Raw genomic sequence first — 121896 nt, forward strand, 5'->3', positions numbered from 1 at the left:
ATCCCTTCATCCTCCATCCGAGCAGACTTGACCTCACCTAACGCTCTTTACCCTAAAATCCTCATCCTCACCCCCCCCCCCCCCCTCTTCCACTCCAGCGCTGACTCCTGCACAATAAGCAACATCTGGTTCTCATTTCCCCCCCTAAAAAACCAAAACAACAGGAGGAGGAGAGGGAGGGAGGAAGGGAGGGAGGGAGGGAGGGAGGATGGTTAGGGAGAAAAGACATTCACAGAAAGCTGCATGTGAGAAAATAAGAGTCAAGAAAAGAATGAAGAGTTGCATTTCTGACTCGTCGGTGGAGTTTCTTTGATGGTCCAGGTGTGAGGAAGTGTGTCGCCTTGTTGGCCACTTTTTCTTTTTTCTTTTTCTTTTTTTTGTGGTACTTTACACCCCTTCTGTGGTCTGTTCAACGTCCTCCCACACATTCGTAACTCAACAAACAGTCAGTTCCTTTTGGTCAACTGTATGAAAAAAGTTGAAGACAAGGAATGGAAGAAGAGGGGAGGTGGAGAAGAAGAAGAGGAGGAGAAGAAGAAGAGGGGGAGGAGGAGGAGGAGGGGGGGGGAGTCGAATCTCCACAGCAAAAGAATCTGCAACTCAGCGGCTAGCAGCCCTAATTACAGTGAGGCTTTGCTGAAGTCTGCAACAAGACCCGGGCAGTGAGAGAGAGAGAAGGAGAGAAGTAGAGAGAGAGAGAAAAGTTGAGGATGAAGGGAGCAGAAAGAAAGAGAAGAGTGAGGGCGAAAAGGGAGGAGAGGCTTACCTCATTTTGTAAATAGTCTGTTTATAAGTCAAAGTCACACTTAATAAGTGCTGAATTGACAAAGGCACAGCTGGTCTGTACGCTACTAAACAACCTAAATCCCTACAAGAGCCCCCTCCAATAAAACTAAAGCCATAATCTCATGTTTCCCACTTCAAGATATTTTAATTTCTTCTCTTTTTTTTTTGTACTGCTTATTCATGTGTTAAGTTTTTCATATTAAATGACGTAGAGGACAAGTGTTTCTGCAGCTTGATTGAGATTTATCCGGCGTACAGTTTGAGCTGATACCAGAGAAAAATATCACTTTCTGTGGGATGAGACGGTCTGCCAACTTGGCTACAGCCTTCTAATCATCTTTCCAGACAGTAGGCTGCAGGACGGCTCACTCCTAACTCCGGCTCTTACTCTTTGTTGGTACAGATGCCCCACTAAAAATTGAGAACTTAATGAGTAACACAGAGCTTGTTATGAGACTAAATATTACAAGAAAAACATCATCTATGATTGTATCTGTGCTTTATTTTTTTACCTAGGAACAGTTTGGTTTCTAACTTGTTGCTTAAATTGTGTGAATTTCTAAGAATTGGATGTTTTTTCAGCTTCCGAGTCTCCAACTTTAACCTCACTTACTTCACTGAGGTGGTCTTGACTCAAACATTCGTCATGTATTTCGAGTAATAACACAGAGTTACAGCATGCCAAGGTGTGAACCCCTCACTCACTCTCCTTCTCCCTCTCTCTCTCTCTCTTTCTCACACACACATACACACACATTAAGGTCTTGAATCAGTGCTACTTTGTTTTCCAGCTCCTCCCTTCCTGCTCAACAAAACTCCTCTCTGAGTCCAACAGCACCAGACAAAATGGCGAGCCTTCACGTTGCAGTTTACTAGAGAAATGCTGCATTCTAGTGGAAGTAGAGAGACATTAACTGAGTGTTATATCTATAAAAATTATCTTTAAAAGTCTTTTTAATCTACAAATGTTTCTACAGCCGGCTTGAAGTTGAAAGTATAAATCATTTATTGCATGAAAACAATCAGCGACTGCAACACAAGTTCATGAAGACAGAAAAACACAAACTATAAGGCAGAAGAAGACATCATGAGACCTTATAAATATTTAACCGACATATATCAACATACCGTTAAGAATAACTATATCATTATGATGATGAGCTGTTTCTAACTTTAAGGATTTTTCTTCCTTAAAAGCTTCCCTTTAGGTTTCAGTAAAAGAGATTTTTTGTGCTCCTCTGCCCGTTTGACTTCCTCCTGTTTCTCTCTCCACGTCTCCATCCCTCGGTCCACCTCAGAGCTCAGCATCACAATGCGCCTCTGTGACAGAAATTGTGGAGGTTAGAGGCACAGGTGTGGAGCAAAACACAAACAGAGTGAATAGAAGAATGTGTTTAAAAAGGTAAAAGTTTGATACTCACTGCTAAAACTTCCCTCTCTTGCTTTCTTCTCAGCATTCCCTTCAATGGAGGTGCTGGTCGGCCATCTGAGATCAAATTGGACAAAAATTAACACAAATACAAACTGATGTGATGATGAGCTGTATCACAAAATGTAGTAAAGTATGTCACTTTTAGTACATTCAAATAAAATGTGATGCTGGGCTTCATGTGTTAAATTCATAAATATAAAAATGTTAGAAACTTTTAGACAAAGCAGGATCATTTGCTCAGACTCGACAAGTAACCACAGAAATAATTCCTGTGCTACTACAAATTATTCAGCAAGCCTTAAATTTAAACTTGCAATGAAGTGTTTGTAGTTACACAGAGTATTCTTGGGTTTGTTCCCCCTGCCAGTAAGAGCAGGGGGGATTTAAAACATCATATTCTAAGTGTGCCAAATTCACCAAAAAACTCTATTATATCTCCTTGCTCAAATTTCTTCAATTCTACAAAAAAAAAAAAAAAAAAAAAAGAATAAATAATACCTGCAAAAGACCAGTCAGGTAGATCTGTCAGAGGTCCGTATTCTGTGCCGCTTCGGGCGAGTCCATGTCTGCAAGCATACACACACAAGTTAGAAAATAATTATAATAACTGTTTCAGTGACATTTTAAATTTAACTATAACAAAGAAATAACACTTTATACAAGATACTGTTAAAGCGTCAATGTACTTCACTGTTCAATGCACAACAGTGACATCATCTACTTCAAATATCACCATCAATCACACTTCAATATGTTATTTAAGGTGTAAAAATGACCTTGTTCCAGCTTCTGAAATGTTAATATTTTAGTTTTATATGATAGTAAACTGAATATTTTTGACTTGTGGACAAATCAAGACATTTGAGTACATCTTTCTGGGCTTCGGGAAAACAATAATCAACATTTTGCACCATTTTCTGATATTTTATGGTAATCAACAATGAAAATAATGGTTAGTTGCAGCCCTACATATATGACAAAGAAAAGCAGCAATCCTTACAGCAGATGATATTTCTTGATGATATAGTTGCCAATTAATCGACTAATCATTGCAGCTTGAAATTAAGGCCTTAACACTAGATTCTTTGACACTTTCTTCTTCAGGAAGTGACTAAAGATCTGCAGTATTTTTAGTAGGCTGTGAAATATATTGTACATTAACTTTGTCGTGACAGCAGAAGAACTACAAACTTACTCTTTCCTCCATTTCTCTCCTGCTTGAACTCGGCATGTTGTGCTGAGCTGCCTGTTTGAATGTCTCAACACTGGGAAAAAAACATCAAATAGAGAAACATTCAGCCTCTAGACACGTATCACCACTAAATAGGAATCATTTAAATAGCTGCTTTATGATCTTATGAGACACCGTCATTCGTTTACATCTGACAGAGCTGTTAGCTTTAGCGTTAGCACTGCTATATTTATGTCGCTTTATGTCGGTTATTCATTGAGACATGTGTATAAAAAGCAGCGGCTGGTACAAACAGATATTTAAAGAGATGAAACTCAACTTTCAAGCGTTAACTGGTTAAAAAACTCAACACTTTTAGTAAATAACCTCTGTCTCACCTGAGCAGCACAATGTCCTGATGGTGGCCGCCATGTTGCCTGCACAGCTCGGTGTTGACCAGCAGGTGGAGCTAAAGACGCACCGTAGTCAGGGTTACGGTTGCCAGGGACCCTGTTGCCAGGGACACTGTTGTCAGGGTTAGGGTTTAATATTTTTGTGAATGAAAAGCGGATTTTAAGACTCAAAAATGAGGAAAATAAAGCTTTGAACGTGACAATAAGTTGTTATTTTTCTTATCTGGATTCTTCTGACACTGATTTTGCTCAATATTCCTCTTATTAAAGTAGTTTAATCTCTTTATTTGGTCATTCAAACCTTTTTTGTTTCCATTTAATAAAACATAACCTAAATAAAGAAAATAAAATTATGAAAGTGAGAATAACTTTTTGTTTTTCTTATCTGGAATCTGGATCTGTAGGCTATTTGGTCATTCAAACCTGTTTCCATTTACTAAACAAACATTTTTTTTAAATAGCTGTACAGCCAATAGCCTATAGGTTAAAATATAATAAAAAAATCAATACACTATTAAGAGTCTGTTGGAAACCAAACAAATAATGATAGTACAGATAAATTGCATAGAGTGAACATGCATAATCATCAAAACCTCTTTAAAATGTGTATTCTTTTGCAGGTTCACCGTGAATTTCTTATCAGTAATTTGCTTTATTGCAATTATTTGCCTTGTAAACGTATCGTGTGGTAAAGCCAGTTTTAAAAGACAATACAACTGTGTTTACAAGTTTTAGCTCTGATGATTACCTACTCTGATGATTACCTACTGTATAATGTAAAGTAGACATGATTTGCATTGTAGTACGTGAGCCACACCATGCAAATTCACAGCAAGGGTCTCTTAAAACTTTCATTATTGTAGTTTAGAGTGCCTATTTCTGAATGAATTACAAGGAGAAATTTTGACATGTTGTAGCAGGAAAGGCACAGGTGTAAATCATAACATTAATTATTGCAGTAGTCCATAGGTGCTCCAGTTTTTGTGTATGCTGGTTTGCAGTCACCCGTGCTTTTCCTATAACAATCAAAGCATCTGATGTTATGCTCTCTTAAATTCTTCATGCAAAGTTTTTCCTTTTCCTCTCAGTTTGTTGTTGCTGCTTTTTTGGTATTTTATTCTATGTCTGTGTTACTTTTGCTGTTTGCAACACACTGAGTTATGAAATGTGTTATACTTAAAATTATAATGTGTAATAACATAGAATTAGGGAATCTCTACTCTATTCTTAATGAGTTTTACAGGGTGGTATTTTGTCTCCATTCCTTTTTAACATCTATATGGATGAACTGTCAGTCTAGTTAAATGGATGGGTAATTCTCTCATTAGCCATCTTATGTGCAGATGATTTGGTGATTCACAATATGGTAGATTTCAACATCATAATGCAAATAAAAGTAACATTATCATTGTCAGAGGCAGGGAAGAAAATGAGCATTTCCTGATTTATTCCGTTCTGGCCTTGCCCTCAAATTGTTTAATGAGGCTAAATGCTTATGCCATTACCTAAACAATAATCTGTCAGTTGATAAGGATATTTACAGATAGTGTCGTAAGTTGTACGCACAAGCAAAGATGTTAGCTCGTAAATTTTAAAATCTGTAAAACTTTGTACTCCACTTTCTAACTGCCCATCTGTGGCGTTGCTACAGTGAAGGCAGCACATGAAGACCCACGGTGGTTTATAATGACAGTATGAGGATGCCAAGAATCTGCAGCTCATACCAAATGTTTGTTAATGTTGTATTTTACTGTGTTATGGACCTCCCCATGAGCTGTGTATTTAATAAGTCTGAATTTAAAAAAAAAAAAAAAAAAAGAAAAGAAAATTGTCTTGTCTTGCTTTCAGTCCTGTTTGAAGGAAACCTGTTATTTGAGGGAGGATGTGTCATCGAAAAGGGCTGATTACCTACAATTAGGCTATTGTGGAAAGGAAACAAGCTAATAAGGGGTTAATTATAAATCATGCCACTTAATTTATAGATCACAGACAGTTTATTAGTTATGATGTGAACTTTTCAGCTCATGTGAACAGCCATATAATGTCTCCTGAGACTCTGGAGGAGCTTTGACAAGTCTGAGAAAATAACCTCTGCTGACGTCACAGTGATGTCATCAGGGTCGTGTTTCAGCTCGGGCTCGGAGACTTGGAGTTTATTAGCATAAAAGGCTGAGCAGCACATGTGTATCCTCAGGCAGGAAAGTATCATGCAGACATAATCAACATTTTCATCGCCTTAAAACAATGTAACACCTATACACTTGTGACCTGTTGTCATAGGTTACAGCGTTTAATGTGAAAATTAAAGCAATTGACCAACAAAGGTGGTTTTATTCTGAAGTTGAAATGTTTTTTAAAGGTCTGGAGGCCTCTAAAAATCCAATACAAGCTTTGAAGAAAACAATTAGGCTACGTGTAACAGAAATATGTTTTTTTCTTACCCTCCTCAATCATAAAGATGATTGTACCTGTAGTCCCAGGTACAATCATGAGTCTAGGCCTCTATATGTGTAATGATTATCAGTATGACTGTATTTAGCTGGAAGAGCAATGCACACACAGAGCTCTCGCAGCTCTTCAAAGTACTGTTTTTGTATGAACAGCTCCAACACTAAGCCCAGAAGAATTTCTCTGTTAGCTTTTCAGACAAGTTCCCACTCGCAGCCAGTGAGGTAAACGCCTGCAGAGTCTGCAAAGGCTGCTGCGGGGACTCCGGTGAACCGCAGGGGCCATGAAAGGCTCCATGTGGAAGAGGGGGAGGAGGAGGAGGAGGGGGGAGGAGGAGGAGGAAGGGGGCTCCAGGGCAGGTAGATAGAAAGCCGACAAAGCCTATCCAAACAGGACAGGGCTGCACATTATCAAGGCTCGTTGTGTGTTGTAAGTGAGTCCGTTAAGTGACACAGACGGCCGGAATCAGCACTGACTCACGCCGGCCAGTCCTGAAATAGTAGCGGGATGTTTACTCTGCATCGTCCTTGGAGAACTCAGACACGCCGAAAAAATCCACCCGCCGCCTCACGACGCCGTGTCCCTCCGCGCATTCCACAGGCTGGTGGTACAATAGACTAGTGCCGTCGTCTAAACAACAACAACAACGCAGTTTTTTTTATACACCATTTCACCGCAATACAGAATAACTACTATTAAAACTGTGTTGGAGGAAGTCATTTATTAAAATAGAAGAAGCTATATTGCAGTATAGATCTAGATATATATTAGAATTAGGCCTATACTGTGAGTAAAAGCTCTGCATATATACTTTTACACTAGTAAAAATGGTATTATCAGAAAATTGCACCTAAGCAGGTTGGAGGAAGTCACTTATTAAGTAGAAGAAGCTATACTAGAGTGTAGATATATATTAGAATAAGACTATATAAAAAAAGGCTGAGTAAAGGCACTGCATATTGCTTTTACACTAGTAAAACTTTAAAAAAAAATATATGGTATTATCAGAAAATTGCACTTAAGCAGGTTGTAGATGTAGTAGGCTATAGATATATAATATACTAGAGTGTAGATGTAGTAGGCTATAGATATATAATAGAATAAGGCTATATATCAATAATATAATATAATATATCCTACAGACCTGTGTTCATCTGTGAAATAACACTGCAATAGACTACTAAATCATCACTGTACCATATAGTGAGATTAGATAAAATGTATCTTTATTGATCTCCTTTGGGAGAAATTCAAATTGACACAGCAGTAGAGTGGGAAAAGTGGCAGTGTAAGGGTGATAGTGATAAAATACATACAATAAAACGATACATACAGTAAACTATCTACTAATCTATATAAATGTGCAATATGCAGAAGTTCCTGAGATTACATACATATGTGCAAGGTTCCTGGGATTTACATAGTAAGGTGCAATGTTCTTGAAGATAAAATTATAGTAAATTCCTTGTATGTGTCAACCCACCAGGCCAATAAAGGGGATTCTGATCATTGTATTATTATCAATGCATTCATGTGTCCAGTTTTTTTAATTTTATTTCTTCACAATATCTCTATAGCTGTCAAATAAATTCAGTGGAGTTGATATTTTCTTGAGAATGTATCAGAAAGGATGCAAAAATTGGAATAATGGAGTAAATTCCACAATTTTCACCACTCTAAGCTATTTAAGGCTATTCCACAACTTCAAACATTATGGCAGAAGCAGCAGGTTTGGTAATGATTTGGGGGTTGTAGTCATATGAGGAAAACAAAGACTAAATAAGGGCTTTTGTGAGAAGAGAATTGTTTATATTGGTGGTTTGGCTCGGTGGTCACTTCACCGTTTAAGCCAAACCTCAGCCACATGACTACATCTGTATGCTCAGTCATAATAAACATTAACATAATGGTTAGCTTACCAAATGCAGAATCAGAATCAAGGCTGGATTAAACTACTGAGGGGCCCCTGGGGCAGAAAAAGAGTTGTGGACCCTGATTGACCCCCCCACACACACACACACTTCTCCTGCTCTATGTGCATTGTGTATGTAGTTTGGGGTTTTTTGTTTGTTTTTTAAAATGCAGCATAAAGACAATAACTACTGACATATTAAATAAAGTCCTCAAGAGAAGATTACAGGACAGGGCTTTTCTAAAAGATGGGCCCTCAAGATCAGATAATAATGCAGGTGTTGACTTAAAGGCCCTGCACACCCATGGTAAACGTACACAAGTGATTTTAATTTCAGCTGATAAGACCTGACTGATAAGACCTGTTTTTTGGGGGCTCTGCGGGTGTGAACAGATTGTGTGTGATTAAAATCTCCTGCTCCCACCTTCCGCCTTGTGTGGATTTAGCAGGTGTGTGTGGGAGTGCAGGGTCTTTAAGGTCCCACTTTAAAGACTCCCATTGTGCATAGTAAAACATAAATGAATTCAGTAGTGAAATAGAGAGTCAAATATCATTCTTTAAATACCCATCATGTGTAATTTGTGTGAAACTGTGGAACATAAACTCCTCAACTTGTTCAAGTTCCTCCTAGAAACAATGTTGAGGACATTACCTTGGTGTCCTCACTGACCCTGCTCTCCACTGCTACCACCAAATTATATGTAGTGTTCCTTTAACTCAAAGGGCTAAAGGAAACATGTTGTCTCTGGTTCATGTACAGAAACACATACAGTATAAAATAATTACATGTTAAGACAAATGACTCAAAAATAGACTGATAAATAGATACAGTTGGAGTACAAACAGAAAAGATGTGACAAATATATATAATAATTACAAGGATGCAGATAAGATTTTAGAAATATTATAGTTTTGAGTTCAAGTGTTGTTCATCCAGTGCAGATCACATCAACCAGACGCCAAGAACAGTGTGTAAATTCTTTTTTAAAACTTATTTCTGGGCATGGATCCAGTCATAAGTATCAAAATCAGATTTATTCACTAAGTAGGAAGTACAAGGAGTTCAATGTAATCCAGATGTCAACACAAAAAAAATAAACATGAGTATTAAACAAACATAACTGTGAGAAATGGAGGGACGGTCATTTACAAAGAAGCTGTACAGTGGGGATGGACTATGTGCTTTTATATTGACATGATTAAAAATGACGTGTGCAAAAAAAACAAAAACAGAATATGAATAAAAGTATAAAGACTACTTGCATGCACATAAAGCAAAATAAATACCAGTGTAGATATAAATATGAATTGGAGCCTAAATGTGTGTCTCTCTCTCTCTGTGTGTGTGTGTGTGTGTGTGTGTGCAGGACTGACAAAGACACAATATACACTGTATGAATTTGAATGAGATATGGAGGTAAAGTGGAGTAAAGTTATCTTACAGTCCTGATATGTTTGTGCCAACTTTGTTATAGCAGTAATCTCATAAAATTCAAATACATCTTTTAAAAGGTCATAATGTGTCATAACGGTCACTTAAAGAGGGTAAATTGCACTAAAGTGGACACACATCCCCACATTTTGACCCAAAAATACTGCCTGAGCACTACACACGTAGGCTGAAGTGTTCATTTAAACCTGCAAAAAGTCTGTGGAGACACTTTTACGTTATTTAGGGGTGCGTTTAACTTTCTACAAGGCTGCTCTTCTTGGCTGAGTGGGCACATCCACCGAGGAGGGAGTTTTTGCGTATGAATGACGACACAGCCATGGCTGCAGGAAAGGTGTTCCGGCCTGCTGGCTGATAAAGGAGCGGAGGGAGCGTCAAGCTAGACGTACACAGGCGTGTAGCAACGGTTGTCAAGTGTTTCCACCTTCAAAATAAAAGGGGAAAAAACGACCGCTTTCAAAAAGGTGTTCAATTAACTTAGAAAACGGATCATTTAGCAAGAATAAAGTGTTATATGAGAACTTTGAATATTCCCTACAGTATGTAACTTAAAAACCAGCCTCAGACATGTTTTAAGATGTGTATTGAATAATCTACTTTGAATAATTTGTGTCAAATGTGTTTTTTCACAAAAAATGTTAAATTATCTTGTTAAAATCCTTTAAATTACATTTCCTCCTTCCCCCACATAGTACAATCCACAATATATGAATATGTAATTAAATATAATTTGAGTACCCTAACTGCTGGATGCAATAAAGTCCATTCTCAGTGTTTGTGCACTTAGAGGCTACAAGTTTCCACATCACATGTGTATAAATTGAATACTGGATGACAATTGACTTCCTTCCAAATAATTTGAGATGTCACAAATCCTGCTTGTGGGCCAGCTCCTTAAAACCAGATTTTCTTTGAGTGAAGAGAAACTTTCCACATCCGACTGTGAGAAGAACACATTTTTGACTGGAGGGGCTAGACTATAAATACAGGAAGAAAAAAGATGGTTTGTTTTTGTTATCTTCATGTCCAAACATACAATTGATGTGTGCTGGAAAAAATACACCTTCAATCAATTACAGGCACTTTTGAAGCTTGTTATCTGTGGAAAAACTAACATTTACTCTAAAGGGGAAATCCAGTAAGTTTTTGGAAGATGTGGACACCATTTGTGGATTTCCTAGGGGATTTTTCAGTGTGACTAAACTGTACGAGTTGCATAGTTTTTCCTTTCTTTATTTGTCCACTCCTTTAGCATACATGTAGCCTATGAGGTTGTCAAAATATGAAGAAATACCTTTCAATATAATAACTACGACCTCAGTAATAAACATAAAGTTGAATTATCTCCTTTCTAACAATGCAAACAGAATATTAAAAAGTATAAACTTCGTAAAAGTTGAAATTAAGGCAGATTTATGTTGATAATAAAGTAGTAATATGGTTGGTGATATATTGGTTTTATCCTAGGATAGTGAAGTAATGACCCGCCTTACTCTGCCTGCTATTGGCTTATCCTAATAGTCTTACCCAATAACACGCCCTTATTTCTGATCCTAACTAAGAACGAGCCAATCAGAGGCAGAATAGGGCGGGTCTTGCCTTCATCGTCCTAGGATTTTAACTGACTACTAGTTGGCAGCTATGCGTTATGAAAAGCTGCAACCGGATGTTTCTTTCTCCGTGCTCGCTGCCTTGACACTTGTAAAAAAGAAAAAAAAGAGAGGAGAGGGGGGAGGTAAGTAATTATTTAGGGGGAAGAAAGAAAGAAACAAAGTTGTCGACCGTGCAGTGCACACGGGGAGGGATTTTATTTATCTGGAGCGACTCGTTTAGTGCAGCACCGGGTCTGCAACGGAGCGCAGGTTTCCAGGATTTCCTCCTCTCTGTCTCCTAAAACTTCTCCGCTACTAAGTTTCACCGAGTCCCGGACAGACACAGAGAGAGAGAGAGAGAGAGAGAGAGAAAGAGAGAGAGAGAGAAAACGGGAATGATAAAAGCAGCCGAGCACAGGCGGACGGAGGAGTGTAGAGACTGCAGTGTGTGTGTGTATATGTGTGTTTTCTGTGGCTTTAATTAAGTTAAACATTGTTATTTTAAGTCTTTTTTTTTTCTTCTCCTCCTCACCGAGCACGTTTCGTCCTGAGATGAATGGCAGAAGTCGGGTGAGTCGACTATCAGAGCTCAAAAGGATTTATTTTCTTGTCTACACTGGACCTACATGAAGTAACGATATAGATATAAACATATATAACCCGCATCCTGCTGGACAAAAAAAAGCTATTAATTTAAAAAACAACAACAACAAAGGATACGCACTGGATAACCCAAGATATCAACTTTTTTTTTTGTTTTTTTGAAGCACATTTCAGACACTTAAACTAACAAGAGAAGATGCAGATGTGGAGCCACATGAGGGTCCACAAAGGAGGCCCTCCACGACCATAGGTCACCGCAGAAGTGTCCTGGATGTATGCGTCTCCACTTTCCTGGCTGGGCTGACTTGAACTATTAGTAATTGTCTAATAATCTCGATGGATTCTTCCTCACCACAGCCTACCTGTGCCTGTGGATTTTCCACATGAAGGCAAACCAGATGACTCAGAGGACTTAAGTCATGTAACCACCCTGAAATGTCTTAAAGGTCTTTATTTATCTGTTTTTTTTGTATTTATTGTATGTGTATATATATATAAATATATAAGTGGTCCTTTTTTTTTTTTTAAAGAAAGCTTTGAGCTACTTTCAAGGTCAGTTTTTAATATCTTTTGTAGGATTTAAAAGCTGCCGTAAAGAAAACTGTAGATTTACTTGAGCATCTTTGTTCTGCTGTATATCTACACACACTGTATTTGAGCGCACTCATCTGTAACGTTAAAGGGGGGGGGGGGTATCAGAACAGATCAGAAAGACTTTGATTAGACGTTTTGTTTAAAAAAGACACGAGTAGAGTTTAATCATGGACAGGCCGATAAGCAAGTTATTAGAAAAGTTAAAGCTAACAGACTCGGGCAGTGTGAAATTCAACAGCTCCAAGAAGAAGCACGACACGGCCAACAACTCCAATAACAGCAACGCCAACGCTGGCATCTCCGGAGGCAGCGGTGGGGGCAGCAGTCTGGCACCAGCCCCCAGCTCTGCAGCTGCCTCGCCCTCCAGACCCGGCCAGTTCTCGCTTGCCTCTGCAACCACAAGCGATGCATGTGTTCCAGCGAGTGGAAGAGGAGGAGGTGGAGGAGGAGGAGGAGGAGGAGGAGGTGGTGGAGGAATGGGAATGCCCCCTTCACAGCTCCTTACCTCACCACAGACTTCCTCCACGGGTGGCGTGATACCATCAGATGGAGAGCAACAACTTCATCCTTCCACCTTGGCACCGTTGAGGCGCCGCTCCCCTCAGCAGCGTGCCTCCTGTTACCTTGGCGAGGGCGTGGATTCCCACCTGAGGCGTGAGTCCGGTTTGGGTCCAGAGTGTGATGCTCTGGGGGCGTTTGGCTCCAAGGCGTCTCTGAATCAGCGGCGCTACTCATTGGAGCTCCAGCAGCTGGTGAGAAGACAGCAGCTCCTCTCCCAGCCGCCGCCACTCTCAGTCCCCCCGCCGTACCCAGCCGCCGCCGGCTATGGCTCGGCTCCCCGGGCCGGCGGCCTGGCGGAGACCGGCTACCTGTCAGAGCCGGAGAGGCACAAGCGTCTCTCTCTCCAGGAGGCTCTGTTCTACAAGCGCCTCAGCACGGGCAGCGAACTGTGGGAGAGCCCGAGGCCGGCGTCCCTCTCTCACCCACCGCACCGTCCATCTGATGTGACGGGCGGAGGGGTAGGAGGAGGAGGAGGAGGCTTCTTTTATCCCCCTGGACCAACTCTGAGCCCATGCTCGTCTTTCAGCCTCCAGGAGTCGGTCCTGGTCAGCCCCAGGTCCAGCTTCGCCTCCAGCACGGCCAGCGGGGGCGGAGGGGGGAGTCCTATGGGCAGCCGCTGCAGCAGCAACCGGACCAGCGGCATCAGCCTGGGCTACGACTCCCGCTACTCCGCCTCCGGGGGTCTTCCTCCACAGCAGCAGTCCCCCTCCATGCAGACAGGGGGGTCCGCAGCTGGGTACGGCGCTCCAGGAAGGCCCGGGGTGACACCTGTGGAGGCCTGGACTCAGTACTTGGACGGGGGGATGCGTCCTCCTGCCCACGACAGCCGACACTCGTACCCCCCTGCTGTAGGGAGTCCGGCGGCGGCTTGCTACCAGGCTGGTCCGGAGTGGTGGGAGGAGCAGCGGGCAGGTGGAAGAGGCAAAGAGGGAGGCGTGATGGGGGGAGAGAGGGCCAGCTACTCAGACCTGCCCGGGACCCGGTACCAGGAGGAGCTGACCCGACTCCTCCTGAGGGACGCGGCGCTGGAGGGGGACGGGCTCCTGGAGGGTCTGATGCTGAAGGAGCACTCCATGGCGCTGACGGCTCTGGCCAAATCGGGCTCCACGGCGCTGGGGCCTTCCACCGCTGGGGGGCCGAGCAAAACTCAGGAGAGCCCGGGAGTCGGCGCTGGAAGAGAGACGGGAGAGAACCGGCAGGAGTTCTTTGGTGAGACCACAAAAGTCCTTTATTTTCTTTTTTTTTCTCTCTCTCTCTCTTTTTATAACAATAGTTTAGACAGATGTTTTCATAACAGAGCAGCAACATCTGCCTGATTATTGTCCTCCTCGCTGCTGCCTGGTGTCAGATCACAGGTTTCTCTCCTCTAAATGAAAGGGTGGTGTGGATGGATGGATGCGAAGGATGGATGGACAGATTAATAGTTGAAAGAGTGGGATGGATGGATGGATGGTTGGTGCCTAGGAACCTGCAGAGACATGCAGGGCTGGAGCACACAAGGAGGAAAGGAGGAGAGAGAGAGAGAGACTGATCCAGACAAGTAGATTTGGAGAAAGAAAGAAAGAAAGAAAATAAGGGAGTCGGATACTCCTGAAAAGATACACCATCATTAACACACATAATTAATGTTACAGATGTGTGTGTGTGTGTGTGTGTGTGTGTGTGTGTGTGTGTGTGTGTATAAAGTTGCTTGTAGATCACATCTATATCAGAAAACATGGAGGTGAGGTCAGCTGATGTTTGAGGCAGATGTCACACACACACACACACACACACACACACACACACACAGACAGAGGGCTAATGTAGCGTATCTACATGGCCATTTAACTGCAAAATCCTGCCTGTAACACTCACACACAAATTACATGGTTGCGTATAAACAGCTCCGACCATTAGCGTGAGTCACACACAAGATTAGGGCTCGGGCTCTGTGTGTGTGTGTGTGTGTGTGTGTGTGTGTATAGAGTGTGTTATGGTGGCTGGATTTATATGTGTGTGTGTGTGTGTGTGTGTGTGTGTGTGTATTGTTGCTCTGTGGCAGGGTGTGTTTCCCCAAGTGACTTCAGGCCACAGTAACGCTCTGTGTGTGTGTGTGTGTATGACTCATGTATGTGTGTGTGTGTGTGTGTGTGTGTGTCTTTTTTTAATGCTGCCTTGGCGTGTGCAGGGGCGGTGTGCTGTAGCCTGTTTTCTCTGCTCAGGTATGTGTGCCCGGAGGGGACATACAATACTGTACTCCTCTCTGCCATTAGGACAAGAAATGAAGAGCACCAAGCCGTGAAGACAGACGCTACAAGCTGACACACACACACACACACACACACACACACACACACACACACACAGAGTAACACACCTATGTTAAAATCTAATACTGAGCCAAGAAGCTGTTTCATAATTTTAGGTGAAAAAAAAGAGTAAAAATGAAAAGTTTTGCCCTAAGCTGAACTAATGAAAGATTGATTTTCTTGTTTGTCTTTTGGTGCGACCGGTTTAAAAAAAGAGTCCTAAAATTAGTTTTAGCTTCAAAAACAGAGAACAGATCCACATGTTTTAGTTGGAAGTGAGCCAGACTTAATTTTTGTGGCACTTAGTCGAGGTTTTATATTGTATCTCGAATCTTGTCCTCTTACTTATAAACCCTTAAGCGAGTCCCTGTCTTTATGCCGTCCCCCCCGTCACTTAAACCAATCACTCCCCAGCTTTATTCTACATATGCAGCAGCGTCAGTCATTATTATATTTTAAGCTTTCCAAAAAAGTTTAAGTCGCGGCCCCCTTCTTCTGGTTTCTGGCTTTTTGGTTTTTTGGCTTTCGGAGTGAGTCGTGCCAGTTCTTAAATATCGGAGGGACTGTCCAAAACCGTGGCGGTGGCGGCGGCGGCAATGGAAGCGGCTTCTTGATTTGTGTGGCACTCCCTCAGCCACATTAGAAAAAAAAAGAGAGGGGGAAGAGAAAGAGAGAGGGAGGGAGAGAGAGAGAGAGAGAGAGAGAGAGAGAGAGAGAGAGAGAGAGAGAGAGAGAAAAAAAAACACAAGCAGACCCTTTAAATAGATCACAGGAACACTGGAGCCACTTTTCCACTTTACATTTAAAGTAGTCGAGTGTCTTCTAAGTGGTGCAAAACACACTGAAAACTAGTTAGCTGTAAAGATTGACTGTATTTAACTCAACCCTCAGGAGTTGTTCTTGAACGTCACTCAGCAGGAAAACGTGGTAATCTTGACCTAAAAAAATACAGATTATTTACCTTCCTGTTCCTTTAAAACCGAAGAAGAAGAAAAAAAGCTGCTTTTGTTTGAGCAGAAAGTGGCGACTAAGCATTTGTTCTGTTGACTTAAAAAGAGAGAAGAAGAAATAATGATCTGCTAGGAGATAATGATGTTTAAAGGAAAGCCACAAAGGATGATTTTAATATATTTATTTAAGCGTTTGATTAAGTGTAGTGTGATCTGACTGCAGGGGTTTAAAGTCACATTTTTTAAAGGAACGTCTTCACTCACTCACAGAAGAAGAAAGAGGGTTTTTTTTCTTTTTTTTTTTTGTAAGAACGACTGCCAAAAAAAAAAAAAAAAGTCAGATCCGGTGGAGTTTCCCTTTAATAACAGAGCCTCCGACACTTTTTGAGTGGATGAGCAAACAGGCTGGCATGGGGTAACTTGGTTTTTTAAACTGTGTGAAAATCCCCTAGGTGGTGCGAACGAGAGGATTTACAAGTGTTGACACTTTGCGTGGAGTTGGATTTCAGACACATCCTCTTGGAATGCGTCGTAAACGAAGTGCTAAGAGCCGGCCGAGCGATTTACTTTTGACTAACTGTTCGTTTGTGTTGTTCCCACCCCCTCCCCCCTGCCCCCCTCCATCCATTGTGTCGGCAGGAACCTGTGTGAAGTGTGGGAAAGGTGTGTACGGGGCGGATAATGCCTGTCAGGCTCTGGACAGCTTGTATCACACTCGATGCTTCACCTGTGTGTCCTGTGGTGAGTACCCCCCCCACCACCCCCCTTTCCACCCCTGTTACACCCCTCTAACACCCCTCTAACACGGGTATTTTTTAAGAACACATATTTTAATACCCCTTTAACCCTCACATACTGTTCATATTATGACTCATAATTAGTCTCTACACCAATTCACATTCATAAATTCCCCATCAGTCATTAATAAACATTTTATAGAATATGATGAATACAACGACATGTTTTAATGCTGATTTTTGGATTTTTTATAATAAACACAGATCAAATTTGTACATTTGCAGATAAGAAAATATAAAAATGTATCTGCTGTACAAACACTTAAAAAAATGATGCATTTTATTTCTATTTGTGGTATACTGTGAGTCACATTAGTAATAGTCGGGCTAAAAGAAATGTGTATATGGTGTTTTTACTGTTGTAGTGGGTTGAAATGGAGCTAATTTTGTAGTTAGTTATTTATACAAGACTGCAACTAATGATTAGTTTCATTATAGTTTTTCAGCACTCAAATCAAATTTAATGCCTGAATTTCAACAATTCCTGGCATAATACATTTTTTAGACCTTGAATATCAAAAAATTAAATCAAAGACATTTTGAGGATCCGTGGGAACCCTGCCTAGAGGCAGAGGCAGATACTTTCCCAACAAGTATCTGAGCTTAAAGCTGCTCTCCTATCTGCACCTTTTCTCACTGTTAACTATCAGAACGTCCCTGGCTTGTATGATGCTGAGTCTCTCTCCCTCTCTCTCTCCTCTCTCTCTCCTCTCTCTCTTCTCTCGCAGGACGCACCCTGAGAAACAAGGACTTCTACAATGTCAACGGCTCTGTGTACTGTAAAGAGGATTACATGGTAAGAGATGAGGTCAAGGTGTGTTTTGTCATCCGTCTTGCTGGCTGGGGGGGGGGGGGGGGTGGGAGTCACAGAGGGATTGATTTTCGGGCTAATGATATTCTCCCTTGTTGTAATTACAGTTTTCGGGATTCCAGGCTGCCGCTGAGAAGTGCAATGTGTGTGGCCACCTTATTCTCGAACAGGTGAGAGGGGGGTGTGTGTGTATATATATGTGTGTGTGTGTCTGTGTGTGCAAGCAAACACCTCTAAACTCGGTCTTATGTAAGCTTTAAAGGAAATATACGCCTCCTTAAAAATGCATTACATTTTTCCAGCAATGCCTTTCAAGAAGCCCCCCCCCTCTCACCCCACTTTAAGGATAGAGAAAACTGAGTGACGTCTTTTTGTTGGCCCTTCCTCGGGTTCCCACGGCAGATCTTCACTGGAATGTTTTCGATAAACAAAGAAATAAGACTCTGCAGTGATTGGCTTAAGACGTTTTACCATATTTGAAGCACGTAATAACCAATAATATAAATAGAAAAGTTAACAATGTGCCTGAAATCCACAGGCCTTATTTGAATGGGCCAAAAAAAATGCTTTTAGGGCTACAAATTATTACAGTAGCAGAGGTAGGAAGAAGGAAAATGAACTAGAGTTAGTGTATTATAATAAGAAGCAGTTTATATTATAACAGTCCAATCAAACAATTAACATAATGTAATAAGAGCACAATGAGGGGAAAAGGTGTACAGGCAATCAGAACTGAGCATATCTGTGGGAGTAATCAACATAGAAAAAAAAAGTTTCAAAGTGTTTTTCTTCACTGTCTCAGATCCTGCAGGCTCTCGGGAACTCCTACCACCCCGGCTGTTTCCGCTGCGTCGTGTGCGGCAAGGCTCTGGATGGGGTGCCTTTCACCGTGGACCAACACAGCAGCATCTACTGCGTCGCCGACTACAACAAGTGAGACTTTCAAGCACAAGCGCTGAAATGTCCAGACGCTCCCTGAACTATCCAGCGAAGCAACAACACATATAACATTTGAAGAAGTAGAGCAGTAAACTTACTCATATAGCCCCTAGACATGTTTAGATGCTTAAAAAGAGTTTTGCTCATGTCTCTGTGTAGTATATTTAACAGCATCTGTCAAATAGGAAGATATCCCGTTTTTAAATCGAGGATTACGTGAAGCAGAAATGTTAGGGGAATTTCGTTTTTTTGCATGCGTAACGTTCAAAGTATTTCTCTTACTCATCCCACCTCCTGTTCATGAGGCATTACTCAACCGTCTTAGCACTTTTCTAAATTAAACTTTCTCTCTCTCGTGTGTTTTTCTGCAGGACTTTTGCCCCGAAGTGCGCTGCCTGTTTACAACCCATCTTACCTACTGAGGTGAGTGTCTTGTTTAATCTTTTCTTTTTTTTTCTTAAAGACAAAATAAAAACCACCTTCCTGAACTACCTTCCCAATTAAGACGTTTTTCTATTTTCCAGCCAGAGCAACACAAGAAGAAACACACATATTTCTAGATGGTTAAAAGTTTAAAAACCTCTCTATTGAGTTTCAGGCAGTTAAGATGTCAAAATCAGCTTACTCAGCGTGCATTTTTTTGGTGATTCACACGCTCCCGTCTAAAAAAAGTTGCTCTAAAAGGATCAAAACAGACTATTATTGGGCCAGACCATATGACTGCTGAGCGCTGACCTCCTCTTTGTCTCTTGTTTTTGTGTCTCAGGGCAGCGAGGAGATCCTCAGGGTCGTGTCCATGAACAAGGACTATCACTTCGAGTGCTACCACTGCGAGGTGAGTTTCTAAAAATATATCCCCACCCCTAAAGTCCAAGCTCGTTCTGTAAAGTGCTCTGAAAGCTTGACCTCAATTCCCCTCCTTTTTTTTTTTTGTTTTTGTGTGTGTGTGTGTGTGCATTCCTGTCTCTTATCTGCGTCTCCTTTTTCCTTTTTTTTTTTTTCCAGGAGTGTGGCAAGCAGCTCTCCGATAAGCCCGGCTCGCAGTGCTTCCCCCTGGACTCTCATCTCCTCTGCCACTCCTGTCACATGACCAGAGCGTGCGCCACACACAACATTCCCCCTCACAACACACACTGATCAACCCCCTGCCCCACCTCCACCTCCACCTCCAGCACCCCAAAAAATTATTAAACGCTGTCATTATCTTGTGCTTTTTTTTTTTTTTTTTTGGCTTTGTCACTCTCTCTTCCAGACTGCTGATATTAAAACATTTCCACTGATTCACTTTCATTTATTTTTTTTGTCTTCAGTTCCTTCGTCACATGTACTGCCTGCTGTACTTCTTGTACTATTACTGTACTCTAGTTATAAGGGAACGGGAAAGAAACTACTGCTTTTTTTTTGTTTTTTTTAATCCCCCCTCCTCCTCCCTCCCTTTTTACCCCTCCCCTAATGTGGCTACTGTTTGCTGTAGAAGAACAAGGGATCTCGCTCGACTGTTTTGTAAATATTATTATTGCTAGCAAACATTTTGCACTTAAATTTTTTTGACTTTTACTGTAAGAGATTTGTAACGTGAATCTGTACAATTTTTTTTGGGGAAAAACATTACTGTAATTTCTGTATGCTGTAATAAATATTTTCATTTGTGTTCTTGACAACGTGTGACTTTACATTTAAAGCCTTCACTATTCAGTTTTTGCTCTTTTAAAGTCACCATAGTCTAAAATACTTCACCAGTTAAAAAGGTCAAGGTTTTTATTATCAGCTTCTTTTTGAGAGATTTGACTTCTGGGTAATTTATTTAGTTTTTAATTGTCAAGTTTTTTTCCACATCGGCTTCTTGAGATTTGAGCAAAAAACATCCAAGCACACAATCTGATAACCAATTTAAATTTATTCATTTTTTAAATTCTCGGTACATTCAGCACTCAGGAGGAAGAAAAAAAAAAGAAGAGCAAAACCAACTAAGAACATAAAATTAAAAATATTAAAAAGTGTGACTATTACTCTATTACAGGATAAACTTTTAATTTTCTTATACCTCCTCTTTAAATATATTTATATGATTGACAGGTAAGAGGAGGCGTTTTCTCAGATGGAGACCCGGTGAGGAGGGGCGAAGGGAGGAGGAGGAGGAGAGGGGGGGGGGTCACAGCTTCCCGAATCTATTACGTAATATAAACCTCCGCTCCAGCTCGGGATGAGAGTTTCACATCCTTCTTTTTTCTCATCCGCTTTAAAAAAAAAAGAAAGACAAACTCGGGGCATGTGCACGTGTCCCGCATCGCCACAACATGCAACTTCGTGTCTCTTCGTATCGAACACTCTTTTCTTTTTCTTCTTCTTTATTTTGTTTTTTTTTTTTAGGCTTCAGTGTTGAGACTTCAGTACCAGTTGCATCCTTTGTGGAAGAAGAAGAGGAGGGAGAAGGGGGGGGGGGGGGGGGGGTGAAGGTTATAACTCACACAAACAACAAACCCACCACGGATGAAAAAAAAAAAAAAACATGATTCATAAAATGTTGACAACAACAACAACAAAAAAAAAGCAAAAACTTTTCCTCACTTTGACAGATTATCTGTAAATTTAGTATAAAAAAAATCCTCGTGCTGAAGAGTTGAAACACTAAAACTGATCCTAGAAAATATTTGAAGGTCAGGGATCTATTCTGGACTGGTTTTATTACAGGGTTTTTTGAAGGAGGAAGGAACTGTGCACCCGCAGAACTAAAATAAAGAGGCGGGCTACCAAACCTCAGAGGGACAAAATGCTGAGGCGAGCCAACAACAAAAAAAAAAAAAAAAAAAAAAAAAGAAAAAACACAAAAAAACACAAACAACGCCCTCTCTGCTTCTTTTTCTTCAACGGAGGAGAATTAAAACAGCAACTGCACGGAGACGAGGAGGAACGCTGCTCTCTAGAGGAGGTTAAACGCTACTTCTGGAAGACGGAGAAAGAACAGGAGAGGAGGAGGAGGAGGAGGAAGAGAGGGAGAGGAGGAACCGTCATTTCATTATAAACAAAATAAGTAATTAACGTTTTATTTCCGTGTAAACCGACGAGGACGACGAGGTGGCGGGGAAATGGCAGAAGTGTGTGGAAGACAACGCTGGCATCAAAGTGGACGAATTAAAGCGTGGTGGAGGCGGGCGAGGGGGCGACGTTGAGGAGCAGACCTCCTTAAATTTTTTTGAGGCGTGAGAAATCAGTCGCCAAGTGGGAGACTTCCTGTCTGCCGTTTCCTCCGTTACGTAGCGTCCCCCCCCACCCCCTCCCATCCCCCCCAACTCTCTCTCTGCAGTATTCCCCTGCGGCCGCTCGGCGCCTCAGCGTCGTCTGTCTCTGGGGTTGCTACGGCTACGGGATCGACGTCCGCTCCCGGCGCCCGTGGAGGGTCGTCTGGGTCGGTGGCCGCCATCCCTCCTCTTGTCTGCCTCACGGTCTCGGCCGCGCTCCCTCTCTCGGTCTCCGTCGGCGCCTCGTCCGGCTCCTCCACTGCTCGCCGTTACGCCGCCTTCCTTCTCGCGGGTTTTCAACCTCTCCTCTCTCTTCTCCTCCTCACGCTTTTTCTCCTCTTCTTGTTGCTCCTTGCGCCTGCGCTCGCGTTCCTTTTGCCGCTCGGTGCGGTCCAGAACCCTCTGCGCCGCCTGGAGGAGAAAAAACAGGATTTAGTCGCAGGAGATACGTTTAAACCGATGAGACTGATGTGGCTCAGTGTAACGGAGCGGTACCCACCTGCTCCTCAGTGAGGGGGAGCCAGTATATACACGGAGCCGCTTTGGTCTTCAGGAACAAGTCGTCAAGAAGCTTCGCTGGAGGTTCATCTCCCTTCTCTGTTAGTGAGCAAACACAAAAGGTTTTTTTAAACAACACAAACACGCAATGATGAAATTCACCGCTAAAGAGTACAGATGTGTTTATCGTCCTCATGTATCGTCCTATTCTGAGAATAAATACAGCTTGTGTGTTTGTCTTTTCTTCTAAAAATCACCATTTCAGAGTTTCACCCCTCACTCTGTTGATTCATGAACAGAAATAACTCTGATTGAAGCATTTTTCTGTAAGAGAAATGTGTTTTTTTTATTATTTGAGGGTTGATTAATCTTTGTTTTCTTCTTCCTTTTAAACTGGCTCCGGAGGGAACGTAAGGCAACGCAGCATTTTAAAGATTATAGCTATGATCATTTTCCAGGCTACTCAAACCCTCTTGTAGAAACTTCAGTAAATGATGACTAACAGAAAGAGACCAACACAAACTAAACATATGATACGGTCGACAGTCTTGTGCAGTTTTTGTATGTTTTTGTGATCTAATCAGCTGTTTGTTCCGCTCTGTTTCCTCTCTTTATCTCTTCCATCGTTCTCATCGCAGCAAGACATCTCACCCTTCTTATCAGTCTTCCTCTCCTTGCTCTTGCCCCTCTCCCTCCTCCTTCGCTCTCTGTCTCTGGATCGAGAGCGCCGCTCTTCCTCACCGGGTCTGGCGAACTCCCGAACCTTATCCCGGTCCCATTCCCGCTCTCCGCGGGCCCGCTCGCGGCGCTCCATCTCCCTCTCTCGCTCCGCCCACAGATCGCGCACTCCCACCACGCCTCGGTCTCGCTCGCGGTCTCGTTCCCTGTCCACGACTCTGTCCCGCTCGCGCTCTCTGTCCCGTTCGGGCATGAGTGGGGGCAGTCGGTTCTGGGGAACGCCGGGCTGTGGGACGTGGTCCTCTTCTTTCACTGGTTTCAGGATCCCTTTGTGAAAGTCAACCTGCAGGAAGATAAAAGAATAGAAATAAATTAATAAATACAGAGACACCAAACACAAAAACATCTGATAGTTTAATGTATAAAATGAGTTTGATGCTAACGAAGGCTCTGCTCTGAAAGGTCAGGAACTATTTTCCCAGTTCAAACAGAAAGCAAACATGGTCTGCCTACAGCTGAAAACAAATCCCCACCTGGATCACTAAGTATGTGGCTGCTCATCTGATATTGTTTCAAAAATAAACCTGTTAATATTTTATTAGTTTTTACTTTGAGCTTTGAACACCAGTATCTATGAGGGTTCTCTTATTTTATCTACTCACTTTAAGGTGAAGTTGACAACCCATAAAAACATCTTTAAAAAATGTTTGTAATGAAACAGTGCAGTAACATTTTCTTGCTCTACTAACAGTCTAATGATGACAAATCCTCTCTTTTTTGCCCCTCAGTATATTAAAAAATGAATCACTGAGAATGTATTTCATTCTGCAAAATGAGTGAATTCATCACACTCCCCCAACATGATGTTAAGCTGTTTTTAGGCTTTACCTCTTCCTGTTCACAGAAGTCCACGTTGAGGACTTTGGGATTGCTCTGAGGCCATTTGACTCCGTGGAGAGCAGCTCTGGTGGACACCGCCTCCTCTGTCGTAGCGTACTGGGAGAACAGGAGAAGATGAACAGCGTTATCTGACTGAAATGTTTGCAATTATAAATTGCATTCAAATCGTTAAAGTAGGTGAGTAAGCAAGGATGGAAACTGTCCAAAATACTTTAAAAAATGTATTATTTCAGGCATAGATTTAACAGGATAGATAGATTTTAAGGTATAGTAACAATGACAAGAATGTCTCTATTCATGTCTGAGCTCAGTGACTGTATTTTACGGTTTTAATATAAACTTTCAGCAGCATGCAAGAAATAAACTGTAATGGAAAAGTCTCAGAGATACTCCAACATTCAGGCCCTGTGTGCTCAAGTCTGTTTGATAGCTGTGGACAGGAGGATTCATTTATTGGTACTGACTGTGACGAAGCAGTGAGACTTGATCTTGTCGATCCAGAAGCCGTCTTCCACCATGCTGCCCGTCTGGTTCAGCAGCTCTTTGAGCTGGCCCAGCGTGAAGGGTCGTACCTGCGGGATCAGAGAGAAACATCCGGGTCAAACAGATCCATGGAAAATTCATCCTGTCCTTCCTGAGTCCACGCGGGATTAATGGGATTCATTTTTGACAACTTTAATCTGAATGACTTTGTAGATCCTGACTGTTCATGCAGGTCATAACAGGTCACAATTTCCACTCGTCCAACACAACACTAAAAAAAAAAAAAAAAAAAAAAAAAAAAACACCTCATTGAATTGACAAAGGTTTCTGTTGTACTTTGAGATTAACGCCACTGTTTATCAAACAGAATCTAACACGTCCTCAAACGGTCACAAGACAAGAGGATAAACTCTTAATTTAGGCAACAACATGTCTTTACTCTGGTGCCACCCTCAGGACAAAACTTTTTTCACCTTCTGGAGGTGAAAGTAAAAAAAAAAAAACAACCAAAAAAAAACAGGAAACAGCATTTGTTTGTACATTTTCAATCCGTCCAATTTACCAGGTTTATTTTCTGGTAAACAAAGTGATAACGAGCCTCACAGCTTTAAACTTTTAGTCTTGTGTGTGGACTGTGTGGCTCTGAGTGGGGATAGATATCTTGTACTCTTTGATCCGTGTCTAACTAGTCTAACCTTGATGACGCAGGTTTAAAAAAATCTGCAAAAGCCAGTCATTAAATGTGTGATGTCTCATCTTGTCAAAGTCTGTTTAGTCATGCAGTGCGCCCCCGACTTGAGGTGCTGCTTGACTGCCGCTCTAATACCTGGGTAAGAGTTCCTGACTCTAATTATGGGGATGATGATGATGATGTGGTTACAAACACAATGTGCCTCATTCATGAAAACACTTATATGGTACATTTAGAAACAAGGGATTTTTTCTCTAATGTCATTTTCGCTCCACATAGTTTTAGTCTTTGGGTACAAATTTGACCAAAAAACAAAAAACATGAGGAAACATTTGTATCTTATCTGCCACTCTCTGTATTTTATGACTTTTGATGCATTTATGATGATTTCAAAACTCACCAGATTGGTCACATGGATGATATTTGAGACTTTGCCACGAGGCGGCGAGGGCTGTTTGTTTGTGCGGACGGGGTCGTCGATGGTGACGGACACGCCAGACTTCTGCTGACTGATTGAGCGACGCACCAGACTGTCGCTGGGGGTGACTGGGGTAAAAAAAAAAAAAAAAAAAAAAAAAAAAGAGTGGAGAAAAGGTGAGGAAAAAAGGTGTGTTATATAATTAGAAGTGCCGCCAGAGGCATAATTGGCAGCAGGTAGATTTGTAACCAGCTATCAACAGCAATTAAAACCCAAACATTTTTCACCGAGGCATTTACCTTTCTTCGCTTCTCCTTCAACTTTGATAGACATCTGTGTTTCCGGGGCTTCCTCTGACACGCTGTTCTTCCTTTTGTCTTTGGAAGTCCTGCGCTGTTTCTCTCTCTCGGTTTTCTCCACTTCTTCCTCTTCGTTGGCCTGTCCATTCTCCTGGCCGTCACCCCCAGCGACCACCTGGGGAGGAAGTACAGTCGTGTGACACGCTTAAAGACACACTCGACAACAACATAGTTTCCCAAATTAGGCATCGAACATTACAGAAAGCTCAACTTGAGTTTGTTCTTCTGTTAGGGCGCACATTAAGAACACTTTAATTCCCTCTTCATAGTAATGATAAACTTTATTCATTGAGCACTATTCAAAATCCCACTTAGGTTTTTCACAAGGCTGCAAAATACACAAATCATAAAATAACTTTTTAAAATGAGATTAAATAAAAACTACTGAGTAAAAACCATTTAAATATAGGAGAAAAGTAAGAATAGACAAAACATTTAAAAGAGATAAAAGCAATTCAAGGAAACTCAGGAGAGGCTGTCCGATATAAGTAAGAAGCGACTTAAAAAAGATGGATGACAGGACGAAAGCGTCTCCTCACCTGTGTGACTGTGCGCCGGATCTTGAGGCCCTTGTCCTGGTCGCCCCGGTTGGCGTCCAGATTCTCCTCGTCCCCAGACAGCTGCAGCTCCTCTGGGTGCAGCTCCACCACGGCCTCCTGGCTGACTTTGATGTCTGGGATCAAAGACTGGAGGACAATAGGAAGTCACACACATACAGACGAACAATGACGGTAGGGATGAAAAGAAAAGGCAGACAGTCAGTGTGTAATTCATGTCAGAGGTTAAACCGTCAATCAGCTTTAACTAAATCCTCCTGGCACTCGTTGGATACCTGGTCCAGGTCCCTGTGCTGAGTCAGTACCTTCAGAGAGTCGGTGGTGATGCTGATGGATGGTTTCTTAGCGGTGACGGCCGTGCTGGAGCCCCATCGCCTCTTCCTCCCTGCTGCAGTCGCCGTCTCGGACTCTCCCGCTCCTCCTTCTGTGGTGGCCGGAGACGTCTTGCTGCCTGCGAGGAGGAGGCAAAAAATATATATAATTCAGAAGATGTAAAAATACATTCTTGAACAGATGATTGTTCTCAGCTGAACAGAAGTTTAGCGGCACGTCGTTGCATGCTTGAAACCACATGCAAAAATAAAGGTTTAAATAGTTCCACCAAACAATTACCAAAGTTGACGATTACTAATTGATGTTTACAGAGTTTATAAATGGAATTAGGAGATTAAATAACTTTCTGCAACTACATCACTATATTTGTTCATTCATAAAATATATTTTTCACATATTTTTACTTCTACCTACACATTAGTTAAATGCCCATGTGACTTAACTTTCAAGTAGTGTGCATAAATATTTCAGAAAGTAGGGATTTTTGTTTTAAATATATGAACAAATATTTTTATTTAGGCAGCAACAGGGTTTCCACTACACTTTAATATGAGGATAACACTCAAATTAACATCACGGACCAGGAAAAGTGTGAATTTATTTTACATATCTGCCACACTCATCTACTCTGAGAAGTCACTGGGCTACAGTCACTTTATACATACATTAACAGCAGGTAGAGATAAACCAACTAGTGCCATGAAGCAGGTAACGTATTAACATAAAACACATGGATTATAGTTTTTTTTCTTAAATGAATTTATTGTGGAGAATTTCACTGCTCATATAAACATGTATCACAATTCTCCATAAAAGAAACTCTTCACGTGTTTAGATGTGATCACTATAGTTGGCAAGATCTTAAGATTTGTGCTTTAAATGACATAACTTATCATATAAATAATTAAAAAACAGAGTTAAAAAGTGTTCAGTGTTGGGCTCTGTTTGTAGAGGTCATATAAAAAGAACTGAAGTCTAAGTCCTGCATATTCAGCATGTCATACAGCTCATTAAAAAGTCATTATTGTGAATTCGTATCCATTCTTATATAATTTTCAGATTCTTTTAAGCCAAAAACGTTAATTTACAGCTACGCAAATATATTTTGCATGTGGCATTTTAGATGCATCCAATAGGATGACAGTTCCAGGAGTTGAGAGGATTGTGCGGGAGTGACCTCTGTACTTACTGGTCAGGGATATCTTGCGAGCAGCGAAAGCCTTAGGAGTGGTGCTCTGGAAAAAGAGAGAGACAGAAAGAGAACATACAGAACCCCAGGGGTGTGGGGTGACATGAGAACCGAGAGTCCAGACCCAAACAGGCAACAACAGAGAGGAGGTGAAACAGGAACAGTGGAGGAAGGAGGGGAAGGGGTAGTTGGGGGAGGAGGAGGAGAGGGGTAAAGTAACAAGAGGCCTGGAGACTCCAATTGTACCACATTAAGGAGAGGGGGTTCTGCTGTGTCGATACAGAGAGACTCCAGACACATTTCCGCCTTCCACCTCTGCTCAAAGACACTGAGATAAATCATTAATCTAGTCTTTTGTGTGTGTGTGTGTGTGTGTGTGTGTGTGTGTGTGTGTGTGTGTGTGTGTGTGTGTGTGTAGTACAGGATGTGCATTAGGGACAAGAGGAGGCCTGTGTGAAACTCAAACTGGGTCGTATCTTAATGTGGTTTGTTATCAGGAGTCTGAGCGGGAGAAGGAGCCCAGCAGAGTCGATCCCGTCACTTTACAATACCGAGACATACAAGTGTTGTAACGCTGCTGCATTTATCCTTGCTTGTTGTACCATCTGGAACATTTCTGTGACCATTTAGCGTAAATAAAATGCAGTGTAGTTGAATCAAGTGTTGGATTTTTTATGAGTTCTTTAGTTCTGTGGAGCAGAGGTGGAAAACAGAGTGCAGAGAGCTCAGGGATCAGTCAGAACGAGTGTAGGTACTGCAGCTGAAATTTGCCTCGGAGATTAGTCAAATTAGACCATAGTGTTTAAAAAGTATGATGAGCTCCGTCATCTTGGTATCATAAATAAATGTCAAATTAAAACTGCAGTACGGCTCAAAAATTTGCAGTAAAATTACAACGAGGATCGAGTTAATTCCTCTTTTTAATGAACCAAAAAAGATTAGGAGAAAAGTCCTTTTTTAGTTTTTGTTTTTTTAACAAGGTATTCCTTTAAAAATGTAAACATTTTAAAAGAGAGGAATAATGACAAGTCATTTCCTGGTACCATTTGACACCTGAATCCTTACTGGCTCGACTACGGCCCAACCGCACGACAGTGTGTACTGTATCTAGGCAACAAGGATCCAATCAGAGTAGGCTGAGGAGTGAGGGCAGGGCTCGATATGAGTGTGCAGATTAGCCAGCTGACAGGAACTGATCACTGGATTGGACTTTTTGTCTTGAAGGGGGGGCTGTGGTGGGACTTTTTCTTGGTTGACACACAGAGTCTCATTTCAGTCTTTTTTGGGGGGAGCAAAGAGTTTCAAATTGTCTTGTGATGGATTGTGACGGGGCATGGGTGATGTATACTCTGTTAAAGTCTTTGATTTGTGAGTGAAAAAAAAATCCATTTTGTGATGCTGGGGTCGACAGTCTTTGACAAAACTGTCCATGTTCTCCGATATTAAGTCCTAAAAGCCTTTTAAGACACTCGGGTGTGTTTTAAATGTCACAACAACAACAACAACAGCAGCTTGTCCTGGAGGTTTCTGTTCACTGTCCAAGATATTTGTAGTCCTGAATTTAGCAGCTCTTGAGGTTTCCATTGCCATAAAATTAGCCGAATATAGGAAAAAAAGGAAGTCTTTAAATGGCAATGAAGGTGGAAAAAATAATCCAAATAATTTGTGTTCTTTTTGGCTCAATTACAATCCAGGGAAATAGATCAAATGAAGAAGACTGATGGATATCTTCTTGAGTGTATTCACTGACATGAATGCCTCCACACTCAAATCATACGAGATGAAAGGGCAGAGGAGTTGTGGGTGTAGCGGGTGAAGAGCTGGATGTAGAGATAAATACTGGTTGTCCATCCACCAGGTGCGGAGCAGACGCCGAATATCACAACCTCCCGGTGACACTCGAGTTCACTGACAGTGTGGCCGCAGGGTTGGTGAAGGTGAGGGCGATGATTTGCTGAGTGAATCCAGCTCTCTTGGCCCCTGAGTGTGAATGTTGAAAGTCATCGTGAACTGAACCCACAAAAACTGTCAATGCATTAATGTGTGTTGAATATCCATGGCAGTAAGTCCTTTAAGAGTGTAAGAGTTTGGTTGTATAGCTCGGTAACGGAAGTCCTTAAAAAAGCCGAGCAGCTCATCAAAGCAGGCGATGACCAATAAGTCCACATCGTAACGTCTCACACACACACACTCTCTTGGAGTGTGTTTAAAAGCTTTAAAAACCCCAGCAGTGATCTTGATGGAGCTCTGATCACTCTGTGGGTGACTGCAGTGGTCCTCCAGGTCATTACCCCACCCCACAGGCAGGGGGCAGTGTGGGACTGGAGGCAAAAATGAATCTCGAGGAGTTTCTTTCTGTCTTTTCTCTGAATGAATGACAAACTTGCATCTGGCTGTCGGAGGTTTGGGAGGATGACACTTGAAGGACTGTGCTCATCCTCAAAATGGCAGATGGAGGGGAAGGCGGTGGGGGGGCGGGTGGATTGAGAGAGGGAGAGTTGCACAACCTCCCTTGCTCTTCTCTTACCCCCCTCCATCATTCATCACCACCGCACACACAGTGCAGTGCAGTACAGTCCAGTCCGGTTCAGATCAGCGAGCAGGCTTCCAACCCCCTGAGGCTGGGTTACCATGACAACTGTGTGCTGCTGCAGTTACCATGGCTGCCGCTCATGCTGCTGCTGCTGCTGCTGTCGGGTGGTGGTCTGACTCGAGCCCCAGTTCCTGCTGGCTCAGCGTGTCACTGGAGGACTACGGGGGGGGAGGCAGCCTCTCAGGCTCAGGCTTTACTCAGTGCCATGGGGGTCGCAGACTCTGGGCCTAATTCAGGTACCAGCGACGCACTTGGGCATAGCGGGACAGGAGTTGTAGGAGTAGGAGGAGGAGTGGAGGAGGTGTTGGTGGTGGTGGTGGTAGTAGTAGTACGCAGCAGGTACCATTAGGGGCAATGGAAGAGGCATGGGCACCTTCATAACAAAGCAATCAATGGGGTTTTAAACAGCAGTCACACCATAAATATATATAGTGAGAGAGAGAGAGAGAGAGAAGCGTTCATGATGGGATACAAAAAGGCAAACGATGGAAAGTGAAAGGGATAAAAGAGGGGGAAGAAAGAGAGAGATAATAAAATGGAGAGAGAGAGAGAGAGAGAGAGAGAGATACGCAGTGTAAAAAGAAGCAAGCCAGAGGATGAAAACAGGGTGAAAGAAACAGCAAGAAACAAGCCCTGATGCATCTCTCTACACACACACACACACACATACACATATATACTGTCAGGGTCCATTACTCATGCAAACCCACAGAGGACACTAAAAAAAACCAACCGACACACACACACACACACACGCAAACACGCAAACACACATTGGAAAGAAAACAAAAAAACATGATGATAATAACTTCAATAGCACAGAAGCTCACCAGTAAATGTAATTACTCTAGATAAGAAAAGTCAAGAGCTCGGTGCTAGTAATGTAGCGTTATGTGAAACTGTGAGGGTTATAAAAGCTGCATTTAAACAAACAGCTTCATATTGAACTAACAGGGACTCTCTGATGTATAATTCAGTATTAAATGTGAATGTCTCTAATAACCTTATAATTATGCACTTTGAGATATGATGAATCTCGTCAACCCGACACACCATGTCCGAGTCAGTGATGAAACAGCGGTGTCGGCTAGCAGCTAACGTATTAAAATGGATGATGTCATCGAAGGCTAAATCGATGGCACCTCTGATGTTTCTACTTTCTCAACATACAGACAAGAAACAGAAATCCACAAAGCGCGTACGTCTCATTTAACTAACTATTACCCGTCCTCCCTTTAACATCGCTCTGCGGGACCCCAGACAAGACGAGTGGTGTGTGAGAGATCATCGGAAGTAAACTAGTTCATTATGAGTTATTAGTATTAGTTGAATTAAAAAACACAGATGGAAGGGATTAGTTCATTCCCATTTACCCCCAAGGACCCAACTCCAACTCAACCCCCCTGTTTTGTTTTGTTGTGTTCACCTACGAACATTTGCGAAAACGTCCCAATTCTGTAATCTGTTGAGCATTTAAGAGGATATAATAATCCAAAAAAGAATGTGTCCGCAGCTTCCAATGTCCCGGGGGGGGGGGGGGGGGTTGTGTTGGTTTTGAGTGACTCTCTCAATTTATGCTGCCAACTATAAAACATGCTTATATGTGAATGAGGATGCAGGTTAGTGGGAGACAGAACAAAGACCCTTAGGTGCACCCTCCCCACCCCTACCCCCACCCTCTCAGTGACCTTACCTCCTCCAGGCGACCTTCGTTGCTGTTGTTGTCCGGCTCAGCTCCGGAGGCCGGCTGCTGGGCCATGGAGCCCTCGGAGTCTGGTTCCACTTCGGTCACGGCGGCTGCGCTGGGCTCTGACACCTCGCTGTAGCAGGAGGAAGAAGAGAAGGGGAACACGGGAGAGGGAGAGAGAGAGAGAGAGAGAGAGAGAGAGAGAGAGAGAGAGAGAGAGAGAGAGAGAGAGAGAGAGAGAGAGAGAGAGAGAGAGAGAGAGAGAGAGAGAGAGAGAGAGAGAGAGAGAGAGAGAGAGAAAATGTGATTTTTATTGCATTGTATTTAAATTTAACACATGAAGGCTCCTTGTTTTAGAGGGCACTGATAATGACCGTCATTATACTCAATTACCATGATGACAGGGCCTGGCAGCACCTTCCATGTTACGCTGCCAAAAACGGATACCTAACAACATCTGAGCGGGTGCGACTGCTGCGCTCACCAGCAGATGGACAGACAAACCAACCGGCATCTTTACTTTCCCATCAGATTTTATTACACTGTAACACTTTGCTCAGGTTAAAGTTTATACCTGAAAACACCAGTTAACTGCTAATCATCCTTGATTGACAGGAGATTATTGTCAAACTGAATTTCACGTCTTCATTACATATCTTTGTCACAAGTGGTTAACTACATTTAAAGGATCATTACAAAAAATATGACATATCGATACAGGAAGGTTTTTACTCTTTATTGTTTGTATCTGCCCCCAAAAATCAAGTAATGGCCGGGCGCTAATATTTAACTCAAGAAAATGAAGTCTTCATTCTCATTTATGGTGGCTGGATCAATGATGATATAAATCAAACTCCAAATTAATGATCAGAAAAATGATCTGGAACTGTTTTGTTAATTTAAGTGTTTTTTCCAGCAAAAATGCCAAAAACACCGTTACTGCTTCTAAATTGTGAGGATTTGCTGCTTTTCTTTTTCTTATAATAGATTTCATATCTTTAGCCTTTAGTGTGTGTTGGTCAAACAATGTTACCTGTAGAAGTCATTAATCGTTATAATCTAACATTTTATCCCCCGAGCGATTAATCACAAATGAGCATCTTTAGCTGCAGCCTTCATTGAACTCAATCCAGACGCTGCCTTTGAGCTCAGCTTTTAGCGAGCAGTCGATGCGAGTGTTGAGTCTGAGAGGAGAGACAAAACGATGTGCGGGACGAGAAATAGGAAAACACTGCAGGAGTCAGAGGAAGGGTGCCGGAGGCCGGTGATCTGGGTCACTCACGCTATAAATAACTCACCAGCTAACTGACACCCAGGGTCACAAACACTCCTCAAACGAACTTGTAGTCTAAGACACACAGCTGACAGCGCGTGCGTGTGTGTGTGTGTGTGTGTGTGTGTGATCTTCATCTGATCCGTGCTGGGTCATTATTGAAGAAAAAAAAAAAGAACTCCACCTCTAATTCAGCTAAAGATGGTCGTGCTTTGTAGCTGCTATGAGTCAGACCTCACACAGCCAAACGTTTCTTTAGATGTGCTTTTACTTTATTTTATCTTCTATATCAAAGACAGAATCAAACCAAGCAGAGGCAATTAATATATTTTTAGCTACACCCCGTCTTCCCCTTACCTGCGCTATCAAAAACCTCCTCCGCTACCTCCGTGTGATGACACAGACACCCAGGCGGCGGCACCCTGTAGGTGGGAGAATCACATCCACTAGCATTCCCCTCTCTCTCTCTCTCTCTCTCCATCACACAGCACCTTCGCCTCTACTGTTTGATTCATTGCGGTTATTTCTTTGTTTTTTTGTGTCTTTTAGATTGCGCTCCGTAATTAGCATTTGAATGGAAATGGAGATGAATAATTCATTTTAAAAAGTGCTTTCATTTCCATCAAAAAAAAAAAACTACACTGATCTCTACAGCATGTTTGTATGTTTTGTCTCTGCTTCAGTATAAAATGTTTCATAATTTATTGCATAAAAGTTGTATATACATCTGTGGCCGAAATATGTAAGTAGTCCATGCTAACTGCTGATCACCCAAATAGGGCGCTGACTCAAAGATTGATGTGTTTAGGTGTCCAATTTGACCCCTAGAGGTATCTCTCTGACTAAAACACTGAGTCACTTCCAACAAAAAAATAAATAAATAAATAAAATAATAATAATAAAAATCAATGTCTTTTGTTTTAAACTAGTTAATTAAACCCATGCCCTCCCTTTCGTTTTCAAGGAAGGTATCATCTTGCTGGTAATTACTCACGCGGTCTCACTCGCCAGCTCAGACAGTCTCAATCTCAGCTTTTACCTTTCTCTGTGACATGTAAAAAGCGGCCACTGGCAGAGGTCCACGACGTCTTTAAAAAAAATAAAAAAGGGACAAGGAGGGAAGGGACTGTAACGCACTGAAATCTACCCAGAGGGTTACGAGAGCTGGTTCAACCTTTTTCTCTGGAGATTAGTCACTGGCACCGAATACGTGTAGGCAGGACAGCATTTACCCCTCCTCCACACACACACACCACTCTGAGTCTTCTCCTCATTTGGCCAAGGTGTGGATGTCGATGTCAATTGTGTGTCTGTGTCTGTGTGTGTGTGTGTGTGTGTGGGACTCATGGGTAGGACTGTAGGAGCACCTGCATAGACTATAAAGCGAGGCAGATGTCAACTACAAATATAACCCCCTTAGGATCAGGAGCAAGGGGTGGGAAAAGGCCATGATGCCAAGGTGATGTAATGATCACTGAGATAGAAAGAGAGAGTGAATAACTGCGTCTGTATATTGAAGCCACTTTGATCTACATCTAAAAACTTTATATTGATATCATGAGACTGAAGGAGAGATCAAACTTGAGGAGGATGATCAAAATCTGTGAAATGCATAATGCAGAAAGTGGCCGATAATGTCTCAATCAACCATAAAAACAGACCATTAAAAAAAAACAACATCACCACACTGTCACCGATCAAATCAGACATGTAGTCAGGCTCCCAAAAGGGACGATGAGAGGAGTGTGAGTGCCGGTGCCAGCTGGGAGAATTATATCACACCATAAGGGCCCACTCACACTGACTGTACAGCTAACAGATGTCTGCTTTAATGATCTCCCTTGACTACAGTGAGATCATTAAGAGCTACAGCCACACAAAACCCAAAAATAAATAAATAAAAAAATACAAATACTGTGGGGCTGGCCAACAAGATGCAGCACACTGTGGTCCAATTTAATAGAAAACAAATTGAGGATGTGTCTATTTGGGGATAAAAGAGAGGGTTAAAATTACATTCTAGGTTAAAAATCCCATGATAGGATATGTTAAGGTCAGAAGGAAGGAGAGGGAGGGAGAAGGAGAGAGAGAGAGGAGGGGTAGAAATCACTGCCTGCATGATTTACGCCAGTACACCATTAAACCTGAGCTTATCATTTATTCATCAGTGTATTCTTTAAATGTAAAAGCTATTTTAAGCTCTTATCAAAGCAGGGAGACCCCCCTTCCCCCCTCCCCCCTGTACCTCTCCTCCTCCTCCTCCTCACCCCACCAAAAAAAAAAAAAAAGCACCCAACAAAAGCCTCTCACTCACTGCGGTCCCCACCCCAAGTCCTCCTCACATGTAACATGACCAGGCCGGTATGTGAACCGGCATGACATGATATTTAACGAGCAGGGGACACCGGGACTGATGTACCCCCCTCCCCTCCCTCCCTCCGGTTGCTTTCTAGATAAGAGGTGTGAAAGTACATTCACCAACCTGAAACCTACTGTCGCCCTCTGGCTCACTCTTACCCGTTTTTGTTGCCTTCGGACAGCATTGTGGCCGGCCCCGGGACGGAGGGAACCCCCAGCGGATGGAGAGTCACCGGTTATCGGTAGAGGTTGAGCCGGTCAGGCGTGGCTGGAAACCGGGGACGCGAGTTTTTTTAAATATAAAAATAATACGATAAAAAATAAACGCCGGCCGTGGTTGATCCTGCTTGCTGGTTAGCCGATCACTGCGTCGCTATCAGGGATGCAATGCATGCATGGCGGCCATGTTGGCTCAAGAAACCAGCGTCAAGTGAGCCGGAGTGCAGCAAACTACCTTCCGGTTTAAGGATTTTTCAACATTAAAGCACTCATAAAACGAGAAGAAATGGTGACTCCGAGTGAGCTGAAACGCGGAGTGCTGCCAGCAAGGAGAGGAAATTACACGGGGAAAAAAGCAAAAAAAGGGGGCAAGGCGAACAAGGACCCCTTACACCCCCTCCCAAGAGAAAAGAGCCACGCTGGTTGTAGGGCTGCCGCATCAAACGCCTGACAAGAAATACAACCTGCTATTATTAACTTAGGAGCACCGAGTTTACAACCCATTCAGGCTCAAGAGCAAATGGAGGTATGCTGCTGTCATTTCCATCAACACTATTTGTTTCCCTAAGCTGTAGACATGTTTTACTGTCTTTAAATTATGTCAAATAATCCTCAAGGCATATATAATTTTAACAGCCTCAATTAAAACATCACAACTCAAGCAACAAACTACAGTGTAACAGGACTTCATATTATGAAAATCCAACTTATTAGAGCTGATAAATTAAATAAAGATCAGCTGATCCACCAAAATATTCAGACATGCTGCTGTTGTAATATTATATACTGTATAAATGTGATTAGGCAATCTAGTGGCCTAACAAAAACCTCCTCATATCCTTTATAATTTGTTATTCTCTATGAAAAGATGGATATTTTTGGTGGGTTTTGTCAGCTACAGTACAACTGAAATTAAAATATACACGTTAAACACACCTGTTTAAGATGATTGAGCCCCAGTATCGCTGCTTGCCACTTTCATCCAAACAGCAAAGTGTGAAATCGATCATTTGTGGTGAATACACACACACACATATATACAGACAGATAAAGACTTCCATTTTTAAGTGTCGTTGAGGTGAATTTTCTCCTTAAATAAGATTGTGTGAATCTTATTTCCTTCATGTGTTTTCTGTATCGGCCGCTGTGTGTCGATTCAGGGAGGCTCGTGTTCTCTCGGTAGTTTCCGGCCTCCCTCTCCTCCGGTATTTTCTGAGAACTGTTCATTTCAAACAACTTTACACTTAACACTGCACTTCCTCGGGTCCTCAGCAACAAATCCGCCAAGTATGAAGGTGATCAGATGAACGGTTGTTATGAAAATCGTGGCCGCCAGATAGGAGAGGTTCAAGATCAGCTTTTAATCACACCTTTAATATTTCTCACTCAAACAAAACTTCACACTCAATGCTTCACTTTGTCAACAACGCACCCACCTAGTGTGAAGTAGGTAAGATAAATAGTTCTCGAGATATGCAAAGACAATATAGACATACATAAAGAGAGTCCCCGCCTTATAGTTCAATATATGAAAGATTTCTTGATATAAAAATGCAAAGTGTGGAGGGTTAGGATCATAATTTTAAGAAAATATATTATCTACAAAGTCCTAAGAATGTCTCACATCACATTACAGAATAACACACATCACAAAGTAATGATCTGAGACAGAAAGCAAGGAGGTGGTGTGTTCAGATGCAAATTAATAATGACTTTTTTTGCTGGTGTAACTTTTCAACTTCGGCCACAAATGATTTGAAGACCTGATTTCACTGGACAAAGAGGTTATTTGTACTTAAAGTGAATGTTACTGACCTTTTTTTGAGGTGTTCTTTCTCTGCCCCTTTACTCAGCTTCGTCTTTTTCTCATCATCTGGCTCTCGTCCCTGGTCAGTTTTCTGTGAGATGATTGAAAATAAAACACATTAAAAGGCAATATGTAAGTGTGTGTGTAATGTCAGTGATTGACATGATTCCCCAGATTAAATTTAATATTTAGAAACATTGTATTCCATCACCACTTGGACATTCTTGCCATAATCCTTTAATATATTCTCTCAAAATGGATTAAAAGAAGTGATATTATGCTCGTTCCACACATTAAAAAAAAAAAAAATTGACCAAAAAAAGGCATCACTGACCCAAAATTGAATGTCAGTATAAGTCATAAAAAAGCTAATTGTCTTTTAAATGCACAGCAGAAATCTTAAAAAAGAAGCCAATCTTCTGGAATAATCTGACTTGTATATTGTAAAAACAAATGTTAATATTTTTACTCGTGCTCAAACACTGGTGCATCAACATTAGCGTGGCACGACATCGGGTTTACAAACAGTACAGCTCGCAGATCTTGATCACTGACCTTCAGCTGCCTGGCAGGACGAGGCTTCTCCCCGGCGGAGGAAGACGATTGAGATGAGCGTGATGAAGAGTCGGATTTGGAGTCGGAATCAGATGAGGAACCTGAATCTTGGGCCTTGGTCTTAGCCATCAGTTCTCTGTTGGCCGCCTGCTGTCTCTTCTCCCGCTCTTCCTCCAGCTGTCTTTTCTTTCTTCTCTCCTCCTCTTCCTCGAGTCGTTTCCTCTCCTTTTCCTTCTCCTCTTCCAAACGCTTCTTCTCTCTCTCCCTCTCCTCTTTCTTTCGTTCTTCCTCCTGCTCTTTCTGTCGTTCCCTCTCTCTCTTCTCCGCCAGTCGCCTCTCTTCCTCCAGCTCTTTGTTCTCTTGTTGCTTCTTTCTCTCCAGTATTTGCAGCTGAGATTCAGTGGGTCTGGTGGCTGCCACTGAGATGACAGACCCGGTACTGGAGTGTGCGGCCTCTCCGGACACGGTCACAGCTGAGGTGGTCTCGCCTGCCCGGAAAGCCCCCTCTGATTCCATCTTGTGGACCAGCAGAGAAAGGGGTCCTGGTCTGCGCTTCACAGGGGGCTCAGGACTGCTGGAACCGGAGCTGGATTCAGAGTCCTGCCTCTGCATGGTGGAAGGTGGGACAGCTGCAGCCCTTGGGTCTTCTCCCTCCTGGTTGTCTGGGGGGCTCTGCTTGGGAGTGTCGGGGAGGGGGAACAGGTTGGGTGGTGGAGAGGGAGGAGGAGTGGGGTGGCGCAGCTGCATCGGGGTCTCGAGTACCTGCGGTGGTGGGATGTGCTGCGGAGGCTGAAGCTTGCGTTTGGATCTTGCGCTTGCCGCTGGGCCACTAGGGGGCATCTGTTGCGGTGGTGGAGGAACTCTGTTGCCTCTTCGTGACCCGCCGGGACCGGGACCAGGCCCCCAATCATCATCATCCTCGCTCTCGTCATCACCGTCGTCATCTTCATTGCTGTCCTCCTGGACACGACCTCCTGATACGACGCCGGCTGATCGGCTGAGGTGGAGGACAGGATGGGCTGAGCCGGGTTCACTGGGTGCGGTGCCCTCCTTCTCTTGGGCTCGGGACACGGCAGGGGGCAGCCCCTGGCGGTCCGGCTGGCCCAGGACGCGCACTGACAGGGAGGCTACGGCGCGGGGAGGAGACGGGGCCGGTGGCTCCTTGTGTCCTTGATGAAAGGAGGCTCGCTGCGTGGTTGGAGCAGGACCCACATCAGGCCCACTTGCCATCTTCCCATGACCCATCATTGATCCTCCTCCCCTCTCCTCCGTCCTGGTGAGTGGGGGCTGAGAGATTTTGGGATGATGCTGCCGGGGCACAAAAAAAATTGAATCAGTCTGTGAGAAAATATGATGCCCTTGAGATAACTACATGTGTTCTGTTTTAATGTCCATGTAGTAAAAAAGTATTTCAGATTTTTACGACAGTTTACGACGAACATTGCAAAAAACGTCTCAATTTTGCGTTTTAAGTAGAAGATTGAAGGAGATGAAACATATGATCAATGTGTAGCAGCTTAAATGTTTCCTGAAGGAGAAGTTCTTAGTTCTTCCTCATTGAAAGATACTGACCTTGTCAGGATAAGAAGCGCTCTCATTGTCCTCTGAGTGATCTTCATCCTCTTCCGGCACTGCTGGGCTTTCTGTTAGAGGGAGACATGTAAGGTTGGTATATATAGAAGAGATATATAGAACTTAATTTGAGCTGTAATGCATGATTCCCAAACTTTTCAATGTCCTAAATTTAGCTTCAGTCAGTTGATATTATAAAAACATTTATGAGCACGTTGATAGAACATTTACATGAAACTAAATGAGTACAAATGTTTGAAGTACACAAATTAACAAGACTGCTGAAGGAGAAGGAGAAAGAGAAAGAGAAAGAGAGAATGTCCAGTTCTTTCTTTCATGTGGCAGACACATTCTCATCTGATTCATGACTGTGGTGTTTATACTGTGTCGTTGTGTTTATGTGTGTGTTGTACCATCAGCCTCTTCCTCTTGCTGGGCCTCTCTCTCAAGTCTCTGTCGAAGGAGCTCCTGCTGCTTGGCCAGGTACTGTTTTATGAAGCTATTCTGGCTCATCTCCTCCCCTATCTTCAAGACAAAACAGTACACAAAAAACACTTTATAACAATCTACATGCTGTAAGCAAAAAGCAAAGGAGTCGTGTTTCTCTACAAAGCCCAAAATAACCAAACCTTTGTTGTTGAATGAGAGACAAATTAACTCATCTTCAAAAATGTCCTCTTACCTGAGAGTTGGGCTGCAGCCCACTGTGAGAGGAGGACGACTTCTGCAGGTTTTCAAGCATCAGAGCCTGCAGGGAACAAGGAATGGGATTTATTTTAAATTAATAAATTATATCACATCGCGTCTCATATGTACAATTTTACTTAATATTTTTATTTATTTACCGGCTACTTCAGTGACTCAATTATAAAACCTGCTTTGTCTTATAAAACAGTGATTTTGAATATTTAATGAAAAATGGGGTCACATACTTGAAAACAACAAAAAAGATAACTCACTAAATGAATACAAAATAAAATCCAGTATAGGCAACATACTGAAAACACTGAAATACTCCAGCAGGTTTTTTACAAAGGCACACAGCTACTTCACTATTAATCAGAATGAAAAAGGGATGAACACTCAGATTTCAAATACTCGGTTATATATTACTCAGTTTGTATGGAGTGATATCAAATTGCATCTTTATTCAAATTAAATACATAAAATGAATATTACTTATTAGGGCTGGGCGATATATCGAGTATACTCGATGTATCGCGGCTTGTTCTCTGTGGGATGTAGAAAATGACTATATCGTGAATACTCGAGTATACATTCAATTTACACGCAGTTTGTTTTTAGTCGCGGCCCGTTGAACTACAGGTCTCTCACTCTCATCTCTCCGCACAGAGAGATAAAACAAGCGCACCTAGTTACGTACATCACATTCTGTTGTGCGTGCAACGTCATATGCCCGGTAGCATGTAGCAGCAGTAGCAGCGATCTCAGGTCGCGGGAGCAGCAGGTGATATGGACAAGTGGAGGAGGGAGATTTAATTCCCAAAAAAACAATTCAGGATCCATCATCTGGCGGTGGTTTGGGTACAAGAGGGAGGACGTTGAACAACAAACCGTAATATGTAAAGTATGCCATAAAAGCGTCACCACAAAAGCTGGTAGTACAACAAAGTTATATCACCATGTGTGCTTGAAATTCTGCAAGAGCACATCTCCGGCCAGTGACATATTGAAGAAAGTGCCGAAGCAACCAGCACTGACGCAACTGAGTCTGGCGTCTTCTTTTTCCAGAACAGCAATACGACTAAAATAGTCAAAAACAGAAGGAGATAACGTCCGCAGTAACACACCACACAGAGAAAGACATGGCCCCAGTGTGTGTGGTTAAAAGCCCGGTTTCAGAAAGATCATCGACACACTTGATATAATCTACCTAGCAGAGACAGCTCTACCTTTATATCCTAGTGGCATTATGCACAAAATGTGCACTTTAATTTAGTGTTATTTTGATATGTCATATTAGTTACATCATGCATAAAAGACACTTTATTTGTTTTGAAATGACATGTTTGTGCCACTGCTTAATAACTCTTTAATAAATACAGTTTTGATGAATTTGTTTAGTTGTGATTTACGCTTTTGGCATGAATGTTTAAAATCAGCATATATTAATGTAGTATGAACAATGTTTTAATGTAGAATCATCATACTGACATAATTGTATGCATCAAAGTGTTAATTCAAGGCTAAGGCAAAATATCGAGATATATATCGTGTATCGTGACATGGCTTAAAAATATCGGGATATTAGTAAAAGGCCATATCGCCCAGCCCTATTACTTATTCATCTGTGCTTCCTCTTTCAAAAATCTAAGTGCAAAGTTTCATGAGCAACATGTCTAGTGAGAGCACCACTACCTAAACGTGCCGCCCCAGCACAGCCTCATTTACACATGATTTCAATCTAATATCAGCCACACTCTGGCCCAATACAGACAAGTGTTTTGAATATATGAAAATCATGAAAAAGAAACCTGAGAGATGTCGGGGACGCTCCACTGTGATTTTATTACTTACTACACTCCCTGGATTTTTCATCAGCTAATGTATAATTTACTGTAGCATTATATTTTAACCTTAAATATGTTTTGCATTGTGACATACAGTGTTTCAGTGTATTTAAGTGTAATTAATATTTTCCCAATTAATCATTTGTTAAGAAAAATGAAGTGAAAAGAGTCCATTGAAATGACCTAAAGCGCAACATATGACTAAATGTTCCAAAGATATTCAATTTGTTCTCATGTAAGACGAAGAAAACTAGGAAATTGTTACAAGATTGTTTAGAGTTTTTTTTTTATATTATAACAAGTGTAATTAATCAACATAAGATAAGCTGTATCTTTATTTATCCCCCTTGAGAGAAATTCAAATTCACACAGCAGTACAGTGGAGAAGGTAGCAGAGTAAGGGTGAAAGTGATAAAATAACTGAAATAAAATAAAATACTATATACAGTAAACAATCTCTATAAATGTAAATAAATCTGCAATTTATAAATGTGTAATATGCAGAAGCTCCTGAGATTAATTTTATTCCTGCAGTGAGCAGAAGGCTTTGAAACAGTACTTCCATCTTTAACTTTTTAACCTTATATCGGGCATATAACTTAATTTGGTAATTTCCGTAAACATCCAAAACAGCCTCCCCATGCCTCGCTGTGAGGTTGTAGAACCATGTGGATTTTATATATGTAGACTTATTGGAAAATGGTTTATCCTATACCAGGGAGGAAGCATATATAGTAACTTCATAGTCCATGATTTGCAACATAAACATGAAACATTTAGAAAAGTTTGAAAATGTAATGTGTGTATTTCAATTAGTACTAGTGCTTACATCATTAACTTTTTAAAATACAAATATACAAATAAGTTCCTGCGATCAAGGATGAAAGTGATCAAATGAGTGAAATAAATAATACTATATGGTAATAACAATCTAGGTGTAAATACATGTGCAATATGCAGAAGTTCCTGAGATACAGATGCTTTCATATTTAACTTTTTTAAATAAAAACAAATAATGACGATAGGCTTCATGACATGTATACAAAATTAAGAGCAACCTATTTTTTCTTCAAATAAAAAGTTTAATAATAAAAAATAAAAATAAAAAATATACAAACAACATATAAGTGAAGAGTTAACTGGGAAACAGTGCTTACATCATTAACTTTTATAATGATGTGAATTCTTCTTTCTTTATTTTTTAATTAATTCTTCTCTCCATATCTGGTTTGACGAGAAGACTTCATGACATGTATACAAAATTAAGGGCAACCTATTTTTTCTTCAAATAAAAAGTTTAATAATAAAAAAATAAAAATAAAAATATAGAAACAACATACAAGTGAAAAGTTATATGAGATTTTAGTTAATTAAATGATTAAAATATAATCTAATCTGAGGCATTATTTTGAATGTCTGGTCACATGTTAAGATCTAAAACCCTGGATCCGGATTTGACACACACGGCTGTTTATAGGCTGAACGTCTTCTGCAAAACAATCCTAACCGCACGTAAAAAAATCAAGTTTTACGCAAAAAAAATAAAAAAATTGCGCGCAATAGTAAAGCGTTTAAAATTGTGTTTACGTTCCGAAGCGCGCCGCCGTCACCTCCCAACACACACACATACACGCGCGCGCATAGGGAGTGAGCGCGTTCACGGTGTTGTACTGTACACTATGTGCGGCTCTGCTCGCTTTACACTCAGCTTAGGCCTCGACTTGACAGGTGCACACTCTTCAACTGTGAGCAACACGGCGCACCAAAGTAGTTACACTCGGTCGCGGTAGTCGGTCAACTACAAGTAACCGCAAACAGAAAGAGTTGTTTATGCATAATATAATATAACGTGTACCGGAGGGAGGTTTATGTATTCCCGCTTCCGAGCCCACACACACACACACACACACACACACCGTTACAACGGCCTCTAATGTTAACTGCCCCCCCGCCAACCCCCGCCTCTCGCCTCCTGTTAAACTTAGCCAGACTCGACACAGGCGTCCGTAACAAAACGCAGGAACAAAACTCACCCCTTTCAGTCGCTTAATGAGTGTGTTTTTCTGCCCGCTTTTCGGCAGGTTTCTTTGCTCCAAGGCGGTTTTTAAATCCGCGACTCGGAGCGATTGTAGAGGTTTTCCATCAAGCGTAATATCTTCGTCCGCCATTTTGCTCCCCTTCGCTTGTGTAAACTCCGGCGAGCGTCGCTACGGCTGCTGCTCGGCGTCACCACTCGGTAGTTTCCGGAAACGCTCGGGCTCGGCCGAATCACAATGACAGCTCTGTGGCAGTTTTTAACGTCAGTGTGACAATTTCAACGCTAGTCGCACTCATTTATCAAACTTTATTTAAAATGTTAACCCTTAAACAGCCAGGAGTGGAAAATGAGATGTTTGTAAAACATTTCCACAAATAATTTTAAAAATATTTTGGATTTCATGAGTCTCCACCAGGAAACGTTGCCCCAATTATTATTATTATTATTATTTTTTTAAAGTACATGTGTATCTCCTGGTGCATGTTGCCTGTTTTAGGGTTAAAATTATTTATCCCATATATCGTGTTTAACTAATCGTGTAATTTTACTACCCGCTCCCCAGTCTCATCCTGCAGATAAAAACACATACTGCAATACTCAATAATCCACACACATTTTTTGCATAACTGTAAAAGATGTATTTGTGCATTCTCAGGAATACAAGACAGACATCAAATGTAGTGTTTAAAAGTAAAGAGATGTAGGTCTGTAGGAGAAAAATGTCAAAACAGATTCACTTCCCAGCAAATATGGATAACTGACTCAGATAAGTTCACGTAGTGTAGAAAACTGTCATACAAAAGTAAACACAGCCATATATAATACCTGTAACTTACCATAACTCCCCCCCCCCCCCCTCCAAAAAAACAAAAACATTTTTGTTCAGTATAAATCACCTAGTAAAATCTCCCCTGGTGAAGGATGTGTATATGGAACATTTAAGCAACTTAAAGCTATGAAAACTGGAAAGCAGAGAACATAAAAAATATTGACAATAATAAATATATAGCTAAAGGTTATTTGCGATCATGTCTCTTCACACGTACAAACTGTATAAAGCCTGTTTTAGGCAGGCAGGTATTCATTAATACTTCAAACCCCCACAAGGTGACACTGCAGCAGAGAAAATGGGACAGCAGGGAGGTATTCCTCAAAGCATGATTTAAACTGTAAATGATTATGCTATACCCAGATGATACTGATTTGCATCTAAAAAAAAAAAACAACAAAAAAACTTCAGTATTAGATTAAGTAATATGATTGAAGACACAAGATAGATTCTAACACTTAAAGTATTATTATCTAACTTTGTTGAGCACCACTAGATTTGTAGTGTAAACTTTCTTTTTTTTATTATTTTTAAACAGCTGTTTTAGTGTATATATGTTCCACCCAAGCTTCATGCTGAGCATCTTTAGTGTGTTTTTAGTGTTTTAGCAAAGAACAACATATTTCATCTCCAGAATCAAAAGTAGGCAGAGGTCAGATAGAAATATAATAATCTGAGATGGACAACAGGTGTTAGCTCAAACCAAAAAAGGACATAATTTCACTTCACAGCTGCTGACAGAAATATGCAAACTTATGTGAGGCCAAAAATGAAGCATGACGTGACATGTCATGGCGTGTTGTACCACGTTATAGTGTTCCGATGCATTTAAAATGTCAGATTTTATTCAAAAGGTGAGCTGTGCTTCATTCCTGTTTCCACTAAGGCTGGGTGATATGGTTAAGATCCATATCAGTGCTGTATGTATCTTGATTTGGCAAATGTATGTAAATCATGTAAGATAATGAAATTGATGTCGAGGACAGTGAACTTTGTTCCACAAGGACAAAAAAAATCTTAAATGTGTATCCACATCGTTAGATTTAAATTACAGCTTACTGTCATTTTCTGATGACAGAATTGAATAAAACAGTGACACGATAATCATATCAACATGAGCCAATTCTATTAAAAAGGTCCGTATCAATAATACTGTATATTTAGTACCCAGCCTTAGCTTCTACCATGCCACCTTGCAGCTTTTAAACTTTCAAGGCTGTAGTGAACAAGCACTGTCTACAGGTGCTGTGCATCTTATGGGAAATGAACATGAAAAGAAAGTTAGAGAAGCATGAGCATGCAGGTCGTAACATGACATGTGCAGACAGGTGAACTTGGTCGACAGGTTTCTTATCCTTTGCCAGACTGACATGTGACTGTGAGAAAGAACAGGATTAGGCAACTTTTTATTGTTCATTCTGTCCCTGCATCTATTCCCACTGTGTGTGTGTGTCACACAGCAGGACTCTGGTTTTTCTTCATGAGACGTTTAAGACTCTGTAAAGTGTAAACTGATGAACGTATTGGAGATGTTTCTTGTAATCCCTCACTGAGAGGATTCCAAACTATACTGCAGTAATCTTTACGTTCTAGTAGAAATGGTTACAACACAAACACAACACATACTTGCACAGATTAAGGATGGAAGTTGGGCGAACTTCCTATTCCACGCCCTATTCCATTCTCCCATATTAAGCCCAAAACACTAAGCAGCTGCTTCGGCCGCCTCAGCATGATAATCACAAAAGGCCTTTCAGGTATCACAGTAAAAAGTAGGCCAGAACCAGGATGTAAGGCCTCCTTCTGTGCTATTTTTGGAATAGGGGGGATGGCTAAATAAATAGAGCAGGGAAGGAAAATGGCTATCATGTGAGGAAAAGGAAATATGGCAAACATAATAAAGCAAAGCTCCCAAAATAAGCAGTCCGCATGGACAATCAAAGCCACAAAGAGGCTCTAAATATTCAATAAGTTAACACTCAAAAAAAGGTAAGTGTGCCTGGCTTCAAAGCACAGAGGTCAGTATATAAACAAAGGCAAACCAACACACACTTAAAGGACAGAACCAACACAGTCAAAACCCAGCTTTGTCACAGCTGCAGCGAGGCTAAAACACTTGTTCCAGGATTCAACTTCGCTTGCTTCAATCCCATACAAAGGAAAAGGTGATGAAAGAGTGTAACAACAAATAAGGCATTTCAAAGAGAGAAAATATGTAGTGTCAACAAGGTTTTTACGGAGTGATATGAAATATCATGAGGATATTTCTGCCAGACGCTGCAGCAGAGTGGAGAAACCAGCTGCCTGCTGGGAGAGCTCTGCGACGCGGTCCACCATCTCCTGGGAAGCAGATACTGATGGGTAGTTTTGTGCAGCGCCTTTTGTTGCCACAACAACTGATTTCAAGGCTTGGCAGAGTCGTCCCCCTGAGGTTGTGATCTGAAGGAGGAAACAAGAACACAACACAGTTATTACATGATTTTAAACTTTCCCTTAAAAGTATGACTGGCTTATAATTGTTGATTTAGATAAAGGTAGAGCCAAAATGTCTGCTTCAGCACATTATACTTAAATCAGACACAGTCCTTTCACTCAATGCAATATTTCCCCCTCTACATACAAGCTGCATTTGCCATGAGAGGGAAAAAAAAGTTATCTCTAACAAACCTTGGCTCGGAGGTCAGCAGAGGTGAGAAGGCGGGAGAGTGTGTCCCCGATGAACACCAGTTTGTGTGCCGTCACAATGAGACTCTTTCCTCTGGCGACGAAGATTCGCGGCGGCTGGTTCCCTTGCACGCTGCTGAAGAGCACGTCGATGGCGTCTGCCAGGCAGGAGAGGTGAGCGAGGCTCTGAGAGGAGTAGAAGGACAGCAGCTCCGAGTCCTCCAGGGAGAGAGACACAGGCAGAGGAGGAGATGGGGTCAACTGTACAAGGAAAGATAAAATTAGTAAGGGAAAAGTCTCACTACTGAGTCAAACATGACACTAGCATAAAACATATTATTGTTAGGAGATGGGAAATAGTGTCACTAAGTAGGCTTATGATAAGAGGTTTCAACATGGACTCAACATTTATCATTGATATTAGAGCTTCCCTTCTATATGTAAACACACCAGATGATTGATGCAAGCAATGACATAAGTACTTTAACTAAAATAAATGAAGGTAATTTTTACACCAGTAGATTTTTGCTCCAAACAAAAAGGAAACAAAAAGATCCCAGCAGGAGAGAAAAGTAAAATTAGAAAATAATGAAATAAGATACGCTTTGAAAAACATGTTACATGGAAAAAACTAAAAGTCACAGACACAAACACACTCATACACAGTACATCACAAACTGCTCAACTGCTTTTCTGTCACTTATTGTCCTGCAGTCTCCTCTCTATGTGAGGCAAGACTGTCAAGACTTACAAGTGACCTCTTGTTGGTCGTCTATGGCGTAACCAAGGAGTCGAAACAAGGAGTAGGGAAAAAAAAAAAAAAAAGAATGCAGATCGAGTGATAAAAAAGAAAAAAACATGATCTCAGTCTTCAAGCAGACTTAACAGATAACCAAGACAATACACAACTGTTGTGATGTATACTTGTTAAATGTCTCCAAATACAGGACTCGTGTTGGATTCTCAGAAAACCAAATCAAAGTTTTGCCATAATAAAACGTTTTCTCTCAATCTCCACACAGAGATGAGTGACATGAGGTCAGGAGATGTTGGGTAAACATGTCGAGTATAGACTAAAGACAGGATTAAACCACATCAGGAGCCAAAGAGCTGCAGCGAGCTCTGTTAATGAGTCACACTGCTGATTAGTAAACAGAGCGCACAGTGAACACAGAGTGAATCAATGGCTTATCTGTGTTGACTTGCTGTGTGCGTTTCTGTACTACAAAAAAAAAAAAAAAACTTCGAAAGAATGACGGCCTGTGGACTGTAATGAATGTAGAGGCTTAAATCCAGATGAAGAGGACTCACCCTCGGCTCTGCGGTGATCGTGTGCGTTTGTCCGTTCTGAGTCAGGCCATCGGGAGGCGGCTCAGGTTTTCCCTGACGTGGTAAAAAGGAGAGAACAGACGCGTTTACAGACGCATTCACCGTCAAATAATGAACATAAAGCACAAAGAAAACCAGCACGTTAAAAAAGAAAAAAACAATAAACTCATTTAAACGTGAAAATACAGACCTGCAGCTTGACGTATCCAACGCTGTCTCCAGTAGGTACAGGTGCCGGGATGGGAGTCAGGCCGATCCCTGCGTACTCATTGCTGGGGTCGTCCTCTCCGTCACTGGTTCCCACCGTGAGGGTCACAGTGGATGGTGTGGGAGGCAGGGGGAAGGCTGGCTGAGGCGTTGGGGGCAAGGGCCTCTCTTGAATCCAGCTACCTTTACGGGAGCCCATTCCACCTCCAGGAGACTTCCCATCAGGCACTGGGAGCGCGGGCAACGGCCTGCGGGACAGAGAGTCTTGGGAAGGCAGACGGGGTCGGCCCTGAGCCTGCAAGAGGAGGGCGCTTTCCTCAAGGGAGCGCTGCACTAGTGTTAAGAGTCCTTCAGATGGAGGAGCGTTGCCGATGGCAGCTAACGCCGGCAGAAGGTCTGACAGGCGAGCCCAGGCCTGCTGCAGAGGCGGCGGAGGATCCCCGGAGTGACTCGCTTTCCAGGTGGATAAGATTTCAGCCAGCGAGGTGGCCAGGTCCCGCGAAGACAGAGTGGTGGCCGAGCAGGAGGCTGTGCTCAACACTGCGTGGACGAGGTTAGAGAGCGAGGCTCTCCACTGCACGTCGCCGGAACCGTTACTCGAAATGGAGAGGCGGCGGGTAGAGGTGGAGGAGGATGAGGAAGAATGAGGGAGGACTTCTGCGGTCAGAGCGGGCATGTCGTATATGCCGCAGTCCGGCTCAGAGGAGTTCCGATGGTGATCTCCACCACTGGCTCGTTTCTCAGATCCAGAAACACAAAAGGAATCCTCGCCGGAGAGGCTGGTGATGGACTCGCCCGGACCCAGAGGCACACCTGGAAGCGTGGGGACACTGTAGACGTCGTCATCGACTTCGTCAGGCGCCGAGCCGCCGTGCTGGACATCTGATGTGGTCACATTCAGAGTCATGGTGGGGACATCGTAGACCTGCGAGATAGAAAAAAAAAAAAAAGAAAGAAAGAGAGTTGCTTAATGATTTGACATACTATAATGAGGGATGAGGATTGATTCTATGGGATTACTTAATTGCAACATATCACTGTGTGGGATTTCTTTGTCAGCTGTGGAACAATGTTGCAACTTCATCCACAGTACCGTCGACACTAAATTTAGAAAAGTGTTGACGGCATGTGCTAGATACACTTGCAAACAAAGAGAAAGAAGAATCCAACAGCTGGCAGACATAGTCAAGTAACATTAAAGGAAGACCACTGGGGGCAGGGTGGCAGTGGTATGGCCTTGGCATGGCCCTGACAGATGGGTGTGACTGGGAGAAAATAGCAGCAGCATTTGGACTGGATTGACTGGCTCCCTCAGCAGACAGAGACAGGTGTGGCCTCGCCTTGGAGGGGGGCAGGGAGAAAGACTAATGGTGGAATGTGGGAAAAAATGGTGACATGGTATTTGATAGTCATCTGTTGCGGGTGAATCGCTCGCTTGTGCAGACATGAATACAACACGGCGGTTTGTCACAGTGAATTACGACTTTACATTGGCATTTAAATGTATGAAATGTGTAATTATACGCTTCACACAGCATTGATAAGAGTAATAGCTGCACATTGACTACAAAAAACCAAACATTGTAACTCATATAGATTGTTCAATCTCAACTGAAATCATTCCCCAAATAACTAAAACATGACCAAATGTTTCCTACTGTGCAAAAACATATAAAACACTTTAAATTAGTTTACATTTTTTAAATTAAAGTTTAAAGTTGACTTTCTCACAAGAAATGCAAGAACCTACATTTGTCGGTATGTTGATTCTTAAATGTGAGCGGAGATTAAAAAAAGACAAGATAAAGCTGAAAGGGATTAATACGTCTATCTGTAATTCAGCAGGGAATGCAGAGTGAACGGTTATCTTACCTCTGTCTCAGAGTCGGCCTGTGGTGGGACGCTTCGCGGGGTGTCGTAGATGCTGTCATCATCGCCGAGGGCAGCCGGGACCTGACGTTGCCACCTGCCACTGGGAGGAGTGTCATACACCTGCAGAGACAACAAAAACAAAAGTTATGATTGGAGATCAGGATATTTTATATATAACATTATAATCCCCCACAATAGCTCATGACTATTGCCAAGGTGTGAAACATCACACACCTGATCATCCACAGGATCTGAGTGAACTTGACTTTCTCCGTTCTTGTTCTGAGCATTGTTTCTTTTCTCCAGGCCGTTACTCGTCCTTTCCTCCTTGCTCTGTGTGCCTTTCCTCTGTTTGTCCTCCTCTTGCTGCAGACCTGCAGAAGCGGGCTGAGCAGCGGCTTTGGGGACAGAGTTACAATCAGCTGACAAATGTGCTGATTGTTGTGCATCTTTCCTGGTGACTCCCCTTACTGGAGGTGCTGGTGGAGGAGGTTTGCGGGCAAAATTTGGGGATCCGGGAACCCTGACCTGCCCTGCTCTGACCAGCAAAGGGGACCCCCGGTGACAGGCTAGACCAGGTTTGCCTCTGGAAACAGCAGAGTTTAGGGACACTCCTTTGAGCAGAGGTCGGGGAGATGATTGGGCAGGGGATAGTGAAGATGGATGCTGATGGGCTAAAACTGTGGCTGAAGTCCTTTGAAGATTTGCCCCCACGGGGGTGGGGGTTTGGTACATCCCAGGTGTGTCCTGGCCTACTTTAAGGTGGGAGGCACCGGGGGTTCCACCAACGATGGAGGGGCCATTAGAGCAGACAGCAGAGGCCACAACTCCTCCCGTTGGGGTTTGGTAAACTTCGTCACCTGCAAGTGGTGTACCTTTTGGCACCAAGTAACAGTCGTCTGTGTGTCCTGTTGTGAGTGTTTCTCTGGGGACTAGATAAGTGTTCTCCTCTGACTCATCAGCTGCCCTGGGTACTCCACTAGGGGCGAGGTACACAGACTCTGAAGCCATGAGTGCTGCTGGCTGCCTGGCATGTTGAGCTGCAGGTAAAGGACTTACCGGAGTCTGATAAAGTGTTCCTGTCATTTCTGTTCCCCTTCCCCTTAGCGAGGGTGAGCGCGGACGCCCCGCCACCCCAATATCCCAGTCAGGTCTGGGCCGGGTGCCAGAACTGGAGTGAGAGCGTGGACGCCCACCCTCGACTCTGCGGAGCTCCCCGGACCTTGACGCAGCACTGACTCCACCGGCAGCTGGTGGGGAGCGATACACTCCATCTATGTCCTCTGCACTACTGCTGACAGCAGTCCGGGCCAGCGGGGAACCAGGCGACAGGTAGACTGAGTCCTCGCTGGTGCCACGACTGAGGTCCGAGCCTGGGGGTGGGGCAGTCTGGAGGAGACGAAGTCGGTTGGCGGGGGCAATGCCCTGTCTGCCGTGTAGGGAGCAGAGCCACCAGCCGGGCCCCCCGTTCTGCTCCTGCTCCAGAACCATCAGGATGTCACCCTTCCGGAAAGCCAGCTCCTCCGGGCTCTCGGCCGTGTTGTCAAACAGAGCCTTTGCCAATACCGTCTGAGGAGGAGATAAGAGTCGAAATCACCAACACGGACACAACCATTCAATAATTCACACATATACCAAATGACCATGTGAAAGTCGGTTTTAATCTGCGACGTAAATCCACATAAGCAACAGTCTCACATCTGCACAAACAAACAAGTACATTGACACAGCGATGCAAAACTACGAGTATAAAAAGCTTGATTGTTTGGACTGTTGAATGGAGTGAATAGGAGTGAATAGGGAAGATCTCGTAAAATGAACGTGTGTAAGAGACAAGAGGGTCAAGGAAGAGGGTGGATGTGCGAGTAACAAAAAAAACAAAAAAAGGGAAGGGAAATGTAAAATCTAACATTAATATTGACTCAAAATTCACAGCTGTGTCAGCCCTCATGGAGCAGAGAAGACAAAAAGGGGCACAGTCAGAGAGGATCAATGATCAAATGGACACTGGGGCTTAATGGTAATGAGCAGGATGAGAGGGAGGGGGGAAGGGGATGAGAGGCACATCTGTCCCTTGCTGTTTAGGGTTTAATTGCCAACCCAGAGAGTCAGGCCCCCTTTCATTTTCTAAACCAACCCCCTGGGGACAGCCTGGCTCCATTGAGCCATGTGGGACCCCCTTAGAACAGTAATGGAGTCGATAAAGACCAGATAAAATATATAGATGAAGTGAGATCATATCTAAAACATGCTCTGTAAGTTATATTTGTTTAGTTTCAGGTTAGTTCTGATCATATTAAAAGTATGTGCACATACATATAAACAAAAGAGAAAAATACTGTACTCACAGAGACAGACATTGTTGCTAAAAAATCACAGTTATGTCTCAGAGAAACTCAAGTGTCCTGGTCAGTCGGGGTCAGCCATCCATCCAGATCAGCTGTGGCTCTCACGGATGTGTCGGTCGGCGGAGAGACTCGGTGCCGAGGCACAGCTGGGTCTGAGCAGGACACATCCTTTAAAATCTGGACGCCTCTGCCTTCATAAGGATCCTGCGATACACGTAGACACGCTTTCTTATTTCTCGTTTACAACACACACACACACACACACACACACAGGGCAATTTCTAACTCACACGCCACAAGACACACGTGAAAAGAAAGGTAGGCAGGCGGCGGCAACACCTGTCTATGTTTCCTTTCCACGCCCAATAACGTTAAACGCAGCCCTGGTGTTATGTCGAAATGTGTTACCCCATCGATGTGTGTTCCCCTCGTTTCCATAACCCCCCAACTAGTCCTCTTCTGAGCTGCTTAATCTTAACCCAAGTTTACCTTAACCCAAAACCAGCTTCCCATAACCACAACCTAACTCAACTCGCGGACGTAGTGCTATAAGAAACACTGTTTTAAACTAGGAGGGGAACATTATTCGAAGGGTAACAGACTTCGACATAACACCGGTTCAGCGAAAGCTAACGTTAGCTTAGCGCCAAGGATAAATAAGCGGCGATAGTTGCTATCACAGATACCATTATTGGGTAAGTATGCAACCACTAACCGGGTCACATTATAATTAATTTAACCTGTAGCTAGCTAAGGTTGTGGTAATCTGCATCGCCGCGGCCTAGCTACTGAACGGTAGCTGTGTTAACGCTGCTTAAATCATCTCATTACGTACAGTTCACAACAACAAAAGACACCGCCGCGCAAAAAAAGACTAAATCCGACCTGTTTTTTTACCCAAAAGTTACCACCCGATGTCGTTATTATTATAAAACAACTACCTCGTTTCTGTCTTTTCGCCGATAAACTTCGCATCGGCGTACAGGCTGTGATACGTAAAAAAATCACTTCTTTTCAGGCGTGAAAATCGGTGGCCATCGGCGTTCAATCATCTTCGGCGATGACAACAACGTAACCCCCGCCTCCTTCACACGCGCTGACGTAATCCGCTGATGTCACAGCGTAAGGAGCGTGCTTATAGACGGCGTTAGACCGATCCAGTTTGTGTGAGATCGAGCATACAACCAGCCTATCATGATTGGCTCCTTTTTTCTCCTTTTTCTTTGCTCATTTTTCACTGGTAGATCGTGAACAACATTACCACCACCTACTGGGGTTAAACTAGACTCTTCTCAGTGACTAAACTGTTATTAATTCTCTATTTATAGGAGCCTAAAAGCTTCTCTCAACAGCTGCAGCACACCTACTAAAAAAGACTGATGCTGTCCTTACAATATGTATATGCCCAGAACACTGCACATACACACATGCACTTGTAATCTCGGGAATTTCTGCATATTGCATATTTATTTATTGCAGATTGTTTACTGTATATAGTATTTTATATTATCCCTTTCACCCATATGCTGCTACCTTTCCCCCCACTATACTGCTTGTGTCAATTTGATTTTCGCCCAAGGGGGATCAATACACATACATTTTATCTAATTTTAAACTAAGACTAAAACTAAAATTAGCTGTGAAAAAAAACATTTTGTTAACTTAAATTAAAATTCAACACTAAATAAAAACTACAATAAACAATGCAAAACAAACTAAAATGAAACAGAATTGCTGATAAAACCAGATCGGTTTTAGTTTGATTTAGCTCCAGGTGATAATTACTGAGCTCTGCTGTGGGTTGAGCATCGGTAATGTTTAAAGAATAAAATGATAATAAAATGGCTTTGCACAATATGATATGGTAGCTTTAATAAACAATGACTTCAATCAAGGCTTTCCTCATAATACACACTAAACTAAAACTAGTCAATTCCTCAAAATAAAAATGAAACAAAAAATAAACTGAAATTTAAATAAAATATAAACCAATTAAAATGTAACATATTGTCTATACATCATATATATTTACACTATAATAATCCTGCACAGCATACACAGAAACATAACACCCAGAAATCTCCTTGCTGCATCTGTATTTAAGTCATTTATATCAGATTTCCTCCAGCAGTCAAGTTAATTACCGACACCAAAAAGGTCTAAACTACACATAACCCTTACAAAAACCCAAACTAAGCATGCTTCTTGACTGGTTTGTCTCTTTTAACTTCTTTTTTCCACACTATAATAACCCCAAATAACCCTGATTGTGTTTCTGCCTTACTTTATATGATTGGCTCGTTGTTACGCGTTGCGTTTAGGGACGTCGGGAAATATCATACAATCAAGAAACAAAGCTGTAAATAGAGAGAGAAACAAAACATACTCGTCACATTAACATCATCGAAACCGTATCGCAATATTGCTAATCCTAAAACAAACAGGCGTGGTTATTTTTGACGGATTTGGTTGCGTAATGTACGTAAATAGCAACTAAGTGTTTGCACTTGCAGCTGTGTAGGGTTTTATTTTGATAGTGTGACTCTTACCCGGAAAAGCTGACACATGAGTCGTCGGTAGTCAAAGGTCTTGGAAACAACTTTGAGAGTATTTCTCTGCAGATTTCTTCCATTGTGCAGCTTTACGTTCAGTTTGCATGACCTGCAGGGTGAGATAATGCTCTCAATCATGTGTTTCTAATGCATATATATGGTTAATTATACAGTGCGTCAAATCATTATAAGTTGAACCGAGTCCACCCTTTTAAATACACATATTTCATCATAGCTTCTACTTAACTGTGGAACTGGATTAATAACGATTGTTCCGACCTTCAGTCTGTTTTCACTTTAATCACTCTGCATGTAACTTGTGTACAGCGACTCTCAGGTGACCTCTGCCCTAGTTGCCTAGTTAAAATGTCTCTCTCTCTCTCTCTCTCTCTCTCTCTCTCTCTCTCTCTCTCTATCCCTATCCACAGGTGATGTTGAAGAGTGTTTTCAGGTGCCTTGGGACCAATCCTGTAGCTGGATATAGAAGTATGTCTCAAAGCAGTCTTGCTGGAAAGGTAGCCATAGTAACAGCCTCTACAGATGGGTAAGAATCACATTATTGACTGCTGTTGTCTCCTGTCCTGACAAATGAATGATTTACACACAGCATTGCAGTGTTTGGATGAACATTTTCTGATACGTAGTCTACACCATTTATGATTTTATAGCTACACTGAATCCCAAACACTTGTCAAAACAGCCCTAGTACAGTCATGATGATAATAATAACAGATATAAGTTTAAAGGATGGCTTCACAGTTTTTAAAGTGTGTCCTAAAACAACAATCAGGTGCTCAAATGAACAATGAAACATGATTAAAAGTTTATTTGAAGCTAATATGAAGCTTTAGTCGTCCAAATGAATCAAATCAAGTAGATATCTGTCAATGTTTCAGTCTTTTTAGTGGCAAAATCCCTCTTTTTGTTACTATACTTCCATTACAGCTCAATAGGGAAACACAAAGAGGGAATTTGATGCTAAAAAGATTGTAAATGTGTCAGATATCCACTTGATATGACTAACTCAGACTCCATTACTTACATTGAAAGCACATTTGAAGCAGATCTTTTAACAGCCAGTATGAATAGGAAGAATGATTACGGTGAGGAAAACCTCTTTTACTGTTCATATAGACACCTGACTGTTATTTAAAGACATGAACCTGTCCTTTAGTCCGATATGGGGATCCACTATCATGTCACTCTCTCTCCTGCTCAGAATTGGTCTGGCTGCAGCGGAGGCTCTGGGGAAGAGAGGAGCACATGTGGTGGTGAGCAGCCGGCGGCAGGCCAACGTGGACAAGGCGGTGGCACTGCTGCAGAGCCAGAACATCCAAGTGACTGGGACCACCTGTAACGTTGGCAACGGGGAGGACAGAGAAAAACTGGTTCAAATGGTGAGTCGCATTTTTTGGGCCATAGGATTGAAAAAATAATAATTACGGTGACTCTTCTTACTTAAATAGCCTTTCTGTGTTTGCTATAGACTCTGGAGAAGTGTGGGGGCATCGATATTCTGGTGTCCAACGCTGCGGTCAACCCTTTCTTTGGAAACATCATGGACTCCACAGAGGACGTCTGGGACAAGGTGAACACATTAAAGCAAAGTCTGGTAAACAGGAAGAGTTTCTAACAAATACTGAAATGCCAAATTAATGTTTTTACTCCTATCTTTCTAGATTCTGTCCATTAATGTGAAATCAGCCTTCCTCATGACCAAGTTGGTGGTGCCTCATATAGAGAAGAGGGGGTGAGTGTCAAAATAAATGATTCAAATATACAGTAGTTTGAAAAATGGGACTAAATGTGAATAAAGCTTATTTTAAAAACTCTATTTTTATTTGCAAATGATGTGATGTTTCTTATTTTTTCCTTTAGAGGGGGAAATATAGTGTTTGTGTCATCTGTGGCTGGATACCAACCAATGCAGGCCTTGGGTCCTTACAGCGTGAGTAAGACGGCCCTGCTGGGTCTGACCCGGGCGCTGGCCCCTGAGCTGGGTCACAGTAACATCAGAGTCAACTGTGTGGCCCCCGGAGTCATCAAGACCCGCTTCAGCTCTGCCGTGAGGTTTTTTTTTAAATGTGTTTTGTCTTTTATTTCCACTGAAGTCGAGTCTTCTCTGTAAAAATCCTCTTGGTTAATGTTTTTATATATTGTACTCTGTTGTGTCTCAGTTGTGGCAAAATGAAGACATTGTGGATGAGTTCAAAAAGCAGCTCAGCATTAAGAGGTACAGTTCACATTCATATCAACACTTGCTATTAATATGATATACCAAGAGTTTAAATATTAATATGAATCATATTTTAAATGTCTTTCCTTTTAGGATCGGAGAGCCAAAGGAAATCGGGGGAGTGATTGCCTTCCTGTGCACAGAGGACGCTTCATACATCACAGGAGAGACCATCACAGTGACCGGAGGGATCGGCTGTCGACTATGAACCTCAAACTAAATTACACTAAATTGTGTTCTTATGAAGATGAACTTTGATTACTGAAGTGGAGTCATGAGATTTAAAGATGTTTAGTTGTTTAAAAAATAATAATATAACCCAATTTTAGCCAGGATACTGAGATGTCAACCTAAAGATTTTGTCCTTTTAAGTTTTCTGATTAATAATTGGGGTATTGTGTGAATGACTGTAAAGATTTCTGATCATAATAAACATTTATATAAAAAATGACAACAGGAATGATCGATCTCAGAGCTGTGAGTCTGTGATCTTAAATGAGAGAAAATGAACAGACCATTATCTGGGTGTGACAGACACAGTCACATAAGTAAAAAAAAACCTTTATTGATTAAGCATATAATACATTTCAGGTTTAAAATATTTATAAGTTTGATCATAATGTATTTACAGCAACAGAAAAAATACATGGATTAAAGTAACAGTTTAGTCTGCATGATAATGCTCATAATCAGGGATAATGCAATTTCTTGTTTTCTATGACACAGCTTATTTAAATTTAAAAAAATCAATCCTCAGTTGGGATTCATATTACAATGAAAACAGAACAATACAAAAGGTAACTATAATTTAAAAAACCAACAGAAGACTCTAGTAGCAGTCAGAGTCCCAACACTGAACCTAGCATCGAAGATCCGTGTCATCATCTGCGTTTAGTGCGAGGAGACAAATCCCGCCGTGTCATCCCGGGTTTCCAGTACTCCCTCAGAGTTGGTACATAAGTGCCGTGTTTGGTTTTGTAGTAGCGCTTCACAAACAGCTGAGGGAGACAGAGTCCATTATTAAACACTGAAGGAAGCACAAAGCTCTTGATATTAAAATACTGTACTGTAAATTAATATACTGTTTAAGACTTGATTGAAACATTACAGAGGCACTGACAATCTTTTGTTTTATTAATTAAGCTACAATCATTTTAATTATAGAAATCTTTCCTCAAACAAATGCTCTCCATGATTTGTAATTTGGATCAAAGATGAACTAATCAATTATTCAAACACCATCTTTCTATTTTAATCATTTCCACTGCCTCATGTTTTGAGCATACGTACTCTGCCTTTGAAGTTCTTTGTCGCCTCATCTTCAGAATCAGCCACGTAATCTTCACCGTCACCTGGTGGCACCGACGTCTCTAAACATGAAAGGAAGCACAGTTGTTAAAAAAAAAAAAACGCAGCTCATTATTCATCGTTGCTTCATACGAGTTGTTAAAAATATCCCCTGCCTGCTGTTTTACTGCTTTTGTAAATTCACCTGTGTGACTCCGCTGGTGAGAGGAGGAGCTGCTTAGACTCGGTAATATGGGCCGATTTCTGTCAAGTAGAGACAATAATACGATTAAATCATTACGTCATGGTTTCAGTGGTAGAAGTGAATCTTTAGGGAGTCTTAAAATGAGTCTAAAGACAAACAGGAAACATTAAAATGAAGCTAAATGATGATGATAAGAGTACATCATTGATACTATGTGACAAAGAGAAGAGAAAAAACAAATGAAACAGGAAAAAATATATCAGTTGCATTTATTGTGTAAAACATTATGTATTATATGGATGAGTGTGTCAAAGCATGCTTTACTTAAAATATCTAGGTCAGTGAGCACAAGCAACCATAATCCTGGAAAAGCAATGATACCTGATATGTTTAGTACAAAAGAACAGACTTATGTTTTAATCAAATTAAAATACAAGAATCCAAAGTGGAGTTGAGGAAAAGCTCATTAGCAAAAATCCTAACACATTTTATGCCTCTTACTCTTTATCATCCAAGCCAGGAAAGTCTGAGTCAAGCTTTTGAGGTTGGTTGCTTTTATGTGTGGAGGCTTTGACGGGTGATTTCTTCCTCTGATGCTGCCGATTCTTGTATGAAGAACGTCCTCCTCGATCGGTCACCTTAACGCCGGCAGGAGTCACTGACAGTTTTTCGATAATAACTTTAGGCTCGCTGTTGAGACACGAGACGAAAATGGAGTGCAGGGATGGATCTTCGGGTAGGTGCAGCGTTCCGACGCCCAGCTGCTTCATACGGGTTTCCAGGACTGTTGTGTTACACGCCTCATCTTTTTCACTCTCGTCGTTTCCTCTCTGGACACTTCCACCAAACCTCAAATTTCCGCTCAGTCTCATTTTCACAGGTGTTCTTATACATAACACTTCCTCCTCTTCTTCAGACGCGCTCTCTCTTCCGTCAGGTTGTTTGCGTTTCACTCCACTGCTTCTTTCAGGGGAGTTCCTCTCCTCCTCGCTACCCTCTTTCTCTCCGTCATCTTTGGACTTTTGCTTCGGTTTAAGAGACGTGAATTTTGAGTTCTGCTTTGAGTAAAAGTTCACACTTGTTGCTCCTTTTGAGCTGGCCAGCTCTTTACGATGTTTCAAAAATGGAACATCGTCATTAGATATTAGTCCAATAACAGGTGTAATAAATGGTGTTTTGTCTTTTGTCTGTGTGCCATTAGACTCATCCGCAAAAGACTTTCTGGGTCCCGTTGGTTGATTTGAAGGGACTCTTCCAGAGGGCGGCAGAGAGAGTGAAGTTAGGATGGAGTCTCCCATGTTTGGAGGGAGTGATGCTGTGAAAAGCAAAATGACAGCATGTTGAATAACAGAAATTATTAGGAATCTAAACCAGAGATCTTGCTGTTGAGGTCATCCTTCCAAGACGCTAACATATGATCATGTACCTGCTGTCTCCAGGTGACCTAGACAAGTTTGATGCTTAAGCAAAATCTCCAGGAGCTGGGGTTGGGTGGCTGCTCGTGCACACTCCTCCAGGACAGGGGGGGCATCACTGAGCCACGACACAGTCTAGAAACAAATGGTTTTTAAATAAAGTTTTCTGCCTTAAACTCAGTCAAAATATATTTAAAGATTAAAGGCTGTAATAACAACAGCTTTCATATTCAACATTTAAAATGATAAAGTTATACAATTATACAATGGACAGAGTTGCTTTTTACAGAAGCAGTAACAAAACAAGGGAAGTTTTTCCTTAAACATGCTTTCTACCTGAGCTAAATTGGGAACAGGGAGCAGCTGGTCCAGTCGAATTAGAAACTCCCACAGCAGCTTCTCCAGTTCCTGGTCAAACGTGGGACCATAATCCACAGGAAACTCCTCCTATCAGAGGATGATAAAAAATAGGAACAGTTGTCTGTTAAATACCTATATAGATTAACTCTGAAATAATCATATCATAGAGCTGGAAATTTGATGATGTGGTCCTGTGATTGTGAACACTTTAAAGGAGAGGGACTCACCTTGAAGAACTGTTCTCTCTCTGCAGGGTCTGTTAGCAGCGCGTGAACCATTGCATGGAAACGTTCGACTGTGTTCATAATTTTCAAATCCTTCTTCTAGGAAAAAGAACAACAATAAAAAAAAAGTACAGTTTGTAGCACACAGCTTTCAAAAACACTTGCTTTAACATTATATTCAGTCAGAGGTGGTAGAACTGGAAGATACACAGTAAATGGTCTTTGTGTCTGAAGTGAAATGAGCAATGAATGTCTATCTGGTTAACCACAATATCCAACTCACTACTAAATTCAATCATCACAGATCACGTAACCCTCACTGACTCCTAGTTTAAATATAGTATGAATACACCAATAGTCCTGCCCCAAAGATATCATCCATATCAAGGCCCTGATACTGTGATGATCTCCAGCATCTTCTCAGTGGTTGTAATGTTGAATCTTATTTACCACGGTAGGAGCTGAGGAGTGTGAAGGAGGGGCAGGTGCACGGATCCTTTTCAGGTGCGTCTCAATCACCTTCGCATCCGATTGTGTGTGGCACAGCTCCAAGATTAACTGGAAAGAAGTCAGGCAGATAATACTTAGGATAAGGATAATAATATATCTGTAAAAATGAAACAGAGAAGAATAAAAGAGACTTAATGTCTGATTTATCTTCTCTTGTGAAACTCACCCGTGCTCTCAGTCCCAGCGCCAGTTTGCCCTGATGTCTTAAGGTGAGCAGTCCAGGGACGGTCTCACAAGCTGAGGTCACAAACTCCTCCACGACCCCGTACTGCATCACATCCCTCTGCTTCATCACTTTCCAGAGGGCTGCGGACACCAGACGCACAGGCGGGGCCAGCAGCTGGAGTGCAGCAAAAGGAAGGCTAGCATCTGTGGAGGAGGAGGAGACGACACACATAAGAGACAGTGGCTCCAAATACAGACAGGATTAAATAGTATGCTGCTCTGCTCTCCAGATGTTGTTGTTTTAAGAGACGACATCACATCAACCCAATCCTGGCTTCTCTCCACTGGCTCCCTGTTTGTTTTAGAGTTTATTTTTAGGATTTTAGCAACACTTTTAAGGCACGTCTGAGTCTAGCCACAAGATACACAGCAGAAACGTTGAACCCTGTATGAGTCATCCCGCAGTGTTAGCAATCATTCCTCCTGTTCATACTGGCCATTTGAAAATCCCTTCATAATGCATTTACAATGATTGGGCATAAAATCCACAAGTCTCCTTCTGTCTTACAAATGTATTTAAAAGTTGATCTGAAGCTAATATGAAGCTTCAGTCATCCAAATGAGCCAAAATCAAGTAGATATTGTTCAACAGTATAGTCTTTTTAGTGCCAAAATCCCTCTTTTTGTTACTATATTTCCATCACAGCTCAACAGGGAAACACAAACAGGACATTTGAAGCTAGAAAGACTGGAAATGTGGCAGATATTCACCCAATATGACTAACTTAGACTGCTGAACCCTTCTATTTATATATACACCCTCTTTTCTTTGGCTTTTGACACCATGTAGGGTGTTGATTGTATGAGTATACATGCATATTTTATTGTGCTTCTATTGTGTTATCTATTTAGTGTCTGTTTTTGTGCAGCACTTTAGTGGATTGGATAAGATATGAACTTTTAAATGCATTTTGGCACAAAACATACTCTGGATTATCGTCCAATACATTTTAAGAGGATGTATGATCAGGAGGAATGATTACCATGATAAAAACCTCTTTTACTGCTCTCCAAGGCACCTGATTGTTGTTTTAAGACTTGAACACAACATAAAAAATAAGAGACAATGGCTCCAAATTCAGGCTAAATCATGCAGGATTAAATATTATGCTACTCTGCTCTCCAGCTGTTGTAGTTGTCAGTGATTGTGAGTGCAGGAGTTTATTTAGGCGATCATCAGCTGTCTTATCTGCCCCTCTGTCTCTGCACACAGGGGTAATTAAGTGATATGACAGCCACACCTGCCACAGTGACAGATTACACACAGACACATTTACTGTTAACACTTACCACTTTGCTTAGGTTTCCTGGTTGCCATTTTGCGTCAAATAGGACAATTAGTAAGGTTAGCTTAGCAACCTTTACAGATTGCTTCCAGAGTGAGCTACAAAGGCGACGCGCGTTAACACGGATTTGACCCAAGTGAGGTTATTTTTTAGGAAGAAGCCCCTTTAATAATGTTTACTAACGCTACCGATGACCGGAGTTAGCGCTTAAACCTGTCGTTACACATCAGCGCCGACGTTGAAACCCCTGACAAAAGCTAGCGGCACTTCTACCAAAAACTTTCTGCTTCTCAGCCTCCCGCCTTCACTGCATCAATACGAGCCGCTCGATTATTAATAATGCGTGTGCCGAATGGGCGGTGCTTAGCCATTTTAGCGGGATCAATAGGTCCGTTTATAGAACCCCGCCCACTCCAACACTCTAAATTATTAAAACGAGCGCTCCCACTTGTGTTCCAAGGATATGACGTAACAGTCCTCAGACCTAATGTTAACAACACTTCACTGGTTTGTAAACATGTTGTGTTTTTATTAAAAAATGGTTAAAAAGAAAAGAAAATGTAGTAGGAAATAAGACGGAATGGTGTGCGGAATGTCAGAGCATTTTATTGAGCATATAAATAACAATAATGTACAATTAAAAAACTGTTATTTGCCCACAGAAGATGCTAAAAAATACAAATACAAGCATATTTGCAATTTTAATATCCTATAAAGTTAAGTTAAATGATTTTTCCTGTCTTTTATCTGCCTTTAAACAACAACCAGGTGCCCAAATGAACACTTTAATATTTTATTCTTGCTGTAATCATTCCTCCTCTTCATACTGGCCATTTGACAATCCCTTTATAATGCATTATGTCTGTATCTGAAGCTAATATGAAGCTTCAGCAGTCCAAATGAGTCAAATAAAGTAGATATCTTTAAATATTACTGTCACAATGAGAGGATTTGATGTTTAAAAGGCTGTAAATGTGTCAGATGTTCACTTAATATGACTAACCCAGACTACTGAAGACTTATTTAATCTCAAGATAAACTTTTAAATGCATTTTTGACTTTTTTGAATACACCTTTGTTTCATCAGCCGTTTCTAATCAATTAAAAAACTTCAGTAGTATATTCAACAAACCTCTGACAGCAGTATGAACCACAGTCTTCAATAAAACGATCTGACAGTAAGCCTAACTAATAATGAGTGGCATGTATGATTATAAAAAAATATGATCATTAGCTACAATTAAAATAACTTAATGACAGGATACATAATCTACAGAAGACCATAAAATAACTTTAAGTGACAGCTGACTGAATAAATAAGACACCAGTATTAAAGAAGCCTGGTCTGGAGCAGGATAAATCTCCATGGTGATGTATGTGCCTCTGCTTTGGTCCCAGCCAAATTCAGCCAGGGTAAATCCCAGTTTAATCCACTATCTAGGTTTTGTGCAACAGTCCTCAGGCCTTAAAAATCCAGTACGCAATGCACGCAATAAATATTTTGATTGGCAGATGAGAGGAGGATGTCTCTCTCCACACACACACACACACACACACACACACACACAGAGGCCTGGTGAACATTGCCCTGTGCTTTTCTGTATCTGAATGATCACCATGTTCAGAGCAAAGTCCACCTGCTGGGTCAAATACAAGCAGTGCTGATCAACATTATTACAGTTGATCTCACTAAAGACTACCCAACAAAAAGATCTAAGGCTGTGAGAAGAGAAAAGCAAGACACCGACTAAAATGGATACCACATCGTCATTTCTCAAGTAAGTGAAGAATCAGTTTCATTTGTATTGATTTGCCTCACGATACATTTGATCAACAACCTAAACAACACAGTGCAGCTTTTAGAGCTCCCAAAATGAGTGTAAAGTTTAGTATGTAAGTAACTAATCTATGTAATTGGAAGCTAATATTGTCAAGCCTGGTTTACTGAGAAGTAGAGGTAGAAACAGTGTGAGGTATGAAAAGATTTCTAATCTAATGTAGGAAAATCACTCACACTGTTATAAATATTGATTGTATGTAAACAGTCAACCCATCGTTTATGTTTTCAGTAAAAGCCGTGATACGAATCAAACTCTCAGAGGATCCACACAGAGCGTGTATTACACCCAGTCCAACATATTTAACAATTGAATCACTTTTCTATCTTATCTGCCCTCAGATCCGTAACTAAGCGAGTGTGGTCGCCGCCACAGCGACCTTTCAGGGTGTGCAGTCAAAACAGGGAGACCAAGAAGGGCATCACCGCTGGGACCCTGGAGGAGCTGAAAGAGAGGGTGAGCGTGACTGTAAAACTAAAACAATAGGAAGAATTACAGGTCCAGATTCAGATCAGGTTATATAACTGTTTGTATTATCTATACAACAAAAAAGAAGAGAGGGAAAACAACACTAAAAATGATGTTAGAGGAGTAGAACATGTAAAACAAAAGGTGATAAAAAGTTCAATACTACTAATAATAATGATAATAACCATTTCATATAGCACCTTTCATATAATAAATGCAGCTCTAAGTGCTTTACAACAAAATAAATTACATGATACACCAAGTGCGTCACATTAAAGGAACATAAAAGGAGCATAAAACAATGTTTTAAAAAAAAACAGAAAATAAAAAAATAAAAACCTAAATTAATATAAGATGGAATCTAAGAGTTAACTGCTTCATCCCTGATTGTCTTTCTGCTGTTGCTGTGAGTCTCCAATAAACCAGCAGCAGATGATCGTAGTGTTCTTGAAGACAGATAGATAACAAGGGAGTTAACCATGCAGCTTGATCCTAGCTCATTAAGGGCTTTGAGGGCCTTAAAGTCAATTCTGAAGCCAGTGCAGATCAGCTAAAACTGGACTAATGTGTTCTCTCCTCATGGTTTTGGTTGATAACAATAATAATAATAATAATAATAATAATAATAATAATAAGGCATAAAAATGAAAATATTTAAATCGAGGTCATAAAGTCTATACATTATTAAAAGATAATTGTCCAAAATCTTCAGACGGGATGTTTCATTATCTCAAGGAACTGATGACGTCAATTAGATGATCCCATGAGGTCAGGAGGTTGCACTCAGACTGATTCAGAGATAAGACGTGGAGTGTAGCTTTAAAGGCATACCGAGAGAGAGAGAGAGAGAGAGAGAGAGAGAGAGAGAGAGAGAGAGAGAGAGAGAGCTTCATCCCGTCTCCTGGGGCCTCGCTGCTCCTCAGTCCTGCCTACGATCAAACAGACACACACACATGCAGCTCTTCATACATCTATGACAGAGACAGAGAGCAGGGTGTAGCAGAGGAGAGAGACAGTGATGTAACCTGGTTTCAACCTCACACCTCTGCACTGTTATTGGCTGGAATGCTACACACCTACTGCCTAAATGTTGACACCGAAAAGTGTCCTGAACACCGCAAAATAATAAGAAAATCCAGGCTGTGTTGAAACATATACCACCACATGCTGCTAGTGGGTCTAAGTGATGATTGAGAGGGATTACTCTTGTATGAGTTTATACAGCTACATACTGCATGGTATTACCTTTTACATGAGTCATATTTGCAACTTGCTTAAATTGCAATTTAGTCTTTAGTTTAGTTTCAGACAGTTTTAGTTTAAGTCCTCACTACTGCACTCTAACATGAGAGTAACAGTGGCGGTGTTTAGCTCAGTGGGTAGAGCACCTGCCCCATGTGTTGAGGCTACAGTCCTCACTGCAGGCATTGAAGGCAAAAAGGCCCAAAAAATATACTTAAAAAAAAAAAAATGAGATTAACAATCCGTTAAATTAGATGAGATGACAGTCTTTGTATTGGAGTTCCTGCTTTTCTAATTTTTATATGTTATTCACACATTATCATCTCATTCTTACTTCCTACTTACTTATATGTACCGGTATATATATATACTGTAAAGCAAGTAAAATTACAGTTGAGACAAGAGGATGTGCACTATTTAAGACATCAAGGCATTTTTTCTCTCTTGAATCTGTGCTGTAGGTGTGCCAGGCATTGCTGCTGTCCCTGTCTGCACTGTCTCTGTCTCTGGTGTGTGAGGAAGATGGTACTGAGGTGGACTCTGATGAGTTCCTCATGACCCTGCCTGACAACACCATGCTCATGGCTCTGGAGCCCGGACAGACATGGAGACCACAAGCGGTACGATTAACCAAAGAATTAAACAGCATTGTATCTATTCAAGTTGTAACTGAGAGGCTCCTGTGAGTTTGGGACATTTAGTATATTTGACTGTTGCCTCTGATCTTCTTCAGGGTGCAGTAGTTTCCAGATCTCAAGACTACAACAAGCCTCGGACAGGAAAGGACATCGCCCGCGTCACCTTTGACCTTTACCGAATGAGCCCAAGGGACCTGTTCGGCTCCCTGAGCGTGAAGGCCACATTTCAAGGCCTGTACTCCGTCAGCGCTGATTTTCAGTGTCTGGGGCCCAAGAAAGTCCTCAGGTGAGCCGAGGGGAAGTAGAATTAATGTCCTCTTTAATCTGACATATATTCTTGTCAAATTATATCCTCTATATATCAATTTTAACCTCTCATTCAAAAGAGTCTTTGCAGCAAATTGTCAATACCAAATGTAACCGATGACACCTTGTTTTCTTCCAGAGAGACTCTTCGTGTTGCCTCCACCCTCCTTCAGGCCGCCGGACACCTGCTCATCACTACTGCCTCCATGATCCGCCGCATTATCGAAGGCGCTGAGCTTTGGCAGCCACAGAGGGCAGAGTACACCGCCAACTGGAACTGACAGAGCTGAGAGAGAGAGAGACATCTGATATCATAATACGGATTCTTCTGCGTTCACTCCGAGTAATGAGCTTCTCATTTGGTAGGCGGCATGTTGTCTAAATTAGTTTACCTCCTTAAGAGGGAGAAAACAAACATGAATACCTGTTAAGGTGGTATTAATAACAGTGATGCTCTTTTATGTGGTGATTGTATAACAGTGCACCTTTAACATTTTGATGATTTCAGGTTGTAAAAAGAAGAACAAAAAAAAGAGAAACGCATCTTATATGATTGTTAGAAACTGTACTTAGCAACTATGGTAGCTTTATAATGTATGTCGGGTAACATGAGAGTGAATTTCATAGCTATTAATGTACTTTTCATTTTCTGTGCAATATATTCTACATAATAAACATAAACAGGATTGTGTTGTAAGTGAACGTCGGCTTCTATCAGCTCTGAAATTACAAGTGATAACTGAACACATACATGATGTAATTACTGTATTTTAGATATGAACTAAAACTCTTTGTAAAATGAAGTATTACAGTATATATATACTAAATAAAAATATTTTATGTCATAGTTTATGAATGCGTGTGTGGAATATGACTAAAATAAGAGCCATTTTTAAACAACAAGCAATGAAAGTGTTTTACTTGAATAACAAAAGAAGTCTGCACAGCACAAAGGAACGCCTTCATGTTCAATCACATGCAAAGATCATTAACAATCTTTGTAGACTGCAAATGAGAAGCTTTGGAAAATACTGTACAACCATGTTAAACATATTAAATAATCACAATAACATTAATTAAAACTTTTTTTCTCCCCATATGACAGAACGTGTAAATTCACATGAACGCATCTTAAAGTTCAACTCCATAACAACCTGATCTAATTAACTAAGAATGCACAAACTTTTCCAAACGTTAATAAATGATTTATCTTCATTCCCATTCACCATCACTGTAGCTTTTGCCCGTCTCCAGCTTCATCTTCATGGTTGGTTTTCGGTCGCACTCCAGCTGCTCCTTCTCCAGTGCTTTCAGGAACTGCCTGTACTTGATGTTGGCCAGTGCTTGGCTGTGCTGCTCCTCACTCATCCAGCGTGGCTTTCCTCTCTTGACGTAATAGCGCATGTCGCCGAACCACTGCACTAACACGTAGCGGTGAACGCCGATCTGCTCCGCCAGCCTGTCGTAGGACTCGCTTTCTGGATACTGGCAGCTTGCGAAAGCCACCTTCATCATCGCCAGCTGGGTCTGCGTTTTCGTTCGCCAGCGGATCCGAGTGGGTTGCGCGTCCGCCTCTTGAGAGCACTCTTGAGAGCACTCTTGAGAGCACTCTTGAGACCCGTCTGCGACAACAGGATTACTGTTCGTTGTGTACAGTTGGCTCACATCAGTGACGGTGCTGTCGTAGGGTGTAAACTCTGTGTGTAGTCCTCCCTGCGGTTGAGCTTCCATCTCTGGTTTCTCCTCAAAGCCGCCGTTCACAGGGGTCGCAGGAACATTTGAGGCGGAGGAGGGGAAGCTGTGAAGTCCTCTCTGCGTTTCAGTCAGTGGAGGTGTTTCAAGAGCTTGGAGGATGAGCGGAGAACTTGCATCCAGCCTTTCATCGGGTACCACAAAGCTCTTCTGAGTCGGCCACTCGTAGAGGGGCGGCAATCTTTTCTTTGCTTTCTTTTTCTTTCTGGTGAAAAGCGTTGTCTGGGTAGATGTTTGCTGATTTGTTCTCTCCTTTCTCCTCATCCTTTTTCGCTTTTTCTGAGTATTCCCTATTTGCTCATTAACACACACATCTTCCTCCCTCACCTCTCCTGCTTTAATCTCACCACACTCCTTCACCTCTTTCTCCTGCACCTTCATCACTCCACTATCTTCTTCCCCTTCTTCTTTTCCCATCCTCTTCTGCAGCTCTTCCTTTCCCAGATTTGATTTGAACTTCTCCCGGATCTTGCAGATGTCTTCATAGTCCCAGCTGATGCCGTAGCGGAGCCTCTGTAGCATGAACCACACCTTCACCTGGTCCGGGTGAAGGGAGCAGCGCTGCGCCAGCCCTTCTGTCTGTTTCAGCGTCAAGTATGGAAACCTGTCGAAGGCCTTGTCGAGTTCTGCCGCACCATCCAGCTGCAGGTCGATCTGGTTCGAGTTTACCCATATGAGCCTCTGATTCTCAGAGACAAGGGGGAGGCACACAGCATTGCTCTGGTTCAGGTTGAAAGCAGATGGAGCAAAGTCCCTTTCTGATATTGTCGGAGTCTCTCCATGAGCGTTAGGAGTATTTTGTCTGATCCCGGGAGGCTCTGTGTTAGCTGTCTGCCTCATCTTTATCTTCTGTGGTGATGACTCCTGCTGAGACAAGATAAACAGAAAAGGTCCATTACCAAAATGCCATTAAGACATTTAGGGGGAAAATATGTATCTGTCTAATTAAAGTTACCCCTTCGTTTAAGCAAATATGAGTCATATTTACCAGCTCCAAACTAAACCTGGAGAAGCAGCATTGAGTTTCTGTACTCAACAAACAAACATGTGACAAATTAAAGGAAAAAAAAGAACATAGTGTCTTATTAAGGTGTTGGGTCGTCGTGTGCCTCCAGAACAGCTTCAATGTGCCTTAGCATTGATTCTAAAAGTGTCTGAACTCTACTGGAGGGATGAACACCAAAGATATTCCTTCATTTAGTGCTTTGATGATGATGGTGGTGGAGAGCGCTGTCTAACATGTTAGTTCAAAATCTCCCATAGGTGCTCAGCTGGGTTCACTTCAGTTTCACACTAATCAAACCTGTCATCCTCAAAAAGACCACTCCCATCAGGATAGAAATGTTTCATTGCAGGATAAAGGTGAGCAGTCACCTTTGTATTGATTTGTAGTGACGGGGACAGGTGGACCTACCCATGCCGTGAAAATGCCCCCCACAGCATAACAGAGCCACTGGATCCCCTCACTGTGGGGGTCAAGCATTTAGACCTGTACTGGTTTTTCCTTTAATTTGTCACCTGTCTGTTAATTATCTTACACTGCACTTTGATATTATTCTTATATTTTATGTCTCATTATATCTTTGCTTAAGCTATGTCCTTTTATAGTGTTTCATTTGCACATTGTCTTAAAAATACTTTGAATGTCTTAAATAAAGCACTTTGAGTTGCCTTGTTGTTGAAATGTGCTATAAAAAGTTAACTTGCCTTGCCTGAAATAATAGTGATCAAATATCTAAATTATTGCAAGCCCAAAAAAATAGTGTTGCATTCATTCAGCTGGCAGATGTATTAGAAATGCAGCAAAATAAGCTCCAACTTGAATGTTTAATAGATGATATTAACTGATAGTTAAAACTGATAGTTCATGACCTTTATGGACTTAACATGGCTAACTGGGATAAGCTAATGTTAGTCTACAGTGACAATACCAACAATAAAGTTACAAATCGTTAGTACTTATGTATTAACTGAGCTAAAAACCACTCGTCCCGACATCACAGTAGTCGGTTTGTTCTTGTTAATGTTAGTTTAATGCTAAATATTAGCTTTGGTAGCTGCCTAGTGCTAAGCTAAAGTTATCCTTCTTCTACTCACATTGCACCAAGCAGGCTATCATTGCTAAATGTCTGTTACACTGCGATTGTGCATAGACGATAATTAGATTTTTTCACCTCTACTTATTAATCTTTTTCGTGGTTTATTTAAGGTGCATGGTCTCTTACCTCACAGGCAATAACTTGTTAGTGTGATTGGGTTGGTTTTTTTTTCCTGCTCAAACCCGCCTCCTGGTGGGGGTCAAGATCAATTAACACTCCCTAAAATCAGCTTGCATGGTCAGCTGTACACTAATACTTCGTGGTTTATCAATGAGATGGCCACTTCAGCAAGTTCAGAATAAAAAATGATGAAATGATCCAATTATATATATCAGAATGCTGTAAACAGCTCCACAAACTACAATAGTTCAACCCATTCAAAACAGCTGCCATAAAACACAGCCATTATCATTGAGGTACCTGTAAGCAGGGCCGGAGTAATTTGGGGGCTCAGGCAAACTCTGTCTTGCTTTATTTTCACTACATTTCTAACTCAAAGCTTTTTTTGGTAAAACTATTAAAGAAATCATATTATGTCACTTCCTAATTTAACATTTTCATTATTGTGGTCTACAAGCGTATATATGTATTATAAGAGCTGGATACTGCGATGATGCCTTGTTGCCATTATGCGATGATGCCTTGTAGCCATTATTCCCAATGGTCACTTGCAGTAATGCAGCAAAAAATCTCACTGTGGCCCAAAAACATTTTCCTCATAGACCAACACTGTAAAAGAGACGTCTGTAAAACTATTGGGAGGACACCTCGAACTGCAAACTGGGTGAGGCTTTTTATGAGCATATGACATTAAATTGTACCAAGATAAGTTCAAGAGTACACTTCCTGAGAAATCATACCACCTGGAAGAGCCACTGTGTCCGAGCTCAATCACACTCTTAAGGGATCGGAGACAGGTCAACAACTGATTTGAGGCCATTAAATTTACTTCAGAACCAATTTTTTGTTTACATGTGACACCTGGAGGTGTTTATTCAACTGAACAGAAATGGACCTTGAAGACCTCATGGCTGCTGCAAATAATGCACACCAGAGACAGAGAGTCAACCATGGAGCAACAAGGAGATTTCCAAGGACTGAACGCCAAATAACAGCCAACAAAAAACAAATGAATCGATGTCAGGCTTTTGAAAATATGTCTGACAGTAGACAAAAGGATCCACGATTTGTCTTTTGTGACATGTGTACAGGGGACAGGAAACCAGCACGAAAAACCTGTACGAAATGTGAGATATCCATGTGCATCGAGCACCTACAGGCGCACCTGACCACTCCTGTGTTGCAACAAACTCATCCTCTGACTGAGCCGATGGCTTTATGTGGGACCACTAAATGCCCTCAACATGGCAAACTGCTGGAGTACTACTGTCTGGATGACAGGACCTGTCTCTGTGTTTCCTGCGCCATTGAAGACCAGCACCGCCTGCACAACATGAAGACCTTCTCCACAGCCCACAAGGAGCTCATGGAAAAGCTCAGTGCTGAGCAGCAGGCTTTACTGGTGAAAACTGATGATGAAAGTGAGAATCTGGAAAAGTGGGAGAAAAGTGAAAAAGAGAAGCTGGGTCGCTGCAGTGTGCGTCTCATTGAGGCTGTGAGTAAGCTGCGTGACGTCGCCTTGACCAGCGTCCAGAGTTCAGTCTCTGCTCGTATGGTGTCCATGAAAACCAGTAAGAGCAGCATGCAAGCAGCACAGGAGGAGAAAGACACCTTCAGATTCCTGCAGATGTATTCTCAGGTGCATCAGGATATGGAGAAGGCCAAGGTTGTGGATCTGAGAAAAGGGTTGGAGCCTGGCAGCGATCGTGATAAACTGGTTGAGGAGATAACACATGGTCATGAAAAGATGATTGAGAAAGCAGACCAGTTGTGTTATTCTTTGTTGACTCTGGTTGACCCTGAAAACCACCAGTACCTCACTGCTACTAGTTCAGACCTGATCTTTGTCCCACAGACTTTGGACCCTGGCATGTCAATGTCCAAAGACCAGAGGAAGGTTTTCTACACTGATAACCTGGAACAAAACTCTTCCAGCATTTTTCACCTTAAGAGTACCCAGTCGGTTCCTAACATTCAGAGGTGGGTGATCAGCCTTTCTGAAGACTGTGACTGGACCGTTGGTTTATGTGACAAAAAACATGTAAAAGAGTTTAAGTCTAATGACTATGACTATGACTATGACGTCTATGGACTGTGCTGGAAAGAAGGTAGCAATCTCAGTGTTCTCACAACATCATATAATGAGTGTTTCTCTAGAGGAAATGGTAATATGAGGCAATATTCCACCCGCAGAACTTATTTTCAACAGATCTACCATCCAGGTAAAGATGTGGCAAAGATAATGGCCCGACCACAAAAAGTGGAAGTGGTGTGGAGCTTTCCTAACTCATTATCGTTCTTCAACCGGATCGGTCAGCACCAGAGAACAAAAATAGTCACAATTGACATCCACCCCAATAGCTATAACCTAGCTCCTTTTGTTGGCTGTGAAGGGAAAAAGCCACAAAAGAGCTTGAATACGTATGGAGTTGTTCAGCAACAATGCCAGAAGCAATGGAAATGTTCATGCGGGAAGGTTTACACTGAGACCAACAATGGATACCATGATGGACGGCAACTCTACAATAAGTCTCCCCAGGCCGCCTGTTCTTGTGGAGGACTTATTGTCCAGCGCATCACAAAGGTGTTATGTGAACTTCTGTAATCTACAGCTCATACCTCCACATTATTAATGATATTCATTCCAATACCTATGAATCATTATCAGAATTGGACTTTTCTTCCTTCCATTGGGTGAATAAAATATCACTGATCAGTGCCAAGTTGCAGTTAAATTAATATATAGTTCTGTAATAATGATAATGGGTATAAAAGGTGCAAATCAAGTTTAAGAAGATAAGTGTGAAGATGAGTGTGTGAAAGCAAAGGATGATCAAATGGTTGGTTTGTTATTTTAATACAAGATTGAGGCTGCTTTCTACAGCGTAACTATGTGTGTGTGTCTGGAGGAATGTTCTTTGTTATCTTTAAAGGCCCATTGCTTTCCACTCACTTTGGCTCATGTCCAAATATGCTAGATGCTCTGAGTTTTGGGATGATGTTGTGAATCATTATGGCTTGAAGCCCTAACTTTCCTTTGTCTTGGGTATGACTCTTTACCTCTCATGTGTCTGCTGCTAATAGATTAGGTTTGTTCTTTGCTCATTGAGATGAGCTAATATCACTCTGTGTGTATGCTGTCTCCTTATTGTACAGCAATAATCATTTAATCTTCAACCTAGCAGTGTTTTGTGTATTATTTTATACGTGTGTTTCATGTCTTCAGACAATTTCCACGAGAAGTGGAGTAAAACTAAAGATGTAAACATGATTAAATATAAATAATGAAATTGTAAATGAATATGATTCATTAATTAGATGATTTTGTGCTAGATTAACCTGGAATGATCACTACCTGGATTTCATATTTTGCCCGCTTTTTCCTTAAAATGTTATATATTTCACACCCAAAGAGCAACACCAACATACAAATGTAGGATGAGGAATATTAAAGCCAGACCTTTTTTTTTCAAATGTGTGTAAAAATGTTTTTTTCATTTTGAGAATAAAGTCTAAATGTTGAGAATAAATAAAAATGCCGGAAATTGTGTCTGTTCATGTGAAAGAACCACACAAACATGGAAGAAACTGATATAGCTGGTAATGGACAGATACAAGGGTATTGGTGGTTACACCTGCGTGCAATACAGAGAGGATATGTAGTATCACAAGATACTAAAAACATGAAAACACAACAGACTGGTTGTTCAAACCGGTGTCACGTCACCAGTCACGTCCACTCAGCTCCACCCCTGAAAGTTTGTGTCAACATGTGAGACTTAAGTTCTTAGGAAAACGAAACTGTTCTGCAGTGTTGCTGTAGAGGAGAGATCAAAAAGAGAATCAGAAAGGACAAATTACAGGGGTAAGATTTTTTTGGTATGTATCTTTTCTGTCATATGTATAACTAATTTGTCTACACCACAGATACAACTATTTGTCTGTTTACTGATTGAAGCTGCACTTGTGAGAACTGCGCAAATTTAACCACCCAGCTCTTCCGTCATTTGAGGCTGGTGGCCACTGTAGCTTTTAATTCTAACTTATGGATAGTTTAATTATTGATGCATTATATTTTTTATACTTTATTTGTTGTCATCACTTCATTTCATACATTCTGCACATCCCGACAAACAGCGATGATAACCCTCTTTTTTGTGGTTAGGTGTGTCACCCAGTGATAAAACATGATAAATTATTAACTAATGTAGCAGTTGGCCAAGGCAAATAAGCAACAATATTCACAATACAGATTCAAGTTTCCTCAGCACATTGTGGACATTTTGAATTCAATAAAAAGTAATTCACAAAAAGTAAATAAATAAGTGACTAAAAAGATTCAATCTTAATTTGATTTCATATTCAAAAGTCTGCTTGTTATGCTATATGCCGTAAGTCCATAGGTTTAGATTAATGCATCATATTATTTGTTATACTTTGTGAGTGAAATCTGAATCTGGAACGTAACCAGTATCACCAGAGACTAAGAGACCAGAGATGAGTGAATAAACAACATTCATCATAATTTTATTTCATTTTCAGTTTTCTGCCAAAACAGAGTCAACCAGAGACCAACAAGGAGCATCCTGAGGACTCAACACCCAATAATATTCAACAGAAAACTAATCAAGCAACCTCAGGCTTTTGAAAACATGTCTGACAGTACACAAAAAGACCCGCAAGTTATCTTTTGTGACGTGTGCACAGATGAGGACAGGAAACCAGCACGAAAGACCTGCATGAAATGTGAGATCTCCATGTGCGTCCAGCATCTCCAGATCCACCTGACCACTCCTGTGTTGATACAAACTCATCCTCTGACTGAGCCGATGGCTTTATGTGGGACCACTAAATGCCCTCAACATGGCAAACTGCTGGAGTACTACTGTCTGGATGACAGGACCTGTCTCTGTGTTTCCTGTGCCATTGAAGGCCAGCACCGCCTGCACAACATGAAGACCTTCTCCACAGCCCACAAGGAGCTCATGGAAAAGCTCAGTGCTGAGCAGCAGGCTTTACTGGTGAAAACTGATGATGAGAACGTGAGTCTGGAAAAGTGGGAGAAAAGTGAAAGAGAGAAGCTGGGTCGCTGCAGTGTGCGTCTCATTGAGGCTGTGAGTAAGCTGCGTGACACCGCCTTGACCAGCGTCCAGAGTTCAGTCTCTGCTCGTATGGTGGCCATGAAAACCAGTAAGAGCAGCATGCAAGCAGCACAGGAGGAGAAAGACACCTTCAGATTCCTGCAGATGTATTCTCAGGTGCATCAGGATATGGAGAAGGCCAAGGCCGTGGATCTGAGAAAAGGGTTGGAGCCTGGCAGCGATCGTGATAAACTGGTTGAGGAGATGAGACAGGGTGGTGAAAAGATGACTGAGCAAGCAGACCAGTTGTGGTGTTCTTTGTTGACTCTGGTTGACCCTGAAAACCACCAGGAGCTCATTGCTACTAGTTCAGACCTGATCTTTGACCCGCAGAATTGGGGCCCTGGCATATCACTGTCCAAAGACCAGAGGAAGGTTTTCTACACTGATAAGCTGGAACAAAACTCTTCCACGTCCAGCATTTTTCACCTTAAGAGTACCCAGTCGGTTCCCAACTTTCAGAGGTGGGTGATCAGCCTTTCTGAAGACTGTGACTGGACCGTTGGTTTATGTGACAAAAAATATGCAAAAGAGTCGAACAATGGAGATGTCTATGGACTGTGCTGCAAAGAAGGTAACAATCTCAGCTTTCTCACAACAGAATATGATGAGGTTATCGAAGCATCTGAATCCATGCAAAACATGCAAAAGCCCAATCAAGAGAAAAAACGCAGTGTCTCTCTTCAGCCGATCAACCCTCCAGGTGAAGATGTCACAAAGATAATGGCACGACCACAAAAAGTGGAAGTGGTGTGGAGCTTTCCTAACTCATTATCGTTCTTCAGCAGGATCGGCCAGAACCAGAGAATGAAAATAGTCACAGTTAAAATCAGCTCCTCCAACTGGGAACTAGCTCCTTTTGTTCGTTTTGAAGGGAAAAAGTCACAACAGAGTGTGAATAAGGCAAGTCAAAGTCTATTTGGAGCTCAACCACAATACCAGAAGGAATGGAAATGCTCATGTGGGATGGTTTACAGTGAGACCAGAGATGGATACAATCAAATAGGGACCTTTTACGGCATGTCTTGCCAGAATACCTGTTCTTGTGGACAAGTTATCGGTCCCCCGCCCATCACAGAGGTGTTTTGTGAACTTCTGTAATTGAAAGGCATGTTGATGTCTACAGCCCACATCTCCAAATGATTCATCATATTCATTTTAATGCCTATGAATCATTATCAGAATCAGATTTTACTTTCACTGAGTGACTATAAATGTCACTGATCAGTGCCAAGTTATAGTGAAATTAATACATAGTTCAGTAATAATGATGACAGGTGTAAATCAAGTCTAAATGGAGATATTTTTAAGATAAGTGGGACATATGATTAAATATAAATAATGAAAATGTAAATTGATATAATGAATTAATTAAAAGATTTTGTTCTAGATTAACATGAACTGATTTCTACCTGGAATCCATAGTTTGCATGCCTTTTACTAAAATTGTAATGTATTTCACAACCAAAGGGCAATGCCAAAGTGTTTGTGTAATTCAGAAATAAATTCCCATGAGATAAAATTTTAATTTTGCAGTAAACATAACAAAATGGCTTCAGTCACATCACCGTGACTCCACCCCTGAAGGTTTGGTTTAGCATGTGAGACTAAGCTGTCAGGACACTGAAACTGTTCTGTGGTGCTGTTGCAGCAGAGAAGTCAGACCACAGACTGAGAGACCAGAGACGAATGAACAAACAAAATTCAGTTACATTTGATTTCATTTTCAGTTTTCTGCTAAAACAGAGTCAACCAGGGGCCAACAAGGAGCATCCTCAGGACTCAACAGTGAACAATATTCAACAAAAAACAAATGAAGCAATCTCAGGCTTTTGAAAACATGTCTGAGTCTGACATTAAACAAAAGGACCTGCAAGTTATCTTTGTGACGTGTGCTCAGAGGAGGACATTGTGAGATGTTAAGAATCAGTTATGGCTTGAAGCCCTGACTTTCCTGTGTTTTGGTGATGTATGACTCTCTAACTCTCATGTGTCTGCAGATGTATATTTTACCATTGGCTCTAATCAATATAAACTGATATGTTTGACTATTTCTTTGTTCCTTTTTAAGCTATAATAGATTAGGTTTATTTGCTTGTTGAGATGAGCTGATGTCACTCTGTGTGTATGCTGTCTCCTTATTGTACAATAATAATCGTTTAATCTTCAACCTAGCAGTGTTTTGTGTATTATTTTATACGTGTGTTTTGTCTTTTCAGACAATTTCCACGAGAAATGGAGCAAAACTAAAGATGCAAACATGATTAAATATAAATAATGAAATTGTAAATGAATATGATTGATTAATTGGAAGATTTTGTGCTAAATTAACCTGGGCTGATCATTACCTGGATTTCATAGTTTGCCTACTTTTTCCTAAAAGTTTTATATATTTCAAACCCAAACGGCAACGCCAATTTACAACAGTAGGAGGAGGAGCATTACAGCCAGACATTAAAAAAATGAGGGGAAGATTTATTTATTTGTTCATTTTGAGAATAAAGTCTAAATGTTGAGAATAACTTTTTGAAAATAAATCAAACTATTGGTATTTGAGCATTTGGCTGCCTTTTTAAAACACCTTATGTAGATGAATTGGTTAACATGTACTCCAGAATCGGTTTTACTAACAAGGACAAATACAATGTGGTTATTAATGTAAGATAGTATAAAGTTGTGTCTGTGTATGGGAAAGAACCACACAAACATGGAAGAAACTGATATAGCTGGTAATGGACAGATGCAAGACTATTGGTGGTTACACCTGCGTGCAATACAGAGAGGATATGTAGTATCACAGGATACTAAAAATATGAAAACACAACAGACTGGTTGTTCAAACCGGTGTCACCAGTCACGTCTACTCAGCTCCACCCCTGAAAGTTTGGGTCAACATGTGAGTCTTAAGTTCTTAGGAAAACGAAACTGTTCTGCGGTGTTGCTGTAGAGGAGAGATCAAAAAGAGAAGCAGAAAGGACAAATTACAGGGGTAAGATTTTTTTGGTATGTATCTTTTCTGTCATATGTATAACTAATTTGTCTACACCACAGATACAACTATTTGTCTGTTTACTGATTGAAGCTGCACTTGTGAGAACTGTGCAAATTCAACCACCCAGCTCTTCCGTCATTTGAGGCTGGTGGCCTGTAGCTTTTAATTCTAATTTACATAATACTGGATAGTTTAATTATTAATGCGTTATATTTTTTATACTTTATTTGTTGTCATCACTTCATTTCATACATTCTGCACATCCTGACAAACAGCAATGATAACCCTCTTTTTTGTAACGTGGTTAGGTGTGTCACCCAGTGATAAAACATGATAAATGATTAACTAACGTAGCAGTTGGCCAAGGCAAATAAGCAACAATATTCACAATACAGATTCAAGTTACCTCAGCACATTGTGGACATTTTAAATTCAATAAAAAACAATTCACAAATGCATTAATGCATGATATTATTTGCTATACTTACCAGTATCACCAGAGACAAAGAGACCAGGGATGAGTGAATAAACAAAATTCATCAAAATTTGATTTCATTTTCAGAGACGACCAGAGACCAACAAGGAGCATCCTGAGGACTCAACTTCCAATAATATTCAACAAAAAACTAATCAAGCAACCTCAGGCTTTTGAAAACATGTCTGACAGTACACAAAAAGACCCGCAAGTTATCTTTTGTGACGTGTGCACAGATGAGGACAGGAAACCAGCACGAAAGACTTGCATGAAATGTGAGATCTCCATGTGCGTCCAGCATCTCCAGATCCACCTGACCACTCCTGTGTTGATACAAACTCATCCTCTGACTGAGCCGATGGCTTTATGTGGGACCACTAAATGCCCTCAACATGGCAAACTGCTGGAGTACTACTGTCTGGATGACAGGACCTGTCTCTGTGTTTCCTGCGCCATTGAAGACCAGCACCGCCTGCACAACATGAAGACCTTCTCCACAGCCCACAAGGAGCTCATGGAAAAGCTCAGTGCTGAGCAGCAGGCTTTACTGGTGAAAACTGATGATGAGAACGTGAGTCTGGAAAAGTGGGAGAAAAGTGAAAGAGAGAAGCTGGGTCGCTGCAGTGTGCGTCTCATTGAGGCTGTGAGTAAGCTGCGTGACGCCGCCTTGACCAGCGTCCAGAGTTCAGTCTCTGCTCGTATGGTGTCCATGAAAACCAGTAAGAGCAGCATGCAAGCAGCACAGGAGGAGAAAGACACCTTCAGGTTCCTGCAGATGTATTCTCAGGTGCATCAGGATATGGAGAAGGCCAAGGCCGTGGATCTGAGAAAAGGGTTGGAGCCTGGCAGCGATCGTGATAAACTGGTTGAGGAGATGAGACAGGGTGGTGAAAAGATGATTGAGCAAGCAGACCAGTTGTGGTGTTCTTTGTTGACTCTGGTTGACCCTGAAAACCACCAGGAGCTCATTGACACTGATTCAGACCTGATCTTTGACCCCCAGGTGTTGGGCCCTTGCATGTCACTGTCTGGAAGCAAGAGGATGGTTTTCTACAATAGCTGGATGGGGCAATGCTCTGCTACTCTTCTTATCTCTAGCATCAAATCTGTTCCCAACTTTCAGAGGTGGGTGATCAACCTTTCTGAAGACTATGACTGGACCGTTGGTTTATGTGACAAACAGTCTGCAAAGAACTTGAAGGATGGAAATGTCTTTGGACTGTGCTGCAAAGGTGACCAGCTCAGCTTTCTCACAACAGAGTATGATGATTGTTCTGATGCTTCAATGCCCCCAACCAAGAAACCATGCAGGGTTTCATCTAAAACCATCAAATATAGTGGCAAAAAAGGAGATGAGGCCATATCACGACCTGAAATGGTGGAAGTGTTTTGGAACCGAGCAGCGTCCTCACTGTCCTTCTTCAGCAGAACTGGACAGCACCAGAGGGAAGAAGTACTCACAATTAAGATGAACATCAACAACAGTGACCTTGTTGCTTTTGTCCAACTGGGAGAAGAAAATACCCCAAATAGTTCGGACTGGCCCCATCAACAATGGCGATGCTCCTGTGGGCAGATTCACAGCAGGAGAATGAATAAATATGGCAATGGAACGTGCCAATACCCACACCAGAGCAACTGTTCCTGTGGAGCAATTATTGGTGATGCATGCATCACAAAGATAATTTGTCAACTTGTGTAATGAGTGCTTCACATATTTCATGCATCAGGTGCTGAATCCAAAATATTGTAGATATACCCTGCTTCCAAAACACTTGCACTTAAATGTTCCCTTACGTGATGAAGAGCCGATTCAGACTCAAAAGGTTTTACTCTTACTAAAGCTAATTTTAAAAGAAATTCTAAGGGTGCATTTTAGTGTTGCCAAAGTGTTTGTGTAATTCAGAAATAAATTCCCATGAGATAAAATTGTACTTTAGCAGTAAACATAACAAAATGGCTTCAGTCACATCACTCTGACTCCACCCCTGAAGGTTTGGTTTAGCATGTGAGACTAAGCTGTCAGGACACTGAAACTGTTCTGCGGTGCTGTTGCAGCAGAGAAGTCAGACCACAGACTGAGAGACCAGAGACGAAGAAAAAAAAAAATTCAGTTACATTTGATTTCATTTTCAGTTTTCTGCTAAAACAGAGTCAACCAGGGGCCAACAAGGAGCATCCTCAGGACTCAACAGCAAATAATATTCAACAAAAAACAAATAAAGCAATCTCAGACTTTTGAAAACATGTCTGACTGTAAACAAAAGGACCTGCAAGTTATCTTTGTGACGTGTGCTCAGAGGAGGACATTGTGAGATGTTAAGAATCATTTATGGCTTGAAGCCCTGACTTTCCTGTGTTTTGGTTATGTATGACTCTCTAACTCTCATGTGTCTGCAGATGTATATTTTACCATTGGCTCTAATCAATATAAACTGATATGTTTGACTATTTCTTTGTTCCTTTTTAAGCTATAATAGATTAGGTTTATTTGCTTGTTGAGATGAGCTGATGTCACTCTGTGTGTTTGCTGTCTCCTTATTGTACAATAATAATCGTTTAATCTTCAACCTAGCAGTGTTTTGTGTATTATTTTATATGTGTCTTTCGTCTTTTCAGACAATTTCCATGAAAAATGGAGCAAAACTAAAGATGCAAACATGATTAAATATAAATAATGAAATTGTAAATGAATATGATTGATTAATTGGAAGATTTTGTGCTAAATTAACCTGGGCTGATCATTACCTGGATTTCATAGTTTGCCTACTTTTTCCTAAAAGTTTTATATATTTCAAACCCAAACAGCAACGCCAATGTACAACAGTAGGAGGAGGAGCATTACAGCCAGACATTAAAAAAATGAGGGCAAGATTTATTTATTTGTTCATTTTGAGAATAAAGTCTAAATGTTGAGAATAACTTTTTGAGAATAAATCAAACTATTGGTTTTTGAGCATTTGGCTGCCTTTTTAAAACACCTTATGCTGATGAATTGATCAACATGTACTCCAGAATCGGTTTTACTAACAAGGACAAATACAATGTGGTTATTAATGTAAGATAGTATAAAATTGTGTCTGTTCATGGGAAAGAACCACACAAACATGGAAGAAACTGATATAGCTAGTAATGGACAGATGCAAGACTATTGGTGGTTACACCTGCGTGCAATACAGAGAGGATATGTAGCATCACAAGATACTAAAAACATGAAAACACAACAGACTGGTTGTTCAAACCGGTGTCACGTCACCAGTCACGTCCTTTCAGCTCCACCCCTGGAAGTTTGGGTCAACATGTTCTCACATGTTGACCCAAACTTTCAGGTTTTAAGTTCTTAGGAAAACGAAACTGTTCTTCGGTGTTGCTGTAGAGGAGAGATCAAAAAGAGAAGCAGAAAGGACGATTCACAGGGGTAAGATTTTTTTGGTATGTATCTTTTCTGTCATATGTATAACTAATTTGTCTACATCACAGATACAATGTTTTGTCTGTTTACTGACTGAAGCTGCACTTGTGAGAAATGCGCAAATTCAACCACCAAGCTCTTCCGTCTTATGAGGCTGGTGGCCACTATAGCTTTTAATTCTAACTTACATAATACTGGATAGTTTAATTATTAATGCATTATATTTTTTATACTTTATTTGTCATCACTTCATTTCATACATTCTGTACATCCCGACAAACAGCGATGATAACCCTTTTTTTGTAACGTGGTTAGGTGTGTCACCCAGTGATAAAACATGATAAATGATTAACTAATGTAGCAGTTGGCCGAGACAAATAATCAACAATATTCACAATACAGATTCAAGTTACCTCAGCACATTGTGGACATTTTAAATTCAATAAAAAGTAAATAAATAAGTGACTAAAACAATTCAACTTTAATTTGATTTCATATTCAAAAGTCTGCTGGTTATGCTATATGCCATAAGTCCATAGGTTTAGATTAATGCATCATATTATTTGTTATACTTTGTGAGTAAATCTGAATCTGGAACGTAACCAGTATCACCAGAGACTAAGAGACCAGAGATGAGTGAACAAACAAAATTCATCATAATTTGATTTTATTTTCAGTTTTCTGCCAAAACAGAGTCAACCAGAGACCAACAAGGAGCATCCTGAGGACTCAACATCCAATAATATTCAACAAAAAACTAATCAAGCAACCTCAGGCTTTTGAAAACATGTCTGACAGTACACAAAAAGACCCGCAAGTTATCTTTTGTGACGTGTGCACAGATGAGGACAGGAAACCAGCACGAAAGACTTGCATGAAATGTGAGATCTCCATGTGCGTCCAACATCTCCAGATCCACCTGACCACTCCTGCGTTGATACAAACTCATCCTCTGACTGAGCCGATGGCTTTATGTGGGACCACTAAATGCCCTCAACATGGCAAACTGCTGGAGTACTACTGTCTGGATGACAGGACCTGTCTCTGTGTTTCCTGCGCCATTGAAGACCAGCACCGCCTGCACAACATGAAGACCTTCTCCACAGCCCACAAGGAGCTCATGGAAAAGCTCAGTGCTGAGCAGCAGGCTTTACTGGTGAAAACTGATGATGAGAACGTGAGTCTGGAAAAGTGGGAGAAAAGTGAAAGAGAGAAGCTGGGTCGCTGCAGTGTGCGTCTCATTGAGGCTGTGAGTAAGATGCGTGACGCCGCCTTGACCAGCGTCCAGAGTTCAGTCTCTGCTCGTATGGTGGCCATGAAAACCAGTAAGAGCAGCATGCAAGCAGCACAGGAGGAGAAAGACACCTTCAGATTCCTGCAGATGTATTCTCAGGTGCATCAGGATATGGAGAAGGCCAAGGCCGTGGATCTGAGAAAAGGGTTGGAGCCTGGCAGCGATCGTGATAAACTGGTTGAGGAGATGAGACAGGGTGGTGAAAAGATGATTGAGCAAGCAGACCAGTTGTGGTGTTCTTTGTTGACTCTGGTTGACCCTGAAAACCACCAGGAGCTCATTTACACTGATTCAGACCTGATCTTTGACCCTCAGGGCCCTTGCATGTCACTGTCTGAAAGCAAGAAGATGGTTTTCTACAATAGCTGGATGGGGCAATGCTCTGCTACTCTTCTTATCTCTAGCATCAAATCTGTTCCCAACTTTCAGAGGTGGGTGATCAACCTTTCTGAAGACTATGACTGGACCGTTGGTTTATGTGACAAACAGTCTGCAAAGAACTTGAAGGATGGAAATGTCTTTGGACTGTGCTGCAAAGGTGACCAGCTCAGCTTTCTCACAACAGAGTATGATGATTGTTCTGATGCTTCAATGCCCCCAACAAAGGAACCATGCAGGGTTTCATCTAAAACAATCAAATATAGTGATTGTTCTGGTAATTCAATGCCCCCAATAAAGGAACCATGCAGGGTTTCATCTAAAACAAGCAAATATAGTGATTGCTCTGATGCTTCAATGCCTCCAACAAAGAAACCATGCAGGGTTTCATCTAAAACAATCAAATATAGTGGCAAAAAAGGAGATGAGGACATATCACGACCTGAAATGGTGGAAGTGTTTTGGAACCGAGCAGCGTCCTCACTGTCCTTCTTCAGCAGAACTGGACAGCACCAGAGGGAAGAAGTACTCACGATTAAGATGAAGATCAACAACAGTGACCTTGTTGCTTTTGTCCAACTGGGAGAAGAAAATACCCCAAATAGTTCAGACTGGCCCCATCAACAATGGCGATGCTCCTGTGGGCAGATTTACAGCAGGAGAATGAATAAATATGGCAATGGAATGTGCCAATACTCACACCAGGGCAACTGTTCCTGTGGAGCAATTATTGGTGATGCATGCATCACAAAGATAATTTGTCAACTTGTGTAATGAGTGCTTCACATAGTTCATGCATCAGGTGCTGAATCCAAAATATTGTAGATATACCCTGCTTCCAAAACACTTGCAGTTAAATTTTCCCTTACGTGATGAAGAGCCGATTCAGACTCAAAAGTTTTTACTCTTACTAAAGCTAATTTTAAAAGAAATTCTAAGGGTGCATTTTAGTGTTGCAAGTCTTTGGTAGGCAGAACCTGGTTTTCATCTGTAACTCTGTAACTTTCATTTGTAACTAATTTTGCCCTTTTAACTTTACTCATAACCAATCATTACACATATCTAGAAGTGCACGGCTACACATATTTACAATAATAGTATTTCTCTTGCTTTCATTGCATGTGTCTAACTGCATTTATTAGTGTTAAGCCGCTGTCAAATTAATATGTAGTGCTAACAGTGCTATATCACTGATGTTTTGATTGTTTTAAGTTTACAAAATACAAATCATACACAATAGGAAGTAGGATTTCTTCAGCATTTATTCTGTTAATGTTAATTATTCTGTTGTTGCTTTGAATGTGCTTGACAGTCATTGACAGTTAAAGGTGTTTGTCTCCATCTACTGGCGATAAATGTGTCATTACACCCACATTTTACAGTATCATTGTATAGATGGTCTAATTAGGTTAAAATGGCAACAAGGAAATGTATGACTCTTGCATGTTATGAATGATCAGATAAAAAATAAAACCAGTGAAATTGGAGATGTGGAATGTTTTTATTGACTGGATAAAATGTGAAGTAAAAGAAGTGTATTACAACCTTTTATATTTTCACACTAATGCGACTGAATAAAATGAAACCCCACAGATCATGTAACAACAGCTTGAAGTCGTGTAACTACAGACACTGAGTGAGGTGAAACCATACCTAATACTGATGGGTGTAAAACAACTGAGGCCAATTCCAAGGAAGGACCACTTACTTTAAAGGCAATAATGAAACATAACTTCTGTAAATTCTCCCAAATCTGCTAAGATACATATGCACTAATAGGTGCTGGAAAAAATTATGACACTGCAGTTTCAAAACATTTCAATCAGACAATAACTGATACTAAATATTAGACTCTGAAATCTCAAATTACAAATCATTAAAGTGCAAAACTTAATTTGTGATGGAATGATTGAATTTATAAAAATAAATCCATTTCCTAGGTAGCCACAGCAGTTGCATACATATTTAGGTTAAGACGTTTGCTATGACATGTTGTATGTACCGGTTATGGCATGTGGCATGGTTCACAGCCACAAACTGTGAGACAGTCACAGATTTGCATACATGTGAAAAGAACAATTAAGGTCCTTGTATTGGAATGATGAGATGCAAAGAGCAGGAGAATTACTGCTCTAGCTTATATAAGGCTCTTTAGAAACCCTGACCCCTGTAACACTTTGTGGCTTCATGAAGAAAATGATTTTAATTTGAATGCGTCTCAAAGTCCGTGTGTTGAAAAAATATTTCTGCTCAAGTGAATTAAGTCAAATCTAATATATTAAAATTGCATTAAATTCCAAGTCAAAGGGGCTTATGTCAAAAAACTAAAAAGGATAGGGAAAGATGCTGTATGTTCCTTTTTAAAATATACAAACAGCATTTCGGAGTCAGACAGGCAGTGTTGCAGACTTCTCTTTTGTTTAGAGATGAGATTGAGCCGGATGTTCAGCTGTCATTGCCGAAGACGGTGTTGAGCTGCTGGGTGACCCTAATGAAGGTGGTCCTGCGGCTCAGCTCCTTCAGCTTGCCCGCCCCAACATAGGTGCAGGTGGAGCGGACCCCGCCCAGGATGTCTCGTATTGTCTCATCCACGGGACCTTTGTAAGCAACTTCCACTGTCTTCCCCTCAGACGCTCTGGAAGACAAAAGCAACTATGATTATCCACAGAAAAGAAGGCTTAAAAGTATCAGCTGAGTCGAGTTCCCACCCCAGAGTAGATTTATCCATCAATACTGAAAAAGAAAGATGCTCAAATCATATTTCTTATCCCTTATCCCTCATCCTTACCTGTACTCAGCCACGCCCCCTGCGTGCCTCTTCATCGCCACTTCGGAGCTCATTCCATAGAACAGCTTGTATTTCTTGCCGTTTTTCTCAATGACCTCGCCCCCGCTCTCTGAGTGGCCTGCCAGCATGCCACCCAGCATCACAAAGTCAGCTCCGGCACCTAAGAGTCACATAAAAAAAAGCCAAATAGTGAGGGATGTGGTTAAACAGACTGTGAAATCGTGTGACTGTGGAATTAATTATTTGGGGCAGAGGTGGCCTGAATGTGAGAGAAGCAAGCTTGTGACTGGAGGGTTGCTGGCTCAATCTCCTAAACCAGCAGGATACATGTAGGTGAGAAAAGTGAATAAGCAATGTATGCTTTTTCACTGTCCTCCCTCATTACCACCACTGAAGTGCCCTTCAGCAACACCCTTCCAACCACTCCAACTGATCCAGTTGAAATCATGTTTAAGATAAGTGAAGCTCAGACTGTATTGGGCAGCTTCAAAGTGTCAATGAGTGAACCAGAGCATTGTTCTGTGTATAGATATATTTGGAAACTCACCAAAAGCCTTTGAGACATCTCCCGGGCAAGTACATCCCCCATCCTGTGTGAAAGAGAAGAGACGGGGCGAGACAAAACATTAACACCATGTTCTGATTCTGACTCGAGATCATGTTTGCAGCCTGGAGGACAAGATAAGTCTGCTCATTCTCAGGGTGAAGTACATCTCTAACATATCACATTGACCTTAAGGAGAGGAAATAGTAAGTTACTGCACCTGGACAAATAGTGGCACACATACCCCCCCCCCCCCATCCACCCCTCGTTAGTGCTGTATTTTGTCTGTCAAACAGTGTCAGATTAGCTGTTTCCCCATTTTCAGTCTTTATGCTAAGCTAAGCTAACTGTTGCTTCATATTTACCACATAGACTAGGACACATCGGCAAGAAAAAGAGCCAATTCCCAAAGTGTCATTTAAAAAAGAAAAAAAAAGAAGGAATTCTGATTAAAGTAACAGATTTTTGTAGAAGAGAGTCACTCACGGAGATTATGTGGCCACCCAAACCGTGAGCTGCATCTGCACACTCAATCACGGCGCTGAGCTGGGGGTACCCTACCCCTGTCTTCTTACGGGTGGTGCACACAGAGCCTGTAAAAGAAGACACAGGAGACAGATTAGTCTTCCATGTCTGAAGTCCAGGATTTTCAAGCATCTGTGTTTTACTTCTTACACAGTTTCCTTTAGACATGAATAATGTAAATGAAGCTTTTATATGTTTAGTGATACAGACAGAGTATTAAGACACATTAAAGAGAAGAAATGTGTTAGTAAGTGTTACGCTCTGATCACCTGGTCCGATGCCTACTTTGATGATGTCAGCGCCAGCGAGGATCAGCTCCTCCACCATCTCTCCTGTCACCACGTTTCCTGCCTATGCACAAAAAATAGAAAAGAAGAAGAAGAAGAAGAAGTTTGTCCTGTACTTATCTCTGAAATGGAAGAAGTGCATTCTTTCTGTCGTCTACTGACCATTATAGTGTGTGTGGGGAACTTCTCCCTGACGTCTTTGACAAAGTGGACAAAGTGTTCAGAGTAGCCGTTAGCCACGTCCACACAGACGTACTGCAGCTGTGGCACTGCCGCCAAGATGGTGGAAATCTTCTCAAAGTCACTGTCGCCCGTACCTGTGCTGACCGCTAAACTCTATGAGATAAAGAGATAAATGTCCCAATCAATGACCCCGATCAACACCACACCATATAAAGTTAGGGATGGAGAAAAAGGAATAAATGATGGATTAAATTATGAGTACCTGCAGGCATTCAGGATGTTCTTTTGCAAACTCCAACCAGTCGTCCACAGAGTAATGCTTGTGGATTGTGGTGAAGAGAGTGAACTGATGAAAGAGAGCAATAAGTTAACTGAGATATTTATAGAGAGAGCCATAAAGCAACAAAGGAAATGACTCATTTTCTAAATCTATGAGGTGCTTCTTATTTACTGTGAATTTTAAGTCGAAGAAGAAACTGAATTAAGGCTGGAAATACATGGCAGCAGCAGGTGCTATAAAACAATCATTTAGAATCATTATGAGAACAAATGCCACCTATAATTTAGCTCTGACGTCTAGGAAACCGTTTTGGAAAGGCTCTTGTTTAATCTGATCTCAGGAGAGAGCCACACGGAAAGTAGGGCCTGTCCTCATTTATCAGCCTGTCATGTATTATAAGGATTATTAGGCATTATCTTGTTCACAGTTCAGATTAAATTTAGGGTTTGGACTACTTTTGACACCTTTCCTTCAAAATACTGGTACAACAGAATGTGAGTTCTCTGACTTTATGTGATCTTTGCGGGATAATAACTAATATATATGCATCCTGTCTAATGTAATAATGTTGTTTACCTGGTGTAAAGCCAGGGCCATCTCAAAGGTCCCAACAGTGTCCATGTTAGCAGCGATGATGGGGATGCCTCTGTAGGTTCCCTTGGAGTTCCTGAAGGTGAAGCTCCTCATCAGATCCACCTGAAAGAAGAAAATATAAATATGTTTTGAAGATTATAATAATAATGTAATTATTCTTCCTGTTCATACTGGCTGTTAAAAGATCAGAGGTGTGGTGGAAGTATAGCAACAAAAAGAGGCTCTCTGGCACTAACAAGGCTGTAACATTTAACAATATCTATTTTATTTGACTCCTTTTGATAACTGAAGCTTCAAATAAACTTTCAAATACATTTTTGCATAGAAAGATGCTTGTGGATTTTGTCCCATATCATTTACATTGTACGTGCATTATGAAGGGATATTATAATGGTCAGTATGAACAGGAAGAATGATGACAGCAAGTAAAAACACATTTCAATGATCACTTGGGCTCCTCGCTGTTACTTTAAAAACAGAATTGAAAAACTGTGCACTCATCCTTTAATGCTTTTATAGATGAGCTCAACCTGCCCCATTTATTTAATCAGTCTGAAACTCCCCTTAGGAGTCACATGGCTGATTTATAATGCAAGCTTTCAGTTAAAGGATTAGGAATTTTCTGACCAGGTGGGAAACTGAGGATGGGAGGATTAACACTTCTTTCTCTCCTTTAAATAACTGCTCATGGTGTGTATGTGTGTGTGTGTGTGTGTGTGTGTGTGTGTGTGTGTGTGTCTGTGTGTGTGCTCACTCGGAGTATCTTCACAGGGTAACTAAAAGTATTTGTATTCAGATCAGTTAGTTTTTAATGTGGAGAGAATCAACAGCTGTATATACATACATACCTCACTCCTTGACTTGAGGGTGCTCCGCTTTGGGCGAAGGAGCACATCCTTGAAGTCCAGTTTGATGTCATTCTCAATACGAGGCATTTTGGGAACAGGATGTACAACTGTAGAGTGGAGTGACTGTGTGAAAACAAAGAGGTCAAAGGTCAAAATGGTTGGTTTGTGCTGTGTTTTTCTTTTTTTCAGCCCCCCCCCCTTCACATATTGTTATTACAAGCTATTATGTACAAGCACGCATTGTGTAGGGTCTAGTAGGAGTCCATTATAAGCAAGAGAGCATTTAAAATATTAAAGTTAGTCAGAGCTGTAATTACTATTAATGTAATGTAATAAGACGCTTACACGCTACTGACTATGCTGCTAATGCTACTCACACATCACTAAACCAGATGTCAGAGCAAGCTTTAGCCTCCATGTCAAAATTCAAGGTTACACTTATTACACGTGTCGCATTTGAAGCAGCACTTGACACGAAATGCAAACGCGTTTATTTTAGCTTTAAGCGCTAATTAATACAAGACTGAGTTATATAATTTATGAGACAAAAAATGGAGGAGTTACCTTTGTTGAAAAGTGTGACAGATATCAGTGCCGCCGCTTCCTGTCCCGACGTGAGAGCGCGGGAAGGTTTATGAAGGCGGACACGGACTCACCGCTCTGTAGTTTATAACCTGTGGTGCGTTCAGGTGCACGTCCCCCGAGTAGGGAAGCAGTTCTTTCTACTTTGGTTTGTGTTAATCAGCTTTTAAATCGTAATATGGAAGATGTGTTGTAGTTTTTCCCCCTGAATGTATATAAATTATTATTATGTTTATTTACAGCCAGTGTGTTTTTTGTTGCGATGTTACATTAAATCTCTAAAAATGTATTTTCTAAATAATGTAGGTCACTACAATCTAATACCATATTACCAGGGTTGGCAAGGTTATTTTGGAAAAGTAATAGGTTACAGATTACTAGTTACCTTATTTAGAATGTAATAAGCAATGTAACTATTTACATTTGATTACTTTTATAATTTTCTAACTAATGTTTTCAGCTGTTAGGGTAAGTTACCCATTAAACCCACTAAAATCTAAGTTCAGGTGTTTTTCATGGATACTGACATGATTTGTAAGGGAGATAATTTCTTATAAAGTAAGATTTACCTCTCATTTGAAAATGTATTCATTAGTTCATGTAGAGTTTGGAATATAAAATAAAGATATTTTGTGAATCCAAAATCTGACATGGGCATGACACCAGTAAAGCCCATGTGTGTTACAAATAAGGTTCAAATTTATTTACAAAACGTAAATAAAAATGATTGTTTTCAAAGAATTAAAAACAGCAATAGCCTATATGTATTCAGTAGTCCTGAGCAAAATCTTAAAGGTCTAACCTTGTGTGTATTCATCAACATTTTCATAACTTAATTTAATTATACGTGTTTTCTCAGTAACTATAACGAATTGCAGTTACATTTAGCTATTGAATAATTATTTAGAATAATTGATGTTATAGGTTCATGTGAATTTTGCAAGTTGAGATTCATTTATTTACGATTATTCCGGCAACACATGAATGCCACATTTGGCAATAAACTACAAATGTACGACCTGATTACGACACCTTGCACTGATGTCGTAAAGTCTCGTTTTAGATGTTTAAAAAAAAATAAACACATTATTATCATTCACACCTATATAAAAACTATTTATAAGACACATTTTGTACTTTATTTATTATTAACATATGAAATTAATCCATAGACTGTATGAATTAATCACATGAAGCGGAACCTTTGACACACTAGATTAACAAGGCGGAACTATTCAGTGTGACACACAGGAAACACAGACACACTGGTGTATATATTTGGGAAAGGAGTTTCTTCACTGAAAATAACGAATTTAAACATTAATATTTCCAGACAGGAGCTTCACAAACCAGAGATCAGCTCCATTATAATCACAGCTCTGTTTCCTCCGCAGTGAATTTAACCACACAACAAAGATGCTGATTAAAGTGAAGGTAAGACAGAAACATGCATTATCCCGTTGAATGAGCTAACTAATGAATCATGCCTGTTTATTACTGACTCATTAACTTTCATACGATGTTTTTACTTATTAATAATAACCTGAAATACTCTTTTTTTTTTTTTCTTTTTTTTTTTACAGACACTCACTGGAAAGGAGATAGAGATTGATATAGAGCCCACAGATAAGGTATGACACTGTTAATTTCCTCATTTATTATTACAGTGTGTTGTAATTATAACCTTTTATTCATTTTAATGTGGTTAATTGAAGTTATGTTCCTTTTCATTCAGGTGGAGAGGATTAAAGAAAGGGTGGAGGAGAAGGAAGGGATCCCTCCGCAGCAGCAGAGATTGATCTACAGTGGAAAACAGATGTAAGAGAAACGTTTTATTGACTGGAGGATATTTAAAAAAGACCAAAAAGCATCAATGAATGAGTTTCTAAAGCCTGGTGTATATTTCATTATTCTGTCTGGGCTCACTAGTGAATCTGCTGGCTTGAAATAATCAAGAGATATAAAAGGTTATATTGTCACATACAAAGAAAGGCAGTGAAATTTGGCTTCTTTGAGCTCTAGATCCAATTAAAGTATATAATAAAAATGATGTAGTAAAATGAGAGGGAAAATAAACATTATATTACACATAAATAGTAAATAGGTGTATTGACCTTTAATTCATCTTGCTGGTTGCTGCTTTTATGCTCTTATTTTTATGATTTTTTATGTTAGTTTTAAGTGTGTTTAATATTGATGCTTTTACTTTGTAGGATTTTAGGTGTGGTTTTATTATTATTATTATCATTGTCATTGTTGTTATTATTATTATTATTATGAGTAATGGGTGATAAATACTAATTTTGTCTTTTCATGCGATATCATGACTATAAGAACAATATAGACACCGGTTTTATACTTTAATAAGTTAAGGAGCAAATTGCATACAGTAAACTCCTAAAGAATGTTTTATGCTGTTAAAAAGATTCATTTACATTTTTGGTGACATATTTCGTAACTCAGAATTTTGTTTTCTGTCTCCAACAAACGCACATTTTCCTTCAGTCAGAGTCACGTTTGTTGAAAAGTAGAGCACCCACCTGTTTTTAGGAAAACACTAAGCTTTTATTAAGAATGAATCTATATATTTGTAACCTCTTTTTTAAAAGATTAACTTCTTCAGTAGGAACTAATGGGCTTGGTTTGAGTACCGCACACACAGAGTAACATCATGACAATCTCTCAAACTCCAACGTGAGATAAAACACATAAAACATGATAAATAATAATCTCTCTTCCTCCCTCTCTCTTCCTCCCTCTCTCTCCCCCTCTCTCCCTCCCTCCCTTCCTCCCTGTCTCTTCCTCTCTCTCTCCCCCCCCTTCCTCCCTCCCTCTCTCTCTCTTCCTCCCTCTCTTCCTCCCTCCCTCTCTCTCTCTCCCTCCCTCTCCCTTCCCCTCTCTTCCTCCCTCCCTCCCTCTCTCTTCCTCCCTCCCTCCCTCCCTTGCTCCCTCCCTCTCTCTCCCTCTCTCTTCCTCCCTCCCTCCCTCTCTCCTTCCCTCCCTCCCTCCCTCCTTCTCCATTTCCAGGAACGATGAGAAAACAGCAGCAGACTACAAAATCCAGGGAGGCTCTGTTCTCCATCTGGTTCTAGCTCTGCGAGGAGGACAGACGCTCTACTCTCTGCCTGCGTTGTAGCCATCCTTTAAAAAAAACAAAACAAAACAACAACAAGAGAAAAAAAACAAAAAACACGCCTTAGCTTTTTTTGATGCCTACATAACGCGGATAAACTGAAGAAGAAGAAGACACACGGCCACCGGGTAGCAGAGTCACCCGGTGGCGATGTAGGCAACCCAGAGCCATGTGGAGAAAGAGTTAGACGAGGTTCTACATGTGGCAGCCAAGTCCTTACAGCCAAAATGTGATGGCTGCAAACACCCCCCATCCTCCTCTTCCTCCTCCTCCTCCTCTACTCCACTCTAATGTTGCCATGGCGAGACACTGCACATGATTTAAAAAAAAAAGTTACTTAAATTGAAGAAAGCTTTACCTACAGATTCACAATCCAAAGCTAAGCCCCCTTCATACATCTCTAAGGCAGGCGAGGCTGAGTTCCCCAAACGTTATCTTTGTTCCCTTGACTCACAGTGAGGAGGACACATCTGTAGCAGAGACATACTTTTGGGAAATCCATCCTTAGATCCTTCAGAGTTGGACACAAATAAAGATTTTGTTAGTTTTTTGTCATTTTGTCATTTTATTCTACTTACTACAAATTGCCCCCAACTCCCTTCACCACTCCAGTATGATTATTTTAAGGCTACTGGGTGTATCAGTGTACCCCCCATGTAGCTCAAATACATCTGTAAAGGATGGATAGCGGCTCATTCAAGGGAACATAAGAAAAAAACGTACTTATTTTAAATCATGTACCCCATCTTTACTCCTGCTTCATAATTAGACTGAACATGTCCAATTAGGTGGATAATGTTTTATATGATTTTTACTGTCACAAGGAGACAGTGTCAGACAGAGCGGACCTGTCTGAAAACAGCTTCAGTTTACATGGATATCGTTTAAGTTTGTTTGGATGTTCAGAGAAGCAACTTTAACTTTTGGGATTGCGGTGTGTCCAGCAGCACCCATGTCCACCCCCCCCCCCCCCCCTCTTCAGTGTGTACAGAATTGTGTGAAATTGACCTTTTCTGTGGATCATTTGTCAGTAGAATAAACGTATATTGATGCTGAAAATGCCTCTCTTCTCTTTTCTGCGTTCTTTATTAGGGTTGCAAAGGGGTGGAAAATTTCCGGTAAATTTCCATGCGAAGTTAAGCTGGGGAATTTTGGAAATATTCCAAATTGGAAACTTTCCATGGGAATTATGGGAATTATGGGAATTTATGGGAATTTATGGCAATTGAGGGTAATTTAGTGGAAAGGTGAGCATGTGATAGCATAGATATTCAACTGTACTGCATGATATCTGGTTGTTTTATTCAGGATTACGCTAAAATATTATTTTACACAACTATATTTAAGTTCCCTAATAAGAACATACCTTCAGTTTAGTAAATTCCTGGTTTATTCCCGTTAATTCCCATGGAAAGTTTCCAAGTTTGAAAATTCCCGGAATTTTGCAACCCTATTCTTTATACATAAATGTTCAATACAGTCAAATGGACCCCAGGAAGAGTAGCTGTTGCCTGGGTAACAGCTAATGGGGATCCAAATAAACTAAACTAAACAAAGGAGACATAAAAAAGTTCATTTACACATACTTTTTTTTTATTCTTGTCACACACTCACCAACAATATGTACATTTTATATTTTTAACACAAAAATAGACTTTGAGAGGCATGTTAGTGTAAATGGCTCTCAGAATAGCAGGTAGACCTGCCAACAGCAAAAAGGCGACTTAAAGTAGAGACCGATGTGCACACACAAAATGATTGAGAAACAACATTCTTGTCAGGCAGTGTGTCGTAGTGTGATAAAATTATTGCCAAGAAAAGAGTTGATTTGATTTATCAGTTTACTGTAAAGAATGACTGTTACAACATATAGAAAAGTTCATTTTTTCACTGCGCTGAAGGCCCATTTTGGTCTGTTTTCAAGCAAGAAGTGGAGGTCGCAACGTATCAGGGAGCCTTGAGCAGCGAGAAAATGAGACAGAGTCAAAAAAATATCGCCACTGTTAAACTGCCTTTAGGTTTTTTATGCAGCAAGTCATGAAAAAAACTTTTGACTGAACTTGTGATGAAGCTGGACGTCACAGTCTGTAACGCACAGCTGCAGCATTTGATTTCTGAAGTGGAAAAAAACTTAATAATCAGGTCTCATTTCTGTACAGTCTCAAAGAAATGTTAAAAAAAAAACAAAATCCAGATTTCAAAATCAGATCATGACAGTTCATGTTTATAATAATTATGTAAAAGCCAATTTTAAAAAATTGAATTATTGGAAGTGATCACACAATGAAAGACGAATAAAGACAGGGAGCAGGGTTTTTATATATATATATATAAATTAGTCCCTGAATTACAAATTCTAAATACATTTGTCAGTGGTTTTTATTCACTAAAAGACATTAAAACAGACTGTCATGACATCTTTTTTTTTTTTGTATTATGTAAGTACACAATAACCGTACAGGCACAAACACATCATTGTAAAGACATCCAAGACACCCTGTTCCCCTTACAGCAACCTTACTGGTCTAACGTCAATTATACTTTCTGCCGACACCTCAGTCATTCTTTGTGAGATTTTTTCTTTTTTTTTTTTTAGAGTTGGGAGACGGGGGTCCTTTAAGACTCCTGAGGACTCTGAGGAACAAGTATCTAACTAGCACCAGTACAGACGATTAGTACTAACAGACTGGATTTCAAAGGAGGCAATCAGTCAGATCTGTTGAGTTTTTTAGTCTGGAGGTTTTAGGCAGTGTATGTAAGGAGAAGGCAGTGGGGATGCCCTGAGACACTAATCGATTACAGAAAGACTGAAGACACAAGAAAATGTAGATGATGATGTGTGTTTATGTGCATGAGTGTTGTTACTAAAATATACAGGATGAGTATAGATACATAGCTATTACCAGACAATGCAAAACGGGTTCAGTCGGGGTCTATGGGAGGAGGAGGAGGAGGAGGAGGAGGAGGGGGGTGGGGGGGGGGGTCAGTATTTGCTGGTGCCTGTACTAATATTGCACTAAAATCTCTACTAGTGAATTGTCTTCTACAGCTCTCTCTCATTGCTACAACCTAAAAATAATAAAGCACAAAATCATTATTCAAAAACACAGCTTCAGGCTTCTGGTTAGCTATAAAAATACTTTGGCTGTAAAACAGAAAGACAAAGACAATCAATGCCTTTAAAAAAAAAAAAAAAGAAAAAACTGCTTTTCACACAGGCATTCACATGTGTCGGTGTAGAGATCTGTGCATAAACAATACAGATGTATGTGGTGGTGAAAACTGTCTTGCCAAATTCTTTTCTTTTTTTTTCTCTCCAGGCGTCGCCATGTTGGGCTGTTCGCAGTTTTTAATGGTTATTTGTGTGCTGTTGATACAAGAACTCACAAAAAAAATGTTATAACTACACCTTTTTTTTTTCTCCATTAAAAATCTGCCCTGAACCACTTCAACATTAAAACAATGGCTATAATGGCACCTAAAGTACAGAGTCTAAAAATCTAATTAAGGCAATTATAACAAGAAGTGTGCACCATCGTTTTTTTTTTTTAGTCCAGATCACACATCAGCTTTAAGGTTTAACACCTCTGGAGTCGCAAAAAGTAAAAAAAAAAAAAAAAAAAAGCAGATGAATATGATGTTGAATAGAAAAACAAAACAACTAAAATCAACAACTAAAAATAACAACAAATGATATAAACAATTACCACAAATACAAAAAAAAAACAAAAAAACAACATTTCTGAATCACAGTCAGCTTTAAAAACATAACACAGTACTTCTTAGTGTACTTCTCGACATGAAATGACTTGATCTGAATCTGATTTTCCTGTTTTCGACAATCAAAATACAGCTTTGGCGTGTTGAATGAATGACAAAGAAAAAAATTTACAATGTGGCAAAAAAAAAGAAAGAACCATAACAAAAAAAAATGAAATAAAAAGGTGTTTATGTAGCCATCACAGTACAGTAAGAGTCTTTTGATAATAATAATAATAAAATTACATAAAAAAAGATGATGCTCTTACAGTAGGAGTGTGTAGGGAGTGCGTGGAGGAGAGGATGATGATGATGATGATGATGATGATGATGACGAAGAGTTGTAAATGGATACTGTCTTTAAAAGCGTGTATGGAAGAGATGGAAGGTGCTAATCTTGCTTTATTGCACTCTTGAAGAATCCCAAGACAGGAAATACTGGGGTACTAAATCTCTACCGGGGGGCAACGACGAGCGCAGCGGGTTGAGGCACACTTGACTGTTTGGACGTCTCCTGTGATTTTGGTTCATGTCTGTGCAGCAGCGCCACGTGCAAAAAAAGGTCAGCATGAAGGTGAATATAGATCAGCACGTGTGGTGATGATTATTAAATACTCTCTGAGCCAATCACATCACTTTAACTCACATTTAAAAGTTATTTTCTATGCTGATTTCACACAGAAACACAAAGAGTTTCAAGGTCAGGAAAACACCAAACAGTCAGAGCGCTGCTAATGCTGGTCGTTACGCCTCCACGAAAACCTTGTCCCTAAACATGTGACACCATGTTTGGCACAGAAACAATTGATTCATGAGAAAATAAAACTGAATAAAAACTGATGAAAATGTAAAGTTTTGGAGCACAAGTGTTGATCAGTAAAATCCACAGCAAACTGCGTTGTGTGTATGTTGTGTGCACGCCCACATGTGCGTCTGCGTACGCCTGTTTGATTTTTTTTGGGGAAAGGATAAAAGGATAAAGACATGTAGCTTTAGCAGTCCGCTGACTTGTGGTTATCTCCGTCCTGCTTGGACAGAGGAGACATAGCCTCTCCTTCCTCTTCGCTGCTGCTGCTGCCGCCAAGCTCCGGATACACCACCACACAAAACTTCTGGCCCAAGTAAGTCATCTTGCCTGGAAGAAGAGAGAGCGACACAGAGGCATGATGAGCTTTCTGATGATGTAATAACAGTGTGAGTGTGTATGAGTGGAATTTACATTAGATCTGTAATTAACTAAATTAGTCGATTAGATGATTGCCATCTTAAAAAAATATAAAAATGATCTGATTCTAGCTTCTGAAATGTGAATATTTGAATATATCTTTGGGTTATGGACTGATATGGATAAAATAAGACATTTGAGGACATTGCCATGAGCTTTGGGAAACACTGATTAACATTTTTTACCATTTTCTGACATTTTACAGACCAAACTATTAATATATTCATTGAGAAATCAACCGATAATAAAAAACATTCATTAGTTGGAGCCCTAATATAAATATTATCACTTTGGTTAGTTAACAGCATATGATTCAACTGCCAACATTAACTTTTCCCTAAAATAGGACAAATCATACCAATATTTCACCATTTTCCCAGATAGCAAAATTCTTTTGGCCCATATCTGGCCCACACCTGACATGTTCATCCGGCCCACATACAGCATGGAATGATGGCACTTGGGCGGTCCACTCATGTTTGCCAAAAGTGGGCCATAACCAAGCCATCACAATGCCAGATGTCAACCAAAAACACACCAAATAAACCAGTTCGGCCAAGACTGGCCCAAATATGTTTCAACAAAGGTGGGCCAAGTATGTTTCCTTATATGTGGGCCTCTTTAGGCTCACATCCGGATTAGTCATTGCCATACTTGCCATATTTCGGCCAAAGATGGGCCATATTCGTTTTGTGATATTTGGCCCAAATGTAGCATTTACTACATGGGCCAGTTTAGGTTCACGTCTGTTTTGTCCGGGCCAGAAGAATGCCTACAGTGCCGGATCATTGCCTCAAGTGGCCCACATTCGCATGCTATCTGGGTTTAATCCCACTTTCTGTATAAAATCATTAGAAGTATGTATATAATACCACTCCTATGTTGTGCATTTTAAGTATGCAGCTAGAGCTTGGAGGCTTAGTTTAGCTTAACATTAAGACTAGAAGCATGACTTTAAGACTAGCAGATGTAAAAAATTTCACCCGTGACTCTGATAAGCCAACTTACCAACGACAGCGTCAAAGCACTGTGGCTTGTTGTCCCAGTAGACTCCCAGGAAATAGACGGGGACGCCAGTGAGCATGATGGCCAGGCCGATGCCACACACCACGGGCTCAGAGTAAAGGGAGAAGATGAGCAGGAAGGCCCAGAAGATGAGGTAAATGACGGGCCATATCAGGCTGATCTGGAAAAGAGAACAAAGGAAAGATATTTAACACTCATGTCAAGAGAGCACTTCAGTATTTTCTCTCTCTTTGAACATGCAAATGCTTGATTTGCTTTGTGTTTGATTCATTCTGTATCAGTAATGACTTGAATCCTGCATGAATGAGTAGCAGACTCTACGGTTTTGAAACTGCATCTATCTTTAATAAAAATCTTTTCTAGAAACAAAAAAAGCACTGTAGATGCCGATAACATCAATAACTTTGACCCAGTTTCCATGTTTGTTAAAAAACTACTTTTAACTACACTCAGACTTTACTGTCTCCAGTTCTGTTTCCTCAAAAAATTTCAACCTGACTTCCACGCCAAAAAAAGCAGAGATGGCTCTCCTTAAAATAATAAATCATCAGAAAACATGTATTCTACCTACCTCTACTTATAATACCTCTAGACTACTGCAAACACATTTCATTGCACCTTTAAGTATGAAATGAGCTATATAAATAAAGTTTATTACTATTATTATTGTTATTATAAGACGACAAACACAGCTAACCACCTAGGCCTGAATATAAGTAAAAAGGAGCAAAGCGTGCATCTTATCGTGCATCAAACACCATTAACTGACATCATTATTTGCATAGTTTGACTAAGGTGAGATATTAACACTGAAAACATACCTTGATTGGCCGGTGCATGTCGGGCTGCTTGTAACGCAGGACAATCTGCCCGGCGACAGTGACTCCGTAGAAGAGGTAGTTGATGAAGCCCACGTAGTTGATGAGCGTGTACATGTCACTGGTGCACAGCATGAGAAGGGTGGACAGACACTGGATGGGGGGAAGAAGAAGAAGAGAAAAAAAAGAAAGAAAAGGAAGGTGAGAGACAGTTTGTGGTTCATACGTCCAGATGCTGAGTATCAAAAGAGACTGAATATGATGAATCTGATGGAGATGCTGCAAGATGAAGATGTGCAGTGGTTGGAGCAGTAGGTGTACTCACTGTGAAGAGCAGAGCTGGGATGGGAGTACAGCGTTTCACATGAATCATGGCCAGCAGACTGGGGAGATGTCCCTCTCTGGCTCCAGCGAAGAACAATCTGCAAAAGACGGAAAGAAAAGAAAAAATCAGTCACTGTACATCCACATATTATATGATGAAAATGAAAGACTACACTGGGGAGGGATCTTTAACATGAGGATGACAAGGAAATAAGAAAGTTTAAAAGGCTTAAAATGTTAGTTAATAATTACAGTAAGTACATTGAGTACATGTCAGATGGACTGTAAAGACTTTAAAATGAGATATAATATATTAGGTAGTATATCAACTCTAATACCAGCTGTGAAATACCCAACCTACACATGGTAGATACCACATATTGGCTGTTTGTGGTTGTGAACATCATTGAAACCAATATCTGATAAGCAAATCTTGAGGAAAACTCACTTATGTTTGCTTAAAAAGAATATATTTACTATTTAAAGGTGATTTTGGCAGGATTTTGACTAGGATACAGAAGCAAATCAGCCAGAAAAATGCTGATAATGCGTATTCTTGAGCCAGGTGATGATTTTGATGCACCATCTGTTAAAATGAGCCCTTTAAAGTCATTCTACTCCAGTGACATTGCACCAAACAGCTTGAACCTAGGTTGAAAGTCACAAACGGGCAAACTAACCGTGAGGATGTGAAGAGGGAACCGTTGACTCCTCCGAAGGTGGACAGAGCCACAGAGATGGGCATGATCCACGCCATGACGCCCAGCAGCTTCTCACCAAATGTCTGGGATTGGAGGAACGGGAGGATGAGGAAAAAGCAGATGATTAGATGCTTATTTCAAGATGTTTCATTTGATTGATTTATTTTAACTGGCCACTAGAGGGCGACAGAGTTATTCTACTATCAAGGTGTGTGTGTGTGCTCGATTGACGTCACAGTATCAACCTGCATCACAGGCGGACCTACTCACCACGGCAACAGCATTTGAGGCAAGCAGCTCTACGGGGCTCATGGCCGTGACGTAGGCGATGTTGGCGAAGACGTAAACGAAGGTCACGAGGGGGATGGAGATGAAGATGGCACGAGGAAGGTTCCTGGAGAAAATTTAAAAAAAGCAAATGTTTAGTCAACAGAATGGGGAGAGAGAGAGAGAGAGAGAGAGAGAGAGAGAGAGAGAGAGAGAGAGAGAGAGAGAGAGAGAGAGAGAGAGAGAGAGAGAAAGAAGAAGAGAGATGGGGAGGGGGATTTAAAGGAGGAAATTAAAACTGATACCTTGGGAGAGGTTATTAAACTAAATAACTATTAAATGAAAAGTGGAGATTTAAAAAAAGAAGGCAGAGGAAATGAAGAAATAAATCACTTCATACATATTGTTCTAGGTGAGGGGCCAGACATTGGGAATGACATGGGAATTTCTCTCATGCTAAGTTAAATAAATATCAGAGAGCTTTAACAAAAAGGATCAGGGATTAAACTGGGAAGCTTAAACCGGTATGTGACCGCTAATCACTGAAATAGCTACGAGCAGCTTTGAAATCGGCCATATTCCAGTAGCAAGGAGCCTTTTGGGACTGTGGGAAGGTGGTTTTTCTACATACATGAGATGGGAGAGGGTGAAAAAGAGGAAACATACACATAGGGGTCCACCAGCTCTTCTGTGACGTAGTTGAGGAAGTTCCATCCTCCATAGGCGAAGGAGCCTTGTAGGAAAGCTAAAGCTATCAATCCCACATCATACTCCTGGAAGGGCTCGAAGGCGTTGGCGGGCTCCAGCCAGTAGTACTCTCCTGCAGGTGGAGAGGACGATAAATGCAAAAAATTGGGCTCTATATTTCTCTATTAGGTGACGTTTCAGCACAGAAGTTAGGGGATGTTTTGTTTTCCATGCAATCAAGATCAACCATGCTGTTCATTACTTGTGGAAATATCATCAAATGGTCATTAATCCTCCTTTTTCTAATTTAACTATCTCTTTAATTCAGTATCCTAAGTGTTGCTGACGTAAATTTAAATGCCTCTCTCTTCACTTAAGTGGGTCTGTTCTTCATAATTTTCACCGCGGTTTGCTAATGTTGTTTTGCTGAGGGGGTAAACAAAGTCTTTTCCACTAAAGCTCGCTGGAAAGAAAGCCAGATGAAATCCATCACCTAATGCATTCAATGTGTGTAAAACAAGTCGTAAAAGACAATCACTAAATCCATGTAAGGTCATTTGTTTTTGTAAAATAAAAACTGCAATCTCAGAATTGATCAAATAATCTGTTTGGGGGTAAATGTGTAAGTCATCTGAGATCTTTAGGAAACTTTTTTTTTTTTTATCAGAAGATTTCTGGAAAAACTCATGAGGCAGGTTTCCAGGGAGCATTAATGTATGTCTGCCCTGCTTTCTCACACACTGCCCCCCCTAATATATGACCTAAAGTCTACCATCTAATCAGCCAGAGACTGAACTCTTCATTATCTTCTCGCACATAAATCCCCATTTTGTTGTTTCAGAGGCCTATAGTCTGTGTGGCCCCTGAAATAACTGGCCCTCAGCCATGTTGTGACTGCAAACCCACAGAGGCGGGCCGTTATTAGCGATGTGAGTTTTAACCAGAGGGCCTCAGCAACTCACTGACCCATACAGCATCCACGGGGAGCCTATACTGTCCCGAATGACTGAGGATGGCCCCCGTGACCGCAGTTTTTTTCAGAGAGACAGAAAAACCAGGTATGGCGTCGGTAAGCTTACCCTTGCAGATCTGCACGAGGCCCATGATGATGATGAGGGCGAGGGCCAGAAGCTTGCCGGCTGTGAAGATGTCCTGCACCCTGGTGGCCCACCTCACACTGGAGCAGTTCACCCACGTCAGCAGCACTACACACAAAAACAGTTAGTTAGTTAGTTAGTGCTTATTTCATAGAAACACACATTTAAACACTCATTACCTCTTAGAATCGTGTTTTTTAACTAGCTTTAAGTTGCTAAAACCATCTTGTTCCACATACTATATGACATTATCACTTATATTTTGTATTTTAAGCTTGTTACAACTGTTTTTTAAATAAACGCACCATTTCACCAGATATTTTGCTTGTCATGTGCATCATTTTATGCAACTTAATACCAAATTTAGCCTCACATTTTTGTATCTTTGTAAGTTTTGAGATCTTTTCTTGAATTTAAAAAGGATATTTGAATAAGGATTGGTTTGTACTGACGGCACTACGTGGTTGGGAAATGATAATAAAAAGATGTCAATGACACTAAAACTAACATGCTGCAATATTTTCTACGCAACATACACTCACTGGTTTATGTGCTGGTTTATTTGCTTTTATTGGTGTTATAAAGCAATGATCACTTTGTAGTAGTAGTACTCTAGATATTGCCCAAGAGAAGAACTTTTGCTGCTGCTGATAAACCTGCACAGCCACGAGAGTTCAAGTCAACAACCTTGAAGTGAACTAATCTCAGGTTAGTGAATGTAGAAAGATTAAAAGCTGCACATTTGAACACGTACTGTATGTGACGTGTCTTAAGATGACAAACGGCAGCGATCTTTGACACTGCTGCTATCTCTCACACCTGACGCCACACATACAGAAGGTGCAGGTTTTCCCTTTCAAAAAGAAAATCGATCATAAAAGATGTAATAATGACATAAAACGGCTTAAAAACCTAAAAATCTATTAATGTAATTCATCACCTGTACCTGGAATAAAACCTCATCACTACATCAACTAGCAGTTATTATTAGAGTGGGTACATATTAATCAATTAGGGGTAGATTATAGTAAATGGACCTTTTATTATTATTATTATTATTCTATGTATTAATATTGATTTGAAGATGCAATATTACATTATTATTGTTTTATGCATTTAAATGGTTACATTACAAGATATATAAATATTTTATAAAGCATAATAACTTAAAGTAAAGTCGATTGAATATTTTAAGTTATGATTTATGGCTAACCCTTCATTACATAGACTATTGTGCACATTTGTTACATTTTGCATACAAGTTTTGGAGTTTTTAGTCTAATTAACAAACACAAGGGGATTTCATGTCACGGTTTTCTGATTTGATACGACAAGATACACACAAACAAGCCTGCCATAGCTGAGAAATGACAAGTTGAAGGCTAAGTGAGTTTGACAGTGATGGATAAAGTCCTAGGTCTGCTCCTTTAGATTATCTTCATAATGTTTTATACACCAAACTCCATCTGTATGGCATTTAACAATTTTTAAAAAAGTCTTAAGAAATGCTGTTTAACACTCTTCAACTAGAGACTGACTAGACACAGGGTACAACAGGCCAGCGGGTTCAGGCCAATAGGGTGCCATTAAATAATAGGCCCGTTGGACTCTGTGGGATTAAGTTCATCACATTAAATAACTCTGAACTGAGCTGCAGGGGACCAGGGCAGATGCACATTAACAGGCGTGCGCTGATATGCACATACATGTACTGTAGACGACGGTGTATAGGCACACACACAGTTTCAAACAAAGCACACAATAAACAGGCTTAGCGTGTTTGTGGTTGTTGTCCTGGTGAGGTGTACGGAGCTTTAAGGTTGGTCGGTAGGTGTTTTAAAGAGGGGAAACGCCGGGAAAGGAACTGAACTGCCTGGATGACTCACAAACAACATTACCGCAGTAGACAGAATAAGAGTTGCGGTGAGAGAGACAGCGACAGAAACAACAGGAAATGAGAGAGTGTGTGTAAACCAGTCAGCTTATGATCTCATTTGAGTACTGTATACACAAACACACGGACACGATGAACTATAATATAACTGATTGATCCTCATGAAGCTGCCAGTAAACAAGTCTTAAAGCTCTTAACTCCACCACCAGTAAACAAAGTAGTTTAAGGAATCTTTCACCGCTGCATACCATTACAGTAACAACATAACTACTCTTCTTTGTTGATTGGAAGGCTGCGGGTAAACACTTGAAGGGACATTCTCCGAGCTCAGCTCTGGGGCCACTCAGCTGAGTACACAAAATGTAATGTTATGTGTGTGTGTGTGTGCGTGTGTGTGTGTGTGTGTGTGTGTGTGTGAGAGGAACTTGCTGAGTTAACTACAAGCATGGAGGAAATGATGACAGAGTTATGACCTCGCACTCCGCCATCTGTAGGAAGAGATGGACCCCATAGAGAATCACCCCCGCAATGTGTTTTGAATAGTAAACCTTGGAAAACCTTTTGCTCTGCACACCAGAATCCATTTTGACTGTTGCTAAATCTGGTTTGACTGGATTTATAAGCAAATAGGTAAAATTATATCCTACATACTCTTATGTGATCTCCTGCTAAGGCCACATTTGGGTCAGGGGAAATGGTTAACCTCTCACCCACTTTTCCCCTGAATAACAACAGCAAAACACGGATGAAACATCTTTAAAAAAAAAAAACAGCAACAAAAAAGCTGCCAGACAACATCTGTCTAAATGACTCAGGGGAGATGCTGAATCACTCTGCTGGCTCGGCCAATCAGAAATCTTTTCAGCATCAAAACAAACGAGTTAGGCAATAAAATGACTGCTAGTAGTTCTTGTCAGAACACTTTTCGAAGACAGGTAAATGTAGGTCAATGTCAATGCAAACACTATTATATATTCAGAGACAAGTTTGTACAAGCTTGTTAATTTATTACCACCACCGACAAGGAGGCTGTGTTTTAGTTTCACAAGCAGATTGGATGTCAATGAAGTTTACTATTAAGCTAAGCCATGAGGAGAAGTCATTCGTTTTTCATGTGGATAGGACCCAAAAGGTCAAACAGGCGGCCATTTGTTGGGCATTTTATGTTTTCACGTATTTTCAAAATCGTTGCAGCTCTACTTAAATGAATCACGCGACTACCACATTCATATGATACATCATATCTGTCAAAATGTTTTTGGCAGAGGCGATTAAATAGTAGCTCTTTTGGTTCACAGAGTACAAATGTGTTTGTGCATGCCTTTGGAAAGTGAGGTTTTTACATTGGGGCGGCCAACTGGGCCCATCTGCCTGTGAACAGCATGTCGCACGACATCAAGGGTGCATTCCAACTCTAGAAAAAAAAAACATTTCTAGAAGATGAATCTAAAGAATTCAGCTGTAGGTGATACAAAGGCACATGAATGACACATGGCGACTTGACACTCCCAAACAAAAACCTAATACCTGGCATCACCTTTTATTAACTGATGAATTGCGCTTAAGCATGACAGCTCCAGTTCCTCCAGTTCCTAAGAGCTGTTAGCTAATATGACAGTCAACAAAACCAGTTTCCTTTGAAACCTTCCGGGATAATATTTGAGTGAAATGTACTCTAAAAAGTTTTCAGAACTTGCAGAAATGACACAGATCTTTTTCTTCCCCCTTCTTGACTGCTTGAAAACATTTGGTTGTGGTTTTAACGGAGGCTACAAAACCTAAACTTCAATGCAGTAGCAGGAGTTATTAGGCTGCAGCTCTCATATTTATGTCACTAAAAACAACAACTATGGAAAACACATGAAAACACCTTAGTGTGTTAGTGTTAGAGAATTATCAGATAACACTCTGAATTTGAAATTGTACACAAGCTTTGCTCCACAGAAATGCTCACACACAGACAATGAACACACTTATTCCCCCGTGTCTCTCTCGCTGTCTGAAGTCTGCCTGCAGTATGTGACGAGTGTGTGTGAAGTTTGTCGAGGCATTCAAATCAACAACTGTCATGCCAGCGCCAACACATTTATCCATTTGTCTTCACACATTCACTGCTCACTGCTACACTCCTCTAGTGGCTCTGCTATCTCGTTTATTATCTTGCTTTCTGGGGGTTAAATATCAGAGGAGCTTCAGAAAAGGACACAGACCGACATAGAGCGGATAAATTGAGCCGTAATTCAACCAAACTGTGACTGCTATAATTATCTGGCCAGTTATAGACAGCTTTGATGATTCAAGTACTTTAATGTTCAGTCTTACATCTATAACTGTGTTGGCATTAACAAAATTGAGCATAAAAAATAAACTTATTCTTCTGCTTTTCTCCAATATTTGCTTCTTTATCATGAACTACTGCATAGTATTTAGGGGAACATTACTTTTTGGCAAAGCTGCTTCCAAATCATAGACATATGCAACCTGCAAGAGGCCAAGTTATACGATGTTTCATAAATGTATAAGCTCCCTTTAGCCTGAACCCTCTCAAACAGAGTCGGGGGGGCTGTCGAAGCATGTTGAAACATTAAAGTTAAGAGATGGAGAGCAGCCTCGAGGGGGAATACAGTTGAAGTGCAGACTTGATTGATTTGATAAAAGAGAGAACAGAGAAGAGAGGGAAACCTTAAGGGAGGGAAACCTTAAGGGTTAAATTTACATGACCGTTAAAGCTGTGCCCTTTGATGATTATTCCTCATCATGACATTAAACACAGCTGACTCAATATTGGTTTAACGGGTATTGCACATATTTATTTTGTAGCTACTATATTGCTCTCTAGTTACAAATGTCCTCACTAGTTTGAATGAATACCTTAACTCCAAAAATGAATTTTGATGAATGAACCTACTTATAGAATAGAAAAGGGAACATTCCTAATAAAGAAGGTATAGTTGAGGTATATTCTGCATTAAGAAACATGTCTGTAGGTGTGTATGTGCGTCACTCACAGAGGCAGACGGCAGCCAGCAGGCGCAGGCCGTTCTCTGGTGGAAAGCAGGTGGGGAAGAGGGGCTGCAGGACGTAGTTGGAGAACGTCAGCGCGATCACAGCCTGGTTGGTCGGGTAGATCACCAGCACGGCGATCCACAGACGCAGGAACCTGGGACAGAAGCGAGAGGGAGGGTGGCACGGTTACAAACGCAGGCGTGGGAGGAACAGCAGGACATCAGGATCAAATATATGGCATACAGAAACACACACACACTGGAGGAAGTACATTACTACAGCACACATATACATCCTTCCATTTACAGATTACCATTCAAAGCAGGTTATTTTTGGTCCGAGGCGACGCAAATGTAAACTTCTATTTCATACTCTGCATTACCTCTCATAGTGTTCATATCCGCTGTCGTCCAGCTATAGAGGAGCTTTGTGATTTTTACTTTTAAATGTACTTTTGTCTTTGTAAAAACATACAAAAGGACTAAAGATAATATCCTTTATGCTTTTATCCTTTTTCTATAGTTATTTATATCATTTCAAAGTGGAATTTCTTTGGGTTTTGGACTGTTGAATAGTCATGAAGGGAAATAAGAGGTCAACTTTGTAAGATTTTTTAAAAACTTTTAAATTAATCAACCTTGCAGCTCTCAATGACATTGAACCCATCCAAAATGATGAATATGAATTTGGTGTTTGAGTCTTTTCTCTATGTGATCTCTTAAAAAAATCTACTTAAAATGGGCATGACTTAAGATTAACCTACTATACTCCTTCTATAAAATCTGCATTGATTGTCGCCCAGTAAATGGATAATCATATCTGTGCTCTCAATGAGTCTGACACAAACACATGTTCACTGTGTTAGAAGCTGACAGGATGAGTCACACTAATCTTATCTCAAGCATTCGTCAATAGTAACACTGACGCTCACTGAAACTGCACTAACCGACAAATACAGGCGGGAAAAAGAGAACGAGAGGAGGAGGGGGGGAGGGGGGGGCAGCTCGGGGCTTTAGTCGGGTGATGCAGGAGGGACCGGGCGTGCGTTTTTTGCACCAAATTCCACGAAAGCTTACAGAGGGATCATTACACCTGACTGCGTTAACGGAATTGTGTCTCGTTGGAATGTGTGTATGTGGGTGTGAGTGTGTGTGTGTGTGTGTGTGTGTGTGTGTGTGTGTGTGTGTGTGTGTGTGTGTGTGTTTAAAGTGAAAAAACGCGGGCTCGAGCTGCTTGAAGTATTTAATTGGACAGCAACGTTGTGAACTAAATTCCCAAAATAGGAAGTACTACTCTGTCGATTTAGTTTGTTCTACTTTACAATTTGTGGGTGAGGGTTACTCTTCATTTAACAAAGAAACACTGTACTTTTACTCTTTTAACATATGATAAACTCAGATTATATGATTATATGATACAACTAAATAAAAATGCTAGTATAGGGCTTAGTAGTAGTATAGTAGTTTGATGTGGTTTCAATATTAAGATGCAGCTTGCAGGTTAACGTATCCATAATTGATAACGCTCTGAAAGGAGTCCTTCTGCATAATACATGCTTTCACTTCAACATATAGGGCTGATATTGTGCAATAATGTGGTTTTACTAAAGAATAATGCTTCCTGTTTTGTTGTTTTGACAGAACCAACAGAGCAAAACCTCAAAGATATTCATATTACTGTGGTAGAAGAAAAACAGCAGTTATTCACATTCAAGGGCCTAAAACTAGCAGCATATTTGGCATTTTTGCTTCAGAAGATAGTTTAAATAATTTATTACAATAACTAGTTTTACTATACTTCTCCCTGCACTGGTAGACACACACTAATGACATAGTTTAGCTCATGCAAAAACGCACAGGCATTATCAGTAGGTTCCCTTTTAAAATCATTTAAATGTTGGTTTTACATCACTCCAACAATCAGCCTTCATTAATCTAACGTAACAAAGAACCTTTGTTCTTGAAACGTTGTCCATTCAAGTTTGTGTCTGAGCACACACATTTACGAGCTTTTCCCTTTTCCTACGAACACTCGCCTTGGCCCAGCTGTGACAAAGTGATGCAAGTATTTCCGTCACTCCAGTTATTGACCTACTCTCACAACCAAACCCCTCCGACGCCCACCTACACACACATAGGGATAAAAGGAGCGGGACAACAAAAACAAACACCCCTTGAATTAAGTTTATTTCTCTGAGACAAGAGGGCACGGGGGAAGCGGTGCGGCCCCCGCGACACTTCAAACTGAGCATCTGAAGCAACGGACAACAAAGTCTCTGGAGGTAAAAGTTCACTGATGTGTATTGATAGCTACCATACAAAGGGACAAAAACAATCATTGGCTGTTTTGTCTGGGTGAATTCCTCTCCCAAAATACCCCAATAATATGTATCCTTGTGATAGTTGAAAAAACAATGGTCTAATCTGTGTTTACAGTCTGGGCAAAGGCACAGTGTGTGAAATGTACGGTAACAAACGATATTGTTTTGCTAGGAAATTAACTTAGCATGGTTCCCAAGCATTTACTGTAAGCGCTGTTACCTTAAAGCTTACCGTTACCATTCATGGATGAACGGAAGAGGGCGGTGTGCTCCTCATACTTCAAGGAAATTGAATTCAAAAGTAGCAGCAGCAGTTTGACATTTCGACTGCTGCCGGTTTAATATTGTTCTGCTACATTCACCTTCATCTGCACTTCAGTACCAGCTAAAGACCCCCTGCTTTAGATCAAGATGTCTGACCTACATGAGCAGGCTCATCCACCAGGATAAACAGAGGAATCTAGACATGTTGGTATGCTCACCTAAATCCTTGTCAAATTAACTTTGATTGTTTGAGAGGCCCCCTTCTTCTTGAAAACTGGGTCATATACTTCACAGACAGTACGTTTGACCAGGGTCGACTGGTGTTTTATCAGACCCTAGTGACCCGAGACTCCAAACCCCCCCCCCCCCCAAAACTCTGCCCTTAAAAGTGAGGAGTTTAAATCTATCATTGGCAAATATGTGATGCCTATAAATAAATAAAATGTGTTCTTATGAAAAAGAGCCTTTAACACATAAAAATCTCTCTTTTGCAGTAAAGACAAACCTCCTGATCAAAATTTCTAAATGTCAACTCCACAACACAAAACGTTACCCAGAGAACCCACAAACTGGTTGCTTCCTGGATGTGGTACATAATAAGTCAGCCTGCTTTGATGTATTGAACTTCCTGAGTCAAATCAGATCTTCAAATGTAGATGTAAACACACTCAAAATCCCCTTTGGATGTTCCCACTCAGAGCGAGACCACATACACACGACTGAAACTGTCAAGTGTTTGCTCACCCAGCCAGCCCTCCAAAGATGTCCTTGACGTAGGAGTAGTCTCCTCCTGATTTGGGGATGGTGACGCCCAATTCAGCGTAGCACAGCGCCCCGATGGCGGTGATGACTCCCGTGATGATCCAGACGATCAGGGCCACGCCCACCGAGCTGGCGTTCTCCATCACTCCCTTCGGACTAACGAAAATACCTGAGCCGATGATGTTACCTGTTGGAGGGAACAGAGAGAGGTGTCAGTTTGTGTGTTTTGTTGTAGGTGTGAGAACAACTACAAGTGCAAAGTAGCTTTTTACTTTTAAAATAATCATGAATTCTGTTTTCATGTCAGTAGATATTCAAAAATATCACAAAACAAGGGGACAATACCAAATGTAACTTTGTTGGCATCCATTTGAAAAACAATCAACTCACTCTTGTGTAAACCATTACAATGGAAAAGGTGGATAGTGTGCATAGTGAGACACCTCTAGACAACTGGAGCTGCAACGATTAGTCAATTAATCAATTGACAGAAAACAAATCTATTTAGAGAACTGAATAATGGTTTGGTCCATTTTTTAAGCAAAAATTCTAAAACTTGGCGAGTTGCAGCTCCTTGAGTGACAGGATTTGAAGCTTTTCTGTTTAATACATGATAGTAAATTGAATATCTTTGGGTTTTGACTGTTGATCAGACCAAGACATTTGAGGATGTAACGACAAAGGAATTTTTCGCTATAATGATTATTAGCTGCAGCCTTACACCCAACCCCAGTTTTGTTCAGTGTAGGTACAGAATGACGCAAAGTTTCAACCAACAAGGTCAAAAAGTCTCTTTGATAAGAAAATCCATATATCATGTAAATAGGTTAAGAAATATGTGTCACGTATGTTTTGCATGGGGTACGACTTTTTCATTAGGACACGTTTGTTGATGCATTTTGTATTATGTGATGGCCTATATATATTATATATGCAGTTCTACAGTGCATTTAAATCAGTCTTCACAATTGTTGAATTTCACAACACATTCATGCACGTTTCATGTCTGTTAAATGGTTTTGAACGAAATGGAAAAAAGTAAAACAGCACATCAAAAACTTGTATTGATGCTTTTAAAAATGGAAGTCAAAAGTGTACATGAATTGTATTTGGTAAGCTCCTTTAAGTTTCCCACTGAGTATACCTTATATATATTCAGAGATCTTAAGTGATTTCCTGTGTTGTATTGAAGTCAGGTAACATTACTTCCCCTTGAGTAGGATTTATCTTTACACCTTCTTCCTCTGTGTAAGAGTATGTATGCTTGTGGTGTGGAGGTTACAATGCACTATAAAAGGAAGACTTTCTTTTTCACTGATGACGTACTGCTGATAGCTTTTCAGGCACAGACAGACAACACAAACAGGAAAAAAAACAAAACAAACTGAACAGGAAAAAAAGAATGCGGTCACGAGAAAAAAAGCGATAAAGCAGGCGGGCCTTCGGGCAAAGCGGAATCTGTAATCTGCTGATTTAGCATCGAGTATGAGGAGATGTAGCAGGACACAGAGTGGGGTGAAAGAGTGCAAAGAGGGAGGAGGGATGAGATGCAGAGGGGGGAGAATAACACCCTGACAGATCCAATGAGCATCAGAGTGCCAGGCAGTTTATACAGGAGCTAAAAGATGGAGGGACGGACGATTGAGTTCTGGTCCCTTGTGAAAGAAACGGCCCAAACCTCCGGACTGATTCCCTCCTGTCTGATGGGCGCCGTGACAAAGCGGAGAGCGGAGGTCAGGAGCCTCCAATCAGATTTAGCTGACTGTGCTCTGCGGCCAATAAAAAGGCGTCTGGGTCAAAGGTTGAAAAGTTTGAATCATAACTGACTGACTGGAGTATATGCTGAGTGGTAAATGACAGGACAAAAGTCAAAGTTATGAAAGAGAGAGTGAAGTTTTACCACTATAACTTGCTATAACTGAAGAAGACAATAAGCAAAAAAGCCGCAACTGCTTTTATCTTGTGTTAGGACTATCACTTAAAGCTTTATTTCCAGTATATAGTATAGTGTTGAAACTAATTGACAAAATTGTAACCATCTGATTATCTGTTTCCATCATTTTTAAGCAAAAACTCCACATATTTGTCACTTCCTGTTTCTTAAATATAGGAATTTTCAACTTTTCAAAATGTTCTATATATAAATTTTTTATCTTTATAAACCAAACGATGAATCAATTAACTGAAGGAAATATGAAAAATGCACGTAATGGTTCTCTTGAATCACTAATTTGAGGAAATGTTGATCATATAACTTTCAGCACTTCAAGTCAAAGGCCAAAAAACTGTCACTGTGCCAAAAACACTGAAGCTGACATGCTCAGCTTTAACAGATACCACATGCATCACATGCGGTTGGCGAGGACATCTTATGTAACTCCAGCTGAAGGTAAAAGATAAAAAGATGACAAAGAGGTCGTCCGTCCCCTGATTACGTTGACACCTTTATGGGAGCAGAGGTCTTTGTTATATGACCTTTGACCTCTGTAGAAAAAAATGGACTCAGCACTTTTTGCCCCCAACAACATGAAAAAAACTTGAGAGATGAGTAAAGGTAACCTGCTGGTTGTGGGGGGTTTGAATGAGGTGGTACTTTAAGTGCATTTATGAGTGAAAGTAAATGTGCACACTTGCATCTTACATGCTGCATGTTCCTGTCATGTGCACCGTCGCATGTGAGTTCGTGAGACATGCTGACTAATGTGGAATCATCAAGTTTCCTGTTCTGCCTTTTGTCTCCAATCAGCTTGTTGCCGAACACTGCTGGTTCTCTCTCCTTCTTTGAAGTTCAAACTTGACCTTCATCTTTGACCAAATGAGCATTTGCAGAAGAAAGAAACAGATAAAAAACTTAAAGATATCCATCATATCTGTCCATTTGTGATGTTTGCCCCCTTATGACAGGATATTTTGATTTCCTTTTCCATGTTCTTTCATAAAGGAAGAGGCTTGGATTCAGACATGCTCTCTCCTCTTACACTGTTTGATGTCGTCTGATAGTGACAGGCTCCAACAGACTCAGACTTCACAAGAAGTATTTTTATGGTTTTAGAGATGCCATTTGCATTGTTTCTAGGATCCATTTTATGATTCATGTCATTAATTTATGATTTTACAACCACATTTGTGCTTAATTCAGCATTTTGTGTTGCCAACTGAATAGTACTACTTATCTTGGGCAGGGTGTATAATTGTGTATAGTGATTTTACTGTTAGCAGTTAATGATTATTGGCATATGAGGAGATTTCTCCATAGAATATTTACTGGAAAACGAAATTATTTTAAACATGTGAAAAGAAAATAATGTGGATTTACATGCAGATACATTTTCTGCAGCTATGTAAAAAAAAAAAAAAAACTAAACCTCCATAGTTTATATTTTTAAATCCTAATAAGAGGAGTCTAAACATGCAAACACTAAACCTGAGAGGAATTAGTTTTTATGTTACTATTTGGGCCTCCTTCACACACAGTTAGAAGCCACGCTGCAGTCACTCACAGCAGCATCAAACTATGAATATTAATGAGTATATGTGCAGCAGAAGCAGCTTAATGATATAACTCTAATCAGTCTTTATAAAGCCCACTAAGATTAGACCTTGCATTTCCTCACAGTGTTAAATCCCTGTTCAAACAGACACCAAGCTGAGGCAACCTGCTGCTTGGCTTTCATCCAGACCCTCTCCCACCCTGCAGGCATGTGTCTGTGTAAGAATGCTAATAATAAAAAGAGGCGGCAACTCCAGCTTTTTTTTCTTCTTTTAAAAAAAAAGAGGTATTTGAATGTAACCAAGATTCATCAATATTCCTGCCAATTAAGAATATAAACTCTGCAGTACAATTCAATTTAAAAGACAAGAAGCTAAAGTGGATATTTAATCAAAGTGATATAAATTTGAAGTCTGTGCAGCAATTACATTACACAAGAAACGGAGTGGAGACCAGCTCAGACATAGCTAAGCCAGGCAGGCTAATAAAACAGCATTATCAGAGTGGGGCCTTCTTCCAAGTGGCTAAACATTCACTTTTAATCCCAATTCGAGGTTTAGCATGTTTAAGATGTGTGTGTGTGTGCGTGTGTGTGTGTGTGTGTGTGTGTGTGTGTGTGTGTGTGTGTGTGTGTGTAGGTGATAAATGTGTGCACTGTACAATAGGCCATAAAACTGTTTGATGTCCTCATGTGCTTGAATCTTTTCATGGAAACCCAGCGGGGCATGTCCAAGAAGCAAAGGATCAGACGTGAGGCTGAGACGAGTCACCTGACCTCACGTTTCTTTCTCCCTTGCACATGATAGTGTGAGCTGAGCAAGCATGAATGAAGGACAAAAGCTCCAGACATGAACAGTCTGGTGACTTTGCCGAGGTCAGTTAACCCTAGGTGGCCATAAAGATCCTTTAAATTGGCATTACCAGATCATACTGGCAACACAGTACGTGATTGTAAGACATTATCAATTGGGGGAGATAAATAAAGTCATTAAATTATATAAACGGTACAGAGATGTTGGCAGCATGTCATTGTTCTGCTCATTTCTGACTTTAATGAGGCAATTTAAAGCTCATAAGTGATGAGTCAATATTTGCCATCATCGGGACGTGATCATTGACCTGTAAAGGTGTGAAAATCCTATCAATAAAAGTGTGTAAATCAAGTAGAAGCGATAAGGATGTTTCAGTACAAGCCTCAAGGATTCAGAGAGTGAGTTACAAAAACTGAGGAGGAACAAAGTCTTCTCAGAGACATTTCAATACCAAAGCTATTCTACACCTCTCCCTTTCTCTGCCTCTTCTCTTTCCAATCTCGTAGCAAACCGCATGGGAATTCCCGCTTGCACACACTCTCACAACCCCCCCCACCCTCCACCTCCCCCTTGTCTTTCCTCCTGTTACCGTGGAAACACATGAATGAATGAGTCATCCCCCTCCCTTTCCCTCATCCTGTCAAGGTCAAAGAGAAAGGCCACACACTGTCCAGACCCACCTGGACAAACCTGCACCATATTTCATCCCCTGTGTGTATTGATCTGTCGCCTGATGGTGTTATCTCGACCTGTTTGTCGATAGCGTTGAATGAAAATGACCGCCCTCACTGTGCTTGACTGGCCTCTGTGCAGCTATGCATTTGTGTCTTTTACCGCCCCCTCCCCTTATGTAGATTATCTCAAGGTTTCAACACTTGAAGTTAACTGATTGTACATAAACTACAAGATAAAGTAATTAGTGACTGTAGGCATTTCTGAGTTCTGTAGTAATGACGTGGCATAAACACACCTCACATACGTTATCTTGTTATAGTGTCAGTGTAAGTGCATGCACGTTTTAAAAAAAAACATTTACTATATAATTTATAAAAATCACATTCAATCTCATGACACACACATATCATGCATGTCACTTAAATATGGAGTCTAGACATCAGCATTACCAAAAAACATACTTTTATACTTTTTAATGCACTTATGTACTTTTGAATGTATTTCAATGCTGAAATGCCACTTAGGAAATATGAGGAGAGTGACAACTGTGCATGTGCTTGTAAGTGAAAATGCATTATCATGTGCAATTACCTCAAAACATGAATCTAAGTTAGAAGTTCATAAAATTGCATGTAAATTGAATTTTGGTGGCTCTCTCTATCAGAATCACTAAAACCTACTCGGCATCTACCCATTTAATCATTGGTAAGTACAGGAGCTGCAGGCCAGTTTGTGACAATCCGCATGCCGCCACTGTGTCCAAGTATGTCATGTGAGCCTACAAGTTGTGCTCTGAATGGGCTAATCCTCTCAGCATCAGAGATGAGTGAGGGTGACGACATCGTCATCATTGGCAAGGGGACACCGAAATGATGAAAGCTTTCACTGATTAACAACTGCAGCTGACTGAGAAGTAGCCAGTTTAATTTAAAAAAAAGAGTTAAGAACAAAGTAGTTTAACATGGGAGTGTATCCAGTTTAGGACAGCACATATCTTTATAGCTGAGCAGTGCAACTAGGCTTTTATGATGTTAAATTTTTAAAGGAATAATGTGTTTTTTCCCCAAAGTAGAAAAACACACACAGGTCTGAATATAGGATATACAGAGTAAGCACATTCTTAGTTATCAGCTATGCAATTTACCTGACCTGTCAATTCCTCATTACAACATCTTTATCTACCCATTTATTGATCATAAACTTCCTACGTGGTGGAATCTGATCAGCTGTTTTATCTTATTAAGGACTGACTGACACACACGTGACACCACACACACCTTCTCCTTTTTGCTTATCCTTTTCCCCCCCTCTGTTTTCTCACTTTTACGCTCAAGCACACACTTTGTCAGACAGTAATGTATTAAAATGTAGGGTGGGTGGGTGTGTGGAGTTGAATAGTTGTGGGGTTGAAATGGTATAACTGGTTGCACCATAAGGCAGATTCTGACTCTGGTAGAAGTGATAATAGCACAGACTTACCAACAATAATACCGCAGGCGCTCACAAGCCCGATTTCCTTCTTGAGCGCAACTCCTCCTCCTCCGGACTCCTTCTCCCCGGCAGCATCCTTGGCTGAGCCCGACGTGCTGGCTCGCTGTCTTGGACCGTCCGTCATGTTGATGTCTGGACCGGCTGGATCTGTCTACCTGGTGGTTTTCTGGCTGTGCTTTTTGTCTTCTCCTCCACCCGATGCTTGTCGTGCACTCGTCTCACGTTGCGCTCGAGCGTCTCCTTGTGCGTAAAACTACGGCACGTGCTGCACTTAGGTGATGTAGAGTTGTTTTTGCGTTGTCAGCAGTCTGTAACAATTGTGATTTTCCAAAAACAAAACAAAAAAAAAAATGAGACAACACGGGGGGGGAAATGCAAAAAAAAAAAAAAGATCTATGTAAATAAATGCAGCTGATGAATGCTTGTCTTCACTTTGACGGTGCAAAATCCGGTTTGCAACTGTAACGTTTTGTTTAAACACTGTTGACAAGCAATTGTCTCTTGTACTGGTGACTGCTTGGTGTCACAGGTGGTGCCACAGGTCGCAGTTTAAAAGCGTATCAAGTCCGATTATCGAGGCAAATGCTCATATTCCAATGGCAGCCTGCCAAAGTGAGGAAAATAACGTAGTCTCTTTACTTTACCTCTGAATTCAGCAATAAGAGGCTCTCAGAAACAAAAACAAAAAGCTGTTCTCAGTGGTTCCTTGTTCCAGGTGTGAGGTGAAGAGACAAAAGCATCCTCTCTGTGCGCAAACACTAACCTCTCCAGCAGTGGCTGAAAAACAAGACTTTTAAAAGTCGTTCAGCTTTGCCTCGTCAACATAGGACCTGCGACCAAGAAAGGTTGTATTTGAGTAAATATACATGTTCTCCCTCATATGGGTTAATATAGCGCCGCCCCCTTCCAGCCTCCCCCCACCCCCTCCGACGCTGAGCTTGTTTTTCCTCCTCCAGCCTTTCTAGGACCCTCCCTCCCCTTTTTTTTCTCAACCATCAGCTGTTCCTCCAAATTCCCTTCTGCTGCTGCACTGTACACCTTCCATATGCAGAAACCACTCCCTCAAAAAGACTGCCTGGAAA

At 41.0% G+C, this 121896-nt stretch overlaps 15 protein-coding genes across 16 annotated transcripts; 8 read left to right on the forward strand and 7 right to left on the reverse strand.

The window, feature by feature from the left end:
* Positions 1–1774: 1774 nt before the first annotated feature.
* On the reverse strand, positions 1775–3822 carry mrpl52 (mitochondrial ribosomal protein L52). Its single transcript, XM_053343607.1, has 5 exons — positions 3788–3822; positions 3414–3483; positions 2717–2784; positions 2208–2272; positions 1775–2106 (listed from the first exon to the last, which is right to left on the reverse strand). The coding sequence occupies exons 1-5, from the start codon at positions 3819–3821 to the stop codon at positions 1960–1962; spliced, it is 384 nt and encodes a 127-aa protein (XP_053199582.1). The 5' UTR covers position 3822; the 3' UTR covers positions 1775–1959.
* An 8548-nt stretch (positions 3823–12370) lies between these two features.
* ajuba (ajuba LIM protein) lies at positions 12371–20131 on the forward strand. The gene is made up of 8 exons (XM_053343600.1): positions 12371–14171; positions 16843–16944; positions 17729–17796; positions 17919–17981; positions 18614–18744; positions 19122–19173; positions 19517–19585; positions 19756–20131. The coding sequence occupies exons 1-8, from the start codon at positions 12569–12571 to the stop codon at positions 19885–19887; spliced, it is 2220 nt and encodes a 739-aa protein (XP_053199575.1). The 5' UTR covers positions 12371–12568; the 3' UTR covers positions 19888–20131.
* A 1896-nt stretch (positions 20132–22027) lies between these two features.
* acin1b (apoptotic chromatin condensation inducer 1b) lies at positions 22028–44888 on the reverse strand. Its single transcript, XM_053343596.1, has 17 exons — positions 44724–44888; positions 40842–40907; positions 40573–40684; positions 40160–40230; positions 38588–39895; positions 38041–38123; positions 32382–32508; positions 28096–28141; positions 26879–27024; positions 26556–26702; positions 25957–26131; positions 25640–25785; positions 24530–24637; positions 24054–24161; positions 23139–23508; positions 22489–22586; positions 22028–22400 (listed from the first exon to the last, which is right to left on the reverse strand). The coding sequence occupies exons 1-17, from the start codon at positions 44856–44858 to the stop codon at positions 22080–22082; spliced, it is 3567 nt and encodes a 1188-aa protein (XP_053199571.1). The 5' UTR covers positions 44859–44888; the 3' UTR covers positions 22028–22079.
* A 1413-nt stretch (positions 44889–46301) lies between these two features.
* On the reverse strand, positions 46302–55024 carry efs (embryonal Fyn-associated substrate). 2 transcript variants are annotated; one of them, XM_053343598.1, is made up of 8 exons: positions 54919–55024; positions 53978–54181; positions 51864–53198; positions 51630–51749; positions 49741–50682; positions 49533–49604; positions 48225–48482; positions 46302–47996 (listed from the first exon to the last, which is right to left on the reverse strand). In XM_053343598.1, the coding sequence occupies exons 2-8, from the start codon at positions 53987–53989 to the stop codon at positions 47811–47813; spliced, it is 2925 nt and encodes a 974-aa protein (XP_053199573.1). In that variant the 5' UTR covers positions 53990–54181; positions 54919–55024; the 3' UTR covers positions 46302–47810. The 2 variants fall into 2 exon arrangements, with proteins under 2 accessions (XP_053199573.1, XP_053199572.1); XM_053343597.1 differs by lacking the exon at positions 54919–55024 and having other exon boundaries at positions 53978–54460.
* Positions 55025–56496: 1472 nt separating this feature from the next.
* On the forward strand, positions 56497–59209 carry dhrs4 (dehydrogenase/reductase (SDR family) member 4). The gene is made up of 8 exons (XM_053343603.1): positions 56497–56645; positions 56958–57073; positions 57749–57926; positions 58016–58117; positions 58209–58279; positions 58408–58594; positions 58707–58762; positions 58859–59209. The coding sequence occupies exons 1-8, from the start codon at positions 56634–56636 to the stop codon at positions 58971–58973; spliced, it is 837 nt and encodes a 278-aa protein (XP_053199578.1). The 5' UTR covers positions 56497–56633; the 3' UTR covers positions 58974–59209.
* A 407-nt stretch (positions 59210–59616) lies between these two features.
* Positions 59617–64407, reverse strand: tinf2 (TERF1 (TRF1)-interacting nuclear factor 2). Its single transcript, XM_053343608.1, has 10 exons — positions 64282–64407; positions 62933–63135; positions 62707–62814; positions 62260–62355; positions 62009–62119; positions 61684–61807; positions 60759–61572; positions 60258–60316; positions 60056–60135; positions 59617–59763 (listed from the first exon to the last, which is right to left on the reverse strand). The coding sequence occupies exons 1-10, from the start codon at positions 64307–64309 to the stop codon at positions 59647–59649; spliced, it is 1740 nt and encodes a 579-aa protein (XP_053199583.1). The 5' UTR covers positions 64310–64407; the 3' UTR covers positions 59617–59646.
* Positions 64408–65893: 1486 nt separating this feature from the next.
* cideb (cell death inducing DFFA like effector b) lies at positions 65894–69460 on the forward strand. Its single transcript, XM_053343606.1, has 5 exons — positions 65894–66055; positions 66457–66571; positions 68287–68445; positions 68559–68749; positions 68909–69460. The coding sequence occupies exons 1-5, from the start codon at positions 66030–66032 to the stop codon at positions 69048–69050; spliced, it is 633 nt and encodes a 210-aa protein (XP_053199581.1). The 5' UTR covers positions 65894–66029; the 3' UTR covers positions 69051–69460.
* A 498-nt stretch (positions 69461–69958) lies between these two features.
* On the reverse strand, positions 69959–71361 carry homezb (homeobox and leucine zipper encoding b). The gene has a single exon (XM_053343104.1). The coding sequence runs from the start codon at positions 71359–71361 to the stop codon at positions 69982–69984; it is 1380 nt and encodes a 459-aa protein (XP_053199079.1). The 3' UTR covers positions 69959–69981.
* Positions 71362–73776: 2415 nt separating this feature from the next.
* On the forward strand, positions 73777–75345 carry LOC128383492 (tripartite motif-containing protein 16-like). The gene has a single exon (XM_053343105.1). The coding sequence runs from the start codon at positions 73777–73779 to the stop codon at positions 75343–75345; it is 1569 nt and encodes a 522-aa protein (XP_053199080.1).
* A 1950-nt stretch (positions 75346–77295) lies between these two features.
* On the forward strand, positions 77296–78982 carry LOC128383493 (tripartite motif-containing protein 16-like). The gene has a single exon (XM_053343106.1). It carries the CDS (start codon positions 77393–77395, stop codon positions 78980–78982), a length of 1590 nt encoding a protein of 529 aa, XP_053199081.1. The 5' UTR covers positions 77296–77392.
* Positions 78983–81529: 2547 nt separating this feature from the next.
* Positions 81530–83050, forward strand: LOC128383494 (tripartite motif-containing protein 16-like). The gene has a single exon (XM_053343107.1). The coding sequence runs from the start codon at positions 81530–81532 to the stop codon at positions 83048–83050; it is 1521 nt and encodes a 506-aa protein (XP_053199082.1).
* Positions 83051–85547: 2497 nt separating this feature from the next.
* On the forward strand, positions 85548–87206 carry LOC128383495 (nuclear factor 7, ovary-like). The gene is made up of 2 exons (XM_053343108.1): positions 85548–86647; positions 86744–87206. The coding sequence occupies exons 1-2, from the start codon at positions 85548–85550 to the stop codon at positions 87204–87206; spliced, it is 1563 nt and encodes a 520-aa protein (XP_053199083.1).
* Positions 87207–87914: 708 nt separating this feature from the next.
* gmpr2 (guanosine monophosphate reductase 2) lies at positions 87915–93088 on the reverse strand. The gene is made up of 10 exons (XM_053342967.1): positions 93046–93088; positions 92482–92604; positions 91616–91735; positions 91022–91105; positions 90739–90912; positions 90559–90640; positions 90251–90357; positions 89768–89810; positions 89221–89380; positions 87915–89067 (listed from the first exon to the last, which is right to left on the reverse strand). Exons 2-10 carry the CDS (start codon positions 92566–92568, stop codon positions 88878–88880), a joined length of 1047 nt encoding a protein of 348 aa, XP_053198942.1. The 5' UTR covers positions 92569–92604; positions 93046–93088; the 3' UTR covers positions 87915–88877.
* Positions 93089–94318: 1230 nt separating this feature from the next.
* On the forward strand, positions 94319–97231 carry nedd8 (NEDD8 ubiquitin like modifier). The gene is made up of 4 exons (XM_053342984.1): positions 94319–94497; positions 94647–94694; positions 94799–94881; positions 96091–97231. The coding sequence occupies exons 1-4, from the start codon at positions 94480–94482 to the stop codon at positions 96197–96199; spliced, it is 258 nt and encodes an 85-aa protein (XP_053198959.1). The 5' UTR covers positions 94319–94479; the 3' UTR covers positions 96200–97231.
* A 3677-nt stretch (positions 97232–100908) lies between these two features.
* slc7a8a (solute carrier family 7 member 8a) lies at positions 100909–121582 on the reverse strand. Its single transcript, XM_053342950.1, has 12 exons — positions 121560–121582; positions 120803–120939; positions 114329–114533; positions 111003–111154; positions 106083–106208; positions 104983–105136; positions 104320–104443; positions 104029–104132; positions 103350–103446; positions 103028–103177; positions 102189–102366; positions 100909–101090 (listed from the first exon to the last, which is right to left on the reverse strand). Exons 2-12 carry the CDS (start codon positions 120936–120938, stop codon positions 100948–100950), a joined length of 1569 nt encoding a protein of 522 aa, XP_053198925.1. The 5' UTR covers position 120939; positions 121560–121582; the 3' UTR covers positions 100909–100947.
* Between the last annotated feature and the right edge of the window lie 314 nt (positions 121583–121896).

This window comes from Scomber japonicus, chromosome 22 (genome assembly GCF_027409825.1).
Source record: "Scomber japonicus isolate fScoJap1 chromosome 22, fScoJap1.pri, whole genome shotgun sequence".
NCBI lineage: Eukaryota > Metazoa > Chordata > Actinopteri > Scombriformes > Scombridae > Scomber > Scomber japonicus.

What these genes read in the sequence shown, in the direction of transcription:
- nedd8 (XM_053342984.1), top strand. An exon ending in ATATAGAGCCCACAGATAAG is followed by an intron (nt 94,695 to 94,798) that starts GTATGACACTGT and finishes CTTTTCATTCAG; the next exon opens with GTGGAGAGGATTAAAGAAAG. An exon ending in ATCTACAGTGGAAAACAGAT is followed by an intron (nt 94,882 to 96,090) that starts GTAAGAGAAACG and finishes CTCCATTTCCAG; the next exon opens with GAACGATGAGAAAACAGCAG.
- acin1b (XM_053343596.1), bottom strand. Translation starts at nt 44,858, where the DNA reads ATGGCGGACGAAGATATTACGCTTGATGGAAAACCTCTACAATCGCTC. An exon ending in GGCTGCAGCCCAACTCTCAG is followed by an intron (nt 40,685 to 40,841) that starts GTAAGAGGACAT and finishes TTTGTCTTGAAG; the next exon opens with ATAGGGGAGGAGATGAGCCA. An exon ending in GAGGAAGACTGATAAGAAGG is followed by an intron (nt 22,587 to 23,138) that starts GTGAGATGTCTT and finishes GCTCACTAACAG; the next exon opens with AGAAGGGAGATGAACCTCCA.
- LOC128383493 (XM_053343106.1), top strand. Translation starts at nt 77,393, where the DNA reads ATGTCTGACAGTACACAAAAAGACCCGCAAGTTATCTTTTGTGACGTG.
- homezb (XM_053343104.1), bottom strand. Translation starts at nt 71,361, where the DNA reads ATGAGGCAGACAGCTAACACAGAGCCTCCCGGGATCAGACAAAATACT.
- gmpr2 (XM_053342967.1), bottom strand. Translation starts at nt 92,568, where the DNA reads ATGCCTCGTATTGAGAATGACATCAAACTGGACTTCAAGGATGTGCTC. An exon ending in CCCTCAAGTCAAGGAGTGAG is followed by an intron (nt 91,736 to 92,481) that starts GTATGTATGTAT and finishes TTCTTCTTTCAG; the next exon opens with GTGGATCTGATGAGGAGCTT. An exon ending in TCCCCACACACACTATAATG is followed by an intron (nt 90,641 to 90,738) that starts GTCAGTAGACGA and finishes TTTTGTGCATAG; the next exon opens with GCAGGAAACGTGGTGACAGG.
- tinf2 (XM_053343608.1), bottom strand. Translation starts at nt 64,309, where the DNA reads ATGGCAACCAGGAAACCTAAGCAAAGTG. An exon ending in CAGGAAACCTAAGCAAAGTG is followed by an intron (nt 63,136 to 64,281) that starts GTAAGTGTTAAC and finishes CCTCCTCCACAG; the next exon opens with ATGCTAGCCTTCCTTTTGCT. An exon ending in CTGTTCCCAATTTAGCTCAG is followed by an intron (nt 61,808 to 62,008) that starts GTAGAAAGCATG and finishes ATTTGTTTCTAG; the next exon opens with ACTGTGTCGTGGCTCAGTGA.
- slc7a8a (XM_053342950.1), bottom strand. Translation starts at nt 120,938, where the DNA reads ATGACGGACGGTCCAAGACAGCGAGCCAGCACGTCGGGCTCAGCCAAG. An exon ending in CGCCTGCGGTATTATTGTTG is followed by an intron (nt 114,534 to 120,802) that starts GTAAGTCTGTGC and finishes TCCCTCCAACAG; the next exon opens with GTAACATCATCGGCTCAGGT. An exon ending in TCCCTCTTCACATCCTCACG is followed by an intron (nt 103,447 to 104,028) that starts GTTAGTTTGCCC and finishes CGTCTTTTGCAG; the next exon opens with ATTGTTCTTCGCTGGAGCCA.
- LOC128383495 (XM_053343108.1), top strand. Translation starts at nt 85,548, where the DNA reads ATGTCTGACAGTACACAAAAAGACCCGCAAGTTATCTTTTGTGACGTG. An exon ending in GATTGTTCTGATGCTTCAAT is followed by an intron (nt 86,648 to 86,743) that starts GCCCCCAACAAA and finishes GGAACCATGCAG; the next exon opens with GGTTTCATCTAAAACAAGCA.
- mrpl52 (XM_053343607.1), bottom strand. Translation starts at nt 3,821, where the DNA reads ATGGCGGCCACCATCAGGACATTGTGCTGCTCAG. An exon ending in GGAGAGAAATGGAGGAAAGA is followed by an intron (nt 2,785 to 3,413) that starts GTAAGTTTGTAG and finishes GTATGCTTGCAG; the next exon opens with ACATGGACTCGCCCGAAGCG. An exon ending in AAGAGAGGGAAGTTTTAGCA is followed by an intron (nt 2,107 to 2,207) that starts GTGAGTATCAAA and finishes TTTCTGTCACAG; the next exon opens with AGGCGCATTGTGATGCTGAG.
- ajuba (XM_053343600.1), top strand. Translation starts at nt 12,569, where the DNA reads ATGGACAGGCCGATAAGCAAGTTATTAGAAAAGTTAAAGCTAACAGAC. An exon ending in CTTCACCTGTGTGTCCTGTG is followed by an intron (nt 16,945 to 17,728) that starts GTGAGTACCCCC and finishes CTTCTCTCGCAG; the next exon opens with GACGCACCCTGAGAAACAAG. An exon ending in AACCCATCTTACCTACTGAG is followed by an intron (nt 19,174 to 19,516) that starts GTGAGTGTCTTG and finishes TTTGTGTCTCAG; the next exon opens with GGCAGCGAGGAGATCCTCAG.
- dhrs4 (XM_053343603.1), top strand. An exon ending in CCTCATATAGAGAAGAGGGG is followed by an intron (nt 58,280 to 58,407) that starts GTGAGTGTCAAA and finishes TTTTTCCTTTAG; the next exon opens with AGGGGGAAATATAGTGTTTG. An exon ending in AGACCCGCTTCAGCTCTGCC is followed by an intron (nt 58,595 to 58,706) that starts GTGAGGTTTTTT and finishes GTTGTGTCTCAG; the next exon opens with TTGTGGCAAAATGAAGACAT.
- LOC128383494 (XM_053343107.1), top strand. Translation starts at nt 81,530, where the DNA reads ATGTCTGACAGTACACAAAAAGACCCGCAAGTTATCTTTTGTGACGTG.
- efs (XM_053343598.1), bottom strand. An exon ending in TTGGATACGTCAAGCTGCAG is followed by an intron (nt 49,605 to 49,740) that starts GTCTGTATTTTC and finishes TTACCACGTCAG; the next exon opens with GGAAAACCTGAGCCGCCTCC. An exon ending in CGATCACCGCAGAGCCGAGG is followed by an intron (nt 48,483 to 49,532) that starts GTGAGTCCTCTT and finishes TTCCTTGTACAG; the next exon opens with TTGACCCCATCTCCTCCTCT.
- cideb (XM_053343606.1), top strand. Translation starts at nt 66,030, where the DNA reads ATGGATACCACATCGTCATTTCTCAA. An exon ending in ACCACATCGTCATTTCTCAA is followed by an intron (nt 66,056 to 66,456) that starts GTAAGTGAAGAA and finishes ATCTGCCCTCAG; the next exon opens with ATCCGTAACTAAGCGAGTGT. An exon ending in GGGCCCAAGAAAGTCCTCAG is followed by an intron (nt 68,750 to 68,908) that starts GTGAGCCGAGGG and finishes GTTTTCTTCCAG; the next exon opens with AGAGACTCTTCGTGTTGCCT.
- LOC128383492 (XM_053343105.1), top strand. Translation starts at nt 73,777, where the DNA reads ATGTCTGACAGTAGACAAAAGGATCCACGATTTGTCTTTTGTGACATG.